This window comes from Oncorhynchus mykiss, chromosome Y (genome assembly GCF_013265735.2).
Source record: "Oncorhynchus mykiss isolate Arlee chromosome Y, USDA_OmykA_1.1, whole genome shotgun sequence".
Taxonomy (NCBI): domain Eukaryota; kingdom Metazoa; phylum Chordata; class Actinopteri; order Salmoniformes; family Salmonidae; genus Oncorhynchus; species Oncorhynchus mykiss.
In genome coordinates this window covers 28654318-28798496 of record NC_048593.1, presented here as the reverse complement: position 1 = coordinate 28798496, position 144179 = coordinate 28654318, and the positions used below count along the sequence as shown (strand labels likewise).

The window sequence follows — 144179 nt, the reverse complement described above, 5'->3', positions numbered from 1 at the left end:
ACATATCTCGGGAAAGGTACCAAAACATTTCTGCAGCATTGAAGGTCTCCAAGAACACAGTGGCCTCCATCATTTTTAAATGGAAGAAGTTTGGAACCACCAAGACTCTTCCTAGAGCTGGCCGCCGGGCCAAACTGAGCAATCGGGGTAGAAGGGCCTTGGTCAGGGAGGTCACCAAGAGCACGTTGGTCATTTTGACAGAGCTTCAGTTCCTCTGTGGAGATGGGAGAACCTTCCAGAAGGACAACCAAGGATAATCAGGCCTTTATGGTAGAGTGGCCAGACAGAAGCCACTCCTCAGTAAAAGGCACATGACAGCCCACTTGGAGTTTACCAACAGGCACCTAAAGGACTCCTAGACCATGAGAAACAAGATTCATTGGTCTGATGAAACCAAGATTGAACTCTTTGGCCTGAATGCCAAGTGTCACGTCTGGATGAAACCTGGCACCATCCCTAAGGTGAAGCATGGTGGTGGCGGCATCATGCTGTGGGGATGTTTTTCTGCAGCAAGCACTGGGAGACTAGTCAGGATCAAGGGAAAGATGAATGGAGCAAAGTGCAGAGAGATCCTTGATGAAAACCTGCTAGGACCTTAGACTGGGGTGAAAGGTTTACCTTCCAACAGGACAGCGACCCTAAGCACACAGCCAAGAAAACGCAGGAGTGGCTTCAGGACAAGTGGCCCAGTCAGAACCCGATCAAACATTTCTGGAGAGACCTGAAAATAGCTGTGCATCGACGCTCCCATCCAACCTGACAGAGCTTGGGAGGATCTACAGAAAATAATGGGAGAAACTTCCGAAATATAGGTGTGCCATTCCCAAGAGGACCCGAGGCTGTAATCGCTACCAAAGGTGCTTCAACAAAGTACTGAGTAAAGGGTCTGAATGCTTATGTGAATGTATTATTTCAGTTTTTTTTCTAAAAACCTGTTTTTGCTTTGTCATTAAGGGGTATTGTGTGTAGATTGATGAGGAAAATGTTTTATTTAATCCATTTTAGAATAAGGCTGTAACATAACAAAATGTGGAAAAGGTCAGTGGGTCTGAATACTTTCCGAATGCACTGTATGTCTTTGTGTGCAGTTGATCAGAACAAAACTATCTGAATAATTCATAAATCTTAGCTTATTCCACAAAGAAATCCTATAATGGCCCTGACATTATCATTTACACCTTCTAGAAGTAGTTATAAATAACTTGTGTCAGGATAGCTAGGAGTGGTGGGTGTGGAGTCAAGCGCAGAGAGCAAAGTTCCAAAAGAGAATGTTTATTCCAAGTATGGGTCAAGCCAAAAACAACAGGCACACATGACCACAAAAACAGGAATGAAAACAAACCGTAAGCAATAAAACACAAACCTCCACTGAGAGCAAAATAAACAAGTACGCACAAAAGCAGGCGGACCCTGAAGGCTTAAATATCCCTGAATAAACGGTTAACAAGAAACAGGTGAAAACAATCAAGACAAAACCAACAGAAAAGGGGAAAGGAATCGGTGGCAGCTAGTAGACCGGTGACGACGACCGCCGGGAGAGGAGCCACCTTCGGTGGAAGTCGTGACAGAAATCCCTCAGCAGTGATGGATCCAAGATGTCCTCCACCGGTACCAAGCACCTCTCCTCTGGACCGCACCCCTCCCAATCCACGAGATACTGCAGGCCCCTCACCCGGCGTCTAGAGTCCATGGAAGATGGATGATCAGAGGGGGCAGAGGGACCTCCGGTACCTCACCTTCCTGCAGTGGACCAGCTACTGAGGAGAGACACATGAAACGAGGGGTTAATGCGACAGTAAGAAGGGAGCTGTAACCTATAACAAACACCTCCTCATTTATCCTCCTCAGGACTTTAAATGGCTGAAAACACTGCGGCACCAGCTTCCGGCCAGGCAGGTTGGAGGGGCAGGTTTCGGATCGAGAGCCAGACCCTGTCCCCCGGTGCGAACACAGGGGCCTCACTGTGGTGGCCGTCTTCGAAAAAAAGTGCTTCTTCGAAAAAAAGTGCAGGGGCGGAACTTCAGTAGCGTGCCCGAGCGCTGGTAGCATGGCTCCAACCCCAGCCTCGGACGCGTCCACCTCCACTATGAACGCCAAAGAGGGGTCAATACGGGGGCATCGGTAAAGAGCCAATACGAGGGCATTGGTAAACAGTGCCTTCAGATGACTAAAAGCTCTACCTGCCTCCGCTGACCACCGAAAACGCACTGGCCCCCCCTTCAGCAGTGAGGTAATGGGAGCAGCCGCCAGGCCAAAACCCCGGATAAACCTCCGGAAGTAATTGGCAAACCCTAAAAACCTCTGCACCTCCTTTACCGTGGTCGGAGTCGGCCAATTACGCATGGCTGCACCGCGGTCACACTCCATCACCACCCCAGATGTGGAAATGCGATACCCCAGGAAGGAAACGGCTTGTTTGGAGAACACACATTGCTCAGCCTTGACGTACAGGTCATGCTCCACCAGTCGCCCAAGTACCTTGCGAACCAGAGACACATGCGCGGAGGCGGCGGAATAGATCAGAATGTCATCGATATACACCACCACACCCTGCCCGTGCAAGTCCCTGAGAATCTCGTCTACAAAGGATTGAAAGACAGCTGGAGCATTCTTCAACCCATACGGCATGACGAGGTACTCATAATGGCCAGATGTGGTACTAAACGCGGTCTTCCACTCATCTCCCTCCCGGATATGCACGGATATACACGCTCCTGAGATCCAGTTTTGTGAAAAAGCGCTCTCCGTGAAATGATTCCACCGCCTTAGCGATGAGAGGTAGTGGGTAACTAAACCCCACTGTGATGGAATTTAGACCTCTATAATCAATGCACGGACGCAGACTTCCATCCTTCTTCTTCACAAAAAAGAAACTCGAGGAGACGGGTGATGTGGATGGCCAAATGTACCCCTGTCCCAGAGATTCAGAGACACAGAGACTCCTGTGACAGTGGGTACACGTGACTCCTGGGAAGTGCTGCGTTTACCTGGAGGTTTATCGCGCAATCCCCTCGTCGATGAGGTGGTAATTGGGTCGCCCTCTTTTTACTGAAGGCGATAGCCAAATCGGCATATTCTGAGGGAATGTGCACAGTGGAAACCTGGTCTGTACTCTCCACCGTCGTTGCACAGATGGAAACTCCTACACACCTACCTGAACACTCCTCTGACCACCCCTTTAAAGCCACCTGTTTCCATGAAATCTGAGGATTGTGAATAGCCAACCAGGGAATCCCCAGCACCACTGGAAACGCAGGTGAATCAATAAGGAAGAGACTAATCCGCTCCTTATGATCCCCCTGCATTACCATGTCCAGTGAAACCGTGGCCTCCCTGACCAGCCCTGACCCTAATGGTCTGCTATCTAAGGAGTGCACGGGGAAGGGTTGGTCTAACTGCACCAGCGGAATACCTAATCTAAGAGAAAGTCCGCGATCCATAAAACTCCCAGCTGCGCCTGAATCAACTAGCGCCTTATGCTGGAAAGAGGGGGAAAACTCAGGAAAATACATTAATATGAACATGTGACCAACAGGGAGCTCTGGGTGAGTCTGGTGCTGACTCACCTGGGGTGCCCGAGAAGTGCCCTGTCTGCCCTCTCGACTCCCAGACGGGTTCCTCCAGCACCGATCGGCAGTGTGTCCTCTCCGACCACAACTGATGCAGGAGGACACTCCTCCTCCGGTCCTCCGAGATGTTGGAGCAGAAGGGCTGGGGTTGGAACAAACAGGACCCGCTCTGGACGCCCGCGAGCAGCTAGCAAGTTGTCCAGTCGGATCGACATGTCAATGAGCTCGTTCAGGGTGAGGGTGGCGTCCCGACAAGCTAGCTCTCTGCGGACGTCCTCCCGGAGGCTACACCGGGCCCTCCATCAGGGCCCTGCTGTTCCACCCTGCTCCAGCGGCCAGGGTCCGAAACTCCAGCGCGAAGTCCTGTGCGCTCCTCGTCTCCTGCCTAAGATGGAACAGCCGTTCACCCGCCGCTCGGCCTTCCGCTGGGTGGTCGAACACGGCCCGGAACCGGCGGGTGAACTCAGGGTAGTGGTCCCTTGCTCACACTCTCCTCTCCCTGTTCGGGCGGCGCTCGGCGGTCGTCGTCACCGGTCTACTAGCCGCCACCGATTCCTTTCCCCTTTTCTGTTGGTTTTGTCTTGATTGTTTTCACCTGTTTTTTGTTAACCGTTTATTCAGGGGTATTTAAGCCTTCAGGGCCTGCCTGCTTTTGTGCGGGCTTCTGTCAGGATAGCTAAAAACCCTTGTATGAGTAGGTGTGTCCAAACCTTTGACTGTTACTGTACATCAAACTTGTGATTAAATCGCAAACAGTATTCACTTGCAATCAAATGTCATCATGTCTTTACTGTATATCCCTTGGCGAAAAAAAGACTAGACTACATTTCTAGTTCATTTTCTTTCCACTACATTATCAGTATGTCCATACCTAATATCAGACTGTACAATATGGGTGTTCAGTCCACTTCCTGAATATGCAGCATGGTCCCATGCCTGGACCTCATATTCCACATCACACTCTTCTATGTTATTGTTGTTGTTGATTTTCCGGGGTGCATAGAACACCCCCTTTGAGCACATGACGAGTCTGTTTTATCCCATAATGTAAAAAAAAGACTATCCCTCTGTTGGTCAAGAAACCCTGTGAAAATAATCACTGGCTGGGATTAGAGTCCATTCAGCTCTCTCTCACTCCCCTCTCCCTTAAAGATTTCTCTCTCTTTCTCTGTGGGGCTTTGGGCTATTTTTCTGCTTTCTCTCTGCAGTTATTTGCACCCCCATGGCCGTGGTGGAGAGTAAATAACCTCTTATCGGAAGCCAGCACAATGGGATTGCCCTGCAGTCCTCCAGCTTTATCCACTGAGATAGCGGTGGGCGGATGAGGTTCTAGGCACGAGGGCAGGGGCATGGGACCGGACGGGCTGCAGAGCCACACACAGCAGATGGATCTAGCCCATGTGTGAGGGGGAAGAGGGAGGGGTAGACCCCCACCCCTCCCCACTGGGTAGCACAGAGCAGCACTTTAAGGGGCATTGTGCTGTTAATGGTGCTGACTAGGGAAACCTCACTGCTGTTCTGCGTTTCTGTCTGCACTTTACAACTAAAACGATGTAACCTGGTGATGAGGACAGAGGACAGCCAGAGGGTTGAGACACCCTCCAGAGGACCATGGTGGTATTGCAGGCAGCAGACAGTCAGAGAAACATGAGGGTTGGAGGATTATTTTTCCAGGGCATTTTGTGCTACTACAGTCTCCAGCAGGTGGTGCTGCTGAGACAGGTTTGATCAATATGCTCTTCAGCCAAGCATCAGCAGGTCTCCAGAGGAGGGAGGAATGAGGAAGTGGAGGGGCACCCACATTAGGAGAATCATCATAGCTCTGGGTGTCTGGCACACAGACAAGTGTGATGGCTGCTGTAAATCCAGCATAAGAGAATGAAGCTGTCACACAGGCTGCGTTGGAGACGGATCCCCTGCATTACTTTATGAATTAGAGGGGTCTCAGGGGAGGGTGTTATTTACTGCTCTGGGGGGAATCATACCTTATCATAACAACAGACAGACAGACAGGACTAATTACAGCCACTGCAGTTTGCACTCTTCTGACACCAAGCAACCCTATGGATTAATCACTGCCCTTCTCACTTCTGAAGAGAGGAAACAACAATATTTTTATTACATACAAATAATAAACATCTAGTTTAGTTAATTACACACTTTTTTTGTGATAATTGAAATAATATACCTTTCTTGTTTTGTCAAATTCTCAATGTGAGGGCATTAATGAAATTACAACTGGCAATCGCAATAATAATCCATTAAACACCAAATCTCAGAGCATGAGATGAGATCCACACCAAGGTAATCAGTCAGATAGTGCTTGGCTGTGTGATGCTGTGGGTGATACACTGTAGTGTCATTCATTATTCACACTTACAGACTCTTCATAATAAAGTAGGCATAGTGAAAAATGTAGGTAGTGGTCTTGTAGCAGCTTAGACTTGAAGTCTTTGTCTCCTCCAGCTCTGGCTTCATTGGCCCACTTATATACTTTATCTACCTGCTGGCCATGTGTTAGCCTTGGCTTATTGGAAGTAAGCAAAGTTATTGGGGCAAGTTGGATGTGTGTGTAAATAAAACGGTGGTGCAGCCAGTAGGAGGAGCCAAACCATGGTGGAACTCCCAGTAGCCCAGAGGTTGGCATAGAGAGTGGGATGGGGGTAGGCAGGGGGACAGGAGCGAAGGGGATGGGGGTAGGCATGGGGACAGGAGCGAAGGGGAGGGGGGTAGGCAGGGGACAGGAGCGAAGGGGATGGGGGTAGGCAGGGGGACAGGAGCAAAGGGGAGGGGGGTAGGCAGGGGGACAGGAGCGAAGGGGAGGGGGGTAGGCAGGGAGACAGGAGCGAAGGGGAGGGGGGTAGGCAGGGGGACAGGAGCGAAGGGGAGGGGGGTAGGCAGGGGGACAGGAGCGAAGGGGAGGGGGGTAGGCAGGGGGACAGGAGCGAAGGGGAGGGGGGTAGGCAGGGGGACAGGAGCGAAGGGGAGGGGGGTAGGCAGGGGGACAGGAGCGAAGGGGAGGGGGGTAGGCAGGGGGACAGGAGCGAAGGGGAGGGGGGTAGGCAGGGGGACAGGAGCGAAGGGGAGGGGGGTAGGCAGGGGGACAGGAGCGAAGGGGAGGGGGGTAGGCAGGGAGACAGGAGCGAAGGGGAGGGGGGTAGGCAGGGGGACAGGAGCGAAGGGGAGGGGGGTAGGCAGGGGGACAGGAGCGAAGGGGATGGGGGTAGGCAGGGGGACAGGAGCGAAGGGTGGGGGGGTAGGCAGGGGGACAGGAGCGAAGGGGAGGGGGGTAGCCAGGGGGACAGGAGCGAAGGGGAGGGGGGTAGGCAGGGGGACAGGAGCGAAGGGGAGGGGGGTAGGCAGGGGGACAGGAGCGAAGGGGAGGGGGGTAGGCAGGGGGACAGGAGCGAAGGGGAGGGGGGTAGGCAGGGGGACAGGAGCGAAGGGGAGGGGGGTAGGCAGGGGGACAGGAGCGAAGGGGAGGGGGGTAGGCAGGGGGACAGGAGCGAAGGGGAGGGGGGTAGGCAGGGGGACAGGAGCGAAGTGGAGGGGGGTAGGCAGAGGGACAGGAGCGAAGGTGAGGGGGGTAGGTAAGGGGACAGGAGTGAAGGGGAGGAGGTAGGGGACAGGAGTGAAGAGGAGGAGGTACGTCACAGGAGTGAAGAGGAGGAGGTAGGGGACAGGAGTGAAGAGGAGGAGGTAGGGGACAGGAGTGAAGATTGAAGAGGTACGGGACAGGAGTGAAGAGGAGGAGGTAGGAGACAGGAGTGAAGAGGAGGAATTAGGGGACGGGAGTGAAGAGGAGGAGGTAGGGGACAGGAGTGAAGAGGAGGAGTTAGGGGACAGGAGTGAAGAGGAGGAGGTAGGGGACAGGAGTGAAGAGGAGGAGTTAGGGGACAGGAGTGAAGAGGAGGAGGTAGGGGACAGGAGTGAAGAGGAGGAGGTAGGGGACAGGAGTGAAGAGGAGGAGTTAGGGGACAGGAGTGAAGAGGAGGAGGTAGGGGACAGTAGTGAAGAGGAGGAGTTAGGGGACAGGAGTGAAGAGGAGGAGGTAGGGGACAGGAGTGAAGAGGAGGAGTTAGGGGACAGGAGTGAAGAGGAGGAGGTAGGGGACAGGAGTGAAGAGGAGGAGGTAGGGGACAGGAGTGCAGAGGAGGAGGTAGGAGACAGGAGTGAAGAGGAGGAGGTAGGGGACAGGAGTGAAGAGGTAGGGGACAGGAGTGAAGAGGAGGAGGTAGGGGACAGGAGTGAAGTGGAGGAGGTAGGGGACAGGAGTGAAGAGGAGGAGGTAGGGGACAGGAGTGAAGAGGAGGAGGTAGGGGACAGGAGTGCAGAGGAGGAGGTAGGAGACAGGAGTGAAGAGGAGGAGGTAGGGGACAGGAGTGAAGAGGTAGGGGACAGGAGTGAAGAGGAGGAGGTAGGGGACAGGAGTGAAGTGGAGGAGGTAGGGGACAGGAGTGAAGAGGTAGGGGACAGGAGTGAAGTGGAGGAGGTAGAGGACAGGAGTGAAGAGGAGGAGGTAGGGGACAGGAGTGAAAAGGAGGAGGTAGGGGACAGGAGTGAAGAGGAGGAGGTAGGGGACAGGAGTGAAAGGGAGGGGGAAGGCAGGGTACAGGAGTGAAGGGAGGGGGTAGGAAATTGGGAACATGAGCGGAGCGGAAGCAGCAGATGGGTTTGGGCGTCCCATTAGCAATGTCCCATCAGTCAGAGCCAGCTGCCACTCGGTGTGCCCCTGAGAGGACGGCCATCGCCCCCAGTGGAATCCCCCTCAGCCCCCCCAACCCAGCCCCAGACAATCCCAGCCTCCCCCAGCCCAGCCAATCCCAGCCTCCTCAGACTGCCCTTTCACATGAACACATCTGCATTCAGCTTTATAGAGGGAAGAAGAACTGTTTGGGAATTTGGCTGAATTTGACATTATATAACACTGTGGCAGCAGGATTCCAACTTTATGTTGTACTTCAAACCTCTCGTACAGGAGGTTTTTATGGAACAGTCAAGTGCTATTTCTCACAAACTGAATGTGACATATTACATGTCATATTATATTACTCATTAAAACTAAAGTGCTTGATGAGTCATACCGAATATGACATTGAATATTGATAGCATTTTTGTATGGTTCTTACGTTATTTGAGGGCCTTGCAATATATACAGTGCTTTCGGAAAGTATTCAGACCCCTTGACATTTTCCACATTTTGTTATGTTACAGCCTTATTCTAAAATGGATTAAATAAAATATTATCCCAATCTACACACAATACCCCATAATGACACATTTTTGCAAATATATTAAAAATAAAAAAAACAGAAATACCTTATTTACATAAATATTCAGACTCTTTGCTATGAGACTCGAAATTGAGCTCAGGTGCATCCTGTTTCCATTGATCATCCTTGAGACAACTTGATTGGAGTCCACCTGTGGTAAATTATATTGATTGGACATGATTTGGAAAGGCACACACCTGTCTATATAAGCTCCCACAGTTGACGGTGCATGTCAGAGCAAAAACCTAGCCATGAGGTGGAAGGAATTGTCCGTAGAGCTCCGAGACAGGATTGTGTTGAGGCACGGACAGTGGTGGAAAAAGTACACAAATGTCATATAAAAAGTAAAGATACCTTAATAGAAAATGACTCAAGTAAAAGTGAGTCACCCAGTAAAATCCTACTTGAGTAAAAGTCTAAAAGTATTTGGTTTTAAATATACTTAAGTATCGAAAGTAAATGTATTTGCTCAAATATACTTAACTATCAAAATTAAAAGTAAAAGTATGAATCATTTCAAATCCCTTACATTAAGCAAACCAGACAGGATCATTTACTTGTTGTTTTTTAATTGACGGATAGCCAGGGGCACGCTCCAACACGCAGACATCATTTACAAATTAATCATGTGATTGGTGAGTCCACCAGATCAGAGGCAGTAGGGATGACCAGAGATGTTCTCCTGATAAGTGTGTGAATTTGACAATTTTCCTGTCCTGCTAAGCATTAAAAAATATAATGAGTACTTTTGGGTGTCAGGGAAAATGTATGGAGTGAGACGTTTATAGTTTTCTTTAGGAATGCAGTGAAGTAACACATAAAAGTTGTCAAAAATATAAATAGTAAATATACCCCAAAAACTACTTAAGTAGTACTTTCAAGTATTTTTACTTAAGTACTTTCCACCACTGGGCACAGATCTGGGGAAGGGTAGCAAAATATTTCTGCAGAATTGAAGGTCGCCAAGAACACAATGACCATCATTCTTAAATGGTTAAAATATATGATAGTCTAAAGAAGCAGTAGGTGAGTAAAACCGAACCCCTGGAGAGATGCAAGCCTACTGACATTCACCCTGGCCTTTGAATCAGCGTCTGAAAACCAGGCCAGGGGGACAGGAGCGTGTAACACGCATAAATTAAGTGACATCACAATGCTGTAAATTCATTACTTGTTCAGGAAGTATCATACAATCTATGTCACAGTCTTATGCATAATGACCTTTATATATACTGTGTTCAGGACTGTATGCTACATACATCATGGGCCATATACTGTACATGTAGTGATTGTTCTTATGGTATACGAGTGTAAACCCAGACCAGTGCCATATTGTGGTTGAGTCCACCCTGCCATGCCAGTGTGTGTGTGGGCCCAGCTGGGACGTAGGAGGCAATGCTACCCTGGTCAGACCTCAGTTGATCTGTATCTTTATTAACTGGAAGTGGTAGTGATGGGATTTCCTTGCCCAGACAAGCAGGTTGCTCCTGTCACTCAATCTGACCCACAGGTTTTAAAGCAGAGCGGCTGTGTCACGCTTCCCATACACACCATCACACATACATCATGTGTACCCCCCTTTTCAACCCAATCCTTTCTTCTTCACTCGTTTTCTCCTTCACTCGTTTTCTCCTTCACTCGTTTTCTCCTTCTTTTTTTAATAGCTCTTTGTTCTCTGCTATTTTTATCCCCCGCGTTGAGATTTGCTCATCTCCATGGCAACTGTATTGAAAGCGTTAACTGTCTAATATGGTCCCACGAAGGACCTTCGTGGTCCTTTCTAAATGTTACTTAGGTGGAGATCAGTATTTTGCCACACCGTTTCATTTTAAGATGCTGTTTGAATGTCTTAAGTGTTCCCGTGCCTGCTGCCTCCCCTGCATCTCTCCATGCTGTCCCCCCTCGCCTCCCCTGCATCTCTCTCCATGCTGTCCCCCCTCGCCTCCCCTGCATCTCTCTCCATGCTGTCCCCCCTCGCCCCCCCTGCATCTCTCCATGCTGTCCCCCCTCACCCCCCCCTGCATCTCTCTCCATGCTGTCCCCCCTCGCCTCCTCTGCATCTCTCTCCATGCTGTCCCCTCCCCCTCGCCTCCCCTGCATCTCTCTCCATGCTGTCCCCCCTCGCCTCCCCTGCATCTCTCTCCATGCTGTCCCCCCTCATCTCCCCTGCATCTTTCTCCATGCTGTCCACCCAATCACCTCCCCTGCATCTCTCTCCATGCTGTCCCCTCCCCCTCGCCTCCCCTGCATCTCTCTCCATGCTGTCCCCCTCTCGCCTCCCCTGCATCTCTCTCCATGCTGTCCCCCCCTCGCCTCCCGTGCATCTCTCTCATGCTGTGTCCCCCTCGCCTCCCCTGCATCTCTCTCCATGCTGTCCCCTCCCCCCTCGCCTCCCCTGCATCTCTCTCATGCTGTGTCCCCCCTCGCCTCCCCCCTTCCCCATAGGATTGTCTTTACCTCTCTGAGCCAAGGGGCGTGCTGTTGTAGAGTAAATCTGCACTGTCCTGCGCCTCACTCTAGAGAGCCGATTGGAAGCCATGCATTTTGCGACCACTGTGAGGCCTACTTTGTGAAACCGAAAAATCTCAGTGTGCTTCAGTGCAGGGGTTTCCCCGGTTGTAGAATTTCGTCCATGTCTCCTGACACCTCCCCCCTCAGCAGAAACATGTCACTGTGCGTCCAGTGCCTCTCTTTCAACCGCAGCTGTGTGGATTGGATCAAATGCACTGTGTGGTACACCATGTCTCTGCTTAGATACTGTATCTATGAGAGAAGGTAATCCCACAGCCTGCTCAGGATATTTGATTAGTCAGGAGGGTTTTCTTCAGCGTGTTCACCACTCTACTGCTGGTGCGTGGGCCACTGGTCCTTGTGTTGTCTGCCATCTACTGAGTGTCTGTGAGTTTGCGCTTGTGGATATGTGTGTGCGCCACAGGAGGTTGTTGGCACCTTAATTGGGGAGGGTGGGCTCGTGGTAATGGCTGGAGCGGAATAGGTTTCCATGTGTTTGATGCCATTCCATTTGCTCCATTACAGCCGTTATTATGAGCCGTCCTTCCCTCAGTAGCTTCCTGTGGACTGTGCGCAAGGTTGAGTGCGAGCGTGTGCTTGTGTACCCACTAACAGGGATCCTACATCCCTGCTGAAAAAAAAATGCATAGACCAGCACACATTTCAATCTAGTTTATGTTGGTCCATGCTGGTCTATGCTGGTCAGTGCTGGTCTGATGCTGGTTAAGCTGGTCTGACCATCATGGTCTAACTGGTTTTGCTGGTCTGACCAGCATGGTCTAGTTGGTGAAGCTGGTCTGACCAGCATGGTCAAGCTGGTCTGACCAGCATGGTCTAGTTGGTGAAGCTGGTCTGACCAGCATGGTCTAGTTGGTGAAGCTGGTCTGACCAGCATGGTCTAATTGGTGAAGCTGGTCTGACCAGCATGGTCTAGCTGGTTATGCCTTTGCTGTGTTTTTGACACTGGTGACCAGCATAAGCTAAAGCAAAACCAGCATCAATTCACATTATGCTGGCTTGCAAAGTGATGTTTAAATCCTTTTGGAAACCAGCCAGAGTGGATTCCCACAATCTGCATTGAGAATGACTGCCAGGGTAAGAAAGAAGAATGAATTAGACGACCTAAACCATCTAAACTGGAACAACCATTACAGTAATGGATGCAATAAGTCCAACAGATTGGATTAGTTTAGAAAAATGTATGGTCCTGAATGCAGAAGGTGTGTGAATAGAAGTTCCCTTTTTTATATCCCCACTCAGACTGGATTCCAATAGGAATTATACACCACTTTGCAAGCCAGCATAATATAACTTAATGCTGGTTTTGCGGGTGACCAGCATACGTGTCCAAAACACAACGAAGGCTGGTCTCCAGGGAAAACACAACGAAGGCTGGTCACCAGGGAAAACATAACGAAGGCTGGTCACCAGGGAAAACATAACGAAGGCTGGTCACCAGGGAAAACACAATGAAGGCTGGTCACCAGGGAAAACATAACGAAGGCTGGTCACCAGGGAAAACATAACGAAGGCTGGTCACCAGGGAAAACATAACGAAGGCTGGTCACCAGGGAAAACATAACGAAGGCTGGTCACCAGGGAAAACATAACGAAGGCTGGTCACCAGGGAAAACATAACGAAGGCTGGTCACCAGGGAAAACATAACGAAGGCTGGTCACCAGGGAAAACATAACGAAGGCTGGTCACCAGGGAAAACATAACGAAGGCTGGTCACCAGGGAAAACATAACGAAGGCTGGTCACCAGGGAAAACATAACGAAGGCTGGTCACCAGGGAAAACATAACGGAGGCTGGTCTCCAGGGAAAACATAACGAAGGCTGGTCACCAGGGAAAACATAACGAAGGCTGGTCACCAGGGAAAACATAACGAAGGCTGGTCACCAGGGAAAACATAACGAAGGCTGGTCACCAGCGAAAACACAATGAAGGCTGGTCTCCAGACCATGCTTGTCTATGCTGTTTTTTTGAGCAGGGATGTTGTGGCCACTGACTGGCAGTACAAACATATTGAATAACTAAAGGCTTCAGCGTAGCGAGGCATTAGAAACACAAAAACACATCCACACTGATGCGCACAGAATCACTGGAACTGGTACTGTACAGACACATTAGAGATGGGGAGGGTCAGAGGACGTGTTCAAATGAAACACAAGCAAGACAGAAATAACTCTGGACCATTGAGGCTAATACTGCACGCGCAGACACACACACACAAACACATCCACAGCTGGACCTGCCCACCATGTGATGTGGTCATGTGGTAAAAAGTGTGAACGTGCATGCTTTTAAAAGCCAAGTCAGACAATGAATTAAGTTCATCATCAGTTGCATCCTGTGCCAGTCTTCCCAGGTGAACGGAGCTCACTACTTCTAAAGTACTAAACGCTCTCCCCCGCTCTCCCCCTGCTCTCCCCAGGCTCTCCCTGTGCTCTCCTACTGCTCCTCCCCTGCTCTCCCTGTGCTCTCCTACTGCTCCTCCCCTGCTCTCCCTGTGCTCTATCCCCGCTCTCCCCCTGCTCTTCCCAGGCTCTCCCTGTGCTCTCCTACTGCTCCTCCCCTGCTCTCCCTGTGCTCTCCTACTGCTCCTCCCCTGCTCTCCCTGTGCTCTCCTACTGCTCCTCCCCTGCTCTCCCTGTGCTCTCCTACTGCTCCTCCCCTGATCTCCCTGTGCTCTTTGACTGCTCCTCCCCTGCTCTCCCTGTGCTCTATCCCCGCTCTCCCCCTGCTCTTCCCAGGCTCTCCCTGTGCTCTCCGACTGCTCCTCCCCTGCTCTCCCTGTGCTCTCCGACTGCTCCTCCCCTGCTCTTCCCCTGCTCTCCCTGTGCTCTCCCCCTGCTCTTCCAAGGCTCTCCCTGTGCTCTCCGACTGCTCCTCCCCTGCTCTCCCTGTGCTCTCCGACTCCTCCTCCCCTGCTCTTCCCCTGCTCTCCCTGTGCTCTCCCCCTGCTCTTCCCCTGCTCTCCCTGTGCTCTCCCCCTGCTCTTCCCCGGTTCTCCCTGTGCTCTCCCCCTGCTCTTCCCCGGCTCTCCCTGTTGTCGTGTCTTTACTATCATTAAATTGAAGACATAGTTTTTATCAAATATTCTCTGTAATTAGTATTACGCGATCAACTGATTAATCATGTAACTGTAATTAACTAGGAAGTCGGGGCACCAAGGAAAAATATTCAGATTACAAAGTTATCATTTCCTAAAATAACTTTTCAGATATTTTATCTGATCAATTAGTCTTCGAATTAATGAATTATTTACTTTACCTCATTCCAAACGTTGTAAATGGTTGGTTAACTGCACAAACCCAGTCTTTACCCAAACCCAGTCTTTACTATATGTCATTCATACATCAATTGTCTTAAATCCTTTATTTATTACTAACTAAGTAATTCACAGAAATGCATAAACAAACAAACAAGGTAAATGTGGTTACAAGAAATGATAGGGGAATGTGCCCTAGTGGGCTAAACCGGCATCGTGGCTTGTTAGACAAAAGGGGAAGTGGGGGTCAACTGAGATGAGACACTACAAAGTTGATAATTATAACAATAGAAATACTAGTCCTTTGCACATGAACGCTCACTCATTCGGGAACAATTGCAATCAATATATATATATTTACACTAATTGTGTCGTCGAGATCTTTGTTGAAAAGTTTGTTTCTGTTGGAGAGATTTGTCCGTCTCTCTCTCTCTCTCTCTCTCTCTCTCTCTCTCTCTCTCTCGCTCTCTCTCTCTCTCTCTCTCTCTCTCTCTCTCTCTCTCTCTCTTGGTTAGAGGGGATAGTTCATAGCGACATTCATTCATGTTGTTGTAGAATGGATGTTTCGGCAGTTGTCGTTCTTCGCATTCAATGATACCGAATTCCTAGCTGCAGACTAGTAATTAATATCAAAGACTTGTTCTTGTTCTGTCGGTATCGATAGTCTAAGAGTTTAACCACGTGGTATGGTTAAAAGATTCAGCAATGGTCTACAACCTTCGTCCTCTCCTAATGGAGAAAAACATGGTCTGGTGATAATTTCTCAAAGTTGGGTTTTATTCAGAATTGCAGAAAAGGGGCTGTCCCAGGATGCCTGACCCTAACTGGGCTCAGGGGCGGTCCTCTGATTTAGTTTCCTTCATTAAACAGTCCAAAATCATATTACACAATTTTACAAACAGTATCATACTCACTCATTCATCTTATACAACAATTAGATGTAAACCTCATATCTGAGGCGATTATATAAACAGCGTTATAGTAATGTGGTAATGCGGTAACACCGTCTCCCATGAGCTTCCCCAAGTTGTAACAAACGGACCAGTTCGTAGCTGGATTTTATACTTTCTCCAGAACATGAAATTTGTTTGTACCTCAAGTTCTGTGAGATGGAAGAAAGTCCTTTGTGCTCTATGAAAATGTACTATCTCTATACTGTGTGTCCATGAGGAGATCCTCAGGAATTTACGACGTCTCTGTGACCACAGAAGCCTAGTTGAAGGAGGGAAGGGGGAGGCAGGGAGAGGGGGATGGGGCTTGCTATACCCAAAGAGGGCAACGTCATGACACTGTGCTCTCCCCCGCTCTCCCCCTTCTCTTCCCCTGCTCTCCCTGTGCTCTCCCCCTGCTCTTCCCCTGCTCTCCCTATGCTCTATCCCCGCTCTCCTCCTGCTCTCCCCCAGCTCTTCCCCTACTCTCCCTGTGCTCTATCCCCGCTTTCCCCTGCTCTCCCCCTGCTCTTCCCCGGCTCTCCCTGTGCTCTCCCCCGCTCTCCCCCTGCTTTCCCTTGCTCTCCCTGTGCTCTCCCCCTGCTCTCCCTGTGCACTCCCCCTGCTCTCCCTGTGCTCTCCCCCTGCTCTTCCCCTGCTCTCCCTGTGCTCTCCCCCTGCTCTTCCCTTGGTCTCCCTGTGCTCTCCCCCTGCTCTTCCCCTGCTCTCCCCCTGCTCTCCCTGTGCTCTCCCCCTGCTCTTCCCCTGCTCTCCCTGTGCTCTCCCACTGCTCTCCCTGTGCTCTTCCTATGCTCTCCCTGTGCTCTCCCTGTGCTCTTCCCCTGCTCTCCCTGTGCTCTCCTCCTGCTCTTCCCCTGCTCTCCCTGTGCTCTCCCCCTGCTCTTCCCCTGCTCTCCCTGTGCTCTCCCTGTGCTCTCCCCCTGCTCTCCCTGTGCTCTCCCCGTGCTCTTCCCCTGCTCTCCCTGTGCTCTCCCCCTGCTCTTCCCATGCTCTCCCCCCGCTCTCTTCCTGCTCTCACCATGGTCCCCCAGGATGCCTCAATGTGGCCCTGTCACTGGCCTTCCGTTAACCACAACGTCACTTGTCAATGAGGGAGCAGGTGGACCCAGCAGGGTCAGCTGGGTAATGTCTTCACCTGCCACACCTTCCCGAACCATTACAGACACATTCATGCACACAAACACACACACAAACGCACAAGTCCAGAAATGTACAGTTCAAACCGAGTTTGCTTGGGTTCACACAACTGGCCAGCATATCTGGGGATGTCACTTGGCCTAGCTTAGTCCAGGTGAATTTCACAGATAATTGAGTTTTCAGATGACTTGCAGCCTTTGTACTAACTGCAAGATCTTTAGTATACAGAACATTACCTACGTAGCATCTGTAACCTAATGTATTGATTTACTGTTTATAATACAGTAGTATACACAACAGCACAGTACTTGATGTGGGGCGACTACAGTATCTGTGTAAACATTGTGTTGACATTCAGTGTTTACTACCTTTCAATAGAAAACAGTCACAATGCAATACAAAGTGGCTGCAGTCCATTGTCCAGATACAGTATTCAGACCCATTGGATTTTTTCACATCTTGTTAGGTTACAGCCTTATTCTAAAATTAATTAAATTGTTTTAATCAATTTACACACAATACCCTAAATGACAAAGCAAAAACATGTTTTTAGACATTTTTGCTAATTTATTGAAAATAAAAAACTGAAATATCATATTTACATACAGTTGAAGTCGGAGGATTACATACACTTAGGTTGGAGTCATTAAAACTCGTTTTTCAACCACTCGACAAATGTTAACAAACTATAGTTTTGGCAAGTCGGTTAGGACATCTACTTTGTGCATGACAAGTCATTTTTCCAACAATTGTTTGCAGACAGATTATTTCACTTGTAATTCACTGTATCACAATTACAGTAGGTCAGAAGTTTACATACACTAAGTTGACTGTGCCTTTAAACAGCTTGGAAAATTCCAGAAAATTATGTCATGGCTTTAGAAGCTTCTGATAGGCTAATTGTCATCAGTTGAGTCAATTGGAGGTGTACCTGTGGATGTATTTAAAGGCCTATCTTCAAACTCAGTGTCTCTTTGCTTGACGTCATGGGATAATCAAAAGAAATCAGCCAAGACCTCAGAAAAAAATAGTAGACCTCCATAAATCTGGTTCTTCCTTGGGAACAATTTCCAAAAGCCTGAAGGTACCACGTTCATCTGTACAAACAATAGTACGCAAGTATAAACACCATGGAACCACGCAGCTGGAAGGAGACGCATTCTGTCTCCTAGAGATGAACGTACTTTGGTGTGAAAAGTGCAAATCAATCCCAGAACAACAGCAAAGGACTGTGTGAAGATGCTGGAGGAAACAGGTACAAAAGTATCCATATCCACAGTAAATCGAGTCCTATATCGACATAACCTGAAAGGCAGTTCAGCAAGGAAGAAGCCACTGCTCCAAAACCACCATAAAAAAGCCAGACTGCGGTTTGCAACTGCACATGGGGACAAAGATTGTACTTTTTGGAGAAATGTCCTCCGGTCTGATGAAACAAAAATAGAACTGTTTGGCAACAATGACCATCGTTGTGTTTGGATGAAAAAGAGAGAGGCTTGCAAGCCGAAGAACACCATCCCAACTGTGAAGCACGGGGGTGGCAGCATCATGTTGTGGGTATGCTTTGCTGCAGGGGGGACTGGTGCGCTTCACAAAATAGATGGCATTATGAAGAATGGAAATTCTGTGGATATATTGGAGCAACATCTCAAGACGTCAGTCAGGAAGTTAAAGCTTGGTCTTCCAAATGGACAATTGACCCCAAGCATACTTTCAAAGTTGTGGCAAAATGGCTTAAGGACAACAAATTCAAGGTATTGGAGTGGCCATCACAAAGCCCTGACCTCAATCCCATAGAAAATTTGTGGGCAGAACTGAAAAAGTGTGTGCGAGCAATGAGACCTACAAACCTGATTCAGTTACACCAGCTCTGTCAAGAGGAATGGGACAAAATTCACCCAAATTATTGTGGGAAGCTTGTGGAAGGCTACCCGAAACGTTTGACCCAAGTTAAACAATTTAAAGACAATGCTACCAAATACGAACTGAGTGTATGTAAACTTCTGCCTCACTGGGAATGTGATGAAAGACGTAAAAGCTGAAATAAATAATTCTCTCTACTATTATTCTGACATTTCACATTCTTAAAATAAAGTGTTTATCCTAACTGACCTTAGACAGGGAGTTGTTACTAGGATTAATTGTCAGGAATTGTGAAAAACTGAGTTGAAATGATTTATCTAAGGTGTATGTAAACTTCCGACTTCAACTGTAAGTCTTCAGACCCTTTTCTCAGTACTTTGTTGAAGCACCTTTGGCAGCGATTACAGCATCAAGTCTTCTTAGATATGACGCTACAAGCTTGGCACACCTGTATTTGGGTTGTTTCTCCCATTCTTCTCTGTAGATCCTCTCCAGCTCTGTCAGGTTGGATGGGGAGCTTTGCTGCACAGCTATTTTCAGGTCTCTCCAGAGATGTTCGATTGGGTTCAAGTCCGGACTCGGCCTGGGACATTCAAGAACATTCAGAGACTTGTTCCGAAGCCACTCCTGCATTGTCTGTCTGTATGCTTAGGGTTGTTGTCCTGTTGGAAGGAGAACCTTCACCCCAGTCTGAGGTTGCTGAGGAAATAGTTTTATTTAATCAATTTTAGAATAAGGTAGAAAGGTAGAAAAAATGTGGAATAAGTCAAAGGGTCTGAATGTACAGTGCCTTGCGAAAGTATTCGGCCCCCTTGAACTTTGCGACCTTTTGCCACATTTCAGGCTTCAAACATAAAGATATAAAACTGTATTTTTTTGTGAAGAATCAACAACAAGTGGGACACAATCATGAAGTGGAACGACATTTATTGGATATTTCAAACTTTTTTAACAAATCAAAAACTGAAAAATTGGGCGTGCAAAATTATTCAGCCCCCTTAAGTTAATACTTTGTAGCGCCACCTTTTGCTGTGATTACAGCTGTAAGTCGCTTGGGGTATGTCTCTATCAGTTTTGCACATCGAGAGACTGAAATTTTTTCCCATTCCTCCTTGCAAAACAGCTCGAGCTCAGTGAGGTTGGATGGAGAGCATTTGTGAACAGCAGTTTTCAGTTCTTTCCACAGATTCTCGATTGGATTCAGGTCTGGACTTTGACTTGGCCATTCTAACACCTGGATATGTTTATTTTTGAACCATTCCATTGTAGATTTTGCTTTATATTTTGGATCATTGTCTTGTTGGAAGACAAATCTCCGTCCCAGTCTCAGGTCTTTTGCAGACTCCATCAGGTTTTCTTCCAGAATGGTCCTGTATTTGGCTCCATCCATCTTCCCATCAATTTTAACTATCTTCCCTGTCCCTGCTGAAGAAAAGCAGGCCCAAACCATGATGCTGCCACCACCATGTTATGGTGTGTTCAGCTGTGTTGCTTTTGCGCCAAACATAACGTTTTGCATTGTTGCCAAAAAGTTCAATTTTGGTTTCATCTGACCAGAGCACCTTCTTCCACATGTTTGGTGTGTCTCCCAGGTGGCTTGTGGCAAACTTTAAACTACACTTTTTATGGATATCTTTAAGAAATGGCTTTCTTCTTGCCACTCTTCCATAAAGGCCAGATTTGTGCAATATACGACTGATTGTTGTCCTATGGACAGAGTCTCCCACCTCAGCTGTAGATCTCTGCAGTTCATCCAGAGTGATCATGGGCCTCTTGGCTGCATCTCTGATCAGTCTTCTCCTTGTATGAGCTGAAAGTTTAGAGGGACGGCCAGGTCTTGGTAGATTTGCAGTGGTCTGATACTCCTTCCATTTCAATATTATCGCTTGCACAGTGCTCCTTGGGATGTTTAAAGCTTGGGAAATCTTTTTGTATCCAAATCCGGCTTTAAACTTATTCACAACAGTATCTCGGACCTGCCTGGTGTGTTCCTTGTTCTTCATGATGCTCTCTGCGCTTTTAACGGACCTCTGAGACTATCACAGTGCAGGTGCATTTATACGGAGACTTGATTACACACAGGTGGATTGTATTTATCATCATTAGTCATTTAGGTCAACATTGGATCATTCAGAGATCCTCACTGAACTTCTGGAGAGAGTTTGCTGCACTGAAAGTAAAGGGGCTGAATAATTTTGCACGCCCAATTTTTCAGTTTTTGATTTGTTAAAAAAGTTTGAAATATCCAATAAATGTCGATCCACTTCATGATTGTGTCCCACTTGTTGTTGATTCTTCACAAAAAAATACAGTTTTATATCTTTATGTTTGAAGCCTGAAATGTGGCAAAAGGTCGCAAAGTTCAAGGGGGCCGAATACTTTCGCAAGGCACTGTATATACAGTACAACGCATTTGGAAAGTGTTCCGAGCCCTTCACCTTTTCCACATTTTGTTACGATACAGCCTTATTCTAAAATTGATTAAATCATATTTTTTCCTCATCAATCTACACACAATACCCCATAATGGCAAAGTGAAACAGTTTTTTAGACATTTTTTTAATCAAACAGAAATACCTCCTTTATGTAAGTATTCAGACCCTTGCTTTCAAAATTGTGCTCAGGTGCATCCTGTTTTCATTGGTCATCCCTGAGATGTTTCTACAACTTGATTGGAGTCCACCTGTGGTAAATTCAATTGATTGGACATGATTTGGAGAGGCACACACCTGTCTATATAAGGTCCCACAGTTGACAGTGCATGTCAGAGCAAAAACCAAGCCATGAGGTCGAAGGAATTGTCCATAGAGCTCCGAGACAGGATTGTGTCGAGGCACAGATCTCGGGAAAGGTATCAAAACATTTCTGCAGCATTGAAGGTCCCCAAGAACAAATTGGCCTCCATCATTCTGGTGCCATGACAAGAACCTCTCCCTCAACGTGATCAAGAAAAAGGAGATGATTGTGGACTACAGGAAAAGGAGGAAAGAGCACACACCCATTCTCATTGATGGGGCTGTATTTGAGCAGGTTGAGAGCATCAAGTTCCTTGCTGTCCATATCACCAACAAATTATCATGGTCCAAACACACCAGGACAGTCGTGAAGAGGGCACGCCAAAGCCTATTTCCCCTCAGGAGACTGAAAATATTTGGCATGGGTCCTCAGATCCTCAAAAAGTTATACAGCTGCACCATTGAGAGCATCCCGACTTGCTGCATCACTGCCTGGTGTGGTAACTGCTCGGCCTCCGACTGCAAGGCACTATAGAGGGTAGTGTGAACGGCCCAGTACATCACTGGGGCCAAGCTTCCTGCCATCCAGGACCTCTATACCAGGCGGTGTCAGAGGAAGGCACTAGACCTTTCAGTCTCCAGCCACCCGAGTCATAGACTGTTCTCTCTGCTACCGCACGGCAAGCGGTACCGGAGCGCCAAGTCTAGGTCCAAAACGCTTCTTAACAGCTTCTACCCCCAAGCCATAAGACTCCTGAACAGCTAATCAAATGGTTACCCAGACCATTTGCATTGTCCCCCCCCTCCCTTTTACGCTGCTGCTACTCTCTGTTTATTATGTATGCATAGTCACTTTAACTCTACCTACATATACTGTACATATTACCTCAATTACGTGACTAACCTGTGCCCCCGCACATTGACTCTGTACCGGTACCTTACTGCTGCTCTTAAATTATTCATTATTTTTATTTTTTACGTAACACTTATTTTTCTAAAAATTGCATTGCTGGTTAATGGCTTGTAAGTAAGAATTTCACTGTAAGGTCTACTACACCTGTTGTATTCTGCGCATGTGACAAATAAAATTTGATTTGATTTGAAGTGCAAGAAGTTTGTAACCACCAAGACTCTTCCTAGAGGTGGCCGGCCGCCTGACCAAACTGACCAATCGGGGGAGAAGGGCCTTGGTCAAGGAGGTGACCAAGAACCTGATGGTTCCTCTGTGGAGATGGGAGAACCTTCTCGAAGGACAACCATCTCTGCAGCACTCCACCAATCAGGCCTTTATGGTAGAGTGGACAGACGGAAGTAGCCAGCCCACTTGGAGTTTGCCAAAAGGCACCTAAAGGAATCTCAGACCATGAGAAACAAGATTCTCTCTTTGGCCTGAATGCCAAGTGTCACATCTGGAGGAAAAGTGGCCCCATCCCTACGGTGAAGCATGGTGGTGGCAGCATCATGCTGTGGGGATGTATTTGAGTGGCAGGGACTAGGAGTCTAGTCAGGATCGAGGGAAAGATTAATAGAGCAATGTACAGAGAGATCCTTGATGAAAACCTGCTCCAGAACGCTCATGACCTCAGACTGGGGCGAAGGTTCTCCTTCCAACAGGACAATGACCCTAAGCACACAGCCAAGAAAACGCAGGAGCGGCTTTGGGACAAGTCTCAGAATATCTTTGTGGCCCAGCCAGAGCCTGGACTTGAACCCAATCGAACATCTCTGGAGAGACCTGAAAATAGCTGTACAGTGACGCTCCCCATCCAACCTGACAGAGCTTGAGGATCTGCAGAGAAGAATGGGAGGAACTCCCCAAATACAGGTGTGTCACGCTTGAATCGTCATACCCAAGAAGACTTGAGGCTGTAATCGCTGCTAAAGGTGCTTCAACAAAGTACTGAGTAAACGGTCTGAATACTTATGTAAATGTAATATTTAAGTTTTTTATTTTTTATAAATTGGCAAAAATATATAAAAACCTGTTTTTGCTTTGTCATTATGGGGTGACTTGTGTGAAGATTGATGAAGGGGGGAAATAAGTTAAATCCATTTCAGAATAAGGCTGTAACGTAACAAAATGAGGAAAAAGTCAAGGCGTCTGAATGCGTTCCGAAGGCACTGTATACATATGTACAGTACCAGTCAAAAGTCTGGACACACCTACTTATTCATTTTTACTCATTTCTACATTATGTAATAATAGTGAAGACATCAAAACTGAAATAACACATATGGAATCATGTAGTATCCAAAAAAGTGTTAATATAAATATATTTTAGATTTGAGATTCTTCAAGGTAGCCACCCTTTGCCTTGATGACAGCTTTGCACAATCTTGGCATTCTCTCAACCAGCTTCATGAGGTTATCACCTGAGAGAGAGTGAGAGTGAGATAGAGAGAGTGAGAGAGAGAGAGAGAGATAGAGAGTGTGCGTGTGAGAGAGAGAGAGAGAGTGTGTGAGAGAGAGAGAGAGAGAGAGAGAGAGAGAGAGAGAGAGTGTGTGAGAGAGAGAGAGAGTGTGAGAGAGAGAGAGAGAGAGTGTGCTTGTGAGAGAGAGAGAGAGAGAGAGAGAGAGAGAGAGAGAGAGAGAGAGAGAGAGAGAGAGAGAGTGAGTGAGTGAGTGAGAAAATACACCTGAATAATCACAGAGTGCTTCTCCTGCGGCTGATATGGCAGCATCTAACGCATTATGAGTGTTGGTGAGGTGGTGTGACCCCAAACTGGAGTGAGGGACAGTCAGGCAATCTGTAACGGTGTCCGAGGCCACCCTGAAATACGACCAATCAATATTGGCAATGAGAAGCGGTGTGACAAGTGGTCTATCAATACCTCTGTGCAGAGGAAGGTAGATTCATAAATCAATCCTGTTCTTCAGGTCCTGCTTGTCCCAGTGTACTTAGAATGGCAAGACAAAGCAACTACTGGGTGGTAGCAGCTTGAGGTAAATTAGTTTTGTACAATTCCAAAATGAAAAGAAAAGAAAAACAATTGTTGATAAATATGAAGCTTTTTTAAAACATTTTGAACCGAAGTCAGTAGACCAATGAAGTCATTACTGCTGAACCCGCACAAAACTAACTTCTGTCAGGCAGCACTTTATCAACTATTGACACACCAGACAGAGAGGCTGATAGACTGCTTTTGAACTGGGAAATAACATTGATGGAGTACGGCATGATACTAAACTACTGGACCAATGAACAGCACTTCATTTACCGCTGTGACAAAAAATGATCAATTCCATGTGCCGTGAAATGTACAAGTTGCCATTGTTTCTTTACTCCTCTCTCTTGACTTGGCTCGCTATCTCTCACCTTTTAGTACATAATACATGTGGAGACAGACCGTTGTGCGTCACCTCTGCACTGGCGGTTTGTGTGGAATGATTTATTGGGTTCTGATGCCCTCTACCTGAAGAGAAAATAGAACCACCTGCCGCCCCAGGTAGCCTAGTTGTTATGTCATGTGATACTTGTTCCCAGCTTGTTGTGTTGGTTCTCTCAAGGACACATGCCTCTGACCATTTTTTTTCATCACAATTGAACAAATACTAGAAATTACAGTAGAGTTTATAATGATAAAATGTCCTTATTAATGATGAACGGTGATTGTGATGATGTTGATGATGGTTACAGTAATGGTGATAGTGATGACGATGCTGCTGCTGATGATGATTACACGTGCACAGTAGATCTGCCTCCACCTTGGCATCTCCTCCCCACCCCAGGAGATGGAGGAGATTGTGTCCTGGGACCAATATGTTGGGTGCTGCAGTGGAGATGGGGGGAAGGGGGTGTTAGGGGTGTAGGACAGAAAAGGCTAGTGGGAGGAGCTATAGGAGGACTAGCTCATTGTAATGGCTGAAATGTAATTCATGGAATAGATTCAAATGTGCTTTCCATATGTTTGATTTGTTTGATACCATTCCATTTATACCATTCTAGCCATTACAGTGACCCCATCTTCGTATTGCTCCTCCCACCAGCCTCCTGTGGAGTACGGGCAGGGGGGGGGGGAGGGGGGGACTTGTGGGAAATTCATAATAGTCCTGCTGTGGATGAGTAAGATCTCTCACCACCTAACAGCTTACAGTATCTACGCCTAGAGTCCTTTATGTCTCTCTCTGTCTGTCTCTCTGTCTCTCTCTGTCTGTCTGTCTGTCAATTCTATTCAATTCAATTCAAGGGGCTTTATTGGCATGGGAAACATGTGTTAACATTGCCAAAGCAAGTGAGGTAGATAATATACAAAAGTGAAATAAACAATACAAATTAACAGTAAACATTACACATACAGAAGTTTCAAAACAATAAAGACATTACAAATGTCATATTACATATATATACAGTGTTGCAACGATGTACAAATGGTTAAGGGTACACAAGGGAAAATAAATAAGCATAAATATGGGTTGTATTTACAATGGTGTATGTTCTTCACTGGTTGCCCTTTTCTTGTGGCAAAAGGTCACAAATCTTGCTGCTGTGATGGCACACTGTGGAATTTCACCCATAGTAAATATGGGAGTTTATCAAAATTGGGTTTGTTTTCGAATTCTTTGTGGATCTGTGTAATCTGAGGGAAATATGTGTCTCTAATATGGTCATACATTGGACAGTAGGTTAGCAAATGCAGCTCAGTTTGCACCTCATTTTGTGGGCAGTGTGCACATAGTCTTCTCTTGAGAGCCATGTCTGCCTACGGCGGCCTTTCTCAATAGCAAGGCTATGCTCATTGAGTCTGTACATAGTCAAAGCTTTGCTTAAGTTTGGGTCAGTCACAGTGGTCAGGTATTCTGCCACTGTGTACTCTCTGTTTAGGGCCAAATACCATTCTAGTTTGCTCTGTTTTTTTGTTAATTCTTTCCAATGTGTCAAGTAATTATCTTTTTGTTTTCGCATGATTTGATTGGGTCTAATTGTGTTGCTGTCCTGGGGGTCTGTTGGGTCTGTTTGTGTTTGTGAACAGAGCCCCAGGACCAGTTTGCTTAGGGGACTCTTCTCCAGGTTCATCTCTCTGTAGGTGATGGCTTTATTATGAAGGTTTGGGAATCGCTTCCTTTTAGGTGGTTGTAGAATTTAATGGATCTTTTCTGGATTTTGATAATTAGTGGGTATCGGCCTAATTCTGCTCTGCATGCATTATTTGGTGTTCTACGCTGTGCACAGAGGATATTTTTGCAGAATTCTGCATGCAGAGTCTCAATTTGGTGTTTGTCCCATTTTGTGAAGTCTTGGTTGGTGAGCGGACCCCAGACCTCACAACCATAAAGGGCAATGGGCTCTATGACTGATTCAAGTATTTTTAGCCAGATCCTAATTGGTATGTTGAATTTTGTGTTCCTTTTGATGGCATAGAATGCCCTTCTTGCCTTGTCTCTCAGATCGTTCACAGCTTTGTGGAAGTTACCTGTGGTGCTGATGTTTAGGCCAAGGTATGTACAGTTTTTTGTGTGCTCTAGGGCAATGGTGTCTAGATGGAATTTGTATTTGTGGTCCTGGCGACTAGACCTTTTTTGGAACACCATTATTTTGGTCTTACTGAGATTTACTGTCAGGTTCCAGGTCTGGCAGAATCTGTGCAGAATATCTAGGTGCTGCTGTAGGCCCTCCTTGGATGGTGACAGAAGCACCAGATCATCAGCAAACAGTAGACATTTGACTTCAGATTCTAGTAGGGTGAGGCCGGGTGCTGCAGACTTTTCTAGTGCCCGCGCCAATTTGTTGATATATATGTTTAAGAGGGTGGGGCTTAAGCTGCATCCCTATCTCACCCCACGGCCCTGTGGGAAGAAATGTGTGTGTGTTTTTGCCAATTTTAACTACACACTTGTTGTTTGTGTACATGGATTTTATAATGTTGTATGTTTTACCCCCAACACCACTTTCCATCACTTTCCATTGTATAGCAGACACTCATGCCAAATTGAGTCGAAGGCTTTTTTTAAATCAACAAAGGATGAGAATACTTTGCCTTTGTTTTGGTTTGTTTGGTTGTCAATTAGGGTGTGCAGTCTGAATACATGGTCAGTTGTATGGTAATTTGGTAAAATGCCAATTTGACATTTGCTCAGTACATTGTTTTCATTGAGGAAATGTACGAGTCTGCTGTTAATGATAATGCAGAGGATTCTCCCAAGGTTACTGTTGACGTATATCCCACGGTTGTCACGACTCCTACCGAAGGTGGCTCCCCTTCCTGTTCAGGTGGCGCTCGGCGGTCGTTGTCACCGGCCTACTAGCTGCCACTGATCCTTTTCCCCTTTCTGTTTATTGGTTTCACCTGTTTTGTGTTTAGGCTGATTAATGTTCACCAGGAGGCCTGCCTGCTCTTTGTGCGGGATTGTTTGTGTGACTAGTGTGCACGTTTGAGGTGAACGTGTTTCCCATTTTGTGGGTTTTTGCTGGACTGTTTAAGTCCCTGTGTTTGGGGCATTCGTTTTGTGTGCGCCCTGTGTTTTGTGGGGTGGCTTATGTTCGCCGTTTGTGCATTAAAGAGCACTACCCTGAACTCTCTGCTTCCTGCGCCTGACTTCGCACTCACTTCACCCAGATCGTTACAAAGGTAGTTAATGGGGTCAAATTTGTCTCTACTTTTGTGGATTGGGGTGATCAGTCCTTGGTTCCAAATATTGGGGAAGATGCCAGAGCTAAGGATGATGTTAAAGAGCCAATTGGAATTTGTTGTCTGTATATTTGATCATTTCATTAAGGATACCATCAACACCACATGCCTTTTTGGGTTGGATGGTTTTTATTTTGTCCAGTAGCTCATTCAATGTAATTGGAGAACCCAGTGGGTTCTGATAGTCTAAAATAGCTTATTCTAAGATTTGTTTTTGATCCTATATATGTTTTTGCTCTTTATTCTTTGTTTTAGAGCCAAAAAGATTGGAGAAGTGGTTTACCCATGCATCTCCATTTTGGATAGATCATTATTCGTGTTGTTGTTTGTTTAGTGTTTTCCAATTTTCCCAGAAGTGGTTAGAGTCTATGGCTTCTTCAATTACATTGAGCTGATTTCTGACGTGCTGTTCCTTCTTTTTCCGTAGTGTATTTCTGTATTGTTTTAGTGATTCACCATAGTGAAGGTGTAGACTCAAGTTTTCTGGGTCTCTTATGTTTTTGGTAGGACAGGTTTCTCAATTTCTTTCTTAGATTTTTGCATTCTTCATAAAACTATTTGTCATTGTTGTTAATTTTCTTTGGTTTTCTATTTGAGATTTTTTAGATTTGATGGGGAAGCTGAGAGGTCAAATATACTGTTAAGATGTTCTACTGCCAAGTTTACACCTTCACTATTACAGTGGAACGTTTCACACAGGAAATTGTCTGAATTTGTTGTTGCCTAATTGTTTTTTGGTAGGTTTCCAAACTGCATTCCTTCCATCTATAGCATTTATTAATGTTACTCAGTTCCTTTGGCTTTGATGCCTCATGATTGAGTATTGCTCTGTTCAAGTAGACTGTGATTTTGCTGTGGTCTGATAGGGGTGTCAGTGGGCTGACTGCGAACGCTCTGAGAGACTCTGGGTTGAGGTCAATGATAAAGTAGTCTACAGTACTACTGCCAAGAGATCAGCTATAGGTGTACCTACCATAGGAGTCTCCTCGAAGCCTACCATTGACTATGTACATACCCAGCGTGCGACAGAGCTGCAGGAGTTGTGACCCGTTTTTGTTGGTTATGTTGTCATAGTTGTGCCTAGGGGGGCATATGTGGGAGGGAATGCTGTCACCTGCAGGCAGGTGTTTGTCCCCCTGTGTGCTGAGGGTGTCAGGTTCTTGTCCTGTTCTGGCATTTAGGTCGCCACAGACTAGTACATGTCCCTGGGCCTGGAAATTATTGATTTCCCCCTCCAGGATGGAGAAGCTGTCTTCATTAAAGTATGGGGATTCTAGTGGGGGGATATAGGTAGCACACAGGAGGATATTTTTTTCTGTTAAGATCATTTCCTTTTGAATTTCTAGCCAAAAGTAAAATGTTCCTGTTTTGATTAATTTAATGGAGTGAGTTAGGTCTGCTCTGTACCAAATTAGCATACCCCCTGAGTCCCTTCCCTGTTTCACACCTGGTAGTTTGGTGGATGGGACTACCAGCTCTCTGTAACATAGAGGGCAACCAGCTCTCTGTAACCTAGAGGGCAACTAGGTGAACCTAGTTCGTCCTGTCTGTCTGTCTGTCTGTCTGTCTGTCTGTCTGTCTGTCTGTCTGTCTGTCTGTCTGTCTGTCTTTCTCTGTCTGTATGTCTCTCTCTGTCTGTATGTCTCTCTCTGTCTGTATGTCTCTCTCTGTCTGTATGACTCTCTCTGTCTGTATGTCTCCCTCTGTCTGTCTGTCTATTTTGTCTCTCTGTTTCTCTCTGTCTGTATGTCTCTCTCTGTCTGTATGTCTGTTTGTCTATTTTGTCTCTCTGTCTCTCTCTCTCTCTGTATGTCTCTCTCCGTCTGTCTATTTTGTCTCTCTGTATGTATGTCTCTCTCTGTCTGTCTATTTTGTCTCTCTGTCTCTCTTTGTCTGTATGTCTCTCTCTGTCTGTCTATTTTGTCTCTCTGTCTCGCTCTGTCTGTGTATTTTGTCTCTGTCTCTGTCTGTATATCTCTCTCTGTCTATCTATTTTGTCTCTGTCTCTGTCTGTATGTCTCTCTCTGTCTATTTTGTCTCTCTGTCTCTCTTTGCCTGTATGTCTCTCTCTGTCTGTATGTCTCTCTCTCTGTGTCTCTCTCTCTGTCTGTATGTCTCTCTCTCCCTCTGTCTCTCTTTCTCTCTCTCTCTCTGTCTGTCTATTTTGTCTCTCTGTCTCTCTCTGTCTGTATGTCTCTCTCTGTCTGTCTATTTTGTCTCTCTGTCTCTCTCTGTCTGTACGTCTCTCTCTGTCTGTCTATTTTGTCTTTCTGTCTCTAGTCTGTGTGACTCTTTCGTTTTCTCTGTCTCTCTTTGTCTGTATGTCTCTCTGTCTGTCTATTTTGTCTCTGTCTCGCTCTGTCCGTGTATTTTGTCTCTGTCTCTGTCTGTATATCTCTCTCCGTCTATCTATTTTGTCTCTCTGTCTCTGTCTGTATGTCTCTCTCTGTCTATTTTGTCTCTCTGTCTCTCTTTGCCTGTATGTCTCTCTCTGTCTGTACGTCTCTCTCTGTCTGTCTATTTTGTCTTTCTGTCTCTAGTCTGTGTGACTCTTTCATTCTCTCTGTCTCTAATCTGTCTGACTCTTTCGTTCTCTCTGTCTCTAGACTGTCTCTCTTTCGTTCTCTCTCTCTAGTCTCATGCTTTTTCATTCTCTCTGTCTCTAGTCTGTCTGTCTCTTTCATTCTCTCTGCCTCTAGTCTGTCTGTCTCTTTCATTCTCTCTGTCTCTAGTCTGTCTGTCTCTTTTGTTCTCTCTGTCTCTAGTCTGTGTGTCTCTTTCGCTCTCTCTGTCTCTAGTCTGTGTGTCTCTTTCGTTCTCTGTCTCTAGTCTGTGTGTCTCTTTCATTCTCTCTGTCTCTAGTCTGTCTCTCTTTCGTTCTTTCTGTCTCTAGTCTGTGTGTCTCTTTCACTCTCTCTGTCTCTAGTCTGTGTGTCTCTTTCGTTCTCTGTCTCTAGTCTGTGTGTCTCTTTCGTTCTCTCTGTCTCTAGTCTGTGTGTCTCTTTCGTTCTCTCTGTCTCTAGTCTGTGTGTCTCTTTCGTTCACTCTGTCTCTAGTCTGTGTGTCTCTTTCGTTCACTCTGTCTCTAGTCTGTGTGTCTCTTTCGTTCTCTCTGTCTCTAGTCTGTATGTCTTTCACTCTCTCTGTCTCTAGTCTGTGTGCCTCTGCTTACTTTGCTTCTACATACTCTATTATTTCATTTTCATGTAGTTTTGATGACCCTTGAGTAGGCTCTCATCTCCACACTGATTTATATGTGAGTAGTTCCCCCTGGGTCTTACAGGCATGCAGAATACTGAGCCCATTTAGGTTGACAGATTAGTATACATTTAGTTTGACACCACAGGAGAAGGGTTTGTGTTGCCTGCAGTGAGTACTGCTGTATCCTGGTTTGTTTTATTCTGTGTAAAAGAATGCCCTGCTAACAGGAAGAGGAAGGTCCAAACCATGACCCGGCAGGACCTGCCTATGGGTTCAGAACCCATGCCTCTGAAAATATTAGATGAATCATATATATGGGAGTTTATATACCAAGTAAAGCAGAAATAAGCCCAGGGGAAAGTGCTGCTACTAATTTAGTGGCCACTGAAGGCTGCATTACGGAAGAATGCATAATCAGGCTTCAAGTGCGCTTAATTCAACACTGACCAACTTTGAAAGGAATCTCTCTATCTCTCTCTTTCTCTGTACGTGTGTGTGTGGGTTATTTATTTATCTGTCAGTACGCGAGAATGTACAGTGTGTGCTCATTTCAGGAATAAGTATTTTCACATGAGTTCTATCACATTTCCAATTGCGTAGATGCAGTAGCAGAAATCTAAACTTAATGTGTGCTGTTTACATGTGATAAATAATTTCCCATCTCTGTGTTGCCATCTATAAAAGTGTAGCGCAGCTGCTCTGAGACAGCTCAGGTCCCTCGGCTGAACGCCTCCTCCCCCTGTTCTTTCCTCCTGGAATGGGCACCGCAGCTGTTCCTGTTGGGGAAACCGGGTGGTTTGGACCACCAGGGCCAGAACTAAGTCTACAGGAATGTGGCTAAAACTACAAGGCCTAAGGCAGCAGGCATGAATATGTACTTAGACTAAAGTGGCGGCCATCTTGTTTAGGCAGTTGTGGGCTGCACCTTCCGAATAGGCTACTTACTATAAGTGGTGGAGATACAGCTCCAGACCAGGGCAAGGCATTCCCTCTACTGTCCCATGTGTCTATACTAAACATAGATTTGACCAATGCATGCTTTCCAAAATGGAAAGAGATCCTATTTTTACTCCATCTTCAGATTAGACATTTATGATACAATAAAAAAAAATGTATTACAATCCCGTGGGCCAGTTAAAAGCAGAAAGCCTCTCAGTCCAAGTTCTTGTTAAATAATAGATGGTGCCATTCATGCGGAGATGATATTCCAAATCAGTGATTCCTATCTGCAACATATTGTCATTTCATTCCGTAACAGTATCACCTGAATGCAATCTGAGTGAAGGCTGGCTCCCAAATGAGTCTTTAATTGACTCAAACTGGAGCTTCCTGAGGATGTCAAAGCAGAGGGAGCGAGGAGCCCTTGGATTCATCATCCAGGACCTGATGCCTTGTTATAGTAATGACTTAACGAGACAGCTAAACAAAGAGCATACAGCGACCAATGTTTCAACGCTTCACTGAACACGGAACGGTCAGGCACAGAGTGGTCAAATTCAACCTACGGCTTCACTTCACCACTGTTGTTTATTCTGGCAACAAATTAGAACATTTCACATCACAAGACTGTATCGTTTATTTCTACCATGGCGTTGTTGAATACTCGTTTCTGATTGGCTTGAAGGGCAGTCTAGAGTGTGCACCTAGTTATATGTTCTATGTTTGAGCTGCTTTTGAAAGCAAAGGTTGAATTTAAAACATTATTGCCATTGTTGAATTTGATTTTTGTAATACCAAGCTTGGACTGATGTGTTGGTTAGCTAAACTAGCAAGTCTGTTTGAATGGTTACCACGGCAACTACTGTAGCTATGTAGTCAAATTGCTGCTACCTTCATGTACTTCAGTGGATGTTGAACACATTTCTACCTGCAAATGAACACATTTTAGCGGCAATTATAGCCATGGTATAAAAGGGATAAGCAATTCGAGGCTCTATGCGTTCTCAGGAAAAGAATGCAAGGTCAGTTCCTCTCCGCTAGAGCAACCGTTCATTCTTTTCTAGAGAACTCACAGCTCCTCGTTGACTATCCCTTGCATACAGTATACTGTATAGACCCCCAAGTTTGCCTGTGTCCTTTAACTCTTTCGACATCCTCTTCCTATAACCTTGTCCAAGAGTCCAATCCCTCATGCCAAACATTTGGAAATTACTTTCACCTACAGTAAGTCAAAACATGGGAAACCACGTGTCATTTCCCACATACCTGTGTGACGTGAACAGTGACCAAATAATCTTCTCCTGATCCTAACGTAGGCCTCCCCTTTCTATTTTCATAACAATATTATGCAGAGTGATTTTTCTTGTGGACTTTAATTGACCTTAGGCAAGGTCCCGGAGTCCCCGGACAAAGCAGCAGTAAGATGAATGCGTCAGAACGCTCCATGGGCCAGTGTGTGTCGAGGACACTCAGAGGACTCTACATGCTGAGTCCGTACATCAGAACTCCTCGCCTCGGCCTCACACACACACACACACACACACACACACACACACACACACACACACACACACACACACACACACACACACAAGGCGGAGCCTGAAATGGTGTCACTGTCACTCTGACCTGGCAGGGCCTCCGGTGCTGCTCTGCTGGGGTACCTGCCTCATCCACTCTGTCTCCTGACTTGAACAAAATACATGGTGGACATTTCCCTCGCCTTGTAGTTGATGCTGGATGGTAGAAAATGAAGGGGTTCCCAGTTCTCGCATGGGGGAGGATCACTGACTGAAATTTAGCTAGCCAGAAATGATAGTAAAAACATCACAGAACAACAACACAGTATGAAATGTAGGGGGAGGGGGTCTCCCTGCCTTCTGCTATAACAACACAGAGCCCGCCCTGTATTCCTCCAATAATCATTGAAAATCACACCTTTGGAAATACATAGATTAATTAAGAAATTCCATCTGAGTCATTGTGTTTGGCATCATGAGAGTGTTGTTATTGGCATTATGTAAACACTTTACGGTCACATTTGGAAAGCTGTTCATTTGATTGAGTAGGAATATGTCGCTCATTCCCATTATTTGTTTTTCTCTGCACTTGAGGGCTGTTTCAAGGAAGATGGGAGCCTTCAAATTTTTTTTTAAATAAATACTTTCTCTCTCCTCATCGATATGCTAGCTGTACCCAACACAGACTGTGATTGTTTTGTGTAATCCATCCTTGCTCTGCATGGCCTGTCAAATGAATGAATCATCAGTCATCAGGTATTATGGGAGAAGAGCAGGCCTGTTTAACTGCCCACTCCCCCCCAATCTATCAGTGTATTGATTCAACTGCGATGAACGTGGTCAAGGAAGCATAGACAGTACAGTAGATAGACCAGGTTAAAATCACATCTGTCTGAATTCATTTAGGAGCCTCTCTGACAAAAGAATCATTATATCAGTGGCTCTGACCGTTCTACTGTCCACCTAGATTAGCTGTGGCAGATAGCCCCTACCCCTCCATCTCACACCCCCACCCCCACATCCACAGCGCCACAGAGAAATGTGAAAAGCATGTCATCCCTGAGTAACATCTCCAAATACAGCTAAGCTCACTGTGGGGGCAGATGCATGGATTGAAATACACGGCTGTGTTTTCCTACATGACTCTATCAAGATGCTCAGGATTGGTTGTTTTACATGGACCTGTTTAATTTCCCAAAGAGCTTGTAGACATGGTGACCCGCATTACTATAAAGCAAAGTTATTGTGAATCACTTTTGGAGACAACATTATATTTGAGACCATTGGTGTCTATCATCCTGATTTAACCGTATAATGTCAGATTTACATTGAACAGTAAAGAACTGCAAACACTGCACCCCTGCCAACGAAACAGAGACCTTGTAAACACAGAGGGTATAAATGTTTACGTTCATCCGCCCTTGTTATAAAATACCAGGCCTCAAATCTAGTCTTACAGCACATTTGCTGGACAACAATATGTACATCATTTTTCAATATGCTGTCCTTCATCTACCGACAAATAAGTCCAGATGGATATTTTATGATGATGGCAATTTACAACAGCCTTCCTGGAAGAAAATGTAATAATATCCTGATCTACGATTTCTGGCGAGGTCATAACAAATTATGAGATTACTTTTGTGTCGGGGTAACCTTGCTGAGCTGTAAATGTACAAGGTGATTCACTACTAAACAAAAACCAGGCTGCGTTTAGTATACAACTAATATGGTGGTGTCTGTTTGAAATGCATGGCTGGGACAATTAAGTCTCCCCTCCCCTGTTTTATAGTTTATTCCAATAAAAATGATCTTGTCCTAAGTCATTTAGCAAACACTAAAATCAGAATGTGAATTATGGGGGGCCCAGACCCCCTGAATGAGACATGAGTCCCCATAAATGCAACAAAGTCAATTTTTGGGGGGGGGGGGGTCTCTAAATAATGCTAATTATTTAGACACCCCCACCTCTGTGTTATGTTTATTTGTTTTTAGATCCATGTTGCTGCACTTGTCATCTCAGGACAGTCCCGTGTCTCAGCCCTTTTCAGGTGACTTTTATTTCTACAAAAAATATCATTTTGTCAGCAAGACGCATCAATTAATTCAGGCTACAAGAGTGCAGACCCAAATACTATCGCTGAATGCCATTACGCTTGTTGGTGTTTTGTAACAGGTGTCTCTTTCCATTCATCAGGTGCACAGTGCACTGTTTGGTTGCTGGAATTATTTTGGAGTGGATGAACGTGAGCAGGTAGTCTACTTTTTTGAAGTATTTTTTTTAACGTAGTTTGTTCGACAATCAGATGAAAACATCATGACTGGCTGTGATCATGGCAAATTAAAAGGTCATTCAAAAAAATACTATAATGCGCGTTATTTTTGGGTGCAAGCGCAAAATTGAGACCCCCTGAATGTCACGTTATAATTCACACTCTGACTAAGATGTTTGTGGATATATACTGTACGATGTTGATTGTAATTCTTGTTAACCTCTGTGACCTCTTGATGGCTGCCCTGAGGGAAGACCCTGCGTAGCACAACAGATGTCTGATCAGGGGATGCATGCTGGTCTTGGTTGCATGTATGACGATGCAATTTCCCTCTGCTACACGATCATAACCTGAAGGCACAGGGAGGTTTTCTACTGTAGCACCGTCAACCATCAAATTAACAACGTGAACAATGTTCATTGTACGGAGAACCGATCTTACCCCCACCTTCCCCTACCGACCATCACCTAATTGTCCCATAAAGGTTTCCATACATGAAACACACTCATACATCATCATGACAGTACGAGCCGCTGTATGGTCTTTACAACCTACAGTAGCCTGTCAGCTCTCTACAGACTAATAGGAGGAGCCTTGGGTCCCCTTGTTTCTCTGGACCTTATGATAATGGCTAGTGGTTATCACATCATACACTCTTAGAAACAAAGGGGCTGTCTAGATTCTTAAAGGGTTCTTTCCCATAGGACCCTTTACACAGAGGGTTCTACATGGAACCAAAAAAGGTGTTCCTATGGGGACAGCCGAAGAACCCTTTTGGAACCCTTTTCTCTAATAGTGTGGCCTACTGTACCTGCCAAACAATGCCACAGAGCATCTTTCTCATTTGATGCAATGCTCTGTTTACAGCACCTCCACGATAAGCCACAATAGCAACCTAATCTTGTAACACAGGGCAGCAATGAGCGATCTCGTCAATTAGAAATTCCCACATGAGGATGGGATCCCAAAAGGAACTCTAGCGAATGATTAACCCATTGCGACCTGCCTGCAGCTCTGTAATTACGCCTTCCTAGAGTTCTCTCCTAATGTGTGTCGAAGGCAGATGCTGAAATCCATCCCTTCCTAATTAACCTTGGCTGACACGGCTCAGAAACAGATGTAATGGACGCGCTGGCCTGGGCTCAAGTCATGAATCGACTGATCCGCAGTGAAATTGTGACATTTCTTTGCTGATTGCAATCAATATTTGATACTTTCCTTCTAAAGAAAGAGAGATGAACAATATTTATGATAGCGACATATTTTGTGTAATTTATCTGTGTGCTTGCGTGGATGCATGTCTGTGTTCATGTACACCATGTATTCTCACCTCCTCATCTTGACATAGCAGGCTTTCTTGACACAAAGAATCAGGTGGAAGGTTAGGAATGTGGTGGAATGTTAGGAATGTGGTGGAATGTTAGGAATGTGGTTGAATGTTAGCAAACTGGAGGAAGGCTAGGAATGTGGTGGAATTTTTTATTTATTTATTTGATTTCTCCTTTATTTAACCAGGTAGGCCAGTTGAGAACAAGTTCTCATTTACAACTGCGACCTGGCCAAGATAAAGCAAAGCAGTGTGACAAAAACAACAACACAGAGTTACACATGGGATAAACAAACGTACAGTCAATAACACAATAGAAAAATCTATGTACAGTGTGTGCAAATGTAGAAGAGTTGGGAGGTAAGGCAATAAATAGGCCATAGAGGTGAAATAATTACGATTTAGCATTAACACTGGAGTGATATATGTGCAGATGATGATGTGCAAGTAGAGATACTAGGGTGCAAAAGAGCAAGAGGATAAGTAACAATATGGGGATGAGGTTGTTGGGTGTGCTATTTACAGATTGGCTGTGTACAGGTACAGTGATTGGTAAGCTGCCCTGACAGCTGATGCTTGAAGTTAGTGAGGGAGATATGAGTCTCCAGCTTTTTGCAATTCGTTCCAGTCATTGGCAGCAGAGAACTGGAAGGAAAGGCAGCCAAAGGAAGTGTTGGCTTTGGGGATGACCATTGAAATATACCTGCTGGACCGCGTGCTATGGGTGGGTGTTGCTATGGTGACCAGTGAGCTGAGATAAGGTGGGGCTTTACCTACCAAAGACTTATAGATGACCTGGAGCCAGTGGGTTTGGCAATGACTATGTAGTGAGGGCCAGCCAACGAGAGCATACAGGTTGAGTGGTGGGTAGTATATGGATCTTTGGTGACAAAACAGATGGCACTGTGATAGACTACATCCAGTTTGCTGAGTAGAGTGTTGGAGGCTATTTTGTAAATTACATCGCCAAAGTCAAGGATCGGTAGGATAGTCAGTTTTACGAGGGTATGTTTGGCAGCTTGAGTGAAGAAGGCTTTGTTGCGAAATAGGAAGCTGATTCTAGATTTAATATTGGATTGGACACCTAGGTATTTGGACCAGACACCTAGGTATTTGTAGTTGTCCACATATTATAAGTCAGAACCGTCCAGAGTAGTTATACTAGTTGGGCGGGAGGGTGTGGGCAGCAATCGACTGAAGAGCATGCATTTAGTTTTACTAGCATTTAAAAGCAGTTGGAGGCCACAGAAGGAGTGTTGTATGGCATTGAAGCTCGTTTGGAGGTTTGTTAGCACAGTGTCCAAAGAAGGGCCAGATGTATACAGAATGGTGTCATCTGCGTAGAGGTGGATCAGAGAATCACCAGCAGCAAGAGCGACATCATTGATACATACAGCGAAAAGAGTTGGCCCAAGAATTGAGCCCTGTGGCACCCCCATAGATACTGCCAGAGGTCCGGACAACAGGCCATACGATTTAACACACTAAACTCTATCTGAGAAGTAGTTGGTGAAACAGGCGAGGCAGTCATTTGAGAAGCGAAGGCTATTAAGTCTGCCGATAAGAATGCGGTGATTGACAGAGTCGAAAGCCTTGGCCAGGTCAATGAAGACGGCTGCACAGTGCTGTCTTTTATCAATGGCGGTTATGATATCCTTTAGTACCTTGAGCGTGGCTGAGGTGCACCCATGACCAGCTCGGAAACCAGATTGTGTAGTGGAGAAGGTACGGTGGGATTCGAAATGGTCAGTGATCTGTTTGTTAACTTGGCTTTCGAAGATTTTAGAAGGGCAGGGCAGAATGGATATACAGTGGGGCAAAAAGTATTTAGTCAGCCACCAATTGTGCGAGTTCTCCCACTTAAAAAGATGAGAGAGGCCTGTAATTTTCATCATAGGTACACTTCAACTATGACAGACAGGATTTTTAATGAATTTATTAGCAAATTATGGTGGAAAATAAGTATTTGGTCACCTTCAAACAAGCAAGATTTCTGGCTCTCACAGATTTGTAACTTCTTCTTTAAGAGGCTCCTCTGTCCTCCACTCGTTACCTGTATTAATGGCACCTGTTTGAACTTGTTATCAGTATAAAAGACACCTGTCCACAACCTCAAACAGTCCCACTCCAAACTTCACTATGGCCAAGACCAAAGAGCTGTCAAAGGACACCAGAAACAAAATTGTAGACCTGCACCAGGCTGGGAAGAGTGAATCTGCAATAGGTAAGCAGCTTGGTTTGAAGAAATCAACTGTGGGAGCAATTATTAGGAAATGGAAGACATACAAGACCACTGATAATCTCCCTCGATCTGGGGCTCCACCCATGATCTCACCCCGTGGGGTCAAAATGATCACAAGAATGGTGAGCAAAAATCCCAGAACCACACGGGGGGACCTAGTGAATGACCTGCAGAGAGCTGGGACCAAAGTAACAAAGCCTACCATCAGTAACACACTACGCCGCCAGGGACTCAAATCCTGCAGAGCCAGACGTGTCCCCCTGCTTACATGTCCAGACCCGTCTGAAGTTTGCTAGAGAGCATTTGGATGATCCAGAAGAAGATTGGGAGAATGTCATATGGTCAGATGAAACCAAAATATAACTTTTTGGTAAAAACTCAACTCGTTGTGTTTGGAGGACAAAGAATGAGGTTAACCTAAGCATTGAGTGACGATGAGAGAGGTTTTGTCTCTAGAGGCACCATTTAAGCCAGGTGAGGTCACTGAGTGTGTGGGGGTGGAACAAAAGGGCTAGCTAAGGCATATTGAGCATGGCTGGAGGCTCTACAGTGAAATAAGACAATAATCCCCACCCAATTAGCAATAGACAAGGCATATTGACATTAGGGAGAGACATGTGTAGCCGAGTGATCATAGGGTCCAGTGAGTAGCTAGGCGAGCTGTAGACACGGCTATTCAGACAGCTAGCGGGCCGGGGCTAGCAGGCTAGCAGATGGACTTCCGGGGACATCGCAATGGAAGAGCCTGTTGAAACCACCTCGTACGGCTATGTCAGCAGACCAGTTGTGATGGATCGGCGGGGCTCCGTGTCGGCAGTAAAGGGTCCAGGCCAATTGGCAAAAGAGGTATTGTAGCCCAATAATTGGCTGATGGACCTCTTCGGCTAGCCAGGAGATGGGCCTAGCTCCGGGACAGAGACATTAACCAGGAGCAGCCACTCAGATAGCAGCTAGTTAGCTGCGATGATCCGGTGTAATGGTCCAGAGCTTGCGGTAGGAATCCGGAGACGTGGTAGAGAAAAAGCAGTCTGATATGCTCTGGATTGATATTACGCTGTGCAGACTGGCAGGAATTGACCAGGCTGAGGCTGGCTGATGTCCGAGTTAATGGTGATGACCGCTAGCAGTAGCTAACTGACTACTAGCTAGTAGCTAGTTAGCTGGCTAGCTTCTGATGGGGGTTCCGGTTCTAAACTATAAAAAATAGCAGATCCCTACCACATTGGTTGAGGCGGGTTGCAGGAGAGTATGTTCAGTCCGTAGATGGAAATTGAGATTAAAAATATATACGAAATATATACAAAGAAAACGATATATACACGGGACGGGACAAGACAAAACTGCTACGCCACAGTTAGGAATGTGGTGGAAGGTCAGGAAAGTGGAGGAAGGTTAGGAATGTGGAGGAAGGTTAGGAATGTGGTGGAATGTTAGGAATGTTAGCAAAGGGTAGGAAGGTTAGGAATGTGGTGGAATGTTAGGAAAGTGGAGGAATGTCAGGAATGTGGTGGAATGTTAGGAAAGTGGAGGAATGTTAGGAATGTGGTGGAATGTTAGGAAAGTGGAGGAATGTTAGGAAAGTGGAGGAATGTTAGGAATGTGGTGGAATGTTAGGAAAGTGGAGGAATGTTAGGAATGTGGTGGAATGTTAGGAAAGTGGAGGAATGTTAGGAATGTGGTGGAATGTTAGGAAAGTGGGGGAATGTTAGGAATGTGGAGGAATGTTAGGAAAGTTGAGGAAGGTTAGGAATGTGGTGGAAGGTTAGGCATGTGGTGGAATGTTAGGAAAGTGGAGGAATGTTAGGAATGTGGAGGAATGTTAGGAATGTGGTGGAATGTTAGGAAAGTTGAGGAAGGTTATGAATGTGGTGGAAGGTTAGGCATGTGGTGGAAGGTTAGGAAAGTGGGGGAATGTTAGGAAAGTTGAGGAAGGTTAGGAATGTGGTGGAAGGTTAGGCATGTGGTGGAAGGTTAGGAAAGTGGGGGAATGTCAGGAATGTGGTGGAATGTTAGGAAAGTGGAGGAATGTTAGGAATGTGGTGGAATGTTATGAACGTGGTTGGGCCACAGAGGGAATTCCGTGGGTCAGGGTTAGAATAGGGGATAGCAAGGAGCGGACCCTACCCCCAACCCCTTCAGTCCTCACTTATGGACAGAAAGCCCTGTCTCATGGAGTTCTGCAATTCACCAGAGGGATGGGTTTTTACACAGAACACACTGTGCTCTGTCCCCTCACCCACAAACCCATGCTTTGACAGACAGTACCAGTCCCTTTGGACCTAAAAAAGCGTTGAAATTAATTTCTAAATATTTATGAATCCAAATACATTTATATTGCAGTAAGTACTATACCAACGTTGAATGCTGTAAAAACTTTAGGGCCAGATTTTCAGATTGAAGCATAAAAGTCCATTTGGGAAGCACTAGATATGATTAACATGCCTTTGGCACTTAAAGTTGAAAACATGTGTTCTTCTGCCTAGAAAGGGTACCAGGTTAGATGGTTATGTGCAGGTCTGATTCCTGTCTCTCATCTCCATTGTACAGTCCTCATGTTTCTTTGTATTTACTTGATGTGATCTATGGCACAGGAACACACACATTCAAGACTTTCAAAATCCACTCAGGACTGTCAACTCTGGACTCTTTTTTATTCAGATGAGATTTATGTAGCCACTATTGTTTATTTATAATGGAACCCTTAGGAGTATCCATCAAAGTAAAGAATAACAAAAAAATGTGTCTGTGCGTGTGTGTGTGTGTGTGTGTGTGTGTGTGTGTGTGTGTGTGTGTGTGTGTGTGTGTGTGTGTGTGTGTGTGTGTGTGTGTGTGTGTGTGTGTGTGTGTGTGTGCGTGCGTGCGTGCATGTGTGTGTGTGTGTGTGTGTGCCCGTGCGTGTGTGCATGCATGAGTGTGAAAGAGAAGGAGGGAGAGGGGGGGGGGGGGGGTGAACGTCATCACAGCCCTCCAACTCTCCGCCCCTCTTCACTCACTCTGACCGCCAGGCACATTCCCTAACGTCTCCCTCATAGCCCATGAATTCATTTATCTATCAAGTATTCTGTTATTATTGGCCATGTGTATGAATGCTGTAATTCCACAGCCTATAGTATGCCCACAGAATATAGAACAAAGCATTATGTCCCACCTACTTCTCCACTGCCTGGACCTCGTATTGTGAATGCACTTTGGGCATCTCCATGGTTATCCCCACATACAGCTCCAGTCGCAGTCGCACACCTCTGAATCTGAAAGAGACAGCAATGGAGAGGGGGGAGGAGGGGGGGGGTAGTCACTCATGTGGCTGATGCTTCTTTCTTCTTCTGAAATGCAGTTATGTCTGCTGGAAAGCCTATGCTCACTGAATTTTAAAATACCTCCAGCACCATTGTTTTTTTCCTTCTGTGTGTACCGAATACAAGCTGCAAGCAGTCAGCAGCTGTTTCCATGGCAATATCTATCTATGAGAGGAATTCATTAACCCTTTCTTGCAAGAATACAGTTAGGCAAACAATAGGCAGGGAAGGTTCTATTTACAGAAGCCTTCTCACATTTTATATATTCTAGTACATTTGATACATTCTAGTACATTTGATACATTCTAGTACATTTGATACATGCTTAATTTTTGGACATGACACATTGCTGACTTCCTTTGATTTAATCAATTTACATTATATTAGCATATAAACACCTTGATGAATTTGTTCAAAATCAAGCTTGAGCTGGAATGAGAGTATGATAACTATCTTTAGTCTAAATGTGATTGAAAATAAATCCATTAGAATTATCTTTATTTAACATGGCTGATCCCTTGTGAAATCCCTTGTGAAATGTGTATCAAGACCAACAGTGTGTTAAACATGCCAGCTGTGAACAGAGGGTTAAGAGGATGTCCAGATGTAGCTCATTGCACCTTTAAGTCAGGTTCACATCACAGTTAGAGCTCAGCATGTATACTAAACAAAGGGCTGGCTGAAATTCAGCTTGTCAACGAGAGCGAGAGGAGAGAGACTGAGAGAGAGAGAGGAGAGAGATTGAGAGAGAGAGGAAAGAGACAGAGAGAGAACTGAGAGAGAGGAGAGACAGAGAGAGAGGGAGAGAGACTGAGAGAGAGAGGAGAGAGACTGAGAGATAGAGGGAGATAGAGAGAGAGACTTAGCAAGAGAGAGGGAGAGAGACTGAGAGAGGGGAGAGAGACTGAGAGTAAAGCCCTTAAATTGAATTGAATTGAGAGAAGAGAGAAACAGAGAGAGAGAGGAGTGAGACAGAAAGAGAGGGGAGAGAGACTGAGAGAGAGAGGATAGAGACAGAGAAAGAGAGGAGAGAGAAGGAGAGAGACTGAGAGGGAGAGAGACTGGGAGAAAGACTGAGAGAGAGAGAGGAGAGGGACTGAGAGGAGAGAGACCGAGAGAGAGGAGAGAGACTGAGAGGAGCGAGAGAGAAAGAGGAGAGACTGAGAGAGAGAGGGATAGACTGAGAGAGAAGAGAGAGAGGGAGAGAGACAGAGAGAGACAGAGAGAGAGGGAGAGAGGAGAGAGACAGAGAGAGTAAAGCCCTTAAACTGAAATTAATTGAGAGAAGAGAGAGACAGAGAGAGAGAGAGAGAGAGAGAGAGAGAGGGAGAGAAAAATGTTTCCACAGAAATCACAGGCACCCACACAGATAGGTATGTACCCCCCCCCCCCCCACACACACACACACACACATGTCACTTCACTGATGATTGTGCAGCAGTCCCCTGCCTGTTCATCTGGGTCAATAGCCAGTCAGGTGTGTGTGTGTGTGTACACATGAGATTTGGCGTTTGAGCCTGTTTGCATGTGTGTGAAGTAACTTAACATTACTTGAGTTTGTACTTATACCATTGTGCAAAAAATGTGCTCTATCGACACCATGTTGGATTCTCTGAACATGGTTAAATAATGATGGACCATTGCAAAGATTTTCCATCTGTTTGCCCTTTACAAACACTTAATTATTTATGTATTTTGAGTTAATAGGTGGCAGGTCTGTAAAATGAAAGGTTAATAAATTGATAGGGAACGAGTTGAGTAAAGGGAAGACCCCACAGACATACCATTCTGCACGTTTGCATTGTCTTACTCATTCTCTGTCACTAACAAGAATCAAGTGTTAGGCTGTCCCAGCTCATTTCTGGAGTAGGTCACATGTCACGTGATGCTGTGACATGTGCAGTGTCCTGGCACAGAGGACAGCTGAGTGTTTGAGGCCAGGTAGTGAGATGCTTGAAGGGAGCTGGGCCTGTGGTCAGGCAGGTATGGGGAAGTACAGGTGGACTAAATGGTGTCTGGAGGGAGCTGGGCCTGTGGTCAGACAGGTATGGGGAAGTACAGGTGGACTAAATGGTGTCTGGAGGGAGCTGGGCCTGTGGTCAGGCAGGTATGGGGAAGTACAGGTGGACTAAATGGTGTCTGGAGGGAGCTGGGCCTGTGGTCTGGCAGGTATGGGGAAGTACAGGTGGACTAAATGGTGTCTGGAGGGAGCTGGGTCTGTGGTCAGGCAGGTATGGGAAAGTACAGGTGGACTAAATGGTGTCTGGAGGGAGCTGGGCATGTGGGTCAGGCAGATATGGTACAGGTAGACTAAATGGTGTCTGGAGGGAGCTGGGCATGTATGGGAGTTATTGATCACATCACAATAATAACATTCAGGGTTGCTGAGTATGGCTGGGAGGGACGCACAGAGAAATTTTGGCGTTTAACTGCCATTTCCTGCAATTTTGAGAAAAAAATTGCCTTATATGATAACAAGTAAACTAAAAAAATTGGTGTAGGGAAGAGTGAGTAGTGCCAACACCAGCATCAGCACATACTGTAGGTACAGTGCCTTGCGAAAGTATTCGGCCCCCTTGAACTTTGCGACCTTTTGCCACATTTCAGGCTTCAAACATAAAGATATAAAACTGTATTTTTTGTGAAGAATCAACAACAAGTGGGACACGATCATGAAGTGGAACGACATTTATTGGATATTTCAAACTTTTTTAACAAATCAAAAACTGAAAAATTGGGCGTGCAAAATTATTCAGCCCCTTTACTTTCAGTGCAGCAAACTCTCTCCAGAAGTTCAGTGAGGATCTCTGAATGATCCAATGTTGACCTAAATGACTAATGATGATAAATACAATCCACCTGTGTGTAATCAAGTCTCCGTATAAATGCACCTGCACTGTGATAGTCTCAGAGGTCCGTTAAAAGCTCAGAGAGCATCATGAAGAACAAGGAACACACCAGGCAGGTCCGAGATACTGTTGTGAAGAAGTTTAAAGCCGGATTTGGATACAAAAAGATTTCCCAAGCTTTAAACATCCCAAGGAGCACTGTGCAAGCGATAATATTGAAATGGAAGGAGTATCAGACCACTGCAAATCTACCAAGACCTGGCCGTCCCTCTAAACTTTCAGCTCATACAAGGAGAAGACTGATCAGAGATGCAGCCAAGAGGCCCATGATCACTCTGGATGAACTGCAGAGATCTACAGCTGAGGTGGGAGACTCTGTCCATAGGACAACAATCAGTCGTATATTGCACAAATCTGGCCTTTATGAAAGAGTGGCAAGAAGAAAGCCATTTCTTAAAGATATCCATAAAAAGTGTAGTTTAAAGTTTGCCACAAGCCACCTGGGAGACACACCAAACATGTGGAAGAAGGTGCTCTGGTCAGATGAAACCAAAATTGAACTTTTTGGCAACAATGCAAAACGTTATGTTTGGCGTAAAAGCAACACAGCTCATCACTCTGAACACACCGTCCCCACTGTCAAACATGGTGGTGGCAGCATCATGGTTTGGGCCTGCTTTTCTTCAGCAGGGACAGGGAAGATGGTTAAAATTGATGGGAAGATGGATGGAGCCAAATACAGGACCATTCTGGAAGAAAACCTGATGGAGTCTGCAAAAGACCAGAGACTGGGACGGAGATTTGTCTTCCAACAAGACAATGATCCAAAACATAAAGCAACAGCTACAATGGAATGGTTCAAAAATAAACCTATCCAGGTGTTAGAATGGCCAAGTCAAAGTCCAGACCTGAATCCAATCGAGAATCTGTGGAAAGAACTGAAAACTGCTGTTCACAAATGCTCTCCATCCAACCTCACTGAGCTCGAGCTGTTTTGCAAGGAGGAATGGGAAAAAATGTCAGTCTCTCGATGTGCAAAACTGATAGAGACATACCTCAAGCGACTTACAGCTGTAATCGCAGCAAAAGGTGGCGCTACAAAGTATTAACTTAAGGGGGCTGAATAATTTTGCACGCCCAATTTTTCAGTTTTTGATTTGTTAAAAAAGTTTGAAATATCCAATAAATGTCGTTCCACTTCATGATTGTGTCCCACTTGTTGTTGATTCTTCACAATAAAATACGGTTTTATATCTTTATGTTTGATGCCTGAAATGTGGCAAAAGGTCGCAAAGTTCAAGGGGGCCGAATACTTTCGCAAGGCACTGTATTCTGTGTGCCTGACATATACTGTATGTTTCTTCAGTGACAACGTTGCAATGTATTGGCCTCATTGCTGTTCCAGTATTTGTAAGGACGAAATGTTACACAATCAAAAAATATATAAAAATATCATTTTTAATGACTGCATGTTTTTTGTGCTCCCATTTGGAGCCTATTGAAAATAGTTAGATAGCATGGTAGTTGAATAAATTATTAGATAGCATGGTAGTTGAATAAATTATTAGATAGCATGGTAGTTGAATAAATTAATTAGATAGCATGGTAGTTGAATAAATTATTAGATAGCATGGTAGTTGAATAAATTATTAGATAGCATGGTAGTTGAATAAATTATTAGATAGCATGGTAGTTGAATAAAGTAATTAGATATCATGGTAGTTGAACAAATTCATTAGATAGCATGGTAGTTGAATAAATTAATTAGATAGCATGGTAGTTCAATAAACTAATGAGTGAGATAGCATGGTAGTTGAATAAAGTAATTAGATATCATGGTAGTTTAATAAATTAATTAGATAGCATGGTAGTTGAATAAACTAATGAGTGCGATAGCATTTTTTTAACCTTTATTTAACTAGGCAAGTCAGTTAAGAACAAATTCTTATTTTCAATGACGGCCTAGGAACAGTGGGTTAACTGCCTGTTCAGGGGCAGAACGACAGATTTGTACCTTGTCAGCTCGGGGGTTTGAGCTTGCAACCTTCCGGTTACTAGTCCAACACTCTAACCACTAGGCTACCCTGCCGCCCCATGGTAATTGAACAAACGAATGAGTTAGTTACCATGGTAGTTGCACAAACAAATGTGGTGAGATCTGAAGGCCTCATAACGCAAGATTGGCTGCACCCAGCGTTTTTATTTGTTGTTCTCCCTGGCGATTTCGTTCATTACCCTTTCTGCTCACTTTTTGAAAACTTGCTCATCCATTTGGTTCCGATTTACTGTATTTTACTTTCATCTGCCCCTTAACACACTCTCTCTCTCTCTCTCTCTCTCTCTCCAACATTAGCCTAACATAGTGACAGTAACAGCGTACCAACTATATGTGACCTAAATGTTTGTCAACGCAGCTTTTAATGGCAGTGGATCTACGTGGATGGGAACCCCCAATCGAGTGACATTGTTTGGCTCACTAAGACTATGTGCAGTACTGTACATGACACTTGATGTCCAAGTAGCATCTCATAGCATGTATTAAATAACACTGTTCAAACACACTGTGGAAATGTGTCACTGTGGTCATTTATTTTGAATTGTAATGTTATTATTCAGACTCAGTCCTCAAAATGTTTTTCATTTTGCAGCAGTCAAAGTGCATACAGACAAGATCAAGTCGAAAGTAATTTCTCTCTATCATTTTGCTTCAGTTCCTCTTTATTCGCACTAAACATTTTGCCGTACCGTTGCATTTATAGCACTCAAACTAATGACCTGATTCTAAACCTCTTCAAAGCAGATTTTAAGGTCACAGCTACAATGAAGTCCCCTTTAGAGCAGACCCCTATGGGGGGATTCAGCTGGCTGTGGCTGTCACAGGGTTGGCCTACAGTACACCACATTGTTTATTATTGGCCTTTACGATGTCTGTTCTGTCTAAATAAAGTGAACTGAACCTCTCATGTCCCATCAGGCCTTGCAACAGGGACCAGGGAGAGACTAGCGGGGTCAGTGAGTGCATGTGGAAACTCATCAGTGAGATAATAACCTGAGCAGAAAGCCCAGAGCATACATCAATTATACAACCATTGATTTTCACATTACTCTCTTTCTTCCGCCCAGGCGCTAGTTGTCAGGTGTGACTTGAGAAAAATCTGTGTTTTTCAATCCCTGTTTCAATCCCTGTTGCTCCATAGAGGTCTACTACAAGGAACTCTTTGTTCCTTATGGAGGAGAGAAAACTGTAAGACAAATGACAGTCTAACCCTGGAGAGATGGACTAGAGCCCTTTTACACAACAATGTGACCTTGCCTATTCCTCTATCGCGCCAATGTAACCCTGCCTATTCCTCTATCGGGCCAATGTCACCCTGACTATCACTCTATCAGGTCAATGTAACCCTACCTATTCCTCTATCGGGCCAATGTCACCCTGCCTATCCAACTATCAGGCCAATGTCACCCTGACTATCACTCTACCAGGTCAATGTCACCCTGCCTATCACTCTATCAGGCCAATGTCACCCTGCCTATCACTCTATGTATCCCTCTATCAGGTCAATGTCACCCTGCCTATCACTCTACGTATCCCTCTATTGGGCCAATGTCACCCTGCCTATTCCGCTATCGGGCCAATGTCACCCTGCCTATCGCTCTATCAGGTCGATGTCACCCTGACTATCACTCTATCAGGTCAATGTCACCCTGCCTATCCCTCTATGTATCCCTCTATCAGGTCAATGTCACCCTGCCTATCACTCTATCAGGTCAATGTCACCCTGACTATCACTCTATCAGGTCAATGTCACCCTGACTATCCCTCTATCAGGCCAATGTGACCCTGCCAAAACAGATGTATCACAGGAATCATTGAGTAGCTTGAAAGAGAAGATGAACACAAGTTAATCTGTGCTGTTTGTTGGAAAGAGAAGAAAATGATAGCGTTTTAGCTAATCATAGTCTGTAGAAATGTCCCCTATTTTTTATCAAGCATGATCAAGGGACCTCTCTGTAAGGAATGAGATGTAGTAGCACGTAGATGTTGCCTAGTTTGAAGGCACAGTCTAAATTTGGTTTTGCCTGTGTTATATATCATACTGTACAGTGTTATTTCCTCATAGTTGTTGGTTAAAAATACAATTTAGTTTACACAGGACCTTCTAATCAGCAGGTTTTGTATGGGTGGTGTTTTGGCTTGCCAGGTTTTGGCTTGCCAGGTTTTGGCTTGCCAGGTTTTGGCTTGCCAGGTTTTGGCTTGCCAGGTTTTGGCTTGCCAGGTGACATACCACCAGGCGGTATAAGTTAATAGACCAATAACAAAGAGATAACGTCTCGTTTTTAGGTTACTATCCCTCCTGTTATTCCCCTCCAATTAGATTCTTCACTCAGACCACACCCAGACAGAGTCCTAGCAAAATTCTTAATGAGAAATTGTTTTTACTAGAAAGTTATTTTTCTTGCAATTTGACCATTTTAATGTAAAACTATTAGAAACTATTTGATATTAACATGAAAATGGCTGCATTGGGCCTTTGAAAATGATGGAGGAATTGTATTCCCTATTCTTTACAATTCAAAAGCTTAATGTTGGAAAGCAATTGGGATGACACAGGCTAGAAAACAGATCAAAGTTCATGGGAAGCCTTCCCCTTCGTTCTTCTTGCTTCTTTCTTCCTGATTAGGCGTTCCTGCATATACAGTGGGGCAAAAAAGTATTTAGTCAGCCACGAATTGTGCAAGTTCTCCCACTTAAAAAGATGAGAGAGGCCTGCAATTTTCATCATAGGTACACTTCAACCCGAAAATCACATTGTAGGATTTTTAATGAATTTATTTGCAAATTATGGTGGAAAATAAGTATTTGGTCAATAACAAAAGTTGATCTCAATACTTTGTTATATACCCTTTGTTGGCAATGACAGAGGTCAAACGTTTTCTGTAAGTCTTCACAAGGTTTTCACACACTGTTGGTGGTATTTTGGCCCATTCCTCCATGCAGATCTCCTCTAGAGCAGTGATGTTTTGGGGCTGTTGCTGGGCAACATGGACTTTCAACTCCCTCCAAAGATTTTCTATGGGGTTGAGATCTGGAGACTGGCTAGGCCACTCCAGGACCTTGAAATGCTTCTTACGAAGCCACTCCTTTGTTGCCCGGGCGGTGTGTTTGGGATCATTGTCATGCTGAAAGACCCAGCCACGTTACATCTTCAATGCCCTTGCTGATGGAAGGAGGTTTTCACTCAAAATCTCACAATACATGGCCCCATTCATTCTTTCCTTTACACGGATCAGTCGTCCTGGTCCCTTTGCAGAAAAACAGCCCCAAAGCATGATGTTTCCACCCCCATGCTTCACAGTAGGTATGGTGTTCTTTGGATGCAACTCAGCATTCTTTGTCCTCCAAACACGGGGAGTTGAGTTTTTACCAAAAAGTTATATTTTGGTTTCATCTGACCATATAACATTCTCCCAATCTTCTTCTGGATCATCCAAATGCTCTCTAGCAAACTTCAGACGGGCCTGGACATGTACTGGCTTAAGCAGGGGGACACATGAGATCTTGCGTGGAGCCCCAGATCGAGGGAGATTATCAGTGGTCTTGTATGTCTTCCATTTCCTAATAATTGCTCCCACAGTTGATTTCTTCAAACCAAGCTGCTTACCTATTGCAGATTCAGTCTTCCCAGCCTGGTGCAGGTCTACAATTTTGTTTCTGGGTCCTTTGACAGCTCTTTGGTCTTGGCCATAGTGGAGTTTGGAGTGTGACTGTTTGAGGTTGAGCCAGAAATCTTGCTTGTTTGTAGGTGACCAAATACTTATGTTCCACCATAATTTGCAAATAAATTCATTAAAAGTCCTACAATGTGATTTTCTGGATTTTTGTTCTTCTCATTTCGTCTGTCATAGTTAAAGTGTACCTATGATGAAAATTACAGGCCTCTCTCATCTTTTTAAGTGGGAGAACTTGCACAATTGGTGGCTGACTAAATACTTTTTTGCCCCACTGTATTTCCAGGGATTCTTGGCTGGGCTTAGACGTCGCTGTCCATTATCTTTTGGTGCTGAACTTCGGGAGTCCCATTGTGGCGCTGTCCATGGTGCTGAATCTCTGATCGCCGCCATAAATTGTTTGTTCCCTTCAGCACCATCAGACCTTTTTCTCTTGTGACAAAGTCACCACCGCTAACCCCACAGAAACATTACAATTTAACAGTTTATAGATGAACACACCATAGTAAAGGAGATGTTGAGAGAGAAGTGCAACATGGTTTTATGTATGTCATTATGCCTAGGCTAAATTTAAAGTGCAATTAACAAAACACAGAGAGAGGAATATTACGTTCATTCCTCTCTCCACAGGTGGTAAAGCAGAAAACCGCACATAATCTACCTACAGTAGTTAGCTGATTCCACAGCTTCAATATTTCATTAAGATGCTGTTTGTGTTGTTTTGGTGTGATTTGAATGTTTGGAACAGATGAATAACAAGAGAAAAAGAGAGATCAAGTACCTGGAAGGCCGCAATGCATTAAGAATGTGATACTATTTATATCGGAGGACTGGGGTGACCCAGTAACTCACATGCCTTATGCAACATGTGAGAGAAGGAGAAAACGAGCAGAGAGCATACATATCTCGAGGCTTGAATGGCCCTACCAGGTGCTGTGGTCAGGTGACCCCGGAGCCCAGGGTTCCAGCCTGCATGGATGTGCTTGCGGGAAAAGACAAGTGGACAGAAGCGTTGATTTTGTGTCCCCCAGAGACGTTGCCCAGGGGGATCCGTCTGCCACATTGTGTGAGATGCTCTCTCGCTCTTTCCACATACTAGCGATCCAGCGATGCTGATCCTCAACCTTCCTCTGCCACAGCACACAACCCAGCCTGCTGAAGACCTGTTAAGGGTTGTCTGAAAGGACGTAAAAGGAAAATCTATTTAAATAGTTATTTTCCACCTTTTCATTTTTTGTGTTGGTTCAGGAACAATATCATTTTCAATGGACTAATCATCTCCTTGCAAGATATCATGGAATAGTGTGTAACAAAGTGACAAGAACCATATACCAGCACATACAGTAGTAAGAAACTCATAGGCCTAAATGTAATAAAACACTTGTTGAAAATGTTTGACATAAAAATGTTTGAGATTCAACAACCAAAATGTGTGATGTTTACAAAGTGAAAGTGTGTTGCCAACAATGCATTTCAGTGATGCATGTCTAAACAGCAGGCCTGGCTTTGTTCATTGGGTCAGGAAAAATAAGTACCTTGCCTTCTTTCGCTCTCTCTCTCTCTTTTTTCTTCAAGAGTGCCTCTTAAGTTGATATTTTTACAATCATATAGGAAAATGAATTAGTTAAATGGAATTATAAACAATATACATATTCAACATCTTGGTCTCTTCAAGACTGCATAGCTGAATTAAATTGTTCATGCAACAAATATAATTAATTTTTAAAATGTAAATGTAGAGGCTGAAATGAAAAGTTACTGAAATGTTTCCAGATGTATTGCCATGGATTAAGGTGGCCTAAGTGTATAAAGGCTTGCTGTTAATTAAGATTTGCGTCAGCTATTGACACATCTGACAATGCGCAGTTCACCACAGGAGGCTGCTGAGGGGAGGACGGCTCATAATAATGTCCGGAACGGAAGGAATGGAATGGCATCAAACCATGTGTTTGATGTATTTGATACCCTTCCACCCATTCTGCTCCAGTCATTAGCACGAGCTCGTTCTCACCAATGAAGGTGCCACCAGCCTCCTGTGCTGTCCACTAATATTATTTAGTTGTTTTAACATTTGTACTTGATCATCACCAATCAAGTTGATGATGCCGAGAAAGCCCAATAGTTGCTGGTTTGATCTCAACATCCATCCATCACCACTGACAGAGTGTCTCGCTAGCACAGATCTTCAATACGAACTCTTGTCCTACTTGGTGTGCACATAAGTTTGTTCTATTATTTTTGTTCTATTTCAAAGCTCCCCCCATGTATTACACCATGTTACTGTCATGATGATGAGGTGAGATGGGGAGTTACAAACTGTTTGGTAGCCATAACAGGGGAGGCCAACTAGTTTCATTATTGTGCAATCAAATAACACGTTTGTCTCTGTTAAAACACTGACAAAACACAAAAGTGTGGTGAGGTTTGAAAACAAGCTGAGACAGAAAGGTGACTGAAACTGTAGCCATCGCAGCGAGTTTAGTCATCTCTGAAATGCAGGGGAGGCCAAATAGGTGAATTACTGTGCAGAGGGAAAACAAGTTTGTCTCTGTTAAAACACTGACAAAGAGAACAAGATGTAATTAAATGAAAATATCATTCACAAGGTATTCCTGACCCATCACATCACTGAACCCTAATTGTTAGTTCAGAAATGTGTTAACATTTGGAAGTATGGTTCACACAGGGGCCTATACATCAGTCAAAGTCACCCTCTCTGTCCCAGAGACCACACGGTAGTGGCAGAGGTCCTTTGAATGAGCCTTTGCACATAGCCTTCAAAACACCACAACTGCATCAGTGGTTGCTGGGTTGCTTAGCAACTGGACAGCACATACGATCCCTGCAGAAAGCCTACTCTTCTGTATAAAATACATATTGTCTGATTGTAGCATGTGATGTGCGTACGAGTAATGATATGATTATCATTCAAATAAATACTTTATACAATTGTTTCATGCTATTAAAAGTATTGATGCTCAAGGGGCTGCACGAGTGTGTATGTGTGTGTGTTTCCTTCAGTGAGTAGCCTATGAGTGTTGCTGTGTGTTCAAATATGTGGTAAAGTGGTATAAATGCATGAAAACGCATCGGGACACACTCGCAGCATTCTAATGGGTTGCAGGGGGAATATAATCATATGGGCATCATATCTCTTCATTCATTGGCGATTCAGTGGGTAGGCTGCTGCTGAAATTTCTCCTTCGATTTCAGATTTGTTTTATTTCATTAAACATGAGGATTTTATACAATGCACTAGGAAGAACTTATTTCCCACGAAATAGTGTAGGCTACAAGGGAATTTCAACACTTGTTTTCACCAACAATGCTCTTGTGGGTGTTTCTCGATCTGTGTCATTATTTGCTCAGCGCTTCGAGGAGAAGATGAGCGAAACATGTTAAGGTATTCAATCGAGAGATAAGGTTGGAGAACGGAGATGACTGGGCTTTTCAATAGGTTATCCTATTTGACATTAAATCCGATGTTGTGATACATGCATTGGCCGATATATATGACGGGTCATCCATATTTCTCTGGATCTAATTTTTTTCACCAGAGGGGTGATATAGCCTGCTCTGACGTCTGCATTAGATATTGCCCAGTGCATTTGTTTCTTCTTCAGTGACTTTGAGTTGAGAGAAGCAACTCTACATCATCATCAACAAAAAGGGAATGAAGATTTCATTTGTCATTTTTTTACCCTCAGCTGCCCCTCACCCCCCAACGTTTACAGCTAAAACAAATCCTTAAACACATCATAGCCTACATTGTGGAACAATCTATAGAGCCGGAGCAACGCTGGGACCATGTTTATTCCGCTGGTTTGGACTGGGAAATTGCAACTGCCAATTTAATCAACAAGGCGCTGCTGTAATTTATAAATCGTCTCTCATTTTTGCCGGACTTTTTACTTTTTAAGGAAGACGATTTGTTATCACTTTTTGAAAGTCTTCTGTAGGCAGTTTTGAGCAAGATGTCGGATCTTCTGGTGTTGGTTGAGGGGGTCTGTGACCTGCACGGATTTCCATAGCTTGGAAAACAGCTGGGACCAATTACGAGGTTTAAACACACGCATGTTTTTTTATAAAGCCATTACATGACCAAATGTATCATATATATTTTTTCAGCAATTTATTTGAATTGCTTTTTTAAAACTTTATTTTCACAATTTTCTTTGGACCACAGGCGGTTGGATTATTGAAACTATATAAGGATTTGTGGAAATGTTGGGTCCTCAAGAAGATAAATTATGTGGAATTTTCTCTGCTTTGGCGGCTCTGTCCTTCGTTTGCTTTGCTCAAAGGTAAGAGAGCATTCTAAGATGTATTTCCATAAGAGCAAAGCCTTATCATGAAGCTGTTTTTCTAGGCACCGACATTAAGGCGACATTACTCATATTGCACTTATACGAAATCCTTTTCTGCGGCGCACGCGCTTGTGTGTGGGAGCAAGAGGTGCGCGTGCATGCTGTCTATTGTAAAATGCACTCCTTGATCCAAATTGTAAATAGCGGCTAATTGGCTGGGGCGAGTATCAATCCTATTAAATAGATAGTCATACTGAACATACCCGATAATTAGGCAGTATTACGGCTGGATCTATTAAATTAGCCATATCATTGATCAATCAGCATGACTAGCTGTGGATGTTGCCAGAGGAATGTAAGCCACGTCCTTACCTTCATTTAAGACATGAATATTAACTATAGACTGTATAGGCCTACTACCGATTCATAATTGATCAGCAGGAGAAAATCAAACCAAAACGCCTGTCACTCTTTTAAAGTAGGTCATCATTACTCCAACACATAAGGTGTTTTTAAATGAGATGAAACCTTTTAAATTCAATATTCACACTACTCTTCAGTCCTTCAATATTGCGTATTTTGAGCACCTGTAACCGCCCTATGGGAGATGGTGAAGTAGGCTTAGCTATAGATGGACGATTTCTTGACCAATATAGGCTTTGTCATGTTCAGTGTAAATGAAGACATACATGTAGGCCGATAAAAAATAAGGTCTATATTCACCACGTTACCATGGTATATTCCCAGCTGGGCTACAATGCATTATTTTTTTTAAAGAGACTGATAACATTCTCCCGCTAATCAAGTAGAGTGGGCCCCAAACTGGATCTTCCATTTTGCCATTTCGATTTCATAGAGGCCTTTCATGACAGGAAATATACGGGAAGTTCGCATTAATTACACTTCACACGCGCATACAAGCATCGACAAATCTGCTCTTTGATTTCATACTTGTTATTGCCTCATGAATCATGTGGTTAATTACATTGTTATTCAGTGCTAACAACTAACATATCAGGCCTTTCGTTTAATTAGAGCTATTATCTCAAAATACTTCTGTTTTCTCATGGTCCTACTGACACTGCCATGCATTTAGATAGGATAGAGGTGAATAAGAGTGGAATCTTTAGCATGCTAGGTGTCGCCTAATTCAGATCCCTTCAAGACAACAGGCTTACCAATTAGAAATGTTGAAATCATCTTTTAGGTTTGGTATTGAATATTGAGCACGTTGAAGGCTGCAAGTGTATTTTGAAACTGGCTAACTGAGCTTCAAGTTGAATTTCCACTCAAGGCTCCTGACAGGGTCTTAAAACTGTGATGTCTTTCCTCAGCACCTCCACTGGACAAACTGGAATATCTGTGGCCAAGGCCACAGTGGACAAGTTGCTGAAGGGGTATGACATCCGTCTAAGGCCTGATTTTGGAGGTATGTGCGATATACTGTACCTGCGCTGTGCTTGAAACTGAAACCCCACTCCCCCATCATCAACGATGTAGGCTATTGGTCATTATTTTCCTGAATCCAGTTGAAATGTTAGCCTTTGGAACAGCAAAGGCAGATGCTTTGAGGTGACTGCATCCATCTCATTGCTATGCATCTATTCATCACCACATGTGGAAGATGGATACTTCTCTAGAAGTGGGGCACACGCATAGAGAACCAGTCTAACACTATGTTTCTTGGCATGGAGCTATATTGAAGGATTGTGAACCAAGGCTTGCCCATGTACACAAAGTCTTTGGAATAGAAAATGACAACAAACTTCAGAAAGAGGCTTTGATGCAGCTTGTGCCAAGAGCAATTAATAGTAGGGTCTAGTATACTGTTATAACCATAGAGAACAACATAATGGGTTGAAACACGTGTCTCTCTCTCTCTCTCTCTCTCTCTCTCTCTCTCTCTCTCTCTCTCACACTCTCACTCTCTCGCTCCCTCTCTTACTCGCTCGCTCCCACTGTCTCTCTCTCTCTCATTCTCTTTCACTCTCTCTCTCTCTCTCTCTCTCTCTCTCTCTCTCTCTCTCTCTCTCTCTCTCTCTCTCTCTCTCTCTGCTTCTCTCTTCTCTCAATTAATTTCAGTTTAAGGGCTTTACTCTCTCTGTCTCTCTCCTCTCTCCCTCTCTCTCTGTCTCTCTCTGTCTCTCTCCCTCTCTCTCTTCTCTCTCAGTCTATCCCTCTCTCTCTGTCTCTCCTCTTTCTCTCTCGCTCCTCTCAGTCTCTCTCTCTTTAGCCTGCTGGTCATTAGTGGGAGCAGAACCTTTGAATGATGCTTTGCTTAATGGTCTACACTTGAGATCACCATAAAAACAAAAATAAAAGTGCAGGAAGCTTTTTTCTCATCCAGCTCTGTCCCTGCGTTGCAGCCCTAGTCAGTTCCTATTGCTCCTCCACACTGCAGCACACTAAGTTGTTAGTCTGAGTGTCCCGGGCAGGCAGTGGCAGCGCCTCTTCCTCCAGCCACGGCTGCCTCAGGCCAGGGAGCTGTAGTCCATCACATCCTGATAACTCCATCATCAGTCAGCCACTTCTCTCCTGACACAACTGCTGATCAACTTCAGCTCCGGAGAGCCAAAAGAACTTGGCCTGCCTTTTAACTGGTGCCCCATGCTGGAGTCTGACAGTGTGGCTATTGTGCTGTAAGTCTGAACCAGAATAGAGAACTCCCAGTCCGAACCAGAACAGAGAACTCCCAGTCCGAACCAGAACAGAGAACTCCCAGCCCAAACCAGAATAGAGAACTCCCAGTCCGAACCAGAATAGAGAACTCCCAGTCCGAACCAGAACAGAGAACTCCCAGCCCAAACCAGAATAGAGGAAATTGGTTTAGAACACTATCCTTGTTGAAGATAGAGCCTGTAGTTTAAACGGTTGCCCAGGGTGCTGCCGTGGGAACCAGTTGATGTGTGGTGGCCTTAACTCTGGTAGCTCCGCATGAAAAGCCCAGGCGGCACTCACTCCACACAGCCCCCTGTCCTCTCTCCTCTTCATTGATCTCTGAGCCAAACTGGAATTCAACTGACAGAGCCCTAAAATGGTCAACACAACCCAACGCCAGGCTTTCACACACTATCCCCCCACCACCACCCCAACAACCACCTCCCTCCACTACTCAGGGGGATCATATCAATGGGATTTCATTCTCTGTGCTTTTGTTTAAGGACAAACTAGTAAACCTTTACGTTGTAGCTTGAATGACAACTGAAGGGGTGAAGGGCTACTGTGACTTTTCTCTACCCGTATCTGGGTCCAATTTTGCAGTTTATTTACATACTGGCCAGAGTACGATAAGCAAGGTAAGCAAAATGGTGAGACCACAGTATGCTAAGATAGTATTATGACACAGCCTAGAAGGTCGTCATTGCAAATAATAATTTGTTCTTAACCGACTTGCCTAGTTAAATAAATAAAACAATTGTACTCCTTTATTTTTTTGTGTAGATGATTGGCTTTGGCTCTTACTTCTCAACAAATAGCCCATGGATGTCGTGTACTGTCTGACTGAGAAAGAGCCTTTGCTAAGCAGAATGCCAACCACCCTGGTGCTCTGTTGAATCTGATTATGCATTGAGGTAACTAGACAGACTAACAGCACAGGAAAATAATCCATCAAAGTGCTTGATGATGATGATGATGATGATGATGATGATGATGATGGCCATGGTGATAAGGTCAACGGTTGGTTTATAGATGGCATTCAATTCATTGTATTGCTATATTTCTATACGTTTTTCTTGATTTGGCTTTGACTAATATTACTTGACAATAGGAATAAATATTTAGAGAAGGAAATGAAATAAAGCGACAGGGAGAGAGTTTATGATGGTAATCATCTCTTGTCTCTGTCCCTTCTTAGAGTAGAAAGTGAAGTGCATTTTAGAAATGTTGTTCATTTGTGTTGTTTCAAGCCTCTTCATTGCCTTTTTAAAATGCTACCAAGTCCATGGGCTATTTGTTTTCACTCAACCGTAAATGCTGTTGTGTAGTCAATATGCAAATGTAGGCCATTGTCAACTGCTGTTTTACATTTAGACTAGAATCTCTTAAATCATAAAGTACACTGCCATCTCTAATTGAACACATGTTTTTATGCACTTATGGACAGATATTGTATGGATTTATATAAAATTCCCACCATAAAAATGAAATGGAATCAGCTATTGTCTCAGCGATGCTGCCACTAAAGTGATTACCTTCTATAAAGGCTTGATTTACAACCTCTATTATCATGTCAGCTTTCAACAACCTTGATTTTTATGAGATTGTGGTTTCTCATTTGGAGCCAGGCCTTTCAACAAAGACAGCCCCATGTGACCCCACACACGGGCGGTCTCATGATGACAGAGACCATTTAAGGTCATCTCATACAGAACACATCCCAAAGTTTAATTAGTAAAACTGAAAAGGGAAGCAGTTGCCTGGATACCCAACATGTCACACCCAAGGCCAGGATACACAAAGTGGGATTTTCACCCCTTTAGTTTTGTGGTTTGAAAATAGGGTCTGTGAGAAAGGTGTGGTGTGGTTTCCACAGTGACTAATGTGTTGCACTTTAAAATGTTTTAATTTCAACGATGTGAGGACACGTCACCATCCCTCTGTCACTGTAGGGAAGTCACAGCGCTGGGAGCATGTGGACAGTACTAAAGCCCCTCCCACATAAATGCAGGCACGCTCTCTCTCTCTCTCTCTCTTTTTCCCTTTTTCTCTCTCCCCTCTCTCTCTATCTTTTCTCTCTTTCTCTCTCTCTCTCCCCTTTTTTCTCTCTCTCTCCCTCTCTCTCTCTCTCCCTTTTTTTTCTCTCTCTCTCTCTCTCTCTCTCTCTTTCTCTCTCCCTTTTTCTCTCTCCCTTTTTCTCTCTCTTTCTCTCTTTCTCCCTTTCTCTCTCTCTCTCTCTCTCTCTCTCTCTCTCTCTCTCTCTCTCTCTCTCTCTCTCTCACACACACACACACACAGAACTAACAGTCTGATTCTAACCCTTTTCATCCCCATCTTAGTCACCATACCATCTCGTTCCCTCTCTCACATAAATACATGCATGCATACACACTCCCTCATACACAATCCTGACCACTCTCTCCGTCACACACACGTCACTCATGCAGGGAAGCACACACATGCATACACATATGCACACATGCACACAGACACATACAGACACACGCACACTCACGTACACACACACAAGCAAGCTCTGACTGAATGAGAGGCTGCCTATCACTTTGCATCAGAGGATAATTTTGTACGGGGATCTCCTTCCTAGTCGGCTACCACCAAGATTAGAATCTAAAGTGTACATCCCAGATGGCTATATCTCACTTTTCAGTCCACCTTAACCAGGGGGATAGAATGCTACTGTAGCTGCTGAAGTACAGTGCATATTGTATTTTGGTGGTTTTAAAATATGTTATGATAAGACACGCAATGCAATGACTTCTGACAAACCATTAGGCCTGTAGTATTTTTTTAAATGTTGTGATCTTCATTGAGAACAGGACAAAAAAACAAAATAATCATTCCAAATCCATCCAAATTCGAAGCTTGACATTGTCTCATAGTCAATAATAACATGATGACCGCTTATTAGTTCATTACAATCATTTTGTCTTAAAAAAATTCCAAACAAGGTTGTCCAGTCTGCCAAACCATCATGTGATCACAGTGGTCAGGTGGTGATATCAGGAAATAAGTGCTGAATAATTAAGGCGATGGTTAAATAGGGAGAGCCCATAGAAATGACACCATGAACTGAAAACCGCTAATTACATTATCTTTGAGCTGCTCACCATTGGGAGTTTTAAGTGGCCTCAACGGACTGTGTGAAATCTAATAAAAACCAGTGGTCTGTAAATGTACCAGTAAGTGTTTTTCTCTCTGTTAGCTACATCCTCTACCATTTGAGCGCCATTGGCAGTTACTTTTAAAAGCTTTGTAGAGTCATTTATAGGCATTTTTGTATCTCACTCTGTTTACATGTCCATCTTCAATATCATTATATGTAGACAGCCTTCTGTGTAACTGTGTATAGGAATGGATATGGTATTTCTCTACCGTAGCATGTTTTGACAACTGGATTCTTCTGCAGGGTTTAGCGGGAGGTTGTTGAACAGCTTAGTCTGTTGTAGTAATATGTGTGTGTTTATAGAAATGTGTTGTCGTACTATACTTCATGCTTCCATATACTGTAGATAACTGTGTACTATTATCTCAAGGTTGAATGAAGAACTTAAACAAGGTGGGCCATACGCATTTGATTTATGTGTCCATTTCCATTGCAGGACCTATATATAAGTGGAATGGACCTGCGTGTCTCAGACAAATGGCAGCCTGAGGGGAGCGGAACTCATTAGAGATGTGACTTAACAGCCCTACCCACAGACAGGGGCGGCCAGGCCACAGAACAACACTGACCCAGGGCTTCTGGGTCCTGTACTTCCAAGAAGTCATTTTCTTTATCACTTTGCTAAATGCTAGTTGACCTCTCAGTGAATACTTGATTTTGTTAAAGACCATGATGCTATGCTGCCACACATGGAATTTATGGGTTGCTTTGAGATAAATTCTCTCTCTCATGTTGTGTTATCTCTTTCTGTTGCGAATCTCTGTTTAGACTGGTAGTTTGTTCTCTACAGCTGTGTAATGATGCTGTTGGATGTCCTAGCTGCTGCTCTCTCCTGTCTGTGGGCCGTGTTGGTGCTTGGCTGTGGATGGGGGACGGGGAGACCGGAGCATGGCTTTGCCTCTGCCTGTGTCTCTCTTGTCTCTCCTACCGTCATTGATTTTGGTAGGTGTGCAGTGTTCTGGGTCTTACAGATGGGAATTCAGTGTAATGATCTCTCACAAGAGTTGCAAAACAAAAAGCAAAGCCCCGGCCGAGTCAGTGCCAAGCGGCGAGAGTGCCCAGCTTAGCAGTCCCCTTCGTCCCACACCCCTCCCCCAAGAGAACGTACTTTAAATCTAGCTGTCATCACCGCTCGTCTAGGCTTCCACCGCTAACAAAGCTTGAAATGGGGGTGACATATCACTGGTGCTGTGAACATGCCCCTCTCACCCCTGGGCCCAGAGCTAGGCATCCCTTTGTGTGTGTGTGTGTGTGTGTGTGTGTGTGTGTGTGTGTGTGTGTGTGTGTGTGTGTGTGTGTGTGTGTGTGTGTGTGTGTGTGTGTGTGTGTGTGTGTGTGCCTTCATATATGAGAGCAGACATTGGAATGAAAGTTATATAAAATGGAGTAGCATTGTCTTTAGACAAACAATGACAATATGGCATGAAAGACTCTGATATTTAGTGGAAGTTCAGTACAGGCCCAAGGGGGTTACTATGTCGTATTTGTCAGCATGCCCATCCTTAGTTTTCGTCCCTACAACTGAAAGGTTGTGGGGATGACACGCTCTCTTCCTGTGTAGGTGCCTCTGTTGCCCGGCTGGCCTTCCTGTGGAGCCAGATTCACAAGCTGCCATGTAACAAACCTTCTTTGATGACTCCCCTAAGCATGTACTGGGGGTTGGTCTAAGTCTACTGTAAAGCTCCTGTCCTGGGGGTTGGTCTCAGTCTACTGTAAACCTCCTGTCCTGGGGGTTGGTCTCAGTCTACTGTAAAGCTCCTGTACTGGGGGTTGGTCTCAGTCTACTATAAAGCTCCTGTCCTGGGGGGTGGTCTCAGTCTACTGTAAAGCTCCTGTACTGGGGGTTGGTCTAAGTCTACTGTAAAGCTCCTGTCCTGGGGTGTGGTCGCAGTCTACTGTAAAGCTCCTGTCCTGGGGGGTGGTCGCAGTCTACTGTAAAGCTTCTGTCCTGGGGGTTGGTCTCAGTCTACTGTAAAGCTCCTGTCCTGGGGTGTGGGCGCAGTCTACTGTAAAGCTCCTGTCCAGGGGGGTGGTTCCAGTCTACTGTAAAGCTCCTGTCCTGGGGGTTGGTTAAAGTCTACTGTAAAGCTCCTGTCCTGGGGGTTGGTTCCAGTCTACTGTAAAGCTCCTGTCCTGGGGGTTGGTTTAAGTCTACTGTAAAGCTCCTGTCCTGGGGGGTGGGTGCAGTCTACTGTAAAGCTCATGTCCTGGTGGGTAGTCCCAATCTACTGTAAAGCTCCTGAATTGGGGGTTGGTCCCAGTCTACTGTAAATCTCCTGTCCTGGGGGGTGGTCCCAGTCTACTGTAAAGCTCCTGAATTGGGGATTGGTCCCAGTCCCTGTAAAGCTCCTGAATTGGGGGTTGGTCCCAGTCATTGTAAAGCTCCTGTCCTGGGGGGTGGTCCCAGTCTACTGTAAAGCTCCTGAATTGGGGGTTGGTCCCAGTCTACTGTAAAGCTTATGTCCTGGGGGTTGGTCTCAGTCTACTGTAAAGCTCCTGTCCTGGGGGTTGGTCACAGTTTACTGTAAAGCTCCTGTCCTGTGGGGTTGGTCTCAGTCTACTATAAAGCTCCTGAATTGGGGGTTGGTCTCAGTCTACTGTAAAGCTCCTGCCTGTGGGTTGGTCTCAGTCTACTGTAAAGCTCCTGGACATTAGTGTTATTGGTTCCAGTCCAAGGACCAGTTCCAAGATCCTGTACAGTGTGGAGCGCAGTGAGGGCCTCCAGCCATGTGGAGTAGGAGTCTGAGATGCATCATTCAGCCGTAACTATAAGCACCTGGGCTCCCACTATGGGTGACCCAGGCACACACTCCAACACTCTAACACTCTCAGTGTCAGTTCACCCCTCGGCCATGGCATCAGAGACGGCCACCAGTCAGTCCCCCTCCTCCACACGCAACCCTCTTTTTACTGATCTCATTCCCCATTGAGCCCAAATGAGTCCCAGCTGCAGCCTGATCTCATTCCCCATTGAGCCCAAATGAGTCCCAGCTGCAGCCTGATCTCATTTGTAATGGCAGAGCAGTAAATGTAGTAATGAAACAGCACAGTCATTGCAGTGACATTGATGCTCAGTACAGTACAGTATTTATGTACATCTCACTGACCTAATGCAAAAGTTGTTGTTGAGATTCAATCGTGTCTTCCATCTGAGAAGGTGAGGCCTAGCTATCATAATAGCTGCTGTTCATCTTCTTTGCTATATTATCTGTAACAGTATCCAATAAAACACTCCCCCTCAAGTCTGTTTATGAAAGCAGAATGGCTCACACAGAACATTTACTCTTTACATATAGTGTGTACAGAGAGTGATTCCCATACTTTGCAGTGTGTCCATTATAAACATGACTCGTATTTAATGCAAATGAGCCCATCCGTACAAACTTCATATATCGGCAACAGCCCTTAAATGTTTTATACAGATTTTCCCATGATGCTCCAATCTAAATTGGGTGTGAGGGATGGCATGCAGGCGATGAGAGTTGCTTCATCTTCAAATTCAGCAACTTTGAACTGGAGAGAGAAAAAAAGCGCTGATGGAAATTACACCCAAATGCATCCCAGCGGACTGCGAAGTACAGAAACCAAAAGTCGCACACTGTCAAGGCATCTTGCACGCAGGGCATTTTTCCCCTTTTCGACTCCCCTCCTCATGCCCCCAGTGATTGATGGGAGATGTGTACTTGAGCGGGCCGGGAGGGACCGGCCAAGGGTGGGATGCAGCTATCCAATTGTTTAGATAGATAAACAAGGAAAGAAATGTCATTTACGGCACCCAGAGATTGATGCCACCAGCCCCAATGCCAGGAAGCATGTTTAAAAGCCCATCTCATTACTGAAACTCAGCTTTCTGGAGTCATTGGATAGTTTTGTTGGATGGGGTCGGTGTCCTTCTGCATGCTCTGTCTCTTTCTCTCTCTCTCTCTCTCTCTCTCTCTCTCTCTCTCTCATGTACTCTGTCTTCACTGTGCCCTCTATGTCTGATGTCACTATATAACTAGAGGAATGATCTCCCTTCATCCATCCACAATCATGTCAACTCAGAAGGCTATTTCATTAGCATTAGTTATGTTAATTGTATGTCTGATCTCTGTGGCTCTGATGAGACAATGTAATATTTTGGTTTACTAATGCAGTCATTGGTCTGCTTTCCCAGACCCAGATTAAAGTACAGATGCAGGATCTTAATTTGGCCTGTTTCACACAGCAGGAAAATAATCCTGCAGCAGCAGGAAATGTGAATTATTGTGTGGATTATTATTGATGTACATTTTTGTAGAGGTCGATACATTTCTGGTTTTTAGGCAAATCAAGTCTGAAATTTGTAAGCTTTTGGAAACCTCGAAAGCACTACAAGTTTGCATTTCCTGCCATGCAGAACATTTCCTGAAACAACAGGGTAATCTAATTAAGATCCTACACCTGTAGCTTGCAGATCAGGGGCTTCTCAACGACAGGTGTGTTGGTGATGGCGGTTCTGTTACCATAAGTGGTAGAGGAAAGCAATGAACATTGTATGAGGGAGAGTCATTTGAAGACATGTATACCAGCGTGTAAATAGGAATACATTGAGAACTCCACTTATGTAGCACAAGTGTCAATACCAATATACCTCTGCTTTCACTACTGCATCGACTGTCACTACTGCTACCACTAATAATATTAACCAATGTATCCTGATAATAACCACAATGAAAAAAGACGATGTGGACTAATTATATACGATTCCGTTGTTCGTCTCCACAGGGCTGTTTCTGTTGACTATTAAAGCTTAATTATGACTCATAGCTTCCAGCTACACATGTTGGAAATGAAATCTATTGATGATGACAAATATCAGGTATGATGGATACTCAATCCCTTGGCCTATGTCTCGGGAAGAGTATGCATCAGTGGAGGCTGCTGAGGGGAGGACGGCTGATAATAATGGCTGGAATGGAGTGAATAGAATGGCATCAAACTCATCAAACACGTGGTTTCCATGTGGCTGATACCTTTCCATTGACTCCATTCCAGCCATTATTATGAGCCATTCCTCCCCTCAGCAGCCTCCACTGGTAAGCATGTTGGCACACAACTATAAAGTCATACATTTGATGCATAAAAAGCATTGCATGGCAACACAGCATGCAGGTTTATTGGTTTATTGTCTCAAGAAGGAGCTTTTATGACAGCAGTGGCCATTGAACACAAAAGTGAGTGCAAATTCAACACAATGTATGTAAAGCACCGTGCTTCCCTTGTAATGTTATAGTGAGAATGCTTCGCAGTTGCCATGGAACCCTCTGTTGCTAAGCAATGAGTCAATTATTCGTTTTTATATCAGAGGCAGAGTGGTATTTTTTGTGCAATGGCGTTATCCAGCAAATGTGTTTTCAGTGTTCAATTGACTGCATTCATGGAATAACATGATCGACACAAACCTCACAAGTAATGCAATTACACCAGAGTAACATGAAATGGGCACAAAGCCAAAGTGCAACAACATCAACATCCTGATCATCTAGAAAGACTACTACTGCAGACACCACCTGACAAATAGCAGTGAGATGACACCTTTCAAAGTGATGCCCTATGTAAAGTGGTATTCCTTGTAAGGCATTATACAACACAGTCCTTTTCTGGTGATCAACAGCAAAACAGATGGTAGAAAGGTAGAATCCAGTAGAAGGCACTTCATGGTGTGTACTGTATGTGTACTGTATGTGTACTGTATGTGTATGTACCCATGGGCTCTCTGAAAGTGGGGGTGGCAAAAAAAAAATCCCCCCCCCACTAATTATTTATATATTTTTAACAATTTCTTTCAATTCTACACTGTTTCTTCACACGGCATTTATATTTATGGTTTTGCCACAATCATTATTGCACACAAGGCCAGAAATTATTTTGTACATTTATCTATATGCCAACAGTGCGCGACAATGCCTAATTTATCATAACCATTACAGATAACAAATCCTAATTGCTAAATTGCCCCATATACAGTATATTCACTCAATAAAAAATGAGTGTAATTTAAGATTGATTCATTGAAACTGTAATATCAATTGGTGATATTATGGAACACAGTCTTCAAACAGGCAGTGGATCTTGCTATGTCTGTGCAATGGCATAGCCTTGTATTGTTCATTTTGCAGACAAGACGCTCTTATTTCCTGAGCCCCTATCGCAGTCAAGACAGTCCTATTTTTTTATTAAAAAACGTGATGTAATATAACAGAATAAAATATAACAGCATATTTCAACGTTGCTAGTGGCGAGTGATGCGCACCTCACGAGTCTGGAACAGTTATTCCCAAAGAGTGATCATTTGAAACGTGGCTCAATTTGTCGAGTTGAAAGACCATTTTTCCAATGTTATTTTCCACATACAGACGTTTCATTTAGTTTATTCTGCCTATTCCATTTAGACAATTCCACATTGGACACTGCATGATGATGAGTTATGGCCACCACATCTGTTTGGTGACTAGGCCTAGGCTTCATGATTCTGATGAAAATAAGCTCTTTGTCTTTATCAAACTAATGTTTTTTTATATATTCAGTGAACTTTGCGAACTGCTAGTGTCTATGTTTAGGAGGGTTATAGCCTAGCCCTAGGCTAACCAATTCTAAATGGCACTAGCAGTTCGCAAAGTAGCCTTAGCGGAAAATAGACGGGATCCAATAATTCCTTCAATAATAATTACTTCAATCAAATCAAATCAAATTTATTTATATAGCCCTTCGTACATCAGCTGATATCTCAAAGTGCTGTACAGAAACCCAGCCTAAAACCCCAGACAGCAAGAAATGCAGGTGTAGAAGCACAGTGGCTAGGAAAAACGCCCTAGAAAGGCCAAAACCTAGGAAGAAACCTAGAGAGGAACCAGGCTATGTGGGGTGGCCAGTCCTCTTCTGGCTGTGCCGGGTGGAGATTATAACAGAACATGGCCAAGATGTTCATAAATGACCAGCATGGTCCAATAATAATAATCAACAAGTCCATTTTGCATTTGTCATGAACTGTCTTCATTTGGCAAGGAATGTAGTTGTCTATCCCATCAGTCAGATATGTTTGTATAAGCATTTATTTCTGTAGGCCTAATGGGAGCTTGTGTATCCCATCAGTCAGATATGTTTGTATAAGCATTTATTTCTGTAGGCCTAATGGGAGCTTGTGTATCCCATCAGTCAGATATGTTTGTATAAGCATTTATTTCTGTAGGCCTAATGGGAGCTTGTGTATCCCATCAGTCAGATATGTTTGTATAGGCATTTATTTCTGTAGGCCTAATGGGAGCTTGTGTGCGCACTTGTTGTAGAGGGAGCGGTCAGAATGCAATTGAGTGAGTGAGACTCAGAGGAGAAAGGGAATTTAGGGAGCAGTACTGCTTGACGCTTGGCTTGGTTTCTTTTTTGTTGTGCCCCGCAAATGCACATATCGACCTACAAATGGAGTCAAAGCAAATTAACGTTGTGAGCGTATTCAGGGCGTAGTGGGAGGTGTGGGCTTTGTACTGACGCGTTTAGGTCCTGACGTTCTAATTTCTTATCACCAACATGCATTCCAGCTTCACCACTGGCCCCAGCCCTACTTAGATAATTAGGATCATAAATCTTACCTGAGCTACTGCAAAATCATCACTTTTTCTCGCATGCAGATATACTGTACCTATTGAAAGGGATTCCTTCGCCGTCCCCATCCTCCTACTGTTATGCAATTTGAGATCATTATTATCGTCTTTACCTGTATGACAGAAAACACTGCCACATCAGGGATAAAAACATACTGAGAAGGGATTGTTGGCCCTGAAGAGGGAGCCAGTCTAAACGGCCCCATCCACCTGAGGTATTCCAGGGACGGAGCCCTCTGTTCAACCTTTTACACTTCTACCCATATGCAGGTTGAAAATGTTAGATTTGGGCACTGATAATATCCTAAATTGGAACGTCGTGGCTGTACAGTATCATCCTATACATGATGTCAGAGCTCTGGCTCTGCGCTTCACAGCTCTGAATGGGTTTTGACTGACAGCTGTTCTGAACTTGAGCACCGCGCACGACAAGAAGTTGCCCCCATCCCTCCCGTGAGTCCAAATGTGCACTTCACATTTCCAAATCATGAAACTCATGTCATATACAGTGTCAAACATTATTGATCACTATTGTTGATGTACAGTTTAGTTACAAGATGACATGGCGTCATAGTCTAGGTTGTTCTGAACAGAATGAGACTGAAGCAAATTTTCCGTTGTACACGGACCTGAATGCATTCATATCTATGGGCACCAAAACTATGATCTATTGCCCTGTGAAAGACTAACACTGTAAGATCATATTTTATAACTTCAAATCAAATATTGTTAGTCACATGCGCCGAACACAACCTTACAGTGAAATGCTTACTTACGAGCCTCTAACCAACAATGCAGTTTTTTTTTAAAGATGGAAAAAATAGGATCCCAAATCAGAGACAACGATAAACAGCTGTCTCTGATTGGGAACCAATTCAGGCCACCATAGACCTACAATTACCTAGACAATACCAAAACCCCATAGATATGGAAAAAACCCTAGACAAACAAAAAAACACATACCACTCTCATCACACCCTGACCTAACCAAAATAGTAAAGAAAACAAAGATAACTAAGGTCAGGGCGTGACAGTAGGTAGAGTTATTAAAGTGACTTAGCTCGTCATGTTGGCAATAGAACAAGCTTTCAAATCATGCCCACCTGACCCAGATTGCGATTTATAATGGACCGTTTTTGGATTGCGTAAACAACAACAGTAATTATGTGATGGCGGGGATGCAGGGTTGTGTTCCAAATTAAACAACTATACGTGTGCTTGCTCTAGTTTCTCAACAGCACAGTTAGGAAAGCTCAAAAAAAACACTTTATAGTTGAAAACTCTTCTTTTAGTCATAAAAGTGCATTGCAATTACTTAGAAACTGTGTGGCCACAATCCATTTTATTTGTCTTATGCGGCACCTACCCCATATTTTCCAGGAATAGTCTCATCAAGTTACCGAATATATCCAGTCTTTTGATATTTTGTTATTGACAAATGTGGCAAAATGTATCCCACATGTAAAATGCAAATAAAATCAACAGTGTAATGTTTGGATTGAGTCTTTAGTCTAATATTTTTCCCATTATCTCCAAACTCTTTCCTTTCAATTGCTACCGTGGTTATGCATATGTTTTGCACATTTCTTCCATAAGAAACATTTCAATTTAGCCCTATCCATATAGGTCAATTCCCACGAGAGTAAAGGGTTAATAAAGCCTAGGCACTCCATGATGCCACCTGCTTCACCTTTGGCATTTAAATATGGACACAGATGATGGGGCCATCAGGCTGCTGAGTGTAAAAATTGAGGAAAATAACAGGTTTTGAGGAAGCAGTGGATCTGCTCAGAGAAGCCCAAGAGCACAACATAAGTAGAGAGAGTAGAGGCAAAATGTCAAACAGAGAAAGGCAGAGAGGTGTGAAGAATCTGTGTGCTATGGCTTGGAGGGGTCTACAATGCAGCAGCTCCATTGACAAACAAACAGGTTTTTCTCATTCACTGGTGCTGTCCATAGATGATTCCTGTTCGGTGGCAGACACAGGAATTTAGTGCTAATATTTTCTTCCTGTTTTATCATTGTATGTTAGTGAACTGCAGATGTGTTATAGAAATATGCTTTTTTTCAACGTTGCTGACAGGATTGGTAAATATTTGAATGTTGTCTGTGTCTGCCTTCCCAATCGATACTAACCTCAGGGGTGACGAATTTAAACTGAGTTACAGGCTGTGCACTTACTATGCTTCTTGCCATAGGGATATCCATTCTTCTTCTGTTCAAGATTTAAATGAAGACTTTGGCCAAGTGGTAGAATTAGTTTGGTTCTTCAGAGGGCTGTGCCCTTCTTGGCAGGGGGAATGTGCTGAGTTCAGAGGGGAGAGAGGAGACTGGCAGACAATCAAAGATCAGGAGATAAAGTGCCTGGATGCTGGACGCGGAGTTGGATTCAAGCCTGACTTTCTTTAAAGGCTCTTTTCTATACTCCACATTCCTTTAATGTGCAACGACAATACCCGGCAAGTTATGAGACTCAGCTGGAAGTAGTCCCTACTCTGGGAGATCAGGTCAGAGTTTGATGTCGGCGAGCAGCATCAGGTCACAGCAGTCAGTGGCTTAGATGCAGCTTATTGGGAAAGCAGTGGAAAGTGCTGACACACTCTGATGGGATAATTGCTAATAGTAGTTTGGGTTTGGCTCTGGACATTGCTATATCCCCATCTCACTCACACACACACGTTAGCACACACAGACACACAAGCATGCACAAATGGATGCGCACACCCACACACTAACACATAATTATCTGATTTAATATCCTGCTTGTTCTATTTTCAGATACCACATTTTCTGAAATGTGTTCCAATGAGAACACGTGAATTGATAAAAGCAGACATATCTGAGCCTCTCAGGCTGCTGTTGCTGAAGCGATATTTCCTTACAGCTCGCAAAAGTGCATCTGCAGGTAAGTGCTTTTCTTTTGAGAAAGCCACGGTGGCAAAGTGGATCCCTCTGTTTCATTGAAGCAGGGTACAACATATGCAGTAAGAGTGAGAGAGAGAGATCTGGGTGCTTTCTGTTTACAACCAGCGAACGAATGTACTTTGACATCTCTGGGGGAAATTGTTACTGGTTGCCTTCACAAAGCGCAATGGAAAATGGCCCCACATTTTCAGATTTTTTTTTCTCAGAAAGAGATGGGTCAGGGAATATGACAAAGCTGCAGGGCATTGAAGAGAGATGTGGACTGCCTTGTCATGGCAGCTGGAGTTGGAGGAGAGGGGGAAAGAAAATAGGATTACAAAAAAAGAGGAGAGATGTGCACTCCAAGTCAAGTGCTATGCTGGTTAATATTTCAGTGCCAGTATTCTGAGAAACATGGTAATTGTCAGATCGTTCGTGAGTAGGCTGGACTGGGAGTCATCTGCAGATTATTTGAAGGAAGGAAAGAGAGTACACATAAACAACAATAAGGGATTTTTAACAGACTCTGAAAATCACTGTTTTCAAGATTTATTTCACTCCCTTGAAAAATGAGCACAAATTGAAAGGCAATGAATTGAATGGCATTCTGAGATGCAGTTACAGTAGCAATATTCTTAGGCACATCTTTCCCACAGTCCTCTCTGTTTCTTTGTCTGTGTGCTGTTTCTCTGGAGGGAAGATGGAACACCTTTTGCTGGATGGGTCTCCTTTGCCTGGCGTAGTTTGAGAGATTATTTTGTTCAATGCCCAACATTGCAGCACTTGTCCTGTTGTGTGTAAACCCCCTCTGAAATATTAATGCAACTAAAAAAACATTGCTGTTGGTGGCAAGCCAGCCATTTCAAAAGCCCGCAGGGAGCTTGTTTCTCATAAGCAAATCTGTGACTCTGTGAGCAAAACACACCTGATGAAGTAGACAAGGCCCAAGGCCCACTGTTCAAGCAACTCTCCCAAGCACTGGTCTGTGGGAAAAAATCATTAGTGCAGATTATTTTATCAAAGAATGAATTTACTGGACCATATTGGCTACTTTGGAAGCTCTAACGATAACAAAGATCATTGAATGGTTCTTCCCTGGCCACTACTAGAAAAAAGGGGAAGATTTGGAGAAGTCCCGCAACAAAAGGTTGGATGTTACTCCCTTTTTTTTACAGTTTTTTCTGTGTGCATCCGGTCATTATTTTTGTGCTTACACTTCGTTTCTCCTTCACCTGATCATCATGATTCAGTGGTCTGCTAATTGGGAAATGGATAATTAATTCATTTTGAGGGTGACACATTTCCCTTGTGCAGAGATTTTGGATTTTTTACAGATCAAGGAGGGAACATTTGGGGTGAGGGGGGTGTCCTTGCTTTGAGCTCCAAAGTTGAATTATCGGCAGTTGTCATGAACGTGAAAACCTACAGTATGAAATAGCCCAACTTCTAGAACATTTCAAATGTTTTTTTTATTTACATTTTTTACATGTGTAGGCCTATCCATTTTAATGTCAGGTTACAGATTTAGCTACATTCTAACACCTACTTACACCTACTGTATGCAGATAAACTGTATCCTCATGTATGTTCATTGATTAAGCAGATGCTCCTATCCAGAGATAGTCACAAGTTAAGTGACATTCAGAATATATTTTTAGTGTCAGTATGTTTCTGCAGTTTTCCAGAACAGTTGCCTGCACATGCCCTCATCTTCTAGACAGAGAGCTCCTAAAGTACAATTTAGTCATTTAGCAGACTCACTTATCCAGAGAAATGAAGTGCCTTGCTTAAGCATACATTGACAGACTTTTCACCTAGTCAGCTCTGGGATTCGAACCAGCAACCTTTTGGCCAAAAGCTCTTAACCGCTAGGCTATCTGCCACCTGTGGCACATTGACCATGCCACTATTTCAGCATCACTCTTTGACACAACCTATGAACCTTTTAGATGGTGCATAAACAGTATATGGACAGGTGAATTTATGTTAAATATGCACACATTTTCAAATCAATTATTAATTGAACACAAGATTATACACAAGATGCACACTCTTCTTGCGCCCTGCAGTCACATGTTCAGCACAGCACTTCTTAAAACCAAAGATTCAACATTCGCTTTGACGAATACACAATGACAACTGCTATTTCTTATGGGAGCAAAGGTCTCTCAACCTGTTTCTTCTAATATCCTTGATTTTAACGAAGGTTAAAGCACTCCCCGGGGCAAGGCTCTGTACAGGGCTGACTAACTCCTCACTACTAAGACAAAGGCCAAATTGAATAAATGAGTCTTACACACTAGTTGAGTATACAGTATATGTGGATAATTGTAAGCCTTGTTTTTTGACCTCCCATTTACTATGACTAAGCCCACAGGTGCACGCACATACTGCCGTTTTAAGTTATTTTAACAGACTCAACACAGATCTACAGTCCGTTATAGAATCCAGGCCACTTTATACTGAAGGCCAGTTATATCTGAATGTAACTAAAACTGAAGGAACATTTCCTTTAATTATTCTCTTTGACATTGCTGAATATCAACACACTTTGACATCCCTTTCACTTTAATGTTTCAGTTTCTTGCAAGGAGAAAGCAGTAGGATGAGATAATACGATTACATGATTTGAGGGGGGCGAGAATATTGAGCGTGAAATTAGCATGGTGTACCTGAATGTCATATAGATTCAAATTTTATGAAGATTAAAGAAAGATTTAGTCCGATTTTATATGGCTGTTTAAACACAGTGACCCAAAGAGACACTCTTTCCGCCCCAAAATTGGATGTTACAATTAATTTGCCTCTTCTGCATTTTAGTCTTTTTGTGCCACTTTATTCTGCCGCCCTTTTGGTCACTTTGCACATACTGTATGAGAAAGGTAAATGGGTTCAAGGTTTAAGTAATGCTGGTCTGTTTCCTTCATGCTTTCCTCTTGTGTCTCCTCTTGTCTATCTCGCTACAATCAATGGCCTACTCCTGCTCATATGAGGCTTGTTCCCACAGTTTTCAGAGAATGTTTGATTCAGTGATACTCTCTCCCACATCAGAAATGTCCAGTTCTAGTTTCATGCATAATGCATCCCCCCCCCAAAAAAGAGTTATATCATGGTTCATGCAGTAATGTCGTGATAATTCAATGAGATAACCCACCATGTGAAGAGAATTTGTTTTCCTACGTTATTTTTAAAACAGAGGGCAATAGTGTATTTCTGGCTCAGTGTAAATAATCTGTGTGGGTTTGTGTGTGACTGCACGGCCTCCTGTGTTCCCTCAGGTGCCCCAGTCATCGTAGGAATGAGCATCAACATCGCTAGCATTGACTCCATCTCAGAAGTGAACATGGTGAGTTACAAAACCCCTTCTCTTACAGTAGCAAAGTCTATACAGTACATCGACTCAATGTGTCAATTCATATTTATAAGGATACTGTAATGAATACTCGGGGAGAAAGAGGTGTAGATTCACACGCAGAGCGTGGCAGATGTTTATTAGGCCTTTGCAGAAGGCAGGAATCGTGGTCACAGGCAGGCAATGGTCAAACACAGGTAGGCAGTCAAAAACAAACAATACCTTTACAACCATATAAACAGAAAGAACTGAACTAAATAGGGAGCTGATGAGACCAGGTGAGAAGTGAACGTAGGTGAAATCAATGAACAAAAATGAAAGAGAGGGCTATGTTCTAGAACACAAAGAAACAGGGCTGTGTTCTAGAACACAAAGAAACAGGACACAAGGTTGACTAAGAAAAGAAAAGCTGAACCTTACAGGTACTTTGTTGCAAACACTCAAATTGAACTAATTAAATTAACCTTGGACCCTTTCTTGATTTCTTGATTGTTCACAAAATAATATAATAATATAATCTGACCACATAAAGATGATCTAACAATGTGCAAGAGACCATACTCGAGTTACAGTAATATCAAGAAAGGGTTCAAGGGTCTTTGAGTGTTTGCAACGCAATACCATTTCAATCAGTCATATTTGCCCTTGCCAACGTTAGATAACCATAGACATGTTGTGCATCTGTTTTGCTTGATTATATTACGCGTTAACTTGTGTTCATTAGAGAGCGGTGAGAAATCAGGCACAGTCTTGTGCATCCTTAAAGAAGACAATATGGCTGGTGTCTCAGCAATGACATCATTCTGTCGCTCTCCTCTCCGTTGTATTTAAAACAATATTGAATTGTATTTGGTGTGGCACAGTCACACTCAGAGTTCACTCCACCCACAAGCCAGAAGGGCTTTGCTGTTGTGTTTTGGGTTTGTTATCCCTACAACATTGTTATTTGGGGTCACTAGAGGATTTTCATCCAGTTTCGACAGCAGATATCATCTTTAATTTCTTAGAGGTAGTCACTAATGTATTTTCTTTATTTTTGAGCACATGCAAGTGAGGCCCTTTGATTTATTCATCTTGAAGTTATTGTAGAGATTCATGTTGTACTCCTGTGTTTTGAAAGACACAGCGAGTTTTAGCTTATGCTGTATGTTATGTTGGTTTCCCTGGACATTTGAGAAGGCAGCATCAAGTGCAAAGCTGAAAAGCTTGAACAAACTTCTGGTGAACAAAGACAGATCAAAAACATGTGTCAACTTGGAAAACTCTTGATAATCTCAACATGTGTGTTATGTCTAACACCATAACTTGTCTATTTTAGCTGTTCATTTTTGTATTTTGTCAGCAAGCCAACATAGTTATAGCAAAAGAATAACAAATTCCACCCCAAAAAAATTGCAATCAGACAAAAGCCATGTAAAAACAAATATTTAATGAAAAACAACATTTCATTTCATTCTATTTTTTCAGGACGCTGCAAATATATTTTTATGGAGAATATGGACTAGCCTTTTCATAGGGTAAGACTGAGAGAATGTAGGTCATGTCCAGCTGAATAACCACTCAGATTAGCTCTCAGTCCGCTTATAATATGTGACGTACATTATGGTTCACTTGTATTTTAAGACAATTATATTGAGATTTCGGGACACCGAGGTTCCCAGAATAATTGGCAGCATTTATCATGCAGAATTCAGAAGGACTGTACTGTCATCGGAGGACGTATTAATCTTAACGTGGCCTTTAAATCACTTCCCTGTAAGTCTTTCCTTTCATTATGCTTCCATTGTATCCTAGAAAATCACTGATAGTGCTTTCTGATATTCTGTGCACATAATGATTATGATAATACATGTAATGGTACTATGTGTATGGTGTCGGATAGGGCAAGTACAGTAGAGGTAACTTGTACTTCCCATAGTTGGAGCTTGGAGTTGAATAGGGCAAGTACAGTAGAGGTAACTTGTACTTCCCATAGTTGGAGCTTGGAGTTGGATAGGGCAAGTACAGTAGAGGTAACTTGTACTTCCCATAGTTGGAGCTTGGAGTTGGATAGGGCAAGTACAGTAGAGGTAACTTGTACTTCCCATAGTTGGAGCTTGGAGTTGGATAGGGCAAGTACAGTAGAGGTAACTTGTACTTCCCATAGTTGGAGCTTGGAGTTGGATAGGGCAAGTACAGTAGAGGTAACTTGTACTTCCCATAGTTGGAGCTTGGAGTTGGATAGGGCAAGTACAGTAGAGGTAACTTGTACTTCCCATAGTTGGAGCTTGGAGTTGGATAGGGCAAGTACAGTAGAGGTAACTTGTACTTCCCATAGTTGGAGCTTGGAGTTGGATAGGGCAAGTACAGTAGAGGTAACTTGTACTTCCCATAGTTGGAGCTTGGAGTTGGATAGGGCAAGTACAGTAGAGGTAACTTGTACTTCCCATAGTTGGAGCTTGGAGTTGGATAGGGCAAGTACAGTAGAGGTAACTTGTACTTCCCATAGTTGGAGCTTGGAGTTGGATAGGGCAAGTACAGTAGAGGTAACTTGTACTTCCCATAGTTGGAGCTTGGAGTTGGATAGGGCAAGTACAGTAGAGGTAACTTGTACTTCCCATAGTTGGAGCTTGGAGTTGGATAGGGCAAGTACAGTAGAGGTAACTTGTACTTCCCATAGTTGGAGCTTGGAGTTGGATAGGGCAAGTACAGTAGAGGTAACTTGTACTTTGCATAGTTGGAGCTTGGAGTTGGATAGGGCAAGTACAGTAGAGGTAACTTGTACTTCCCATAGTTGGAGCTTGGAGTTGGATAGGGCAAGTACAGTAGAGGTAACTTGTACTTTGCATAGTTGGAGCTTTTGTTCATGCATAACAACTAGTTCTTCTCAATCTGACACTGCTGTCTCCCCTTTTTCACAGGATTATACCATCACAATGTATTTCCAGCAAAGTTGGCGAGACAAGCGTTTGGCATACGCTGAGCTGCCCCTCAACCTGACTCTGGATAACCGCGTGGCGGACCAGCTGTGGCTCCCAGACACCTACTTCCTTAACGACAAGAAGTCCTTTCTGCATGGTGTGACAGTAAAGAACCGTATGATTCGACTGCATCCTGATGGCACTGTGTTATATGGACTCAGGTAAAGCTAACTTTTATTGGAATTCTACTGTACCTAAAGTGGTTAAAGCCTGGCCTGTAAGACAGGACTGGAAGAGACCTTGGGAACAGTGAGGCATGGGAGGAAATAGATCTCTGTTTAAATAGTACCACGACCCTCCTGCCTTTTAACGTTCCTTCCTTCCTTCCGAGAAATAAACAGTCTAGAGAATCACTGATGAAAACACAACTAACTTTATTATTTTTGTTGAATTGCTGAAGCCAGAATTCAATTGTAAGTAGTTATAGCCTGCCTTGACAATGACATGACATGCTGATACCTGACATACTGTATACAGTCTGGTCCATAAAGATGAGCAAAAAATACTGTATAAAATAAATTATACAAATACTGAGCTATATTGTATGCTCAAAGAATTGGGATATTATATTATTTTATACTAATACAATTGCTCAGAGAAAGGGATTTTGTTTAACAAGTAATACAACAAAATCTAATAAAGGATAAGGGGGAAAATGATTGCTACCCGTTTTCAGTACTCTAGCGTTCTTCCCTTGCGAGGATAACGACACTGAGCCTTTTTCTAAAATGTTTTAGGAGATTGGAGAACACGTTGGGAGGGATCTTAGACCATTCTGCCGTACAGAATCTTTCCAGATCCTTGATATCCTTTGTCTGCTCTCTTACTGTAGGTATGAGGTACTTTTTTGCATGTGCTTCTGTTTTTCATGTCATCTGACCATAGCACTGCCTGGAGTTTAGCAAATGCCATTGGCACTTGGATTGGAACCGGCGCAATGGTCAGATGAAATGTAAATGTAGCTCTTTGGCCACGCACACCAGTGGTGGGTTAGGTGTTGAAAACAGAAGCATACGCAGAAAGTACATCATACCTGCGGTAAAATATGGTGGTGGATCTTTGATGTTTTTTTTTTCTACTGGTGCTGGATCCCTTGTTAAGGTCAATGGCATCATTAACTTTGCCAAATACCAGGGCATTTTAGCCCAAAACCTGGTTGACTCTGCAAGGAGCCTGACACTTGGCTGCAAGCGGATCTTCCAGCAAGACAATAACACCAAGCTGTAATCAAAAGGGTTAATTGAACACAAAATCAACATTTTTCAATGGCCATATTATTCTCCGGACATGAACCCCATTGAAAACATGTGGTTAGAATTGAAGAGGGCAGTCCATGAGCGCAGACGGAGGATATTAAGGATTCTGTACGGCAGAATGGTCTAAGATCCCTCCCAACGTGTTCTCCCATCTCCTAACACATTTTAGAAATAAGGCTCAGTGTCGTTATCCTCGCTAGGGAAGAACGCTAGAGTACTGAAAACGGGTAGCAATCATTTTTCCCTTTATCCTTTATTAGATTTTGTTGTATTACTTGTTAAACAAAATCCCTTTCTCTGAGCAATTGTATTAGTATAAAATAATATAATATCCCCCTTTTTGAGCATACAATATAGCTCAGTATTGTATACTTAATTTTTTACCATATTTTTTGCACATCTTTATCAAGGGTGTCAATAATTATGGACCTGACTGTACATATGGTGCACATGTTTGGGTTTTTAAATCAATTAATTTCCATTAACTCTATTTCTGGTGCATCATTTGTCTCTGGTGAATGGAGGCCTTGGAGGACAAGACAGAGAGTCCGTGCTCTTTGGGTTATGTAATGCTGATGTTTGTTGATTTGTTCCACAGGGCAGTCCCATTTTGAAATGTTTCAAAGCTAAAAATCTAATTCAGCTGCAAATGTTAATTATAGGAAGCTTACAGCTAAATGCGCAGATGCTGCTGAAATGGCAACATGACTATGTTTTGCCACTGCTATTACACCATTCCGCTCCACAATCAGTGGAGATGGCTTTTAGCTCTTGTCATGTGCTTTCCTTATTGTCTAGAATATGAAATATATCTTAGATAAGCCTCTGGAAAAGGATTTAGTTATTTTCAAGAATGGGGGTCTTTGCACATGCCCATTGATATGAAATATAATGATAGCATTATCAGTGTCTGTAAGATATGGCAGTCGTCCCCATTCCCACATGAACAAATAGTATAGCATACAATGGTATACATACTCTAGTATTCACTTTTTGTTTTTGCAGACTTTACTGAAGTCAGCAAAAACACTGTAGTGGATGCTGTAGTATTTACTGTAGTATAGTGTGGTATTTACAGTTAACTATTGTATAAATACAGTAGTAAAATAATTGTAGTATATATTGTAGTAATTAATGTAGTGTTTATGCGGAATGTACTATACTATAGTATTTACTGTATTGTTTCTGCGGACTGGGGTATAATATTGGATTTACTGTAGTCTTTTGGCAGACATCACTATAGTATTTGCTATAGTGTTTTAGTTATATTATCTTTGACATAGAAGTGGAGGCTTTCTCCTTGAGGAAACTTACTGAAGAAATACTAAAAGAGCAAATTTTCCATAACCTGTAGGAAGGTAGGTAGGAAGGTAGGTAGGAAGGTAGGTAGGTAGGTAGGAAGGTAGGTAGGAAGGTAGGTAGGTAGGTAGGTAGGTAGGTAGGTAGGTAGGTAGGTAGGTAGGTAGGTAGGTAGGTAGGTAGGTAGGTAGGAAGGTAGGTAGGAAGGTAGGAAGGTAGGTAGGTAGGTAGGAAGGTAGGTAGGTAGGAAGGTAGGTAGGTAGGAAGGTAGGTAGGAAGGTAGGTAGGTAGGTAGGTAGGAAGGTAGGTAGGAAGGTAGGTAGGAAGGTAGGTAGGAAGGTAGGTAGGTAGGTAGGAAGGTAGGTAGGAAGGTAGGTAGGTAGGTAGGTAGGTAGGAAGGTAGGTAGGTAGGTAGGTAGGAAGGTAGGTAGGTAGGTAGGTAGGTAGGTAGGAAGGTAGGTAGGTAGGTAGGTAGGTAGGAAGGTAGGTAGGAAGGTAGGTAGGTAGGTAGGAAGGTAGGTAGGTAGGTAGGAAGGTAGGTAGGTAGGAAGGTAGGTAGGTAGGAAGGTAGGTAGGAAGGTAGGTAGGTAGGTAGGTAGGAAGGTAGGTAGGTAGGAAGGTAGGTAGGAAGGTAGGTAGGTAGGTAGGAAGGTAGGTAGGAAGGTAGGTAGGTAGGTAGGTAGGTAGGTAGGTAGGTAGGTAGGTAGGTAGGTAGGTAGGTAGGTAGGTAGGTAGGTAGGAAGGTAGGTAGGAAGGTAGGTAGGAAGGTAGGTAGGTAGGTAGGTAGGTAGGTAGGTAGGTAGGTAGGTAGGTAGGTAGGTAGGTAGGTAGGTAGGTAGGTAGGTAGGTAGGTAGGTAGGTAGGTAGGTAGGTAGGTAGGTAGGTAGGTAGGAAGGTAGGTAGGTAGGTAGGTAGGTAGGACTGGGGTCTGAACGGATAGTTCAGAGCTTCTGCTCTGAACTATAACCTGTAACAAACACAATCTATACTTGGCATGTAGGATTCTCACTTATGTGTGGCACAAATTGGTATATTGGGGAGTGGGAAGGGCGGGCTATATGCAAATTAAATACTGTACTATATACAGTGTCTTCAGAAAGTATTCACACCCCTTGATTTATTCCCAAAAAATGTGTGTTACAAGGTGGGATGAAAATGTATTTAATAGTAATTCTCTGTCACTGATCTACACAAAATAATCTGAACTGCCAAAGTGGAAGAAGAATTCTAACATCAAATTTAAATAAAAACATATAATAATATATCTTGATTACATAAGTATTCACTCCCTGAGTTAATACATGTTCGAATCACCTTTGGCAGCGATTACAGCTGTGAGTATTTCTGGGTAAGTCTCTAAGAGCTTTACGCCCCTGGATTGTACAATATTTGCACATTGTTCTTTTTAAAATTCTTCATGCTCTGTCAAGTTGGTTGTTGATCATTGCTAGACAGCCATTTTCATGTCTGCCATAGATTTTCAAGCCGATTTAAGTCAAACTGCAACTAGGCCACTCAGGAACATTCAATGACATTTTGGTAAGCAACTCCAGTGTATATTTAGCCTTGTGTTTTAGGTTATTGTCCTGCTAAAAGTTGAATTTGTCTGTAGGAAAGTAGAGTGAACCAGGCATTTCCTCTAGGATTGTGCCTGTGCTTACCTCTATTCTGTTTATTTTTAGCCCCCCAGAAACTCCCTAGTCCTTGCCGATGACAAGCATACCCATAACATGATGCAGCCATCACCATTCTTAAAAATATGACGAGTGGTGCTCAGCGACGTATTGTGTTGGATTTGCCCCAAACATAATATTTTGTAATCAGAACATCAACTTTTCAGTACATAAAGTTAATTTCTTTGCCATATCTTTTTGCAGTTTTACTTTAGTGCCTTATTGCAAGCAGGATGCATGTTTTGGAATATTTCCTCATTTTCAATATGTCATTCAGGCCTGTATTGTGGAGTAACTACAGTGTTGTTGATCCATCATCAGTTATCTCCGATCACCGCCATTAAAGTCTGTACCTGATTTAAAGTCACCATTGGCTTCATTCATGGAGAAATCCCTGAGTGGTTTCATTCCTCTCCGGGAAGTTAGGAAGGACGCCTGTATCTTTGTAGTGACTGGGTGTACTGATTGTATGAATACACCATCCAAAGTTGAATTAATGACTTCGCCATATTCAATGTCTGCTTTTTTTTACCCATCCACCAAAAGGTTCTTTGCAAGGCATTGGAAAACCTCTCTGGTCTTTGTGGTTGAATCTGTGTTTGAAATTCAGTGCTCGACTGAGTGACCTTGCAGATAATTATATCTGTGGCGTACAGAGATGAGGTAGTCATTCAAAAATCATGTTAAACACTGTTGCTGCACACTGAGTGAGACCATGCAACTTATTATTGACTCGTTAAGCACATTTTTACTCCTGAACTTATTTAGGCTTGCCATAACAAAGAGGTTGAATACTTATTGACTCAAGACATTTCCATTTCATTTTTTATGAATTTGTGTAAAAAATATATATATATTCCACTTTGACATTATTGGGTATTGTGTGTAGCCCAGTGACAATTTAAATCTAAATTGAATTAATTCTAAATTCAGAGTGTAGCACAACAAAATGTGGGAAAAGTCAAGAGGTCTGAAGGCACTGTACTATAGTAATTACTGTCGTGTTTTTGCAGAGTATAGTGTTTTTGCAGACATTTCTGTAGTATTTACTGTACTATTTACTGTACTGTATTCTACAGTTTACTACATAATTCTATAGTAAGTACTGTTTGTATTCTATATAAATATAACTGTAGTATTTTTTAATGTGGGGACTTTCGTATTAATGAGAGAGTTTGATGATGTTTGGAAGTGAGAGGGGGAACTAATGGGCTGGTAAATGCTTACTTAATATGTCTCTTGGTGGAATCAGCTGTGGGTGCAGGGGAGCGAGGGATGGAGGGGTGGAAGTGGTAGCAGCTTCTCCTGCTGCCCAGAGGGAGTTGGTGAAAAGGTGGAGGAATGAATTGAGGAAAGAATCATAAAGTGAGGACAGAATCCTGTGTAGAGTACAGAGGGACTATAGGGCAGTGCTGTTCAAACCTGGGGTCATGGGGATTGCCACATTTTAAATTCAAATCAACAAAATAAATGAGATGGGGTGGGGAGGTATTAAGAGTACAGATTATTTTTTAGGACAATATATAAACTTTTTGAGAAAGATCATTTGAAAAATAAAATGTTATTGAGGAAATGTATTGATTGGTTCTCTTAATTTTGATAAGCGAGATGAACATGTAATGAATTAGATTTGGGGTGAGGTGAGCCTCTATGATTTATCGTAAAGACCATGACCCCTTTACCTTTCACAGGAAGACGTAAAAAAAAGCATACTTTCTTGTTAATTTGATTGATTGACATGTGAGCTTCTTTTACAGAATAAGCCTGGACTGTTTTCAGCAGGCATGACACAGGGACAGAACAATGTTTTTATTGTGCAACAGAACGGATGTAGTAGTCACTATTGTACTGCACGAGACAAACAAATATAGCACACCACTTATTCCTGGCTATTTTGTTTTGCTGGGATGTGAGGAGGAGGAGGAGGTGGCGCACTTCCCATCCAGAATTCTGTGCCCCAGAAAAAGGCAACAAAAAACCTTATAATCCCTCATCACCACAATGTCCCAGTTTCATCAATGAACCAGCCCAGACAGTGAGTCTGCAGTGAGGTTCTCACAGGGACCCACCCAGATGACTGGGGGGCTGCTGGGGGGAGAGGAGCATCTTGGGGCCCTTTCAAAGCAACACAGCAGCCGGAGCCCCAGGGGTCACAGGCTTTGTTTCTTCACCCAACATGTTGCAACTTTGCTTTACAGGAGTCATGTACAGTAAAGCTGTGAGATAGAAAACAATATGCAGTGCAGAGTGAAATGCCCTTCGTCTATGATATAGCCGGAGGGGAGTGATGATGAGGTTATGGTGTGATGGGCCTTGGGGAGAGTCAGAACACCTTTGCTACGGCATCATGCCTTAACACAACAAAGTGAAGATAGTCAAAAAGTATGTCATCACAAAAGGTGACTTACTGTATGGAACTGTGTTCTGTTTTCATCATGGTTGTATAGCCCCTGCAGAAAACACTCCACATTGTTTTTCTTTTGCACTCTATACACTTGTGTTTGACAGTAGTTGTAGTGGCTTGTATTAGCCTGCACACTACAAACCTCTTGCTAAATGCTGAATTGTCCAGCAACCTAGAAGACGGCATGGATTTAGGCATCTTAAATTATGGATCCCAAATGTAAAATAGGCTGTTGTAAAGGGTGAACTTCCCCACCACTCTCCTTCGCCTCCTAAAACACACAAACTGTGTACCTATCAAACTCTCTCTGTGAATGGGCAGTCCATCTAACACACAGAGGTGATGAGTTGTAACTCAGTTACTTTTTCCATTCAGGCAAAACAGTGAGCTCCGTATTTCATTTAAACCAGAAGCCTGAAAACAGGCGAAAGCTCGTATGATTTAACAGAGCAGATGTAATTATTAAAATGTGCTGCACTGGTAAATATATCACACACAAATCATCTGTAAACCGTGGGATTTTCCTAGGCTTCTGGATTTATTGGAATTGAATTTAATGAATATATTTATATATAGCAGTCAATCACAATTTAGTGTGAGATTAAAGCACATACTCAATGCACAGGTGCTAACATTTTACAAAAATGTTCAGCTGATTCAATGTATCCCATAGGAATAAAACAAGCTTGCTATATTTGACTTTCTGCATTTGGTTGTTGGCTTTGGGGCTTGAATGAATTAGATGTTTACATGAAACACTTAGGATGTACCTATGGTTTTGTTTGAAGTTAGTGGTTTAACAGTTTGAATTCATTCATTGTGTTTCTTCTATGGGTGGAAGTGTAAATATGAAGCTAATATCTCCAGTGCATGAGGTTGCTGTCACAACATAGATTAGGGCTGTCATAAGACCTATGTGAGCACAAAAATGCTGCTCACTGAGACACATTCGTTTTGTATTACAACTTCTCTCTATTTGGAATACACTTGCCTCAGTCAGAACACATTCCCAACAACCTCACCTTCTGCTATTTCATTCATTTAAAATTCATAAAGAGCTGACCACGGCTATTATGGAAGGTCTCAAACAGTTGGCCAGATTATGAGAAACGAACCCACATGTATCTTTCTCTCCTTCCCCCTTCTTTTCTCATCCCTCGCTCCTAAGAAATAGACCTTGGACAGGTCTGTATGCAACACTAGACTGCCAATGATTGCATTTCCTTTTTTCCTTTTTTCAATACGAGACAACTGCCTAACATTACTCATTTAAAGATTCACATCGTGCAGTCAAGGCTAAGCTACAATTTCTTAAAGGTTACCAAGGTAACAGCGGTTCTCTCTACCCCCCTTTTCTCTCACACTCTATGTCTCTGCTCTCCTTTTTTTTTCCAGAATAACCACCACAGCAGCTTGCATGATGGACTTGAGGAGGTACCCGCTCGACGAACAGAACTGCACCCTGGAAATCGAAAGCTGTAGGTGGACTTAATACAAACGTCTTCACCCCCATTCCTCCCCACTCTGGCTAAGTAACACCCCCTCCCCCTCTCACAACTGTCTGCCTGGGCTTCTCAGGGATCTCAGTAGGAATGTCACCCTGCCACTTTCACTGGATAACACAGCTAGGGACAGCCCATGATCCCAGACAGTTAGTGTTTAATTTTTTTTTATCTCAAGTCTCTCTATACATTTAAAATAAAAGCCAACCTTTAGACCTGTCATACGGTACTGTATGTCTCTAGTAGCCTATTGAATTTCATGTTGTTTATTTCATGTTGTTTCTGTCAATATTTACAAAACATATTTGCAATTTAACCTTTTGCAGTATAGGTTGCAGATGTGTAATTCACATATTTTCTGAAACGAGAAGTCTTACAATGCATTTTAACTGCATTATAATGTGTTATGCCTGCAGGCTTGAGGTGTTACTGAGAGATGAAACCCAAGTAATTCGACCAGAATTCTCCATACAGTCTAACGTCACCCTCTAGCTTAGACTCCCTGGTGATTCTGATGTAGCTTAGACTCCCTGGTGATCCTGATGTAGCTTAGACTCCCGGGTGATTCTGATGTAGCTTAGACTCCCGGGTGATTCTGATGTAGCTTAGACTCCCGGGTGATTCTGATGTAGCTTAGACTTCCGGGTGATTCTGATGTAGCTTAGACTCCCGGGTGATTCTGATGTAGCTTTTCTTGTGCAGTTTTCATTCAATAGGGTTTTCAGTACAATTATCTTAAGCCATCCCTTTAAATACTTGGGCCACTCAAGGACCTTTTAAGTAGAATTTTGTCAACAAACTCACTAGAATACACCTAATATGATCTACTAATGCTAGCGACCCTCAGGAACAACGACACAGACATGCCAGAGGAAAGAAAGGGAAACGGAATGGAATGATACAAAATGTTGGCAACAAATTGAAGGAAACTAACACTAAAGTGACAGTTATAAATGTATGTGGGTATTACTTACGGTGACTCCCGATAGTGGCTGATATTAAACATGATACAAATTGTACAGAAGCCTGTAGCTTGGGTCTCCAAATTTCATCCACGCAAATTATGAGGGCATACAATTACAATTCAGGATAACGGTACAGCTGTTTATAGCTTACTACACTGTGGTAAACGGTCCACAATAATTGCCATGTTGATATGATTTTGAGTATGCTTCTAAATATGTGGTACATTCAATTGATTGGACATGATTTGGAAAGGCACACACCTGTTTATATAAAGTACCACATTTGACAGTGCATGTCAGAGCAAAAACCAAGCCACAAGGTTGAAGGAATTGTCCGTCGAGCTCAGAGACAGGATTGTGTCGAGGCACAGATCCGGGGAATGGTACCAAAAAATTTCTGCAGCATTGAAGGTCCCCAAGAACACAGTGGCCTCCAAGGCTCTTCCTAGAGCTGGCCGCCCGAGCAATCGGGGGAGAATGGCCTTGGTCAGGGAGGTGACCAAAAATCCGATGGTCACTCTGACAGAGCTTTAGAGTTCCTCTGTGAAGATGGGAGAAACTTCCAGAAGGACAACCATCTCTGCAGCTCTCCACCAATCAGACCGTTATTGTAGAGTGGCCAGACAGAAGCCACTCCTCAGTAAAATGACAGCCCACTTGGAGTTTGTCAAAAGGCACCTAAAGACTCTCAGACCATGATAAACAAGATTCTCTGAAGCATCACGTCTGGAGGAAACCCGGCGCCATCCCTATGGTGAAGCATCATGCTGTGGGGATGTTTTTCAGTGGCAGGGACTGGGAGACTAGTCAGGATAGAGGCAAAGATGAAAGGAGAAAAGTACAGATATATCCTTGATGAAAACCTGCTCCAGAGTGCCCAGGACCTCATACTGGGGCGAAGGTTCAACGACCCTAAGCGCACAGCCAAGACAACGCAGGAGTGGCTTCAGGACAAGTCTCTGAATGTCCTTGAGTGGCCCAACTTGAACCTGATCGAACATCTCTGGAGAGACCTGAGAATAGCTGTGCAGCAACGCTCCCCATCCAACCTGACAGAGCTTGACACGATGTGCAGAGAAGAATGGGAGAAACTCCCCAAATACAGGTGTGCAAAGCTTGTAGCGTAATACCCAAGTAGACTCGATGCTGTAATTGCTGCCTAAGGTGCTTGAGCAAAGTACTGAGTAAAGGGTCTGAATTCTTATTTAAATGTGGTATTTCCGTTTTTTATTGGTAATAAATGTGCAAACATTTCTAAAAACCTTTTTTTGCTTTTCCATTATGGAGTATTGTGTGTAGATTGATGAGGGGAAAAAACAATTTAATCCATTTTAGAATAACATAACAAAATGTGGAAAAAGTCAAGGGGTCTGAATACTTCCGAATGCACTGTAAATCTATCTCATACTTCTCACTTTGATTCCACTGGCATTGTGATGGAGCCCTGGAGACACTGGTGGACTCACCATAGGCAGTAGAGCCAATTGCCTCAAGCCACACATCATCAAGGGGCCTAATGTGTATATTGATGATAGTGTGTGTGTGTGTATATATGTGTGTGTGTATATATGTGTGTGTATATATGTGTGTGTATATATGTGTGTGTGTATATATGTGTGTGTATATGTGTGTGTATATATATATGTGTGTGTATATATATATATATATATATATATATATATATATATATATATGTGTATATACAGTGCCTTGCGAAAGTATTCGGCCCCCTTGAACTTTGCGACCTTTTGCCACATTTCAGGCTTCAAACATAAAGATATAAAACTGTATTTTTTTGTGAAGAATCAACAACAAGTGGGACAAAATCATGAAGTGGAACGACATTTATTGGATATTTCAAACTTTTTTAACAAATCAAAAACTGAAAAATTGGGCGTGCAAAATTATTCAGCCCCTTTACTTTCAGTGCAGCAAACTCTCTCCAGAAGTTCAGTGAGGATCTCTGAATGATCCAATGTTGACCTAAATGACTAATGATGATAAATACAATCCACCTGTGTGTAATCAAGTCTCCGTATAAATGCACCTGCACTGTGATAGTCTCAGATGTCCGTTAAAAGCGCAGAGAGCATCATGAAGAACAAGGAACACACCAGGCAGGTCCGAGATACTGTTGTGAAGAAGTTTAAAGCCGGATTTGGATACAAAAAGATTTCCTAAGCTTTAAACATCCCAAGGAGCACTGTGCAAGCGATAATATTGAAATGGAAGGAGTATCAGACCACTGCAAATCTACCAAGACCTGGCCGTCCCTCTAAACTTTCAGCTCATACAAGGAGAAGATTGATCAGAGATGCAGCCAAGAGGCCCATGATCACTCTGGATGAACTGCAGAGATCTACAGCTGAGGTGGGAGACTCTGTCCATAGGACAACAATCAGTCGTATATTGCACAAATCTGGCCTTTATGGAAGAGTGGCAAGAAGAAAGCCATTTCTTAAAGATATCCATAAAAAGTGTAGTTTAAGTTTGCCACAAGCCACCTGGGAGACACACCAAACATGTGGAAGAAGGTGCTCTGGTCAGATGAAACCAAAATTGACCTTTTTGGCAACAATGCAAAACGTTATGTTTGGCGTAAAAGCAACACAGCTGAACACACCATCCCCACTGTCAAACATGGTGGTGGCAGCATCATGGTTTGGGCCTGCTTTTCTTCAGCAGGGACAGGGAAGATGGATAAAATTGATGGGAAGATGGATGGAGCCAAATACAGGACCATTCTGGAAGAACCTGATGGAGTCTGCAAAAGACCTGAGACTGGGACGGAGATTTGTCTTCCAACAAGACAATGATCCAAAACATAAAGCAAAATCTACAATGGAATGGTTCAAAAATAAACATATCCAGGTGTTAGAATGGCCAAGTCAAAGTCCAGACCTGAATCCAATCGAGAATCTGTGGAAAGAACTGAAAACTGCTGTTCACAAATGCTCTCCATCCAACCTCACTGAGCTCGAGCTGTTTTGCAAGGAGGAATGGGAAAAAAATTCAGTCTCTCGATGTGCAAAATTGATAGAGACATACCCCAAGCGACTTATAGCTGTAATCGCAGCAAAAGGTGGCGCTGCAAAGTATTAACTTAAGGGGGCTGAATAATTTTGCACGCCCAATTTTTCAGTTTTTGATTTGTTAAAAAAGTTTGAAATATCCAATAAATGTCGTTCCACTTCATGATTGTGTCCCACTTGTTGTTGATTCTTCACAAAAAATACAGTTTTATATCTTTATGTTTGAAGCCTGAAATGTGGCAAAAGGACGCAAAGTTCAAGGGGGCCGAATACTTTCGCAAGGAACTGTGTGTATATATATATATATATATATATATATATATATATATATATATATATATATATTGCTTAAAAAATAAAGGGAACACTAAAATAACACATCCTAGATCTGAATGAATTAAATATTCTTATTAAATACTTTTTTCTTTACATAGTTGAATGTGCTGACAACAAAATCACACAAATTATCAATGGAAATCAAATGTATCAACCCATGGAGGTCTGGATTTGGAGTCACACTCAAAATTAAAGTGGAAAACCACACTACAGGCTGATCCAACTTTGATGGAATGTCCTTAAAACAAGTCAAAATGAGGCTCAGTAGTGGGTGTGGCCTCCACGTGCCTGTATGACCTCCTTACAATGCCTGGGCATGCTCCTGATGAGGTGGCGGATGGTCTCCTGAGGGATCTCCTCCCAGACCTGGACTAAAGCATCCGCCAACTCCTGGACAGTCTGTGGTGCAACGTGGCATTGGTGGATGGAGCGAGACATCATGTCCCAGATGTGCTCAATTGGATTCAGGTCTGGGGAACGGGTGGTCCATAGCATCAATGCCTTCCTCTTGCAGGAACTGCTGACACACTCCAGCCACATGAGGTCTAGCATTGTCTTTAATTAGGAGGAACCCAGGGCCAACCGCACCAGCATATGGTGTCACAAGGGGTCTGAGGATCTCATCTCGGTATCTAATGGCAGTCAGGCTAGCTCTGGCGAGCACTTGGAGGGCTGTGCGGCTCCCCAAAGAAATGCCACCCCACACCATGACTGACCCACCGCCAAACCGGTCATGCTGGAGGATGTTGCAGGCAGCAGAACGTTCTTCACGGCGTGTCCAGACTCTGTCACGTCTGTCACGTGCTCAGTGTGAACCTGCTTTCATCTGTGAAGAGCACAGGGCGCCAGTGGCGAATTTGCCAATCTTGGTGTTCTCTGGCAAATGCCAAATGTCCTGTACGGTGTTGAGCTGTAAGCACAACCCCCACCTGTGGACGTCGGGCCCTCATACCACCCTCATGGAGTCTGTTTCTGACCGTTTGAGCAGACACATGCACATTTATGGCCTGCTGGAGGTCATTTTGCAGGGCTCTGGCAGTGCTCCTCCTGCTCCTCCTTGCACAAAGGCGGAGGAAGCGGTCCTGCTGCTGGGTTGTTGCCCTCCTACGGCCTCCTCCACGTCTCCTGATGTACTGGCCTGTCTCCTGGTAGCGCCTCCATGCTCTGGACACTACGTTGACAGACACAGCAAACCTTCTTGCCACAGCTCGCATTGATGTGCCATCCTGGATGAGCTGCACTACCTGAGCCACTTGTGTGGGTTGTAGACTCCGTCTCATACTACCACTAGAGTGAAAGCACCGCCAGCATTCAAAAGTGACCAAAACATCAGCCAGGAAGCATAGGAACTGAGAAGTGGTCTGTGGTCACCACCTGCAGAACCACTCCTTTTTTGGGGGTGTCTTGCTAATTGCCTATAATTTCCACCTGTTGTCTATTCCATTTGCACAACAGCATGTGAAATTTATTGTCAATCAGTGTTGCTTCCTAAGTTGACAGTTTGATTTCACAGAAGTGTGATTGACTTGGAGTTACATTGTGTTGTTTAAGTGTTCCCTTTGTTTTTTGAGCAGTGTATATATAAAATGTTAAAAGTACTTCTCCGCCTCAGGCCCCCCCATGCACCGTTCGAGGCATAATAATTCAAATAAATCCACGTCAAAGTCTGTCTCTTCAAGCTAGAGATATCTGTTTTGCATGGGCTGCGTCTCAATCCACCACATCCATAAATGTCGGCCTTCCAAATCTCTGGTGGAAGGTGGCAGAGCTACAACGGTGATTGTCATACCAGGAGACATCTCAAAAATCAGTCTTCTCATGGTAACCTCTGTAGCGTCCAAACGGTCTTGAAATTGATATGACCACTCTATGGAAAGATGGGACTCTCACAGACACGATGGAGGTAATCCGTTACTGGGCCAAAAAATGAATGGAAGTGAATAGGGTATTTCCACGTCAAAATTCTACAGGTAATTCCACAGTAAAAAAAATAACAATAAAATCTGAGCTTTTTTGTATCTCTCAGATATAGGACACATAGTTCAAAACATACTTCCTTTTGATTAAATGTTTTACTGTCGGTTTTTCCCTAGATTCATCTGTTATTCAGTGTGTTTCTATGGGCTAATCTGACCATAACTCTATCCCCCTGATTCCTGCTTACAATGAAAAACTCAAACAGGAAGTACCAGTGACTTACTCAATACAGAAGTGTACCGATGAAGCAAATGCCTAGCTACAGAATTGTTTCGCTTGCACAAACTGGAATATATTCTGTGATTCATCCGATGGTATTGAGGAGTTTACCACATGACTATGTGCTTCGACGACGTCGTCCCCATAGTGACCGTACATACATATCCCAACCAGAAGCCATGGATTACAGGCAACATCCGCACTGTGCTAAAGAGCTGACGCTTTCAAGGAGTGGGACACTAATCCGGACGATTATAAGAAATCCCGCTACGGCCTCCAACAAACAGGAAAAGCGTCAATACATGACTAAGATCGAATCGTACTACGCCAGCTCTGACGCTCATTGGATGTGGCAGGGTTTGCAAACTATCACGGATTAGGGAAACCCGGATTAAGCTGCCCAGTGATGAGGCTACCAGACAAGCTAAATGCCTTCTATGCTCGCTTCGAGGCTAGCAACTCTGAACTATGCATGAGAGCACCAGCTGTTCCAGATGACTGTGTGATCACGCTCTCAGTAGCCAATGTGAGTTAGACCTTTAGGTTTAGCATTCACAAGGCTGCAGTGCCAGACAAATTACCAGGACGCATACTCTGAGCATGCGCTGACCAGCTGGCAAGTGTCTTCACTGGCATTTTCAACCTCTCCCTGACCCAATCTCTAATACCTACATGATTCAAGCAGACCATCATAGTACCTGTGCCCAAGAATGCCAAGGTAACCTGTCTAAATGACTATTGCCCCTTAGCACTCACATCTGTAGCCATAAAATGCTTTGACAGGCAAGTGGTGGGGGTGGGCAACAACACATGTGCCACGCTAACCCTCAACACGCAGGCCCATCAGAGGTACGTGCTTAGTCCCCTCCTGTACACCCTGTTTACCCAAGACTGTGTGGCCGCAAACGAATACATCACCATTGTTAAGTTTGCCGACAACACGACGGTGTGTAGGCCTGATCACCAACAACAATGAGACCGCCTACAGGGAGGACGTCAGAGACCTGGGAGTGTGGTGCCAGGACAACAACCTCTTCCTCAACGTCAGCAAGATGAAAGAGCTGATCGTGGAATATAGGAAACGGAGACTGCTGAACAGTTAATCAAATGGCTACCCTGACTATTTGCATTGACCCCATTTGTATTTGCACTGACTCTCTTGCACCAGCTCTATGCACAATCACAGGACTACCCACACACTCACAACATATTACACTAACACTCCAACACACACACACACACTACATACGCTCACACAAAACACACACACACATGCACATTGACGCCACACACACACTCACACATAGACACACTTTTTATTATCTATCCTGATTACCTAGTCACTTTTACCTCTATCTACATGTACATATTATCTCAATTACCTCAACTACCTTGTAACCCTGCACATTGACTCGGTACCGGTGCTCCTTGTATGTAGCTCTGTGTTTATTTTATTGTGTTACTATTTCATTTTTTATTTTTAGCAAATTATTCTTGCTTTTCATCTCTGCATTGTTGGGAACGGGCTCATAAGTAAAGCCTTTCAAAGTAAAGTCTACACCTGTTCTATTCGGCACATGTGACAAATATATTTTGATTTGTTGTCATACAGTTTAGCTAAGTGAGTGACCATGTTACCAAGGGACTGAAGGCTTATTCTCCTCTGCTTTGGTCCATTCTGCTTCCCTAATGTCAAAGGTGAGATATTCTACCAGTACTGAACCTGTTCATTCTCCTCAAATCCCCTCCACCCATTCTCTGTAACCTGAGACAGATGGGTACACCACAGACGACATTGTTTTCTACTGGCACGGAGGTGACACTGCGGTGACGGGGGTGGATAAGCTGGAGCTTCCTCAGTTCTCCATCGTAGCACTTCGCCTGGTGTCCAGGGAGGTCAGGTTTACCACAGGTAAGGCCTCCACGCCTCATATCTGTGCTGAAGGAGTAGTAATGCCATAACAATACATTCTAAGAAATATGCAGAAATCCATTTTAATGGTCCTGTATGTACACGTTAGTTATTTTTCAACTTAACAATGATAGAATGTAGGCTTGCTTGTAGGATTAGTTAAACTGTCAGTCCAGTTCCACTCACTGTTTTGTGTTATTAATGTTATTCCAATGGGTAGCACTTCCAACTACCTGCTTAACACTTCAGAGAACGTTTCCTGCAGAATATTTAAAGTCATCTCCATGTGACAGTTAACTTGAGTTAATTTAGTAGTCTAGTCTTTAAGTAGTCTTGCCCTTGTGTGTGCACTTGTTTATTTATATTCACGAGGTATAGCAGAAAGGAATAAAATATGTATGCCCGGATATTGATTCATTAAAAGATTTACCAGACCAGGGAAACGAAAGGGTCATTTTTCATTGTGTGTAGCACACAGTCGATTGCCTTTCAAATTAAAACCATCATGACTATCTTAGGCCCTTTCTCTCATTTTGATAAAGTGGTCATACAAACTCCCTTGAGGGAATTAGTTATGCATTCATAGCGGTAAACATTTCTCTCTCGCTGAAGTAGGGGAAAGTCAAAGCCACAGGGGAATCTATCTTTCTCATTAACAACTTGTTGTTGAGCTTGTTTGAATAATCAATAGATTCGATGCAACCAATTAATGTCTCATCATAACGAGCTGACATTTTTATCTGCAACATGCATTAATGTTAAGCGCCATAGGTTCACCCCACTAGCTACATCACAGTCTCATGTGGGTTCCTCCTCCTCACTTAAGTAGTGAGAAGACATGCTCTCCAATTACGGGCCTTTTTAAATCCCCTTTTGGTGATATTTAGAGGACAGAGAAAGTGCTAAACAGAGAAAAACACAGCAGCTCTCCATGACAATTCTCAGAGGGATACTGGAGCTGCCTGCTGAGATGGGGGGCTTGCAGAAAAATCTGCTGTGCTTGCGACTTTCTGCCATGTTTAATTGGAATCGAACTTGTCCCTGGAAAGGAATCCATTGCTTTGGGGAAATGAAGTGCTCAGTCTGAACGAATGGAGAAATGACTAGCCCGCGCATTGTCAAAGTGCAGACTTTGGAACTCATAAATTGTGCCAGCGGTTCATCCTTTTCTGCACTGATGTGTTTCCTCTGCCCCTCTCAATCACTCCATCACTCCATCCTCTCTCCTTCTCTCCTGTTCTCTGGGAAAGGTTCCTATCCCAGGCTGTCGTTAAGTTTCAGGATTAAAAGGAACATAGGCTACTTCATCCTGCAGACATACATGCCCTCCATCCTGATCACCATCCTCTCCTGGGTCTCCTTCTGGATCAACTACGATGCCTCTGCAGCTCGGGTGGCCCTGGGTAAGACTCCATCTCCACTGCAGTGTTTCAGCAACACAATGTATTCTCAGTGAACACAGTGGGCAAGGTTGTCTTCAACGTTTCTCACAAGTTTGCTCTAACATGTTGCCGTACAAAATGCTACGCAAAGCACAATTTTGAATCGCCATAAACAGATTAGTGACAATCTCCCACTTACAAAAAGTAGCCATTACTACCACTCATAATTTGCACTTTCCATTGAAAACAGAAAGTCTACCCAGCAGGAGCAACTTGTCAAACAATGTTTAGAGGCGCACAAACTTCCCACTCAAAATCATTACCTTGCACTTTGCACCAAATATTTTACTTTAATGGTGAGGACTACTGATTTTATATCTAATAATAATGTATTTATGTTTGTGTTTGCAATTTCCAGGTGTTACAACGGTGCTCACCATGACAACCATTAACACCCACCTTAGGGAGACCCTCCCAAAGATCCCGTACGTGAAAGCCATCGACGTCTACCTCATGGGCTGTTTTGTGTTTGTGTTCCTGGCCCTGCTCGAATATGCCTTCGTAAACTACGTGTTCTTTGGCCGGGGCCCCCAGCAACAGAAGAAAATCCACGAGCGGCTGAACAAAACCAACAACGAGCGGCCGCGATACGAAGAGAAGCGCCTGAGGGAACAGGTTTGCATCTTCAGCTTCCTTCTTTCTCTCTGTATCAGAATCAGAATCCTAGTGTAAAACAGTCATTGTTTGTTTTTTAGAGAATCCCTAGCACAGACATCACAAGACTGCAAAATACGCATTCCTTTATGTTGGTTTGACGTAAGACGGTACTTTCACAAACCTGAAGATGCCACCTCCACCAGATACATATACAACAGCCATCCTCCATTGCTTTTTCTCCAGCACTGACTCTTTGATTTTAATGATCATTGTTTTTTGGCATTGAGATATACTGTAGCTGTTCATTTAACTACATTCCCATTCTCCTCTCAGGTTTGTTGTCTTTGTTTTGGCTGTGGACTTGATTCAGTCTGTGCTGTCCTGGGAGTTGCATTTTTACCAACATTCACCCACTTTTGACAAATTTTAATGGGTATGCAGGCAGAAACATTAGTATTCAGGGGAAAATGCTAAAACAGTCCGACTGAATGAAGCCCCTTGTCTCTGTGTCTGAAATATGACATGCCATGCTTATGCAAAGTTGTTCTTGTTAACCTTATGTTTATGCATCCTGTATTTTTAAGATGTGCTTAATTGTCAGTGTTTTATAGGCGTTTAATGTTGAATAAATGTTTTTTTCATTGCAAGGACTCCATTGCCACGCCGTTTCAAACCAACACCCTCAGGTCATATACACAGAGAAGAAATCTGTACCTCGAGGAGCAAAGAAAAGTTGGGGTACATGCATTTAGAAATCATATGAGCTGTGGGACTGCAGCCTAATAGAGGTCTGATAAAATGGTTGATAGAATGATGGCAATTAATTTGTGTCAATTTACTCTCAGTGAAAAAGCACCGTAAGGCATCAGCTATAAGGGAGAAAATGGGAAAAGTGCATGAATTCTTTAAAGAGGCATGAAAAGATTACATTTCCTTCCACATCATCATTACATTTGCTTTAGCTTGAAAATTGGAAATGAAAATGAAATGGGTGGCTGCGTGTAGATTATTATTATTAGGGCAGTTTGGGGTAATGTCACCGTGTTCTGCTTCTCCTTGACATTCTCCCTCTCCCCTCCTCTGTCCTCCAAGGTGGATGCTTATGGGAACATCCTGCTCACCACATTGGAGATGAATAATGAGGTGATGCCGTCAGATGTGGGAAGTAGTGTCAGTGACTCCCGGAATTCAGTGATGTCATTCGACAGCTCCGGGGTCCAGTTCAGGAAGCCCATGGCTCCCCGCGACGGCTTCAGCCACCACTCACTGGACCGCAGCGCCATGCGCAGCAGGGCCAACTGTCGGCTACGACGGCGCTCCTCCAAACTCAAGCTGAAAATCCCTAATCTGGCAGATGTCAGCACCATTGACAAATGGTCCCGGGTCCTTTTCCCCATCATGTTTGGATTTTTCAACCTAATCTACTGGTTGTACTATGTGAATTGATGTGCATCCCACTAGGAATCATGGGCCATATTTTGAGAGCACATTAAATTGGCTTTGATACAGTTGAAAATATGTATACACATGTACAAGTTGATACATATGTATATGCATATTTCTATATATTATATTTCTATATACACGTGTGTGTGTGTGTGTAAATCTGAAGGACTTTTCTCCTGTATAAAGCATTATTACAATGACTTGAATGTTTAAGAATAATTGCAAGAGAAACATTTCAAGCCTTTTGAAATTTCTCCTGAAGCAAACAAACAAACGAACGAACTAACAACCATCAAATCCCTTTGGGGGATTTTGGAACTAAAGACTGCATGATATTTTTGCTAAAAAGAAAGCAAAAGCTCTTGAGAGAAGAGATGTCTCAGAGTCTCATTGGCTTTTTATTGATACTCTGTAATCAGCGTCCTCTACTGCAGCTCATCAAATCAGAGGTGGATTGTGTGTTCAGGCATCGGCAGAGTCCCTTATATCCAGCTTTACCCCCCCCCCCCCCCCCCCCATCTCCCATGGATAACATGCAGGAATTCTCCACTTCTACTCTGTACAGCAACCTTGTTTGGATTATGTGTCGTTCCTTGGATTATTTCGAGTGACATTGTTCTCTTTATGGGACATCAGCTCTGGTACAATGCTGGTCTACATTGGGGCCCATCAGGATGGGATGTTAGAACACTGTGTTCCTGTCCAGAGTCAGTGCAAACTGATCTTAATTTCTCTTCTCATGTTTGTTTTTAGAGCAGTTCTTTGGGGTGTTTTCATTATGGTTACAAATATGATGATTATTGTATTTCTTTTTTTACTTGAAAATATTGTGTTTTTGGGAGAGTGTCACTTGTTCTAGAGTTAGCGCATTATTATAAAAAGACTCACAGGTATGAATTACTCATTTTGTTTGAGAAATAGACATATACAGTACATTTTGTCATCCAGTATCCTCAAGGACATAGTTGGAAAATATAATTGTACTCTTTCTTTAACTTCCTGTGCTTGATTCATCTGTAGATACAGTATTCATTGCCTCATATCCAGATTTGTGTTCTGTAAGGAAGGAAAGACAACTATAGTGAATTATTTAAAGTTATTCCACTATAAAGATGTGAGAAAAAATACTGTGCATTAAAAAGAGATATCGCCATTGTTTATTTGTTTGATATTGAAATCAACATTTCATCGCATTGTGTGACCTGTTGTTGAACTACTCTCACTGTAAAAAAAAAAAAAAGAAATCACCCTTAGAATGTTGGGTACTGATATTATAGTTCCTATGAAACATGCCTGTCTTAAATTCAAATTGACTCTATTTATTTAAGGGTTGTAGCAGGGGGGCGGGATTAGCAAAAAACTCAACCTCTCACACTCGGTACCTCTGAAAACACTGCAGACCCACCCACCCTTCAAATGTCACGGATGATCAAACCCAGAAGATCAGAAACATCATTAGAATCTGAAGAAAGGGTTTTAAGTTTCTAGAGGCAAGACAAGATGTGTGATAAATAGCCATGAACTAAAGAGACAACCAAAAAGGCCTATAATCCCCATTCAATTTTTTGATTTTGCTCTTAAAGTCACTAATTTCCATCGGCTCAGATCCACTAACCAATGATATGTCCACTGCAGGGTTGATGCCATGTTGATCCAAACTGTAACTTTACAGGATAAAAACAATACCTTTTTTTTCATTATTTGGTTCTGTCTAGAGTGAAGAGGAGAGCAAATGCATTCATACATTAAAACAGGCATTTACAGACTATCTCCATGTTCAAACTAGTATCGCCTTGATTCAACAATGCAATGAAGTGCAGTGCATTTGATATTCATGCTAGGGAATGACAAATTCCTTTAAGATTCCTCCAAGATTTAAATGAAGAGAGCAGAAGACACATTTCCGTTGTTGGCTGTAACTATGGACATTAAAGTTGTATTGTAAATGTGGTTATGACTGAAACATCTAGAGCATTGTTGAATCAGAACCTACTGGGTTTGCATGATAGTCAAATGGCACTGGATGACCGAGGTCACAGATCACAGATCAGATACAGAGGTAGCCAAAAAAAATAGATGGGGTGTCCTTTGGACATTCCAGAGGATTGGAGAGGAGAAAATGTTGAGAGCATCACAGTTAGTGCCTTGCACATTGCAGTGACTAATCTCCTCAGAGCTCACTGATGGGCTCCCCTAAGTTCCAAGAGCTTCTCTCTCCAACGTCTCCATCCCCTTGCCGGGCTGGCACCAGACAGACAGGATACGATAAGATATGATCTTCATTTGAGTCTGTTTGCTACAGCAGGAAAAAAAATCCTGCAGCAATAGGAAATGTGAATTATAATGTGGATTATAATTAATGGACATTTTTGTAGGGGTTGATACATTTTTCAGAAGGGAAAATCAAGTCTGAAATTTCTAAATTGAAATGACAAACTTCCGGAGTCTTTTTAAACCTCAAATACACTACACACACTGCAGGAAAGTTCTCATGTGATCAAATTAAGATCCTACATCTGCAGTATGGAGCAGAGACGAGATCTTGGATGGATGGAGCCCACTGGATATCAAACGTCATGCTATACTGAACACAAATATAGACCCAACATGCAACAATTTCTAAGATTTTACTGAGTTACATTCATATAAGGATATCAGTCAATTGAAATAAATGCATTAAGCCCTATTCTATCTACTGGAAATACAGATATACATCTGTTAGACACAGATACCTTAAAAAAGGATCTTGTCACAGTATCTCTGTGCATTCAAATTGCCATCTGTAAAATGCAATTGTGTTCATTGTCCATAGCTTATGCCTGCCCATACTATAACCCCACCGCCACTATGGGGCACTCTGTTCACAATGTTAACAGCAAACCACTCGCCCAAACAACGCCATACACGTGGTCTGCATTTGTGAGGCCAGTTGGACCTACTGCCAAATTCTCTAAAGCAAGGTTGGAGGCGGCTTATGGTAGAGAAATTAACATTAAATTCTCTGGCAACAGCTCTGGTGGACATTCCTGCAGGCAGCATGCCAATTGCATGCTCCCTCAAAACTTGAGACATCTGTGGCATTGTGTTGTGTAACAAAACTGCACATTTTAGAGTGGCCTTTTATTGACCCCAGCACAAGGTGCACCTGTGTAATGATCATGCTGTTAAATCAGCTTCTTGATATGCTACACCTGTCAGGTTGATGGATTATCTTGGCAAAAAATAAATGCTCACTAAAAGGGATGTAAACAAATTTGTGCACAACATTTGAGGGAAATACGTTTTTTTAGTGCGTATGGAACATTTCTGGGATCTTTTATTTCAGTTCATGAAATGTGTTATTTCAGCTCATGAAACATGGGACAAACACTTTACATGTTACGTTTACGTTTTTGTTCAGTGTAGATACACCTCCCCACCCCCAATTGGCCAAGAAAGTCATTTTGTGAAAATGTTCAATGGCAATACAATGAATTGAATTGTTTAAAGTGCCAAACAAGTCTTACAAAAGCATACTATACAAAGCTTTGAAAAAGAAGAAGAAAATACATAAAGCTTTCCAACTCAACAAACAATTTCGGGGAAGATGTACTAGCTTAGCGTTTGCATTTAAACGGCATAGTGAACATATCAAGTAAAGGTAGAAGATTTTGCCCTTTTGATTGGAAATAATCCAAATAATCCATTTGATCTGAATTTCACTTAAATGCACTAGATAGCTCATGCATTTCTTTTTTTTCTTCACACATACAGTAAAACATGTTTGAATTTGACAGAAAATAACTAATGATTGGTCCGTATGGAAACCCTTGCATGCGTGCCGTAAATATCCTCATTACATTGAACTCACACCTACTATCTGTAAACCACGTGCATGTTTTTTGAAAGCTTGGAGGAAACACATTTTTCATGTGATGATTTATTTTGCTTATGCCACATCTATTTTGTTGACACATTAATGTACAAGGAGTAGTGGAGGTACAAAGAAACTGTTGAACTCATTCCAATGGGAATTTTCTTGCCTCTTGTGTATATGTGTAATTACATGTGAATTGTACTGTAAATATGTTGTCTTTCGCTTAATATTTCTTAATGCATGAACAACAAAAAAAAAACAGGGACGTTCATAAAAGCAGCTAGTTTCACTGCTAATGGCATGGACAGCTTCTATAGCATTGGCATATTTCTGCAAACAAAACCTAAAAAAAAGTACATTTTAAGAGAATATAAAGGTTTTGTTTTGCATGACCTAAGTTTGGAAAGGTTTATTTTCATATTTTTCTATTCCACACTGTTCATCAGTTTCATTCTCACAGCCAGGAAAGGAAGGACCCAGTGTTTACATGCTCTAGTTGCACTTGTTTCACAGCCAGCTCGACAAAACACTGTAAAACAAACTATACATTCAATAAAACTGGAGAAAAACTAAAAAACAGAATGTACATTATATGATTCATGGTCAACATGAATAATATGTACCTATCTATCATTTTTACTTAATGTGTAGCACATACAATTTGGAATCGATACACCAAGTACAAACTGTAGTTTTATCAAGTTTAGCTTTAGCACTAACATCAATCACCCTCCAGCTACAAAGGATGTAAAGGAAGCTCACCAGTAGCATCTGAATTTAAGCCATGGGATTGCATGCTGAGTGGGTATTCCCAGCCGTTTCTCTTAAATGAGTTGCCTCTGGACTGGGGGGTTCTGGTCTGCTGCTGATTATGATGATACTTGCAGGAGGTTGTGCTGAGTCCCAATTATACATCAGTATACCTCCCTCTTTCAAGGAGATTTTACCAGGGAAAACATACTTGCAAAACAGATAGCTAGGGGAAAAATTCTGTAAAAAATTGGCTAAAGAAATTTAAAGGCCAACGACCCTCATCTATTTGAAAGATTTTAATCAGTATTATTATTGTTATTTTTTTATATATTTTTTTTGTAATTGGCTGTATTTTGTTGCATTTTGGATTGTTATTATTACTGTAGTTGTGGTTTTCTCATAAAAAGGAAACGTATTTCTACTTGCAACCTGCCCTGGAAGTAAAATGCATTTAGTTTTTGTACTGTAATTGTTTTGTTCTCATTGAGCTCTTTATTTTGGTCAGTTATCTAATGAGGTGTTTTATTTCATTTGGGGTATTTTTCTAACATTTCTATAATATGAAGTCGTATTTCCTTTTTTGTCTATGCCAATTAATGTTATAGTGTCAATCAGCTTTTTTTAGGTGTTTGAGCAAAATACAAGGTGTTAAAAGTATGTGGTATAAAAATGGTTATCATTCAAACAACTGACTTTTGACTAATAAAGGCTTATACAGTAAATAATGACAATGTCTTTTCGTTTGCCCTTTGAGGACTAATATTTATTGTTTAATTTACATTTTGATGAATTTATTTTATTGTGTTAGTCCCCAAAAGGTAAATAAAATACTCAGTTGCAAAAAAATAGATTGAAAAATGTCATAAGTTGCATTTCCAAGCTGTCGTGGGAGGTTTCACCTGTTTGTTGGTGTGTTGCTTTCTCATAAGGGCTGTTGGGATATGAAGACAGACTTGAGGACAAGTCAAAGAAAAGACAAGGGAGATTTCAATTAGATTACAACCATGACACATTAATGAGAGGATACCTCCATTCATGGCCTATTTCCTGAATAAAGACACAAAGTGACTCCTACTGAGAAGTGTGATGTTTGCCCCTTATTCAACTCAAGCCATAGCACTGCTTAACCCTCGTACCCAATGTTGGCCAAACATCAAACTCTGAGTGAAGCGAGGTGGAGACTTTAAGGTAGACACCTAGCACTAACTGTTGTCTCTGATCCTTAAGATCATTTTGTGTTCTCTGGTTCAGTTTCCAAATCAAGTTTTATTAGTCACATGCGCTGAAGACAACAGTGAAATGCTTACTTACAAAGGCCTTAACCCTTTAAGAAGTTAAGAAGGAAAATATAAAAAATATGTAATATAAAATAAAAGTTACAAGTAATTAAACAGCAGCAAAGTCCTGTTCCCTGTGTTGGTGTATCTAGAGTGGTGAAGGTATTTGAGAGATTGTTGAGGACAAAGAGCATGTGGCCAGTGTCTTGTGAAGCTAGCACATTGATACTTACATGAGACAAAGATTCTCATTCACAAACACACAGAGCCTCTAAACTTTGAAAATGGCCCCAGTAGAGGAGAAGCACTCAGAGGATTGGAGTGCATTGCTCTGTTAAGAATATGGATGCAGAGCCATTGAACTAGATCGGCAAAATGTGCCCTCCATTTCCATGTTCTATTGTCAGCACTCCATATATATAGCACTCCATATAAAAACATCAAATATTGAAAGGGTGCATTAACATGGGCCAGAAATTGATGACTGCTCCACTGAGGGAAACAACGCAGAAAAGGGTCAGAAAGCAGAGGATGCTTTAGCTTCATGGCTTACACTTTCTACTGCAGTGATGTATTTTGATCTATTGTGTCATAACCAAAGCTAACCATAACCCTGCACGGTCTGGGGTTGAGTGGTAATATCCAATTTTTACAAAATTAGATGTAAAAAACTATTGTTCTACCATTGGTGGACACACGTACACAGAGCATACAAAACATTAAGAACACCAGTTATTTCCATGACACAGACTGACCAGGTGAATCCAGGTGAAAATGTATGATCCCTTGTTGATGTCACTTGTTAAATCCACTTCAATCAATGTAGATGAATGGGAGGAGACGGGTTAAAGACAGATTTTTAAGCCTTGAGACAATTGTGACATGGATTGTGTATGTGTGCCATTCAGAGGGTGAATGGGCAAGACAAAAAAATGTAAGTGCATTTGAATGGGGTATGGTAGTAGGTGCCAGGCGCACCGGTTTGTGTCAAGAAGTGCAACGCTGCTGGGTTTTTCACGCTCAACAGTTTCTCATGTGTATAAAGAATGGTCCACCACCCAAAGGACATCCAGCCAACTTGACACTACTGTTGGTAGCATTGGAATTGACATGGGCCAGCATCCCTGTGGAATGCTTTCAACACCTTATCGAGTCCATGCCCTGACGAATGCAACTCAATATTAGGAAGGTGTTCCTAATGTTTGGTATACTCAGTGTATAGTTGTATACATGATGACAATATCATGACAATGGATTAGAAACTGTGCTCATCATTGGCCTGACACTATCATGCGATCATATGTGATGAATGGAGCTGTTTGCTTAAAATGTAAAGCTCGGGCAGACTGGCCATCTGGCATTTCGGACAAATGCCAAATGGGCTGGTCTGTTTTTAGCCCAGTGGGCCTGTCAAACGTAATTTTCTTCCCCCGCAAAATTATAATTATCTGGCTGATGATGTGGGCTTTGAGGAGTGTTGAGGTGTCGAGGCCTCAACAAAAAAATGGTCCGGTGTGTTAGAAATGCCAGGGCCGAGTTTTGATCCCAGTCTACCCCTGATGTAAAGCACACCTGCATTGTTGCAAAGCACAAAGCACAATTTGCTTGAAAAAGCCACCGATTATCATCTATTCAAATATCTCATGGAGACAGATCTTTGCTGTCCGTTGACTTATAAATAGACTTGGAAAACTGCTCCAGGGAATGACATATCTTGTTAGAGGCCAGAAATATTCAAGACTTCCAAAGGACTCGTCATGCTTCTCTGGAATGTGCTATAGTAGTGGGAGAGAAAATTACGACTTCATATCTACAGTCGTATCCCCAACTCCCAATTATTGATAACACACGTTGCTAACTATGGTCTTTTAAATAACCTTCGTATCAAATTAGATATCAAAATCTTCTCAGTAAAAACCTATTTTCTAACTTGTGACTTTCTGAATACATGTCCTTGTTGCTTTTTCCTTTGGAGAATCAATGTTCTGATTTTGGCCGTGGTGTATCTTGTCTCTCAGAGGGAGAGGTCACTTCACTCAGGGATGTCCATCCATTTTGAAATGTTTTGCCTTTGGAGTTCCTGTTTTGGGGTTGAGCAGAGAGAGTGGAGAAATGAGGGGGTGTGGAGACGGAATGTGTCAAATAAAATATTAAGACACAGCTCTTTTATCCAATACAATGTGACCATCGCTGCACTGTTGGATCTATGTGTTTCTCTTCCCATTTCCCTAGCTCTCTCTCTCTCGCTTCCTCTCTCTCTATTTCTCTATATCTCTCTCCTTTTCTCATACTCTCTTCCTTATTTATTCAGCATATATAAAGAGACCTCTACAAATACACTTGGAATAGCAGAGATGGGAAAAAGACTAGAAAGGCTGACTCTGTCTCTGTTTATGTTCCTCTTATTTTATCTTGCTTCAAACTAAATAACTACAACAATCCCAGTAGAACAGTATTGCACCCTGCAGTTGACAGCAATGCAGGATGATATTTCAGTGGCATTGCATTTGGCTTTCAGTGGGAGGGGGGGGGGGGGGGGGGGGGGGGGGGGGGGGGGGGGGTCCTGAATGTTTATTTTTAACAATCTAGTGAGAGTTTGTACATGGTTGTGTGTAGTTGTGTGTTGTCACAAATGTGAATTTGCAATGTGTCCTGTCTCTATTTTGTGTAGATGGTATTTTCAGTGGCTGTGGGGACAGTGTGAAGTCATGCTAAATGTCTGGCCTGTTTTCCCCAGGCTGCTGGGAAGATGGGAGGAGGGGCAAGGAGTGAGCCATGTTGAGGACAGAGAGGCACTCTTGTCTCTGTTGTCATCGCTCGCTTCAAGCTCCCCGCACCTCCATCTCCCAAATGGCCTTTCCTCTCACTCATCATTCAGCAGCTAACACTGCTCTCTGCTGGTAGATTATCTAACTACACCTCCGCTAAATCAAATCGCTTACCAGCCGCTCTGGATGAACAACAACAGCAGCCAAAATCAACGTCTTTGTTACCTAATCAAATCTAATATGAGATGATTATAAGTAATTACGGGCAGACCTGCACACTGTGTCCTCCAGGCTACTATTCTCATTAAAGCACAGTAAGAGTCAGGCACTTCTGCTCTCTGCGTTTCAGGGAGCCAGCATAGTTTATCATATCACTAAACATTGACACTTAGTTGATTGGGATCATTTTAAGAGACCATAAAAATCAATGAGTGCAAGAGAGCAGTTTCAAATATGAACAAGGGCCACGTTGGAATTTAAGACAAAGTCACAACTCCTGAAAGAGTTAAGGGCCTCTTTTTATGGCGTGATTAATGGACAAGAGAGAGAGAGGAGAGGTCACAAGCAGAGTTTTAATAGATAGCTTTATTAAACTAGCCAAACAGGGCCTCTCCCAGCGTTTCTTGGGGTGTAGGACCAGCGTGCAGGGGTCTTCCTCTGGATCCACATTGGCTGGTACCACTGGTAAGGACATCTTCACAGCCAGGCTCGGCATGACCGAAGGACTGCCAGTGTAACCACTCAGACTGGTTACCAAGTCGTAAATATTACCACAGTCTTTCTCCGCTTCCATCACTGATTGGGCAAGGCCCCGGGCTCTCTTCAGGATTCAGTGACTGAAATACATAGCTAGTTTGATCTGCTATACCCTATTTGGTATGAATGCCCATGTCATTTACATTAAGCTCTGTCAGATGTGTGGCTCAACTAAGTATCTGTGAGTAGTTTTCATGTGAGGCTGTTGTCTTTGGAATGTTTCCTCTTCATTATCATACTAACCGTGGCGTCTTTTGATTGATGACCTGTCAATCACCTTATACCCAGGCATGAATGCATAGGAGAGGTTCTTGATTCCCTGGACGGGCTGGGAGGGCCCTGCAGGTAACATGGTAACTGGGCCCAGTAGTCTCTGGCTGGGAGGCCCTGCAACCTCTGTGGGGAAATTGTGAATACCAACTCAGAGTATCCGAATTCCTTGCATTTGAGAATTTGGGATTCTCTCAGATTCCATTGGATTCCTGACCATGGTCTGAAAAGAAAAAGAAAGATGATAAGAATAGAGAAGTCAGACAACAGATGGGGCAAAACATTTTTGAAGGATGCAGCTCTGAGTTCTTTGATTTTATTGTTGACAAACAGTTATTGTAATTATAACAGGGATCCAGTCTTTGTTGGGCATTAAAAAGTTACCTCCAACAAGAACATTAAAAACCAACAACAATGACATTGTCTTCTTCACTCTCTTCATGCCTTTGCAGGTAATCATACTGTATGGCACATTCAGTGCAAAGCACCGTGTATGCATACTCCTGAGTTTCAGTTCAGCATAGACTAGAGGAGGAGCTAGCAGGGCCACACCAGTAAGACCCTTGAGATGTCAATGATTAACCTTTTTGTTTTGTTTTCGTTCAGCGTAACTACTGTGTGTGTTTAGTCATGCCGTTTGATAAGGTTTTATTCACGATGGTCAGAATCCATTTTCATACAACCCAGCAGAACTGTAACATGGTAACATAGCGACATGGTAACTGTAACATAGTAACATGGTAACATGGTAACTGTAACATAGTAACATGGTAACATGGTAACTGTAACATAGTAACATGGTAACATGGTAACTGTAACATAGTAACATGGTAACATGGTAACTGTAACATAGTAACATGGTAACATGGTAACTGTAACATAGTAACATGATAACATGGTAACTGTAACATAGTAACATGGTAACATGGTAACTGTAACATAGTAACATGTTAACTGTAACATAGTAACATGGTAACTGTAACATAGTAACATGGTAACTGTAACATAGTAACATGGTAACTGTAACATAGTAACATGGTAATATGGTAACTGTAACATAGTAACATGGTAACTGTAACATAGTAACAGGGTAACATGGTAACATGGTAACATAGTAAAATGGTAACTGTAACAGGGTAACATGGTAACTGTAACATAGTAAGATGATAACATGGTAACATGGTAACGGTAACATAGTAACATGGTAACTGTGACATGGTAACTGTAACATAGTAACATGGTAACAAGGCAATTGTAACATAGTAACATGGTAACATAGTAACATGGTAACTGTAACACAGTAACATGGTAACTGTAACATAGTAACATGGTAACTGTAACATAGTAACATGGTAATATGGTAACTGTAACATAGTAACATGGTAACTGTAACACAGTAACATGGTAACTGTAACATAGTAACATGGTAACTGTAACATAGTAACATGGTAATATGGTAACTGTAACATAGTAACATGGTAACTGTAACATAGTAAGATGATAACATGGTAACATGGTAACGGTAACATAGTAACATGGTAACTGTGACATGGTAACTGTAACATAGTAACATGGTAACAAGGCAATTGTAACATAGTAACATGGTAACTGTAACATAGTAACATGGTAACTGTAACATAGTAACATGGTAACTGTAACATAGTAACATGGTAACTGTAACATAGTAACATGGTAACATGGTAACTGTAACATAGTAACATGGCAACATGGTAACTGTAACATAGTAACATGGTAACATGGTAACTGTAACATAGTAACATGGTAACTGTAACATAGTAACATAGTAACATGATAACTGTAACATAGTAACATGGTAACATGATAACTGTAACATAGTAACATGATAACATGGTAACTGTAACATAGTAACATTGTAACATGGAAACTGAAACATAGTAACATGGTAACTGTAACATGGACACACTTTGCTCTAACATTTCTGGTGCTGTTTATGATGGTCATTTTCATACATCCTGATGATGGTCATGGTATGACACCTTGGCAGACGTATATGAGCTCTGTGCCTAATGAGCTGATTCCCTCCCACTCCCTCTACATCCACCTCCATTCTTCACATCACCCTCTACATCCCCCTTCCCCTTTTTCACTGCTGATCAACATTTTCCACATCATTCATTTCTTATGTCACTTTATTATAATTATTCACAATTAACCCTTTTGAGGTTCCATGTAGAACCCTCTGTATGAAGGGTTCTTTATGGATCCCAAAAGGGTTCTACCTAAAACCAAAAAGGGTTCTCCTATGGGGACAGCTGAATAACCCTTTTAGGTTCTAGATAGCACCTTTTTTTCTAAGAGTGTACCGCCGTGTCGAGCTCTTAGCATGAGCAGAGTGACGGGCAAAACTGGCATTAATAACTCAGTGCCAACGGCGGGGAGTAAACTCCCCAGAGATAAGCAGCGTATTGTAGTGCTCTGGCTCACTCCCTCTCAGGGCAGGAGATAAAGGCCAGGTGGAGATTACATTACATTCATTCCTTTGTCAGAAGCCCTGACCCAGAATGACTTACAAGGTACATTTAGAGCATATAAGAGGGAGAGATGAGCATCAGCCCAAGTACTGAATAATTGTCAATGTCACTGTCAATAACTAGTGGGCCACTGCAATAAGGTTAACAGACTAAAAGGAGAAAACAGAACAAATATATACTGTACTGTACTGTGTCGAGTACAACTGATAGTGTAAAGTGCAAAAATATACACTTAATTGTGTCCTATATTCTTTAGCACAGACATCATGGCCTCCCTGTAAGTCTAAAGATTGAAGTAGGAACAAATGGCGCTAATTTGGAAATGCAAATCCACATTTTGAAAAATAAAAGTCAGAGAGTATTCCCGCCCAGTCTAGGTGATATGGCAAACAAGGCTGTGCACACACCTTGAACACCCCCATGATGTCTTTCAGGCACAAAATTAGCCTGTACACTACCACAGAGTCCCCACAAGCTTGTACAGTGCGCGCTACCTAGGCGTTGCCCATTACAACTTAGTTGATAGGTAAGAACTTGAAAAGGTGAGGGATTTTGAGGTAGTGTGAGCAATACCAGGCTTATTGAAGGAGACAGAAATACGCACCAACATTTCCTTTAAAATGTACTCCACACTGAAAATGGTGCTGCTGCTCGGCATGATGGGTGAGTTACATGTTCATGTATTATGAAATAAATAATAATAATGATATTTCAGTAATCTGATATTAAAGAATAACATTCAAACCGAATAAAAGTACAGACATATATTTATTAACCCTTTTTTAGGTTGTGGGCATTTAATCACAGTGACGGTTCCCCAGAAGTTTGAGAACGTGACAAAGGGTGAAAGTGCTCTTCTCCAGTGCACCTTTGTTACCACTGAGCAGAAAACCAGTGACCTCATCATCCAGTGGAATTTTGTTTCCAAAACCTCCATGGTGCCACAGCAGGTACGTAGACTGATGTTACTTTGTGGTTTTCTTCACTCTGTCTTATGTTGCCACATTGTCACACTCCCTGAGGAGTGTGGGTTCTTCAAAGTGTTTTCCTATGGGGACAGCCAAAGAAACCTTTAAGATTATAGATATAACCTTTTTTTTCTAAGAGGGAAGGATTGGTGCTTCGGTATTTTAATAAAAGGTTAGGTAGGCTACTAGTTCAATATGGCGGCAGCTCTTGAGTTCCCATTTTGTGAAACACCCTGTTAAGACAACAAAGAGCCCAGTCACCAGAGCACCAGTGGCTCCCTGCCCTCCAAACACACACTACAAGTGAATTATTCGATATGGTGTCAAATAAGGGTTCTTTGGCTTGTAACCATAGCAGAACCATTTTTGGTGGTATATGGAATCTTTTTTGGAAGGTTCTATTAAGAACCATGCTTATAAGTTTTTAAATGGAACATGTATGGTGCTATAAATAACTATTTCCTAAGGTTTTACAAAGAACCTTTACAAAGATCTATATATCCCCCAAAAAAGGCTTCTGCTATGGTTACAACCCTTTTGAAGGCTATATAGAACCCTTTTTTAAGGTTCTTTATAGAACCTTTATGGAGAATTGTTCTATAAAGAACTTTTCTCAATCTCAAATGTTCTTTGTAGAACCATACAGGGGTTTTAGTTGTGGTTAAAAAGCCATATTATATTGTTAAATAGGTTTTATTATTGTGTTCATTAACTAATTGAATCAGGTGTGCTAGCTCTGGAACAGATGGAGGTCCCTGAGTAGAAAATGTAGAACTACTGACTTAATCTACCATTCTCAATTCACACATGACCATACATGAGTCTTTTAATAGACACTGTTACTGACCATAGTCACAAAGTGTAGTAGCGTAACACAGCAGAATAGATGAACTGGTTGCACAAAAAGAGCTGTCCTCAAACCACGCCCCAAAATATTCTAATGAGCCACAGCCCCTACATTTTAATTATCACAAAAAGAGGAAAGAACTCTTTTTTGAACTGCAAAGAACCATTGAAGGGCTCAAAGTATGGTCAGTACGGTTCCACATAGAACCATCACCCTTCCCAAAGAACCCTTGAGGAAACCTCATTTTTTTTGTGTGCAGAAGCCGTCTCTGAAATATCAACACGAAATCGGTCAATCAGTAGACAAATTGTGTTTTTGGTAAGAAGTGTTTTTTCCAGGGGATTTATGTAGGCTCTAAGACATTCTGCTCTTACTTTTTAGGTATATTACTTTCAGTCAGGAGAGGGCGTGATTTCCAAACCATATGAAGGCAGGTTGAAGCCTTCCAGCTCTCCAGCTTCTACCAACAATGCCTCAATAACAATAAGCAACATGAAAGTGTCCGATGCAGGGGCCTACACCTGCGAAGTCCGCAACTTCCCTGATGTCAGTGGGAAGACTGAGGCAACTATCATTGTCAACATTCTTGGTAAGTTCTGTTTTAGGTAAGTCACATATAATAATTAAATAGTAACTTATATCCTTCTTCCTATGTTAGTGTCAACACAACACACAACCAGACCTATGAAGCAGTGATCCTGTTTTTCCTGATCTGAGTTTTGTGATCATTGAATTACATGCTGTCTGTGATTCCATTCATTCACAGAGTTACCAGGACAACCTTGCTGGCCTCAGTATCGACAGTAGTTTCCATGGGAACTGGAGCAGACTAGTATCTTCATTGTCAGTGTCAGAAATTAGAACAGAAACACCGGAGTACAAGACCACCTCCCGACATGTCTCGTACTCCTCAGGAATAGAATGGAGAAACACATGACTCTATTTTCGATTGAATGAATGATCCCCAGTTCGATAAAGCAGAGGGGTTGTAGTGAAGCATTATGGGGAAGGTAGTACACTGTATTCAGTCCTAACATGGACATGGTCTTTTATTTTTGATTGTTTATACATTTGATTGTACCAATCCACAATGGCTGCTCATCTTACAAATAATATACTTGACTATAATTGGTCATGTCTGTTGTATAAATGTGTCATTTTAGTCACCGTAAACACTGCAAGTACCATGATGTACAACGTCACCATTGTAACCATAGCAAAGCATTAGAGACACTCAGGGGGATGACATTATCTTTGCTAGACTGCTCATGTTTGATTGAATATATCACTGTAATGACTGGTATCAAGCACTGGCATTCAGTGTTCTGCATTCCAACGTCAAACGTACCTACTACTAGACCAAATAGCTAGCTACTGGTCCAGGGCAAGTGTTGATTTTTTATGTCTAACTTGGCTGTACCCTTTGGAAACTTTCTCTGATTACCGGTAGTTGGATCAACTGGGTCCAGATTGCAGCATATTGCATAAAGTTAACACATGCTCTCTCTCTATCACATGGTCTGTAAGAGATGCCCTCTGTGCCGTTCTGTGCTGTCCATGGTGATGTGGAGTCTGGTCACCTGGTTACCCTCACCTGCCACAGTGAGCAGGGAAGCCCCACCCCCTCCTATACCTGGACAAGACTGGACCAGGACAAGACCAATAGACCTGTGCTGGGGTACACCGGTGGGTTGTCATACTGTTCCTCCTTTCTCCATCACTCCTTTGTGCTCTGATTCATTTTTGCTCGACTTTTATTCTTTCTTTTTCTTTTCAGATCCGAAAATAGGATCCTTGTATATTAGAAACATATCCCAGTTTGAGTTTGGAGAGTACCAGTGCAGTGCCTCTAATGATGTGGGATCTGCCACTTGCACTGTGGAGCTCAATCATGGTACGGGTAACATGTGATGTTGTTTTTCCTTGTTTATATGATCTGCACACTGCTGTAGACACACTGCTGTAACTAATCTTACCAATAACCCGCCCTTTAACAGAGCTAGGTGATGGGGCCATTGCTGGTGCAGTCATTGGAGCACTTCTTGGAGCTCTCCTAATCATCCTTATTGTCTTGTACATGACACACTCCATGAAGAAGCAGAAATACAAGGATATCAAGGAAACAGAGATGCAGTGAGTGGTTATGATTTGGGCTGCACTATGAACTCATTGACAATAATACAATTGAAATGTGTGGTGCAGTGTTTCACCTATAATTCCTCTCCCCCTCCAGGGCCAAACCTAAGAGTTCGACCACGGTGGCGTATGAAGGCGTCCCTACCACGGGGAGTAGCCACCAGGCCTTTGTAACCTCCGAGGGGGTTCCCATGGCAACACATAGCCATGTCCATGCTGACGCTGATGGAGAAGAGGCCGAGGCTTAGGAGAAGCCTGACACACACGTCTGGGGTGACATCACTGTCTGGGGTGACATCACTGATCTGAAAAACACTGCTGCACTGAAGGTTACCAATGCCTGTGTGTTTGGAGAGTGAATCCATAGCATTTTTTAGTTTGTTTCTGTGTTTTTGTATAATGTGTGTTTTATTGACACATTTAAATAATGCTTCGTATTTGTTTTGTCATTTTAAGAAACTTAAAGTTATTGTATTCCAAATATCTTTCTTTCACACGCAAAAAATACTAATCACTCTACAGCCTGATTAATTCTAATATGTGGTAATCCATCCATTCCCTGACTAGATTTCATGATCTAATGCCAATTGCATATTCATTGTGACATTCTAACCAATAATGACTCATCCAGGTTTTCTGGAAAAAATAAAGAATTTTGCATAAACTGTTTCATTACTAATGTGGATATTCACATGCTTTGGAATGACTTGGGGTTAATCCTGAGCCTGAGGAGAGCTCTATACTGTATGTTTGGGCTGTAAGGACTGTGATGACTCCCTTCCAGGCACCCTGAGGAGAGCAACATGAGATGAGCACAGCCAATCAGAGGTGGACTCCGCCATTTGACCTTAACGCCTCGCTGCTGTCTCCAATAAATAAATTTCTAAGAAATAAAATGGAATATAAGACTAGAATGGTGCTCTTTGTTAGTGTTGGGTTAACCCTTTTTTTTCATTTTAGAGAGATGGAGAGAGCTGTGTGAGTGCGGAGTCCATCTGATCCTAAAGTACGATTCAGATAAGCATGAAAACAGAGAAGGTTAGTGGACCTATGTCTCGGGTGTGGACAGATTAATACTCCAGAGAATTGGTCCGAACAGTAATGAAAAAAATTATGGTAAAATATTACGCCACATGCTGATTCAAAGACCGTATGAATGACCAGTAGGGGGAGCTGAAAGTCCAGAACTGGTGTCACTGTTAACAAAACTACAAGAAACAACCAAGATTAGTGCTGTGACTGATTTAACAGAAGATAAGAATGAGTTTTAATTTACCGGTTATATTATATACAAATGACAGAAAATAAGATTGTCATTAGATATTGTACTCCATAGTCAACTCATCCGAAATGCAAATATCCTAAATATGCACCAATCAGTATTCATCCAAGATTTGAAATGTCTTTGTTCTCTGTAATGAAAAGCTGCTGATCATCTGGCAGAGAAATCATCAATGTGAATGTCTGGCTTTGAACAGCGGGTATATCACTCTTTCCTCTGCTCCTCCATTTCAACTGGTAAGTCTCTGTGATCAATCTATGCTGTCAGTCCAAGCCAAGCTTTTTGAGCAGTAGGTAATAAAACAAACTAATTCAAGCCATAATTGACTTGATAAATCTGTGAATAACAGAGTGAATCCTAACAGTGATTGGATAAAACTACTTAAAACATAGATAATGTATTGCCTCTACTATACAGACTACTCACATACTTGCTTAAATTGATCAGTACTCTCTCATCATTTAATATCAATGTACTTTAATATAAATGTTTTGAAAGCAAGAGAACAATGATTCCATAATAATTACAGAATCTCAAAGTGTTTTCTGAGGAGATGATCCATCATGAACATCAAATTAAGTTTAATTCCAAAACAATACAGTGGGGAGAACAAGTATTTGATACACTGCTGATTTTGCAGGTTTTCCTACTTACAAAGCATGTAGAGGTCTGTAATTTTTATCATATGTACACTTCAACTGTGAGAGATGGAATCTAAAACAAAAATCCAGAAAATAACATTGTATGATTTTTGAGTAATTAATTTGCATTTTAATCTGCAAAATCAGCAGTGTATCAAATACTTGTTCTCCCCACTGTATATAGCCATTTTCAGGACTGTTGGTAAATTAGCTTTTATTGTTTAAAGAAATTCTGAAAGAGATTGGTGTGTTATTTTCCCTATCCAGTCATTACATGGGGTTGTTCAATGACAGATATGTTTTTGTTTTAAACCTGTCACTTGATGGTTCCATTTCAGTGAGACAACTAATCATAATAGAAAAATGTCCACCTCACTGTCAGAGAAATAAGTAGTACTGCTAGGTTTTATACAGTAACAAATATTAACTTTTTTTAAATAAATATACAAATTATACATTTGTGCCATCAACATTAAAATGATGAAATACAATACTATGAGATCTGTATGTAAAACATTTATTTTTCCTTCTCTTTTCCCACTAGCACTGACTTTGATGATAAATATTTATTGAGGGAAAATGTATTTGATACGAATGTGATGTGTTGCTGTCTCACCTAGCTGTCTTAAGATAAATGCAGTCATTGTAAGTCGCTTTGGAGAAGAGCATCTGCTAAATTACTAGAATGTAAATGACATGTTAGTCATTTAGTAGATGCTCTTATCCAGAGCGACTTACAGTGAATGCATTCATCTTAAGATAGCTAGATGAGACAACCACATATCACAATCAAATATACATGATACAAACATTCCATTACAGCTAAACAATGGATTTATAGCGTTTTGGGAGAGAAAAAAAAACGTTTTCATACATACAAAAAAAATCTGAGAACGATAATATTTCAAACAGACATGAAGGTACACCTAAGCAATCCTTCTGATGAAAAAACACAAACGTGAGAAATTGTTGGATATAGAGTTTTGGAAAGAAACTCTTCAAATGAAAGCAACGTTGGTGAACGTGACTAATGCAATTGTAAAAGACAAATACCTTCACGGCTCTCTATCGTGTGAAAATATAAATGTACTGATCCCATGTCAGAAAAAAACATTATTTTAAAAAGCGCACAAGACTGACACAAGCCTTTGTCAGTGTACTTCATTTAATGAATACATTTTCCGACAGCATCGGGTCGGAAAATCATAGGGTGAGTATGTAGGTCATTTACATGAAATGAAACAGCATACTCATCTTGGGGAATCCTTGTGCGTAAGACATTTAAAAGGTCATGTTGTATATTGCCCTTTTAACCATGCGAACATAAGGTCACCCTCCATAAGTGTGAGTAACATACTCAAACAAAAAAGATTGCACAAATTCTCATTTAAAAAAAAAACATTCTTACTGGACCAAAAATTATACAAAGTCCAGTAAGAACTTGATAACAAGAGTTCATATTTATATATATATATATATATTTCATAATGTACATTCAATAATATCCTTCTATTCTTATTTTATAGTCAATAGTATTAAGAGTATTAACGCCTATTATACATTATCTTTTTCAGTTAATCCAACTTGTCCATTATCCAAATTAATTTGTGCAAAATGTTAAAACTCCCTGCCTTAGATACTGTAGCTCTATATCTCTGTAATAGATCGGTTAATACTGATGCGTCTGCGGTTAACAGCGTACATGGTCTTGAACTGCCCCTGCAGGGCAAAGAGGATGGTCCTCCTGTAGGTACAGGACATTAAGTAGTAGATGATGGGGTCCAGACAGCTGTTGAGGGCAGACAGGAGCAGAGTGAGCTCGTTGAGGATGTGAAGAATCTGCTTACTGCCCAGGGCCTGGATCACATCCATTTGGGCCAGCACGTAGGGCACTCTCACCAGGTGGTATGGCAGGAAGCAGAGTGTGAAGATTACCGGCACCACAAAGGTCTTCAGGATCACCCTGCTCTTCCTCTGCTGGGCCTTGGGGTCCCGGTTGCCTAAAGACATGTTTCTCAGCTTGGTGGTTATCCGAGCATAGAAGCAGATAAAGAGGAGGAAGATAGCATAAAAGAAGGCCACCACGGTGAGGTTGGCCATGCCCCCCAGGAGTCCTTTGTGGTGGAAGTGGAAGCAGATCCTATCACAGGGGCGCTCCTTGGCTTTCCTTAGGGAAAAAAGAGACATGGCCAGGACAAGTCCTGCCCACACGGAGAAGGACGCCCGGTGGCTCCACCGCACCTTGTGGATTCTCAGGACCCACACAGGCTTGATGATCTTCAGGTAGCGATCCAGACTGATCAGGCTGAGGAAAAGGATGCTGGCATACATGTTGACGTAGAAGAAGACGCCCAGTACCTTGCAGAGGTAAAAGGGGCCCGGACTGTTGTGGTAGTAGACCCGCAGGGGAAGACACATCACCAGCAGGAAGTCAGCCATGGCCAGGTGGTTCATGTACACAGCCATGGACGAGTCAGAGTGTTTCCTCAGGAAGAACACAAATATGGTCATGATGTTGCTGACCAGGCCGAAGAAGCAGATTATTGAGTAGAGAATTGGTAAGGCAGGAGAGAGGATGCTGTCATGGACCTCACAGGAGGTGCCGTTCACATCAAGCCCACTGGAGTTGTCTCCTAGGTGCCTCATCGTCCCACTAACAGGGTGGTATTCAATCTAGTCCCACTGGCCGAGACACAAGCTGAATCACAAGGACGACGCACTCTGATCAATCACCTAAAGAAAGGCAAAGGTGTAACTAAAACCCATGCATTTCAAGGACAGCATTTTATAAACACCATGCATACGTGGATTTTCTTTCAATGGAAGGAAACAAATGTTGATCAAATCATTTGATCAAATCAAATCAAATGTTAAAAGTGATGAAAGTTGCAATATTTGTAAAATATATGCTGTGTTGATTGAAGTCTGAAATAAACTACTATCAAGCCATGTTATTACAACAGGAAATTTAAGTGAGAACTTACCTGGGTAGCTGCTCTGCCCTCCGCTCCGCTCCACTCTCAGTCTCAGACTGAAATGAATCAGTTCCTGTCCATGAGCAGGGCTTTCGACAAAACTAAGTCCCATCAAGGAAATACTGAATTGAGTCAACCATCAAATATCCCCTGTCGCGGTAGCTTCTGTGACTTCCTCTATCGCACAGCTTTCAGCAAAGGGAAAATGACACAAATGTTTCTGAGTGCCCTGCCTTGACATTGACATAGCTAGATGTGGAGGAGTAATACTTGAAGAAAAAACAACATTGTCTTGACATCATTGTTTTGGGGACAAGAAGAGGTTATGATATTCTGCTCCTGGGTCTATGGAGTACAATCATTTTGCAGCAGATTCCTTTGCTTGTCATATGTGAATATGATTATTAAATAACATTACACATTATTGGAATACAGGTTATGTTTCACCAAGGGAAATACTACATTTACAGAAGTATGACAAGGTACAACAATTTACCATAATCAATTTACCTCTACTGAGAACACTATGGTTCATATTCCATCATGCACAACTACCTCTTCTTATGTAACTTATTCATAAAGAACAGTGATTTTGTATGTTGTTGAGGAACACAAGAAGAGCATACTGGAAGTTCTAACTTCTGCTCAAGAAATGATTGGACTATCATATGTCATATTTAAATCTCCACAGGACTGGCCGCCCCTCAGAGCCTGGTTCTTCTCTAAGTTTCTTCCTAGTTTCCTGCCTTCTAGGGAGTTTTTCCTAGACACTCTGCTTCCACATCTGCATTGCTTGCTCTGGGATTTTATGCTGGGTATCTGATGTAAAAAAGGCTTTATTTAGGACAATTTTATTTGACTGATTTTGAGTTGGGCCTCACAATTCAAAGATTGTGTCAGCTTTTTCAAATACCGTGACATGATGACTTGATATCTGCCTTATTCAGACAATAGTATGTCCTATCAAGTATCACTAACAATGAATGACCAATGGCACACAACTATTTATGAATAGGAGGAACAAGAATATTACTTCCTATGCTTATTAAATACTAAAACAGTCTCAATAGTAAATCTGATCATGTAAGGGGAAGTTGGAGATTTGTGTGAATATTTGGATGCTTCAAGTGACTTCCTACTTCATGAACATTTCATCAAGATATCCTGAGAGACTAAACTATGAATCTTCAGTGTCTTGTTACAGGATGTAGCAGCACGTTGTTTTCTAGATACAGAGTCTCACTTCCCGTCAAGACAAAACCTCAGACCCTTCACCACACTACCCTGATAGAAGATATAGCTGGACCTGCAGTGACCATCCTATGTTGCCTAGTTAAGTAAAGGTTAAATAAAAAATATATCCGGCTAGAGGGGATACAACTTTCGTCAGATTAACGTCAAAAGCTGATTTTTTTAGCATTTTAGCTAACCATAATCCAAACACTTTTCCTAACCTTAACATAATTATCCTAACCTGCTATGTTCATTTTCCTAACCTGCTGAGTAAATTCTCTTAATCTATTACGAAATGTCAAATCTGACAAAAGCTCAAATTTCTATAGCAGTGTTTCCCAACTCCGATCCATGACTACCCCCAACAGTAAATGTTTTGTTGTGGCCCCGAACAAGCACACCTGATTCTACTTGTTGACAACTAATCATCAAGCCCTTGACATGTTGAATCAGGTGCTGTTGTCCGGGGCTACAACAAAAATGTGTGCTGTTGGGGGTACTGGAGAACTGGAGTTGGAACATACTGTCTTATAGGATCCAAGGTGATGTAAAAATGCTGCCAACCCTCCAGTGTAGTCTGATTAATCCGGCTGTAATACACAATGAATTGGTTTATACAGCCTGAAACGAATACCTCCAGAATCGTGTAAATGTTCCTTAAAAGCCAGAATGTTGAATAAAATGACATTTAAAATGACTCTACCGCTTGTCTGTGCGGTTTGTCCTTCAGCTAATTAGTCAGTCTACCTCCAGAGCAGCTACTGACCCGAGTGGCGCAGCGGTCTAAGGCACTGCCTCTCAGTGCTAAGAGGTGTCACTAGAGTCCCTGGTTTGAATCCAGGCTGTATCACATCTGATTGTGATTGGAAATACCATAGGGTGGTGCACAATTGGCCGGGTTTGGCCGGGCTAGGCCATCATTGCAAATAAGAATTTGTTCTTAACTGACTTGCCTAGTTAAATAAATAAAAAATACAGACTGAAGGCCAGCAACCTTTGTGGTGGGTTTGATTCTGCTGATGGTGCATCACTTTACGTGCTGGTTCATGACAGACAGATTTCCTGTTCAAGAGGATGTTAAATGGAAGTTTTCAGGGTTTTTTCATTTGTGGTATAGCAGCTTGAACCGTATACTGGATTAGCAAACCACATATTGAAAAACAAACATGTAAAACAGGAAAGTACATGCCCTAGCAGTCTGCAAAAGCGCACAAAAAAAAACGAAACATTAACAACAGCCCACTTTTTGTTATCTTTAAGTCTGGTTTCAACCCCCTCACCACCCACATGCTAAAACTCCCCGAGTCACCTAACGCCAAATTCAGTCATCAGATAAGTCTATGTTATCTATAGTGCCTTGCAACTTTCCTTCTCAGTGTATTTACAAGAGGTGAAACTACTTCATACACCAGTATGTTTTCAGCAGTTTCTCTTCTCAGTGGTCTTCTGGAATTCCGGAAGCATACTTTAGGCATCTGGAAGCATTTATCATTTGTCATCTGATAGAATGGACTGTGGTCAGGGAAGTATCTAAATTCGGTGGGGGGACCTCAGTCGGCAACTCAACAACTGTTGAAAGCTAGAATAGTATAATATACGAAATGCAATTTCTAAACTTGGTTGCGCATCAGCAGTTTTCCTCGTTATATACAGTGCATTGCGAAAGTATTCGGCCCCCTTGAACTTTGCGACCTTTTGCCAAATTTCAGGCTTCAAACATAAAGATATAAAACTGTATTTTTTTGTGAAGAATCAACAACAAGTGGGACACGATCATGAAGTGGAATGACATTTATTGGATATTTCAAACTTTTTTAACAAATCAAAAACTGAAAAATTGGGCGACAAAATTATTCAGCCCCTTTACTTTCATTGCAGCAAACTCTCTCCAGAAGTTCAGTGAGGATCTCTGAATGATCCAATGTTGACCTAAATGACTAATGATGATAAATACAATCCACTGTGTGTAATCAAGTCTCCGTATAAATGCACCTGCCCTGTGATAGTCTCAGAGGTCCGTTAAAAGCGCAGAGAGCATCATGAAGAACAAGGAACACACCAGGCAGGTCCGAGATACTGTTGTGAAGAAGTTTAAAGCCGGATTTGGATACAAAAAGATTTCCCAAGCTTTAAACATCCCAAGGAGCACTGTGCAAGCGATAATATTGAAATGGAAGGAGTATCAGACCACTGCAAATCTACCAAGACCTGGCCGTCCCTCTAAACTTTCAGCTCATACAAGGGGAAGACTGATCAGAGATGCAGCCAAGAGGCCCATGATCACTCTGGATGAACTGCAGAGATCTACAGCTGAGGTGGGAGACTCTGTCCATAGGACAACAATCAGTCGTATATTGCACAAATCTGGCCTTTATGGAAGAGTGGCAAGAAGAAAGCCATTTCTTAAAGATATCCATAAAAAGTGTCGTTTAAAGTTTGCCACAAGCCACCTGGGAGACACACCAAACATGTGGAAGAAGGTGCTCTGGTCAGATGAAACCAAAATTGAACTTTTTGGCAACAATGCAAAACGTTATGTTTGGCGTAAAAGCAACACAGCTGAACACACCATCCCCACTGTCAAACATGGTGGTGGCAGCATCATGGTTTGGGCCTGCTTTTCTTCAGCAGGGACAGGGAAGATGGTTAAAATTGATGGGAAGATGGATGGAGCCAAATACAGGACCATTCTGGAAGAAAACCTGATGGAGTCTGCAAAAGACCTGAGACTGGGACGGAGATTTGTCTTCCAACAAGACAATGATCCAAAACATAAAGCAAAATCTACAATGGAATGGTTCAAAAATAAACATATCCAGGTGTTAGAATGGCCAAGTCAAAGTCCAGACCTGAATCCAATCGAGAATCTGTGGAAAGAACTGAAAACTGCTGTTCACAAATGCTCTCCATCCAACCTCACTGAGCTCGAGCTATTTTGCAAGGAGGAATGGGAAAAAATGTCAGTCTCTCGATGTGCAAAACTGATAGAGACATACCCCAAGCGACTTATAGCTGTAATCGCAGCAAAAGGTGGCGCTACAAAGTATTAACTTAAGGGGGCTGAATAATTTTGCACGCCCAATTTTTCAGTTTTTGATTTGTTAAAAAAGTTTGAAATATCCAATAAATGTCGTTCCACTTCATGATTGTGTCCCACTTGTTGTTGATTCTTCACAAAAAAATACAGTCTTATATCTTTATGTTTGAAGCCTGAAATGTGGCAAAAGGTTGCAAAGTTCAAGGGGGCCGAATACTTTCGCAAGGCACTGTATCAGCCACTGATAGTCATTCAATTAGTCCATCAGTTAAAGGTAGACTCAGCGATATTACGTAGATGCAGAAATTATAAAACATAGTGGGTAAAGCGTGAGGCTCAACTTCTCCACTGTTTTGGTCCCGTGGCAACCAAGCTGTGAACAGCATGAAGCAAACCCCTGCTCATACACAGATACTGTGTGTGACAGTGTGAGAGTGACGTCTTGCATCTCACTCATCTCAATATCTGCGGTCCTGCTCGTTGCAATGTAATTTCTCTGAGTCTACATTTAAAATTTTTAGATTGATAGTTAGTCTAGCCAACTATCTAAACTTGTAGTAATCATGGTCGAATTACCGATCAGGCACGCAGGGCAGGTGCCCAGCGGACATTGATTTTGTTAGTCACTCTCACTCAGATATCATATTAACATGACATAAGTGATGGCAAAATGTGTAGAATTGCAAGGAATTCGCTGTAAAACTGCAACAAAAAAAGTTATGCAAAGCAAAAATTCCTCACTAAAACTTAGACCCTGGCTACAGACCTACGACTGTGACTGGGGATTCAACCTGTTACACCTTGGTCTGCACTGACACACCCACAGAGGATGGCATTGGGACTGTTTGAGTGGTACCAAATAAATACACTGTCTATTATTATTACCGGTCTCCCCTGTGTCACTCTGTGGGAATTGTAGTCTAGAAGGGCACCAATCTTTTTAAGATATACCTACCCGAGGTAGAACAAAACACAACCTTGTTTTTTCACATCTCTAATGTTTCCTATGTATGAAATAAATGGTTGTGTAAAAAATATTTTACTGCAAAGTGGTTAAATTGATAGATATTGTGACACACCCCATAAAATAAAATAAAAACTGAATAATGCCTGGCTGGAGGGGGGATGGGCCACATAAAGAAGTGTAACCCAATATTGCAAGCTCTGATCTTGATAAAATGTAGAATTCAAGTAGTCAGTTGTCTGCACTACATACACAAACAGCATCAGGATATCTTAATGCATCTTGGAATTACAGTCCTGCAGACACAGAGAGACAATAGACAGGAATTTCAACTATTAATATTTATGATGAATGTAAGCTTTACTTTTTGGTGGCTAATTAATAGGCAAGTCAGATTTGCTATCTTTCAGTGCTGTTTGGACCTGCCTGACAAAAATACACTATATTTTGATGTTGTGGCTATTGTAATCGGGTCGAAGGAAAACAAGTGGGCTCAGACATCGGAATTACCTTTTTCGGGCTCCAAGGTTCCTTGAAGGGTTTTCTATCTTTAGCCGCTACTCCTGTAATTTAGTCAGGGGGCCAGCACAGATTATCTTTGGGGCCACCCTGCCTCAAATCCAATACGGCATCTAAAATGCAATATGGCTGCCATAACACCATTTGATGGAAGTCAAATAACATGTAAATATGAATTTTATTGATGAATTGTGTACAACACTCATGCCCTTAAAGACTGTTTTGGTGTAAATACAATATGGCCAACATAATTACACTCAGACACCTTCGCATGCATATAAATTGCCCTGGCGTATTGTCATGACATCCGCTGAAGTCGGCTCCTCTCTTTGTTCGTTAGGCGTTCGGTGGTCCGGTCCGGCTTTCTAGCCATCGCAGCTCCATTTTTCATGTATCCGTTTTGTCTTGTTCCCTGCACACCTGGTTTTCATTCCCCAATCAATTCATATGTATTTATTCCTCTGTTCCCCATCATGTCTTTGTGTAGGATTGTTTGTGTTACGTGTATTTTGATTTTGTGGATATTGTTACGCACGTTACTTTTTGTCTATGTTCCGTGTTTTGGGCACATTTTTACGTTATTTTGTGCTGTCATAATGACCGGAATAAAAAGTGTGCCTGTTCACTACACTCTGCTCTCCTGCACCTGACTTCGCCTCCGATACACACTCCTAACAGGATCCTACACCTAACCATGGAGTCAGCAGGAACAGGTACCCCGGTCAGAGGAGTCGAGGAAACCGGCTATGCTACATCATCTCGGTGCCATGATGGATCGAGTTGTCCAGACCATGGACCGCTGGGAGAGATAGGAAGTCTCTCCAGTGCCTCGACCAGCTCAAGTGGAATACGTCTCTCCCTTCCCAGGGAGTATGATGGGACGGCCGCACAGTTCCAACTAGACCTATACCTGGCCACTGTTCATCCAGCTCCCTCAGGAAGGGAGAGAGTATCCGCCCTCGTCTCATGCCTCTCGGGGAGAGCTCTGGAGTGGGCAAACGCCGTGTAGGGCGAGGAAGACGCAGTGTTGGACCACTTCTTTGACCATCCACCCGAAGGTAAGGTAGAGCGGAGGGTGAACGACTCTTCCATTTGAGGCAGGGGACGAGGAGTGCACAGGATTTCGCGCTGGAGTTCCGGACCTTGGCTGCCGGTTCAGGATGGAACAACATGGCCCTCATCGACCACTATCAATGCAGCTTACGTGAGGATGTCTGACAGGAGTTGGCCTGCAGGGATGCCACCACCTTTGACCAACTGGTGGATATGTCCATCCGGTTGGATAACCTGCTAGTCATCCGTGGACGTCCTGAGGGGGCTCTGTCGGTTCCATCTCCCAGCACTCCTGCTCCGGTGCCCATGGAGTTGGGAGGGGCTGCAAGTAGGGAGGCTGGAGGAGGGTCCTTCACATGCACCATCTGTGGCCGCAGAGGGCACAATGCCAGTCGGTGCCGGGTTGTGCAATAAATCTCCTGGTAGACGCTGCACTTTCCAAGAAACAAGTGTATCCCTGTCGCAAGCGGAGACGGTGGCTATGGAGACGTATGTCTCTGAATCCCTGCATCAGGGGTACATTCGGTCCGCCACTGCACCTGCCTCCTCTGGTTTATTTTTTGTGAAGAAGAAGGTTGGAGGTCTGCGCCCGTGCATTGACAGTCACGATTGCGTCAATGCACGGGGCGCACTTCTTCACTAAACTGGATCTCAGGAGTGCGTACAATCTGGTGCGTATCCAACAGGGAGACGAGTGGAAGACGGCGTTTAGTACCACCTCAGGGCATTATGAGTACCTTGCTATGACGTACGGGTTGATGAATGCTCCATCAGTCTTCCAATCCTTTGTAGACAAAAATTTCAGGGACCTGCATGGGCAGGGTGTAGTGGTGTATATCGATGACATTCTGATATACTCCGCTACACGCACCGAGCATGTGTCCTTGGTGCGCAAGGTACTTGGACGACTGTTGGAGCATGACCTGTATGTCAAGGCTGATAAATGCCTGTTCTTCCAGCAGTCCCTTCCTAGGCTATCGCATTTCCATATCAGGGGTGGAGAGGGAGAGTGACCGCATAGCAGCCGTGCGTAATTGGCCAAATCCCTCCACGGTGAAGGAGGTGCAGCGATTTTTAGGGTTTGCCAATTACTACCAGAGATTTGTCGGGGGTTTTGGCCAGGTGGTTGCTCCCATTACCTCACTACTGAAGGGGTGTCCTGTACATCTGCAGTGATCGGGAGAGGCGGACAAGGCTTTTGGGCAGCTGAGAGCTCTGTTTACCTCGGCTCCTGTGCTGGCCCATCCGGATCCCTCTTTGGCATTCGTAGTGGAGGTGGACTCGTCAGAGGCTGGGATCGAAGCCGTGCTCTCTCAGCGCTCGGGCTTGCCACCGAAGCTCCGCCCCTGTGCTTTCTTCTCGAAGAAGCTCAGCCCGGCGGAGCGGAACTATGATGTGGGGGACCGGGAGCTGTTGGCTGTGGTTAAGGCTTTGAAGGCGTGGAGACATTGGCTTGAGGGGGCTAAACACCCTTTCCTCATCTGGACTGACCACCACAACCTGGAGTACATCCGGGTAGCTAGGAGACTGAATCCTCATCAAGTTTGTTGGGCCATGTTCTTTACCCATTTTGTGTGTTACCCTGTCCTACAGACCAGGTTCCCAGAATGTTTAGGCAGACGCATTGTCCCGGCTCTATGACACAGAGGAGCGGCCCATGGATCAGTCTCCCATTCTCCCTGCCTCCTGCCTGGTAGCGCCGGTCGTGTGGGAGCTGGACGCAGGCGTTGAGCGGGCATTGCATACTGAACCCGCTCCACTCCAGTGTCCCGTCGGACTTCAGTACGTTCCGTCTGCTGTCCGTGACCAGTTGAGCTATTGGGCCCACACATCACCCTCCTCTGATCATCCGGGGATCGGTCGTCTGGGAAGTCTGGGAAGTACTGGTGGCCCAACTTGGCTCGGGACGTGAGGGTTTATGTTTCCTCATGCTCGGTGTGCGTCCAGTGTAAGGCTCCTAGACACCTGGCCAGAGTTAAGCTACATCCCTTACCCGTTCCACAACGGCCTTGGTCACAACCTGTCGGTTGATTTTCTAACGGCTCTTCCTCCCTCACAGGGGAACACCACGATCTTGGTCGTTGTGGATTGTTTCTCTAAGTCCTGTCATCTCCTCCCTCTGCCCGGTCTCCCTACGGCCCTACAAACTGCAGAGGCCCTGTTTACACACATCTTCCGGCACTATCGGGTGCCTGAGGATAGAGTTTCTGATCGGGGTCCCCAGTTCACGTCTAGGGTCTGGAGGGCGTTTATGGAACGCCTGGGGGTCTCGGACAGCCTCACCTCAGGTTTTCAACCCAGGTGGAGAGAGTTAACCAGGATGTGGGTAGGTTTCTGCGGTCCTTCTGCCAGGACCGGCCGGGGGAGTGGGCGGCTTTCATCCCCTGGGCAGAGATGGCCCAAAACTCCCTCCACCACTCCTTTTCAATGTGTACTAGGTTACCGTTCCATCAGAGCCAGATTGAAGCACCGGCAGTGGACGAATGGTTTCGGCGCTCGGGAGAAACATGGGACGGTGCCCATGTGCGCCACCGCAGTGAGGCCCCAGTGTATGCACCGGGGGATCGGGTCTGGCTCTCGACCCGAAACCTACCCCTTCGCCTGCCCTGCCGGAAGCTGGGTCTGCGGTTTGTGGGGCCATTTAAAGTCCTGAGGAGACTGAACTAGGTTTGTTATAGGTTACAGCTCCCTCCTGATTACCGTATTAACCCCCCGTTCCATGTGCCTCAGGCCGGTGGTGGCTTGTCCCCTCCAGTAGTCTGAGGTGCGGGTAGGTTCCTCCAGCCACTCTGGACAACGAGGGGGCCCCGGCGTATACTGTGCAAGCCATTATGGACTCAAGGCGTCGGGCGAGGGCCCTTCAGTACCTCGTGGAGTGGGAGGGGTACGGTCTGGAGGAGAGATGCTGGGTGCCGGTGGAGGACATCCTGGACCCTTCCTTACTGCAGGAATTTCACCGTCTCCACCTGCATTGTCCTGCGCCTCATCCTTCGGGTCGTCCCCGAGGCCGGTGTCAGCGCTTAGCGTGTCAAGGGAGGGGGGGGGGGGGGGGACTGTCACAACTTCCACCAAAGTTGGTGCCTCTCCTTGTTCGGGCAGCATTCAGCGGACGTCACCGGCTTTCTAGCCTCCACCGATCTACATTTATTTTTCCATTTGTTTTGTCTGTATTGTATACACCTGGTTCCCATTACGTTTGAATTATTTCCCTATTTAACCCTCTGGAGCCATCATTGTTTTGTGCGTGTTCATTGTTGTCAGTTGTCTCGTTTTTGTGATTCTGGATTTTCATTTTCCTTGTTGTAAGATTGTTTTTGAGTAAATTTACTATTATTACTCATCTCTGTGTCCTGCGCCTGACTCCGCCTTACCCACCTCACCTAGACTCTGACAATGCCATAATTGAATAGATCATGCTAAACAAGATTGAAATGTTGTTATATAAAATCAACAAAAGACAACAATTTGTTAATTTGTCAAAAATCTGTTGAAAACACACCGGATGTATAATACCTTAGAATTGCATTGGGGGCATACTAATTTCACTGTACAGCCTTACCTATGAATTATGGATCAATGACATGGGGTATCAGTCTACTCAGTGACACCCAGAGAACATTAGCATTGTAGCTCTTATTGCGGGACTCTGAAACAACTGTGAATTGAGCCACATACAGTGCCTTGCGAAAGTATTCGGCCCCCTTGAACTTTGCGACCTTTTGCCACATTTCAGGCTTCAAACATAAAGATATAAAACTGTATTTTTTTGTGAAGAATCAACAACAAGTGGGACACAATCATGAAGGGACTTTGACTTGGCCATTCTAACACCTGGATATGTTTATTTTTGAACCATTCCATTGTAGATTTTGCTTTATGTTTTGGATCATTCAGAGATCCTCACTGAACTTCTGGAGAGAGTTTGCTGCACTGAAAGTAAAGGGGCTGAATAATTTTGCACGCCCAATTTTTCAGTTTTTGATTTGTTAAAAAAGTTTGAAATATCCAATAAATGTCGTTCCACTTCATGATTGTGTCCCACTTGTTGTTGATTCTTCACAAAAAAATACAGTTTTATATCTTTATGTTTGAAGCCTGAAATGTGGCAAAAGGTCGCAAAGTTCAAGGGGGGCGAATACTTTCGCAAGGCACTGTATATTGTCAACCTACTATGTGCATTGAACACTATTCAAGAGAAAAAACAATACTGAGTGGATGTTTTGGAGTCTGATAACTCTTGAGGAGGACGATGGGAAAAAATATATTTGGTATTGAGTGGACTCATACCCCATTTCATTGATCCCCAATCCTTAGGTAAAGCTGTACAGTGCAATATGAATGTCAATACACACAATAGGCTGACTGGGGAGGTGATATTTGCGTAAACTCTTCACAGTTGTGTTCTGTGGGTGTCACCTAGTAGACTGATACCCCATTTCACTGCTTCATATTCCAACCGAACCGAAGCGCCACCAGGGCTGACCGGAAGGAGCTGCCATGGGCCCAGATGTCATCGAGGAGGTATACCAGACACTGCTGTCGGGGGATGCCATCCAGAACCCTGTCCATCAAACGCTCAAAAGTAGCTGGAGCATTGCACAGGCAGAAAGAAGCACAGGACCTTGAACTGCCAGTGTCCTCTGTTAGTGGAGTTTTGGCTCTGGCCTCTGTGGAGAGGGGCACCTGCCAGTAGCCACTGCGGAGCACAGAACCTCAGCTTGCCCCCCTTCTTAGTAGGAACCATGACGACTGGCGCCACCCAGGGGCTGTCTGAGGGCTCGATGAAGTCTGCCGGCTGCATCTCCAACAAAGCCTTGTCTGCAGCCTCCTGGCGTGCCAGCGGGATAAGGTGGGGACGCATCTCTATGGGTCGAGCATCACCTGTGTCGATCTCATGCTGCACCAGATGAGTCTGACCCACCTCTTCCTCACTCAGCGCAAAGCTGTCTTTGAACTCAAACAGCAACTGCCACAACCTTTCCTGCTGCTCGGGGTCAAGACCAACACAATTCCTCCCCCATATCTCCCTCAGTGTCCTCTCCTCTCCCATCTGGGGTAGCTAGGCTGGGGGGGGCGTGGCCCGGACTCACGGAGAGATGTGTCATAGGGGTAGCTGGGGGAATGTAAACAAACAGCCGTAGGTGACAAGGGGTCTGTGGAAAAGTCACACAGATGTGGGGTGGGGGAGGCAGCCATGAGTCTCTGTTGCTTTAACTGTTGGAGTAGGGTTTGTTGGGTTGAGTGAATGTGACATCCAACCACAGGATACAAGGGTTCTGCACAGCCGCCACACACACAGGATGACGCACAGTCCTGCCCCTTACTGTCAGAGTCATTATTCCTTTCCCTTTCATGGGTGCCAGCTCACCTGTGACTGTGTGGAGCTGCACAGTTGTGGGCTCACACTGAGTCCAACCTGGCACAATATCCGGCCTCACCAGAGTTACTGTGGACCCAGTGTCCACCAGGGCAGAGCAGGGCACCCACTCCACAGTGACAGGGACATGACAAAAGTCCCCAAGACCGGTCCGGCCCACCACAACAACAGGCTCCAGCCGCTTGCCCTCGTCTGCTTCTGGGGGAAGTGGAGCCTTGCTTACCCGTCTGTGCCAGTGGGCTCCCCCTGAAGATGATGGTGGTTGGGAAAGAAAGCCAGGGGTCCGCACTACCCAGTCTATGCGGACCCCGAGACGTTTCCCTGAGCTCTGGGGGACATGGGGCAATCCCGGCGCAGATGGCCTGGCTGGCTACAACCCCAGCAGACTCTGGGACCAGGGTGTGTGTTTAGTGTCACCTGTAGCGACACAGCACGAATGAGTTCTGTCATTTCAGCCACCCATGCAGGCTTTTCCGGCTCTGGGCTGCTCTGCCCCACAGCCCGCACAGAGGTTCTGTCTCCCTGCACCCCCACCAAAGCACCAGCTGAACCCCCAGCCCACACCAGCTCCCTCTCCAAAGCCATCTCCAAGTCTATCTGCGATGACTCAGGATGAGCCAGCTGGATTTGTATGCGCAGCTCCGTAGGAGAGAGAGCCTGTATGAACTGGTCCCGTGCTAGCTCGCTCTGCACGGAGGGGGGCATATGAGAATATGCCCACCGAGACAGGCTCTCAATGTCATTAGCTAGTACCCGTAGAGGCTCTCCAGGCTGCCTGTGTCTATTACTCAGTTCGGAGCGCAGCAGCCCGGGATGTACACACTGTCCATAGCGCCTCCTCAGTGCTCCCACTAAAGCACCATAATCATGTCTGTCCTCGGGGCTAATCAATATCAAACAGGCCAGAGCATCATCCGTGAGGCATAAAGCCAACTGCAGTGACCTTTCTTCATCCGACCACCCGCTAAAATTAGCTAACAGTTCAACCTGAGCATGAAAAGCTTCCCAATCCGCCTTACCGGAATACTTCGGGGTCTTAACTGATACGGACGCAGCCAGGAACTGGGCGCCGCCATGTTTGTTTACATCCTGAGCCCCAGATTCCTCGTCCCGCAGCGTCGACGTCACCCCTTCGGTACGCCCACCAGAATCCGCGCGAAGCACAGTCGACGAAGGACTCATGCCCGCTTCAGCCGCCATCACTCTAACGTCCTCCCTCAAGTGGCCTCTGGGCTCCGACGCCCTGGCGATCTCCTCAGCCAGATCCTCCGACATCCATGCACACGCACCTCATTGGCCATAATCGTCCCCTACCTCCACCTTCACTTTTGGATTCCCTCAAAAAATGTTCAACCCCCGTTCTCACCTACGGTAGCTAGCCACAGAAGCCACCTACCTAGCTGACTAACTTTTAACAACGTTTTTACTTCTGACACCAATGTAATGACCTGACTAGATCATAAAGGAACAATTGTCCAGACTGAGGCTTGAGTTTACGAGTTGACGGTTTATTAACCCAACTTTACACAGGCTACTGTTTGGCCGTAGCCCACGCCAAATAAATTAAGGATACCCAACAAACCAACTGTGACCTTCTCTTGTGAAGCCCAGACGTAAGAGAGAGAACAATGGCTAAACCTGGTCTTAACTTCCAATGCTCCATCCCCCTGCCCAACCCCCCTCCACGGCACTCCACCAACCGCCAGGATGCCCGGCATCAGAACATTCCAGGCATTCCCGTGATTGGCAGATAGCAGGTTGATTGGCATGTTGGACACCACGAACACTGGTAAGTACAACACAACCCACCAATAGCCTAACACATAACACACAGCTGTCTGTGCGGGTCGCTACAATAGAATTGTGTTCCAAATATTTGACGTGTATCTTTTTTGACTGGCAAAGACCAAACGGCGTTCCATATTCCAACTCCTAATTGACCTGTGGTTGGAGTTTTAATGTTGAATGTTGCAAAAAGTCCTGCCATTACTCACGTTCTAAATATTCCTTTGGAAGTCGGGTAGGATGATTATGATGCCAATATTTACTGTGGTTAGTTGGCTGTGGTCGGGCAGGAGATAAGGAGAGTGACAAAACCAATAAGGGCAACCTCAGGTTAACTAGAGATTACTTAGATCGTAGGTCATAGAGTACGACTAAGAACCATTGTGAGGGACGTAGCACAGCTCCACACACATACATTTGAAGATGATCCCTTGGCTTTGATTGACAGTAAAAGGGTTGCAGAAGTGGTGGAGCCTATCAAGCAGCCACCATACATGATGACATACAGCATCTTTGTTTATGTTTGTGTCATGCCCTTATCTGTTTCACCTGTCCTTGTGCTTGTTTCTACCCCACTCCAGGTGTCGCCCATCTACCCCACTTATCCCCTGGGTATTCATACCTGTGTTTTCTGTCTGTCTGTGCGAGTTCGTCTTGTTTGTTCAAGTCAACCAGCTCCTGTTTTCCCCAGTCTCTCTTTTTCTCCTCCTCCTGGTTTTGAACGTTGCCTGTCCTGACTCTAAGCCCGCCTGCCTGACCACTTTTCCTGACCCTGAGCCTGCCTGCCATCCTGTACCTTTGCCGCTACTCTTGATTATCGACCCCTGCCTGCCTTGACTTGTCGTTTGCCTGCCCCTGTTGTTGCAATAAACATGGTTACTTCAACACAGTCTGCACTTGGGTCTTACCTGAAACCTGATAGTGCGAACTGGCCATGACTGACTCAGCAGTCTTGGACCAGCTCTGCAATGCCATCTCCTCCTAAGGAGCCATCATTAGTAGACACAAGGAGTTGCTTTGCGGTTTGATGGAAGGGTTCCAGGACATGGCTGAACATCACGACCTAGCATTGGCCACATTGCGGGAGCAATTCCGTGGGTTGCCTACCAGGCAGCCTACCACGACGGTAACCTCCCAGCCCCTCAGTAACCCGGCTGCTAGCAGCGCCGTGACCCCGGTTTCCCGGGAACCCCGCTTACCTCCCCCGGAGTGCTACAATGGTGATTCTCTTGGCTCCAGCAATACAATCCCTCCATTGACTGGGCTACTGGTGCCATTGTGGGCTGGAGCCCGTCCTGCCACACTCATTGCCTGATATCAGCTCTGCCTGCCCCGGGACGTCTTCCTGGGGGCTTGGAAATTGCCAGCGCTCTAGAGAGGTTCCAACCAACTCAATGCACCATAGTACACATGTCAATCAGGAACTCTGCCTGGGAAGTCCCAGCAGTTGTCTTATATGTGGCTATACACAGACAAGTTATACAGTGCCTTGCGAAAGTATTCGGCCCCCTTGAACTTTGCGACCTTTTGCCACATTTCAGGCTTCAAACATAAAGATATAAAACTGTATTTTTTTGTGAAGAATCAACAACAAGTGGGACACAATCATGAAGTGGAACGACATTTATTGGATATTTCAAACTTTTTTAACAAATCAAAAACTGAAAAATTGGGCGTGCAAAATTATTCAGCCCCCTTAAGTTAATACTTTGTAGCGCCACCTTTTGCTGCGATTACAGCTATAAGTCGCTTGGGGTATGTCTCTATCAGTTTTGCACATCGAGAGACTGACATTTTTTCCCATTCCTCCTTGCAAAACAGCTCGAGCTCAGTGAGGTTGGATGGAGAGCATTTGTGAACAGCAGTTTTCAGTTCTTTCCACAGATTCTCGATTGGATTCAGGTCTGGACTTTGACTTGGCCATTCTAACACCTGGATATGTTTATTTTTGAACCATTCCATTGTAGATTTTGCTTTATGTTTTGGATCATTGTCTTGTTGGAAGACAAATCTCCGTCCCAGTCTCAGGTCTTTTGCAGACTCCATCAGGTTTTCTTCCAGAATGGTCCTGTATTTGGCTCCATCCATCTTCCCATCAATTTTAACCATCTTCCCTGTCCCTGCTGAAGAAAAGCAGGCCCAAACCATGATGCTGCCACCACCATGTTTGACAGTGTGTTCAGGGTGATGAGCTGTGTTGCTTTTACGCCAAACATAACGTTTTGCATTGTTGCCAAAAAGTTCCATTTTGGTTTCATCTGACCAGAGCACCTTCTTCCACATGTTTGGTATGTCTCCCAGGTGGCTTGTGGCAAACTTTAAAAGACACTTTTTATGGATATCATTAAGAAATGGCTTTCTTCTTGCCACTCTTCCATAAAGGCCAGATTTGTGCAATATACGACTGATTGTTGTCCTATGGACAGAGTCTCCCACCTCAGCTGTAGATCTCTGCAGTTCATCCAGAGTGATCATGGGCCTCTTGGCTGCATCTCTGATCAGTCTTCTCCTTGTATGAGCTGAAAGTTTAGAGGGACGGCCAGGTCTTGGTAGATTTGCAGTGGTCTGATACTCCTTCCATTTCAATATTATCGCTTGCACAGTGCTCCTTGGGATGTTTAAAGCTTGGGAAATCTTTTTGTATCCAAATCCGGCTTTAAACTTCTTCACAACAGTATCTCGGACCTGCCTGGTGTGTTCCTTGTTCTTCATGATGCTCTCTGCGCTTTTAACGGACCTCTGAGACTATCACAGTGCAGGTGCATTTATACGGAGACTTGATTACACACAGGTGGATTGTATTTATCATCATTAGTCATTTAGGTCAACATTGGATCATTCAGAGATCCTCACTGAACTTCTGGAGAGAGTTTGCTGCACTGAAAGTAAAGGGGCTGAATAATTTTGCACGCCCAATTTTTCAGTTTTTGATTTGTTAAAAAAGTTTGAAATATCCAATAAATGTCGTTCCACTTGTTGTTGATTCTTCACAAAAAAATACAGTTTTATATCTTTATGTTTGAAGCCTGAAATGTGGCAAAAGGTCGCAAAGTTCAAGGGGGCCGAATACTTTCGCAAGGCACTGTATTTGCAAGATTTACGATAATTAATTCGTCATTACCATTTTGTTTCATTCATGTGACAGACCAATACTGGTTCATAATATGTGACAGACCAATACCTCACGAGGCTTTTCTTTAAGCTGAGACCTTGAAACTGAGATATCGTTCGTTCACAAAACAAGGTCTAGGCGTACTACCAAATTGCAGCTACTGATAGTGAGGATTTGTACAGTGAGCCACTTGCATGAACACAAAAATTGGTTTATAGAACAGCACATGAATAGAACACATGAATTAGTTATAAAAATGGCACAAACATTAAAATTCCATTACAACAGTTTCCCAGACCAATGCATAAGTCACCACAGCCATGCGAATCCAGTTCAGGTGTCACATGGGCTGGCCAGCCATGGGTGGTAGCACATAAGGCAATGCACTTTCAAGATGGCATTTTGGCCGGTTGAATGGCCCACTGATGGTCCAGTTCCATGGTGTCTCTTTCTGTAGTAACTGCCAGAGGGGAGTACTGATGGTGGAGTGGGGCTTTCAATGTCAGTTCTGGGAGATTCCGGATGAGATTGACATTGGAGACGTGTGTTGGTTCACTATGATGAACACATGATCTTGTGGTTGCATCCTCCCCATACACCATAACGTCACCAAATCAACATGTACGGCAACTCCAAGGCAGACTGGAGAGGTGCAATTCCTATGACATGTGATGGCCCAGTAAATTGATGGTTGTGTTACACCATAATGTCAACAAGTCAACATACAGCAACTCCAGGAAAGACAGCCAGGATGGTGGACAAGATTTTAAAAATGTTTTAAAAATGTGCCAGCTCAACCCAAACATCAGAAGAGTGCACCGAAACATCCCAATGTGCATCACAAATTCAGTGAGGCAGCGGAAGGTCATGTTGGATTCAGGCAGCCGTTTTGGACTAGCATTGAGTCAAAGCTTAAGGAGACACAAGTTATACCACAGTCAGTATGCCACAAGTTGTGGAGCTAGGGAGAGGGTAGGGAGAGGGTGTCCTAGGGAGAGGGTGTCCAGAGTTCTCTTTCCTTTTGTTGGAGCCTCCGAGTTGCCTCATTGATCCAAAAAGAGGCATGTGACTTGGAATACTAGGTGTTTAAATGCCAAGCTGTGTTCTGCCTTTTCTATATTCAGACAATCCCAGCTAATATCAAATGTTACCGCAACTTTAGAGAAGGCTTCCATTAGGTCATTAACTAACGTTTTCGTAGGAATGTTCCTGTGATGTGCAAGGAATGTTTCCAAGAGACCATTCCCTTAATGTCAAATATAACTTACCCAGAACGTGGTTACCATGTTCTCAGAATTTAAGATGTGAATGTTTTAGACACATTTCATGGGAATGTTGCAAGAAAATGAATGTGTCCAGTTTTCTGAGGGTTAGAATATTCCATCAACTTCCCACCAAAAGTACCCTGATCACTGATTTAATATACTCATTTCAGAAATGTAAGACCTTTCTGTATAGTTGTCTAATGTTGGTGGGGTATGTTAACCTGTTTTAATGACAGTACTGAATCACTATGATCAATAAAATCATTTTCTTCAGTGTACTTCTAACAGAGCTGAGATGTATTTAAAAGTGCATTCACCCTTTTTCTTACGCCTATCAAGTAGTTTCATCTACATAAGTGCCTATAGAGGAGGGGTTCAGGTATCTTCTGGACAGTGCCTAACTATAGTGGCCCAATAAGCAAATGCCCTAAAGATATATTTTATTGGGATCGTGGTTGGGGCATTTGAAATTGGTGCTGGTGGTCTGGGTTCAAGACCCAGTAGGTAGTAACCCTACTCTGCCCTTGACCAGCACAAAAACATCCTGTGGCGTATTGCATTAGTATCGAATAGCCCTTGCGATATGCAACTTTTCAGGGAAGTTAGGAACCAATATACACAGGCAGTTAGGAAAGCAAAGGCTAGCTTTTTCAAACATAAATTTGCATCCTGTAGCACAAACTCCCAAACGTTCTGGGACACTGTAAAGTCCATGGAGAATAAGAGCACCTCCTCCCAGCTGCCCACTGCACTGAGGCTAGGCAACACTGTTACCACCGATAAATCCGCGATAATTGAGAATTTCAATAAGCATTTTTCTACTGCTGGCCATGCTTTCCACCTGGCTACCCCTACCCTGGTCAACAGCCCTGCACCCCCCACAGCAACTTGCCCAAGGCTCCCCTTTTCTCTTTCACCCAAATCCAGATAGCTGATGCTCTGAAAGAGCTGCAAAATCTGGACCCCTACAAATCAGCCGGGAAAGACAATCTGGACCCTCTCTTTCTAAAATTATCCGCTGAAATTGTTGCAACCCTTATTACTAGCCTGTTCAACCTCTCTTTCGTATCATCTGAGATCCCCAAAGATTGTAAAGCTGCCACAGCCATCCCCCTCTTCAAAGGGGGTGACACTCTAGACCCAAACTGCTACAGACCTATATCTATCCTATCCTTTCTAAGGTCTTCGAAAGCCAAGTTACCAAACAGATCACTGACCATTTCGATTACCACCGCACCCTCTGCGCTATGTAATCTGGTTTCCGAGCTGGTCATGGGTGCACCTCAGCCACGCTCAAGGTCCTAAACGATATCATATCCGCCATCGATAAGAGACAATACTGTGCAGCTGTATTCATCGACTTGGCCAAGGCTTTCGACTCTGTCAATCACCACATTCTTATCGGCAGACTCAACAGCCTTGGTTTCTCAAATGACTGCCTCGCCTGGTTCTTCAACTACTTCTCAAACAGAGTTCAGTGTGTCAATTCGGAGGGCCTGTTGTCCAGACCTCTGGCAGTCTCTATGGGGGTGCCACAGGGTTCAATCCTCGGTGCCACAGGGTTCAATCCTCGGGCCCACTCTTTTCTCTGTATACATCAATGATGTCGCTCTTGCTGCTGGTGATTCTCTGATTCACCTCTACGCAGATGACACCATTCTGTATACTTCTGGGCCTTCTTTGGACACTGTGTTAACTAACCTCCAGGTGAGCTTCAATGCCATACAACTCTCCTTTCCTCATGGACTCCAACTGCTCTTAAATGCAAGTAAAACTAAATGCATGCTCTTCAACCGATCGCCCACACCTGCCCGCCCGTCCAGCATCACTACTCTGGACGGTTCTGACTTAGAATATGTAGACAACTACAAATACCTAGGTGTTTGGTTAGACTGTAAACTCCCCTTCCAGACTCACATTAAGAATCTCCAAAATGAAATCTAGAATCAGCTTCCTATTTCGCAACAAAGCATCCTTCACTCATGCTGCCAAACATACCCTCATAAAACTGACTATCCTACCGATCCTTGACTTTGGCGATGTCATTTATAAAATCCAACACTCTACTCAGCAAATTGGATGCAGTCTATCACAGTGCCATCTGTTTTGTCACCAAAGCCCCATATACTACCCACCACTGCGACCTGTATGCTCTTGTTGGCTGACCCTCGCTTCATATTTGTCGCCATCTCAGCTCACTGGTCACCATAGCAGCACCCACCCGTAGCACACACTCCAGCAGGTATATTTCACTGGTCATCCCCAAAGCCAATTCCTCCTTCGGCCGCCTTTCCATCCAGTTCTCTACCAATGACTGGAACGATCTGCAAAAATCACTGAAACTGGAGACTCATATCTCCCTCACTAGCTTTAAGCACCAGCTGTCAGAGCAGCTCACAAATCACTGCACCTGTACATAGCCCATCTGTAAATAGCCCATCCAACTACCTCATCCCCATACTGTTATTTATTTGACTGTAAATATACTATTTCTATGGTATTATTGACTGTATGTTTGCTTGTTTATTGTTTACGTGTAACTCTGTGTTGTTGTTTGTGTCGCACTGCTTTGCTTTATCTTGGCCAGGTTGCAGTTGTAAATGAGAACTTGTTCTCAGCTAGCCTACCTGGTTAAATAAAGGTGAAATACTTTTTTTTTTAACTCTCACATTCTTAGCAATATATAGTAATGCCCTTATTTGGCAACAGTTACAACACGCCTATCTGATCTAATTCAAATCAGTTTGTTCTACATTGTATATGTGGTGTAGATTTGAAAAATACAATAGAGTTCTCTTTGAGATGCTCAGCTATATAGAATGAATACATACTGATCATTTATGAGGTGGAAATGTAGTCATAATTCATGCTCAAGGGGAAATCCTGCCGATTCCCGTCTTTCAATAAGAAACTCATTTTCATTTGATCCGATAGGTGTGTTGCAAATGTTGCCAAATAATGACGCTAAAATATTTTGTTACGTGTGAGAGTAGGGTGATTAAGGGTATTTCCCCAAAAAAGTGTTTACTATTTATATTTTATTGTCGGACATACAATACTTTAAAAACAACAGCAACAATATCTATAAATCTAACCACTTTTTCAGTGAAATATTTTTCCACAACCATCCATTTTATAAAGGAGAGACATTACAGATGATAAAAAATCATGGTTGTGTTTTGTTTTACCTTGACTACGGGTATATCAAAAACTAAAAGGCCTTTTTTAGGATTGGCCACTAGCCTATTTTATGTGGTGGTCACTGTGACAAGCACTGACCATGGGTGCATTAACGTAATTAAACCACAGGATGGCAGACAAGGGTTAATTACCAAGAACAATCGGATATGAAATAATGTGACAGGGCTTTTCTCAAATCAAAATTGAATCCAATTCTATATGTCACGAGCTTCGTGAACAGCAGGTGTAGACTAACAGTGAAATGCTTACTTCTCAACAACGCAGAGAGAAAACATTTGAAATAATATAATAATAATAACACTAGGTATGCAGGGGTATGAGGTAATTGAGGTAAATATAGGTAGGGATAAAGTGACTCGGCAACAGGATAAATGATTAACAGTAGCAGTAGCGTGTGTGAGGAGTCAAAAGAGTTAGTGCAAAAAGGGTCAGTGCAGGTAATTGGTTAACTATTTAGCAGTCTTATGGCTTGGAGGTTGAAACTGATCAGGGTTCTGTTGGTTCCAGACATGGTGCATAGATACCGCTTGCTGTGTGGTAACAGAGAGAACACTCTATCACTTAGGTGGCTGGAATCTTTGACAATTTATAGGGCCTTCCTCTGACACAGCCTGGTATAGAGGATCTGGGAGACAGGGTGCTCTGACCAATGATGTAATGGGCCGTACGTACTACCCTCTGTAGTGCCTTGTGGTTGGATGCCAAGCAGTTGCCATACCAAACGGTGATGCAGTCAGTCAAGATGCTCTCAATGGTACAGCTGTAGAAATGTTTGAGTATCTGAGGCCCCATGACAAATCTTTTCAGCCTCCTGAGCGGGAAGTGGCGTTGTCATGCCTTCATCACTGCTGTGTTGGTGTGTGGACCATGATAATTCCTTAGTGATGTGGACACTGAGGAACTTGAAGCTCTCGACCCGCTCCACTACACCCCCAACAATCTGGATGGGGATGTGCTCGGCTCTCCATTTCCTGTAGTCCACGATCAGCTCCTTTGTCTTGCTGACGTTGAGGGGGGGTTGTTGTTCTAGCACCACACTGCCAGATCACTGACCTCCTCTCTATAGCCTCTCAAATAGGCTTACTTTGGTAAACTCATGAAATCCTTGGTAATGTTTCATAACACACTTACTGAGTTATTTATCATAGGGTCTATTTATCACACTATTTATTAACATAGGCAGCCGATACCGGGCGCTAGATCTGCACTTGTCACGCCCTGACCTTAGTATTCTGTGTTTTCTTTATTATTTTGGTTAGGTCAGGGTGTGACATGGGTGATATATGTGTTTTTGTACTGTCTAGGGGTTTTGTAGGTTTATGGGGTTGTTTACTATCTAGGTGTTTATGTATGCTTATGGTTGCCTAGATTGGTTCTCAATTAGAGGCAGCTGTTTATCGTTGTCTCTAATTGGGAACCATATTTAGGCAGCCATCTTCTTTGGGTATTTTGTGGGTTATTGTCTATGTCTATGTCTATGTGCCTGTAACGATTTTCTGTATGTGAAGGAGAGTCGGACCAAAATGCAGCGTGTAGATTGCGATCCATGTTTTAATGAACAAACGTAAAACACGAATCAATGCAAACACTACAAAATAAAGAACGTGATGAACGTAACGAAAACCTAAAACAGCCTATCTGGTGAAAAACACATAGACAGGAACAATCACCCACAAACACACAGTGAAACCCAGGCTACCTAAATATGGTTCCCAATCAGAGACAATGACGAACACCTGCCTCTGATTGAGAACCATATCAGGCCGAACATAGAACTAGACAAACTAGACATGTAACATAGAATGCCCACTCAGATCACACCCTGACCAATCAAAACATAGAAAATACAAAGTAAACTATGGTCAGGGCGTGACAGTACCCCCCCCCCCCAAGGTGCGGACTCCGGCCGCAAAACCTGAACCTATAGGGGAGGGTCTGGGTGGGCATCTGTCCGCGGTGGCGGCTCTGGCGCTGGACGTGGACCCCACTCCATGACAGTTTTAATCCCCCTCCTAAACGTCCCTAAATAGGTTACCCACCACAATGATAACATGGGACAGAGGGACAGCTCGGGACAGAGGTAACACGGGACAGATGGGTAGCTCAGCACTGAGAGGAAGCTCAGCACTGAGAAGAAGCTCAGCACTGAGAAGAAGCCCAGGCAGGTAGTAGAAACTACCAGAACCTGGCTGGCTGGTGGTTTCAGCAGATCCTGGTCGACTAGCAGATCTGGAAGAATCTGGTCGACTGGCGGATCTGGGAGAATCTGGTCGACTGGCGGATCTGGGAGAATCTGGTCGACTGGCGGATCTGGGAGAATCTGGTCGACTGGCAGATCTGGGAGAATCTGGTCGACTGGCAGATCTGAGAGAGTCTGGTCGACTGGCAGATCTGGAAGAGTCTGGTCGACTGGCAGATCTGGAAGAGTCTGGTCGACTGGCAGATCTGGAAGAGTCTGGTCGACTGGCAGATCTGGAAGAGTCTGGTCGACTGGCAGATCTGGAAGAGTCTGGTCGACTGGCAGATCTGGAAGAGTCTGGTCGACTGGCAGATCTGGAAGAGTCTGGTCGACTGGCAGATCTGGAAGAGTCTGGACGACTGGCAGATCTGGAAGAGTCTGGACGACTGGCAGATCTGGAAGAGTCTGGACGACTGGCAGATCTGGAAGAGTCTGGACGACTGGCAGATCTGGAAGAGTCTGGACGACTGGCAGATCTGGAAGAGTCTGGACGACTGGCAGATCTGGAAGAGTCTGGTCGACTGGCAGATCTGGGAGAGTCTGGTCGACTGGCAGCTCTGGCTGCTCCATGCTGACTGGCTGCTCCATGATGACTGGCAGCTCTGGCTGCTCCATGCTGACTGGCTGCGCCATGCTGACTGGCAGCTCTGGCTGCTCCATGCTGACTGGCTGCTCCATGCTGACTGGCAGCTCTGGCTGCTCCATGCTGACTGGCTGCTCTGGCTGCTCCATGCTGACTGGCTGCTCCATGCTGACTGGCTGCTCCATGCTGACTGGCGGCCCTGGCTGCTCCATGCTGACTGGCGGCCCTGGCTGCTCCATGCTGACTGGCGGCCCTGGCTGCTCCATGCTGACTGGCTGCTCCATGCTGACTGGCAGCTCTGGCTGCTCCATGCTGACTGGCTGCTCTGGCTGCTCCATGCTGACTGGCTGCTCCATGCTGACTGGCGGCCCTGGCTGCTCCATGCTGACTGGCGGCCCTGGCTGCTC

The 144179-nt window shown here is 43.6% G+C and overlaps 3 protein-coding genes across 6 annotated transcripts; 2 read left to right on the top strand and 1 right to left on the bottom strand.

Moving 5' to 3' along the window:
• Window positions 1-54471: 54471 nt before the first annotated feature.
• On the top strand, window positions 54472-99602 carry LOC110509937 (gamma-aminobutyric acid receptor subunit beta-4). Of its 4 annotated transcripts, XM_036967857.1 has the most exons (11): window positions 54473-55378; window positions 55505-55622; window positions 56960-57054; window positions 75269-75336; window positions 78243-78463; window positions 86330-86412; window positions 94740-94877; window positions 96128-96280; window positions 96678-96934; window positions 97565-97654; window positions 98009-99602. In XM_036967857.1, exons 2-11 carry the CDS (start codon window positions 55543-55545, stop codon window positions 98360-98362), a joined length of 1539 nt encoding a protein of 512 aa, XP_036823752.1. In that variant the 5' UTR covers window positions 54473-55378; window positions 55505-55542; the 3' UTR covers window positions 98363-99602. The 4 variants fall into 4 exon arrangements, with proteins under 4 accessions (XP_036823754.1, XP_036823752.1, XP_036823751.1 ...); XM_036967856.1 differs by having other exon boundaries at window positions 54473-55622; XM_036967859.1 differs by lacking the exon at window positions 97565-97654 and having other exon boundaries at window positions 54472-55622.
• Window positions 99603-111003: 11401 nt separating this feature from the next.
• LOC110509936 (V-set and immunoglobulin domain-containing protein 1) lies at window positions 111004-115189 on the top strand. Its single transcript, XM_021591161.2, has 7 exons — window positions 111004-111218; window positions 111342-111505; window positions 112752-112959; window positions 113898-114056; window positions 114148-114264; window positions 114368-114503; window positions 114604-115189. Exons 1-7 carry the CDS (start codon window positions 111176-111178, stop codon window positions 114752-114754), a joined length of 978 nt encoding a protein of 325 aa, XP_021446836.1. The 5' UTR covers window positions 111004-111175; the 3' UTR covers window positions 114755-115189.
• A 1956-nt stretch (window positions 115190-117145) lies between these two features.
• Window positions 117146-119453, bottom strand: LOC110509373 (probable G-protein coupled receptor 34). Its single transcript, XM_021590272.2, has 2 exons — window positions 119414-119453; window positions 117146-119162 (listed from the first exon to the last, which is right to left on the bottom strand). The coding sequence occupies exon 2, from the start codon at window positions 119073-119075 to the stop codon at window positions 118077-118079; it is 999 nt and encodes a 332-aa protein (XP_021445947.1). The 5' UTR covers window positions 119076-119162; window positions 119414-119453; the 3' UTR covers window positions 117146-118076.
• Window positions 119454-144179: the final 24726 nt, after the last annotated feature.

Excerpts from the sequence above, each read along its gene's own strand:
- LOC110509937 (XM_036967857.1), top strand. The coding sequence starts at position 55,543 with ATGTTGGGTCCTCAAGAAGATAAATTATGTGGAATTTTCTCTGCTTTG. Across the intron at positions 78,464-86,329 it reads ACTGTGTTATATGGACTCAG|AATAACCACCACAGCAGCTT; the intron begins GTAAAGCTAACT and ends TTTTTTTTCCAG. Across the intron at positions 94,878-96,127 it reads GGAGGTCAGGTTTACCACAG|GTTCCTATCCCAGGCTGTCG; the intron begins GTAAGGCCTCCA and ends TCTCTGGGAAAG.
- LOC110509936 (XM_021591161.2), top strand. The coding sequence starts at position 111,176 with ATGTACTCCACACTGAAAATGGTGCTGCTGCTCGGCATGATGG. Across the intron at positions 111,219-111,341 it reads GCTGCTGCTCGGCATGATGG|GTTGTGGGCATTTAATCACA; the intron begins GTGAGTTACATG and ends ACCCTTTTTTAG. Across the intron at positions 114,504-114,603 it reads ATCAAGGAAACAGAGATGCA|GGCCAAACCTAAGAGTTCGA; the intron begins GTGAGTGGTTAT and ends CTCCCCCTCCAG.
- LOC110509373 (XM_021590272.2), bottom strand. The coding sequence starts at position 119,075 with ATGAGGCACCTAGGAGACAACTCCAGTGGGCTTGATGTGAACGGCACC.